Source organism: Corylus avellana, chromosome 3 (assembly GCF_965113065.1).
Source record: "Corylus avellana chromosome 3, dhCorAvel1.hap1.2, whole genome shotgun sequence".
Classification (NCBI taxonomy): Eukaryota; Viridiplantae; Streptophyta; class Magnoliopsida; order Fagales; family Betulaceae; genus Corylus; species Corylus avellana.
This window is the reverse complement of record NC_142492.1, coordinates 29,836-158,951: the sequence shown is the minus strand read 5'-3', so window position 1 is coordinate 158,951 and position 129,116 is coordinate 29,836. Positions and strand designations below refer to the sequence as shown.

The window sequence follows — 129,116 nt, the reverse complement described above, 5'->3', positions numbered from 1 at the left end:
AGGCTATCGATTGCCTTAAAATGTCGGTTTTAGCCTTAGGTCCTTAACTTTCTTCTCAATTCCAAACCCCCCATCTTCCCTGCTACACGACAAATTCCTCTGTCTCTTGACGTTTTGTCACCGCCCTGGAAAAATCTAATTTTACCCCCCACCCCACAGCCCAATTATGTCTTTTTCCAATGCAAAATGGACCTTTTTTTCTTTTCTTTTTTTGATTTATTTCAAGAGAAACTATTCTCTGGTGCTTTGTACCATGATAAAAGCCACTAGAGATACTGTAAGATTTCGACACGTTTAATAATAAGCCACACGAACAACTTTTTCTCTCCTTGGTGCGTTTTTACTTGATCTTTGTTCTATGATGAGTATCACTTACTTCCCTATTTATTTCCATGCTACTCACTTGCCTTTTAACTAATGCAAGCTGAAATTAATATCGTTTATTCAGAATAAACGAGTGCCACTTATTAAACAATTGATTAAAAATAATGCTAACAATTTTACACTAATTATATTTTTTGTTTTTTGTTTTTTTTTTTTAAGTGATTGATATCAAATTCACGTAAGTAAATGAAGTTAGTTGGTGTAAAATTAATGTGAAGAGTAACGATACTCATTGATAAATGCTCAAAAGAAACAAGAAAAAAAAAGAGTAATTAATGGATGAGATAAATTGTGATGCAGCTGAATCAAGTCTTGTTGAATGGAGGTTTATAATAGACTACCCTATGGTAACAGCACCCACCACATCCATGAAAGGAGATAAATACATGTCCCTCAAAAGCATACAACTTCCTCCATATCCCATTATATCATGCTCCCTACAATCTTACAAATGAATAATTACTTTTAGACTTTAAGTAGCATGTAGGAATTACATGTAACTATCGGATTGCTATATGAAATTGAAAACTCTTGATTGACCCCAATCTTTGGTTAATCAGAATGTAATTTGTAATCTAGACACAGGCTTATAACCCTAGCACACAACATGTTTGCCTTACTTCCTACTACAGTGACTCTAGAACTCTAGTCTTCTTCTACAAAATCTTATCCACGAACGGAGCAAAAAAATAAAGGAAAAAAGATAATTTTTAGAGTATTTGCAGTAAATTCTTTATATGTGGTTGAAAAAAATGTCATAAAAAACTACCCACAATAGATTTCTTATATCACCTCTAAACATTAGAATCGTTACAATACAACTTAATGTATAGGGTTGCAATGTAACAATTCTTACGCTTATTAAAATATATATATATATATATATATATATATATATATCATCTCTCCTAATCATTAAAAAAGTAAAGAAATAAATAATTAAAAAATAAAGAAAAATAAGAAAATAATATTTAATTAGTATAAGGAAGGATAAAAGAGTACTTTTTTTAATAAAAAAAAAAAAAAAATTATTGTGAAACATAGGTAAATAAGGACATTAAATGAGAAAAATGACAAAAAAAAAAAAAAAAAAAAGAAGCTATGGAAATGGTCTTATCTCAAATAGTCAGTCATACGGTTCGTGGATATCGGGAAACATGAGCAAAAGGCAGTACAAAATCAAATAATATCTATACAAATTAATATATAAAACCAAAAAATAATAATAATAATAATAATAATAATAATCACGCTCCCCATGTCTTTGGCTCCCGCACATACTCTCTGCTTTCGACGCAAATCATAATTAGTAAAATTTTAAAACACAATTCCATGCCGTAATTACTATTTGTAGCAAAAATTGTATTTTTTCAAGGTACAGCTACGTGGTACGAGGGGAGCCTATGGCTATTGCCTATCACTTAATGACCTTTCTTTGCTCAACATTATTTCTTATACGTTCAAAGTCCACTGTGCGAAATATTCAATGTTCAAACGCATAAAGACATTGGCAATTTTGCCAAGGTGCCCTCCCTTTTGACTTATTTGTACAAGCCCCCGCCCATATTTAATTTTGTGATTGTTCATATTTCCAGCTACTTCTAATCCTTCTTAGAATTTTTTTTAAAAAAAAATACTTGACTTGTACAAATTAAAGTGATCATTCATTCATGTTCGCATGTCGGGTTTTAAGTTGTGTCGAAGGATGAATATAAAATTATGAGTTAACTTAAACCTCACCCTTTTAATTAAGTTGATTAGAACCATCAACCTTGATAAGACTCATCTAAATAAGTATATAACATGACTCACATAATCCTTTTAATGAACATATCTTAATTATTGAGCATGAAAATGCAATTTAAAAAAAAAATAATGACGTAATAATTTACAATTATTGAACATGTAAAAGGATTAACTAGGACGGGATCAAGAGTGAGTTCATTTGGAAAAAGTGTTTTAATTTGACATGAAGGTGTAAGCAGTTTTAAGTATTTTATGTTTAAAGTTGTTTATTATTGATTTTTTTTTTTAATGAATGTGAAAATAATTTTACGTATTTTGTATTTAAATTTATTTGTTAATATATATTTTTTTTTGTTAAAAAGCCAAAATCACCACCCACCCAAGAGTATTATCAAATGAATCATTTTTAAAAAAAATTTGTCTCAAACTTTAGGGTTTTAATTTTTTAGTGGTAAATTTTTTTTTTTTTTAAAAAAAAAAAAAAATTTAATTCATACGGGTTATGCGGGTGACTCGTGTGTTAAGCGTGTTGAACTGAAATTGAATCATTTATTAATCGGGTCTAATCAAGTTGACTTGAATTGTATTGTACTAAATTCCAACCTATTAATTTTGTTTTTAGTTAATATTGAATTCACAAATCAATATCAAAAGTTGTTTTTTTTTTTTGAAATAGAAAAGTTGTCAAACACTATATATATGATTACAATTTGCAGTTAGCTTTAACTCCGTTGAAATGCTGTACTATTAATTAAGTTATATAGGTCATGAATTTTCTAGTTTTCATCTTCAACGTCAAAACCATGTTTCAAATCTCACTTCATTATTGCTATTTCATGCCAATAATACTCAGAAAAAAAAAAAAAAAAAAAAAAGGCATCCCAATAATGAATGCATATATAAAACACTGAAAAATTTATTATTGATTGAGAGTCTGAGACTGAGTGAAGAGTTGCATGACATAGTTAATCCAGATTTTTTAAAAGACTAAAATATGTTTGTTTTGTTTTGTTTGTTAAGTAATCGAATGGAAAAAAGATAGTAGAAAAGATGTTAATAAGCGTAAGTTCCAACAAATACCTTTGTGGCATGGAGTACTCACTTGGCTTAACCATTTTTGTTGCTTAACAAATTCCACATGAGTGGATTTGGACCAAGAAAAAGTAAAAATGTTTGGTGTACAGTTCATCGGGTACCTTTTTGTCCTCTACTCTACTGTAGTCTACTCTTTTTAGTTTTTAGAATAGATCCAGTAGCTTTGAGAACTAATTAAACAAGGATAGTCGTGGCAGGGAGGTGTGTTTTTTTACATATTTACCTTCATTTTATTAAATTTCCAAGAAGAGAGAAAAATATAAAAAACGAAACCAAATATATATAGATATATAATTTTCATTCCTCGGACGAAATCGTGAAATCTCTTCCTTGTCTACTTTTTAACCCTTCCCTTCCTATCAAACGGATCCAAAGAAGAAACGTAGAGATCGAGACCCCACTACCACTAGGCATTAAAGCGCGAGTCGAAGAATGATCAAGTTGGAAGAAAAATGTAGATAGAAAGAGAAAGTATTAATTACTTTGTTTATATATATTATATATATATATATATATATGAGTATGAGTTGAGCCCACAAAAAATTCCAAAAAAAATTAATCAACAACCCGTCTACGTGTTTTTTTTTTTTTTTTTTTTAACAATCCTTGGCCGGGCCCACTCCCACTCCCACTCCCACTCTCCTACGCAAAGATTTTACCTATTCTTTCACGCATCTCTCTCATGGCCCAAAACAAATTAAACACCTGTCTCTCTCGATCCCCTCTGCTTAAAGTCGTCCATCATCAACTTGCTCAAGTTCTAAGAGTTTCCAACGAATTGTAAAATGAAAGCAGATCCCACCAAGTGCATGTTCTCTCAAAACATACTTGCTGAGAGTGAGTGAAGGTTGAGCTCAAGATTTAGTGGTAATGGGGGGCCATTTCGAAGTCCAAAAAAACACTTTGAAATAAAAAGAGCCATCCGACCAATCCAGGTGCGCGAATGAAGCCTACTCCATCAAGTTCAACCACTCCCAGATAATGCAGATGCAGATTCCGTTGAAAATGTTTTGATTGTTCATGCTTGTGCTTCCCAACGGCTCCGACATCAACAATCAGACCATTAGTCTTCATTCAATTCATGTTCGTGTTTCCAATTTGTTTTCGTGTTAAGCACAAGTATAAGGATTTATTTAATTAAATGATCGAGTTAAATTTCTCAATTATAATTCATTAATTTTGTTTTGAATTTGTATCAGGTTTGTAAGTCATGTAAAAGCATAGGTTTAAGACTATATAAGTTAACCTTAAATTTAATTTATGAGCTACATGTATTGTACTTTTTTTAATAGTTCAGCTTTAATTTTGAGTTTTTATGAGAACAAATTTGGACTATTTAAAAACTATATTACATGTGCTACTGTCTGTTTTTTTTTTTTTTTTTAGCACTTAAGCCAAACCTGTCAATTATAATTTTATCAATTTAGTTAAACAAGTTAAACTTTTTAATTAAGACAAACTAATTTTATATTAAATTCATATATTCGGAAGTGTCAGTGTTAAAAATTGTGACTCTTACCATTGAGACGGAGGCACCTACATTGTTATTAGGATTCTTTTTCCTGGTTAGTAGACACTAGACAGGCCTTAAAATTAAAGGGCATTTGATCATTACAGCTAAAACACAATTAAATAAATTAGAAAAAAAAAACACACACACAAATAAAGACAAGCTGTATAAAACAAAGAGGGGGGGAGTAAAAAGGAGCATTAATTTGTCAAACCCAATTACTCAAACGTGGATAATGAGGAGGAGCAGCAGCAGCATATATTTGACAATTAAGGGAGATAATAACCAACGGGTTGGTGCAGTAATTAAGTAGTAACCGCGAAAGCGATGTGACGGTTAGATGTCGGGATCGGGTGGGTCCCGCCACATTCGTAGGGCTAAGATGGAGGGTTATATACTTATTCCAATTCACTTACGTAAAGGAGGAGAGAGGAGGGGCCACGTGTACGGACTTAAATATGTTGTCCGACCCTTTTTTCCTCGTCAATGACGCCACGTTTACGTTGCAGCAGTTTGCAGTTTGGCAAAGATCTTTTATCTTTTGTACTCTGGATCTCACTTCTTACTTCTCAAGCCCAGAGTCCCAAAACCCACCCACCCTCCTTAATCAATCCATAATCCCACTCTTAATCATTATACACTAGGACTCAAAGTTAGTTACCCCGGCATAACAACTATTTAATTCACTCCCCCTTTTTTTTTCTTTTTTTTTTTCTTTTTTTTCTTTTTTCTTTTCTGAGCAAATGATTGCTATTCATGCCTTTCCATACGGAAATTTGTTCATATTTCTAGTCTTTGACAAGACCTGTAATTATCTGTTTATGTGTGTATCTATATAATATGGGGCAAATAATGACGAAAAAAGAAATCCAATCGATGGTGATGTGGATCGAAATAAGATTTGACCACTGTGCATGCATCACCGCTTGTTCTTTTTTTTTTCTTTGGCAATTTAAAGACATCGTGGACAAAGGCAGTGCAGATATGGATGTAAGTCATTATCAAGGGTTTGTGCTTAACGTGATGGTGCTGCCCTTTCCCATACGAAACATCAAAACTGCACCTAGCAATAGCATTTGGGCAGCTGACAATAACATGTCAACTCCACAAAACCATTTTCAATTTTTCTTTGCCCTAACGAATATACTTACTCTAAAATAACAAGAGTTAAGGAGAGGGGTGAAATAAAACAGCACGCAGCGTGCATGACATGCCAGTGCAAATTATTTTTTATTTTTTTATTTTTTAATTAAAAATAAATAAATAAATAAAAATTTGTACTACCGTGCATGGCACGCCGCGTGTTGTGTATCGCGGTCCGAGGGAGAGTGGCACCTCCTTTGATGATGCCATGTCTTCATAAATTGAGTTAAATCCCTCAATCAGGAAAATTATCCCAGTTTTGATTTTGACCCAAGGAAGCATCTCCTTGGAATATTATATTTGCTAAGCCCATATATTCTTTGCCTCAGAAATGCTGCCTTTGCTTTCACTATTTTAGCACCTGGAGAAGGATCATGTCATTGTCTCATAACATGATAACACCTTTAGGAATCCAAAAGCAGTGACCCTCCACGATCGAATAGGGAAAATGAGTAGCAGCCTGGCCTATTTTCCCAAGCTTGAGAATGCTCTCGTACACCCTATTAACTAATCTGGCTAAATTGAATAGGACGAGATTGTGTGTTGTCATTCAACGCCATACATCTCTTCATTATTGCCAAAAGGGTGAATTTCTCAGCATCTTCTGCACTGAGATTAAGCCTTGTCCTTGGGCTGGTGATGGCCTCGATACAATCCACAATGGAATAAAATCTGCGACTATGAGCCATTGCACAAGTTTTTTTTTGATAAGTAAAAATTTATTATTTAGTTTTTGAGCCATTGCACAAGTTATTTGGCAATCCTACAGCATAATTCTGCCTGCTCTCTCTCGTTTCACATGAGCCCAACAACAATTATTGAACTTGGTTTTTTTTTTTTTTTTTCAAGCATATTCAGGAGGGAGGCTCATGTCAATTGTTTACTAATGGAGACATGACTCATCAGGAATGGCATCCAAGCTCGCAATGGGAAACTTGGTTCAACAGCGACTGGTTTGTAATTTCTAACCCCAACACCATTATTTTGCATCTAGCTCTCGTCTATGGCGACGAAACCTGGTTCAACAAGAACTCTCAATTGAATTCTGGAAATATAATGGACAGGCGAAGCATGCAGCTAGTCAGAATTCCTAATGATTTAAAGAGCTCACAAATAGAGTTCTCTAGTGTACGGGCACACAAGAGGCTCCAGGTTCACACTAAGTTCCTCACTGCCATCTTATATCCTTGAAGGAGTCGTATCTCTCCAAAGATGTTTTAGAAACCTATCTAGACATGTGCTAAACAAAGAGCACATCACCAAACAATTCTACAACCAGGAGTTAAAATGGAAATGAAATCATGAAAGATGTCGGCAATTTGAGACTCTAATGGGGAATTAAATTGCAATTATGCACCTTGAAACTGATAAGCAAATTGTTGAGAGAATTCTCTCTAAATGTCATAATACTGTATTATAATTCGTCCTTTTAAGACCAATTTCATAAGCGCAGCTCGTGATAAAATTATCAAAGAGTCATTGAAATATGACACAAAAGGAGTCAGATGCATCAAAACCTTCATAGAATATCACCAAGTATACATGGCTACGAATGATTACTTAAAATGAAGTGAACACGGACTCCTATTCATAAATTGTGCAAAAATCATCGTAGTTTGTATGAACTGACCAATTGCTGGACTTTTGAAGAGCTTGAGGTCCCACAATTCAGAATCGGAAGAAGTTCAATAATCAATGACGCAAGAGAACAATATGATGACATAAAGAAATTGCTTTGCAACTTGGCACCTAGAATGCAAAGCTCCTATTTCAACATTCGCATTGTTTTACATTACATCTATGATAATCTAATCTCTCAAGTGTTGTTTCTTAATATCAGGTAAATGAGGCAGACAAGTAAAAGATGTACTGCTAATCAACATGATTAATTTTTTTTTTTTTTTTCCAGACAACAATGAGGAGAAACACCCAACTGAAAACAAAAGCATTCAATATCTATAACATCCCTACTAGAAGAAGACATCTAATGGCATCTCTTAAAAGAGGAATAAGAAGAAATGTAGCATTTGGATAGAGTTAACAATCCCAACGAGCAATACTAGCATACCAAGTCATATTTTCTGAGGAGACCAGAGGAATAGTTGGATCAGAAGGGCTTCTCGTACTCCTGTGGTGGTGGCTGCTCCCAGGCTGGCAAAAAGCCTACAGTATGAACATTAAGGGATCAGAAGCAAAGCAGAAAACTTCTTTGGCAAAATAAAAATCATATTTACTACTCATATAACAATGGCAAGTAACATAAATTTAGTAAAAGCAATATATAACAAAGTTTAAATGGCTGGCATTCCCTATAGTAAGACTCCATAACCTGATGGTCTATCATAAATGAAATATAAACTTGCAGAAAATAATATAAAGGTACAGGAGTCTATCCAAGTTGTACAAATTTGCAAATTATTCTATGGACCTGCTTCATCTGAAAAATTGAAATGCACAAAGCTGAAACGGGTGTCCCCAACCTGTCTGTCCTAACACCCCCAGCCATGCTAACCAGCTAAATTTTACATAAAATAACTTCCAGGTCTACCACTTACATAGCACATGTTGTAATTTAAGATCCTTTCCACTTTAACTCTTTCAAAGTCAATCCTCAAGGAAGTCACTTAGAAGTTCTTACAGGCAATCAATTTGTTATGACAAATGTTAATAACCTTCAGCTTTCATCATAAATCAGTGGAAAATCAAAATCCGAAAGTGCTTCATGACTATTAAACCCACAAGAAGAATCTTCAAATACTTCATTTGAAGTTTTAAAAGGCTTATCTTGTCTTTTCTTTTTGTTCTTAGGACATGTCTGTCAAAATGTTGAACAAACAAAGCTTCACTTTAGTAAAATTGTCTTCATAAAGAGGGTGCATTTCAATTTCATTTATCACATTGCGATAGTTGGAATTGTTTGACTACTTCCTCTATGGCTCCTTCTACATTGGCTTGCAATCGTCAAATCTTATTAATAACACCTCTGAGTCTCTGACCATGCTTTCTCAGTAGAAGTCATGAAGACCGATTGAGGTCTTGCCATGAAGAAAATTGCAAGAATTGAACCTTGCTTCGATGCCAATTTGATGCAGGCCGAGACATGCCAAAGGTGGTTAAACTCAAAGGATTCAGCCAAAAGAAACAGAATAGTCCTGGGTTGCCACCAACCAGGAGTAGCGGATGCCACTCAGTGTTACTAATAGTGGGTGCAACTCAACGAGCAAGCCACACAACTAATTTTTAGGAGAAATTGTTTTAACTCCAAGAGCCAGAGAGCTTGCAAATTTTTTTCAGATTCAAAAACTCTCTTTATCTTCATACTTCTTATTGATATTTATAGGGGTTTGCAAAGCATGTCCTATAATAAATGTCAACTTCCAAAACAAAATTCAACTTTCTATGTAGTCTAAATACATTCCCAAGACACACCTTACTAAGCAACATCAATACTAGACAAATTCCTATACACTCCTTAAGTCACAAAATAATAAAAAATCATTTGATTAATGACTAATTATCACTAATACCAGAAGATTTAATGAGATCACTCACATCTGGATCAACAAAATACCCAAAAAGCTATTTTGGCTGGCCTTGTATCAAAAATTTCTCAAAAAGAGACAAAATCTGGCTCAACAAAATGACTCAAGATTTTTTGAGCTGCTATAGTGCTCAACAAATTTGCTAAGTAGTGTAACCCAACAAATCCTTAACTGTATTAATAAAAAAATGCAATCTAGTTTACTCTCTTCATTAGGAATAGGGAAAGTAGATAAATAATATTTTAAGTGGAAAAGTGAAAGTGGGAACTAAGTGCTTTGAAAAAGTGGATAGTTAAAATAGAAAAATGCTATCATTTAGCTAAACATTTGTTGAGTCGGATGTGAGTTCTCTTAATATCAATTACTAGAGATCAGAATCTTCAATTTATTCAAAGAACTTGGTTGCCATTTCTCACCACCCATGCATCTGCATTAATGAAAGACAACATATTTCCTTGAAACCTTTAGCATCCATTTGGATCTCAGAAAGAACAAGGGACGGGAATGAAAAACAATTAAAATGCCTATGGCAGACTTTCAAACATCTTTCCCTTTTGTCTCCAAGATCCAACTGTAGCCCCTGCAGATAGGTATCACTTTTTAACAGAAAAAATTTCTGCCAAAAGAGCACGCAACTATGTTCCACTACACCTCAATATTCATTTAATGCATAAAATGCTTTAGTACAATTATTAATATGACATCCTAACATCACCTCAGGTAGATCAACAATAGAAACTCTAGATTTATAAGAAAACAAACCATGAAATTAAATATCTGGCATACTTAATGGTATTTCTCCCAGGGACATATATATGGAATCATCATCGGCAAGAGACCCCTGAAACAACCAATGAAAGAACATAAGTTGTCAATCAATGTGGTTAAGTCAGACCGTATGACTATGCATTAGAATATAAACCATATAACCACAAACCCACCAAGCGGGGACAGTTATAATAAGATCATAAGTGCAGAAATATGCGGGCAAACGATCAAGCTGCCAGACAAAGATGTTTTACATCTGTAACCTATCATCAGCAGTTAGTGGTGGAGTGTACCTCTCCATTAGGAAGGCTCATCTCGTTATGCATTGAACTAATGCCCCCTGGTACTGAAGAACAATTCGGAAAATCACTTCCGAGCAACTCTGAGAACATAAGGCCATAACCATCCTGAACGTCAGAAATATCATTGGTATTCTGCACATTGTTAGAAAAGCCCTCAAGGCCTGTATACACGGTCTCCGTCCTGCACATTTTCAAAGACCACCAAATCAATAAGAGAAAAGTAGTAGAGAAAAATAAAGAATTTATGAGAACTATCAGCTCCGGTAAGCACCCTGCTTAAGAACAATACGGAAAGGCAAACTAAAAACTATGCTAGGGGCAAGTCTGCAATACTTTTTATTTAAATTGATCAATGTAATTAACATCCTCATGAAAGAGCATACAGATAAAGAAACTTACTTTCTCTCTGCATTATGGAAGGCCTTATCTTCTTGGATAGAATCATTTTCTAAATCAATAACTTCAATCTCTTTGGCATCAGTGACATGTCTACCATATTCACCGGACATCTTGGAGTTACCCATTGACAAGTCAACATCAACCGGTGCTGCTTCTTTTCTGTTTCTGGAAATAGATTGATAAATATGGATCGGATCATTATCATGATTCTCATTTGTATCAGAAGCTCCCATGAGATTCAGGTCACAGATTTTAAATGAACTTGGAAAAAGCAGTTTCTGTTGTGCACACTCAACACGTTGTTCACCCCCAGCTTTAGGGAACTGAGAATCATTCCCCAAGCTTTTATGATCAACAGCCACAACCATGATGTCACCAGATGAAGCAATGTCTACCTGTGAGGTCTCTTTCCTTTCACTTGAGTTAGAAAGGTGGAGAAACTCATCAGCCTTCGTTACTTGAGAGGGAACCCATTCTCTTGATTTTTTGGTTCCCTCCCTCGTATCAGTATCTTCTAGAGCTCGTTTTTCACCTCTGTCATTAACAATGGAGCTGCAGCTTGCAAAACCAGGCAGTCCCTGACTTGATTCTTGCTCATTGTCATGCAAAGGAACTCTCTCTGGGAAAGATTGAGTTACAAAGTCACCCTGCTCAATATCATCTGCAGAATCTAATTCGACCACATTTTCAGCAGATGGCACAAACCGAGCTTTAGAAACTTCAGATTCAAGACACTTTGAAGCATGAATATTATTGGACAGTTCATCACCCAGGGAGGCATTAAGAGAGGCATCTTCCACTAATATTTCAGATCCTCTTTGAGGCTGCATATCAGAAGCTTTTACCTCCTCGGTCTTTGGAACTGGGTCAGCCTTTGAGCCCCTATGTGCCAATGAAGAGCGAGTTCTGGTGGGCACCTTGGCAAATTTGCAGAATGTTAGTAAATCGGTGCTATTCTTGCCAGAGGGATTGCCCTCCAAAACACTATCCTGAATGGTTAAGTCTTGTTTGGCACTCTGTTTGTCAGTTTCCTCACTAGTATTGCCATCCTTCACCTCTCCAATTCCTGCATTTGTGTTCTTTAAATCATCAGAAATCCTGGTCAATTCCCCATTAGTCTCATTGTGGAGATCTTTCCCAGCACTAGAAGAACTTGCTTTCGAAACCATATCATCATCTTGGAACTGATACTTGTCTAATTCAGATTCTGAGTCACCTGCGTCCTCACTTTTTGATGCCATTTCACTTGGACTGGACATCTGCATCCCATCAGTGACATCTTTACCAAATTGCTGCTCCTCCTCGTGGTAGTGTCCAAAAGCAGCACCATCAACCTCAACGTCAGCGGAAGACCTCGGTCTATCAGACCACGAGCCACTCCTCCTGTAGTCTCGGCCATAATCCGAGCTATAACTTCGAAATGGTGCTCCTCTTCTCCTTCCTTTGGAATTAAAATCATCAGAAAACCTTCTCCTACCCGACCCTGAGCCAGCATCAGAAGCAGCATTCCCCAAACGGGCAAGGGCAGATGGTCGACCCTCTGGTGGAAGGTGCAAATGATCTCCTTCTTGTGGCCTAAACTCCTGGAACTCACCCAATTGCTTCTTCAAACTACCATTCTGCCACTTAACAGAAAGTGCACTTGGAGGCAGCAACCCCTGAGAAACCAAATATTCGGCTGCAAGTCGACCAGCTTCTATAAAAATGTCCCCTTTGCGCGGTGGTGGTGGGGGCTGTGGTGGTTGAAATGATTTGGGGTGGCCCTGGCCACGCCCAAAACCACGACTCAAGTTCCTAAATTCAGAGCTGCCGTAAAACCCATGGCCTCTGATCGCCGAACCCTCAGGGGAGATCCGAGAGGCAGCTACACCCATTCCCACGGAATTAGACCTATACCCATTTCCAGGACTACGATGCCGGGCATGCATTTTTTTTGTCTTGTTTTTTTGCAAGAAACTATATCAAGTTATTTAACAAGCAATTGGAAGACCAGAAAACAAGGACTCTAACCGTCCTCTGATGATCAATTTCAGTACGCCTCTAACTGCGATCAGATACAAAAGAAATTGTGCAGTGAGCAGATGATTTTCATCTTCCCCCCACATAAAATAGAAGCTGGAAAAATCCTAAATTGGTGCTCAGAAACAAGCCTTTGTCTTTCTCTTTCTCTGACAAATCAGATCCCGCAACTTTGGGGAAATTAAACCATAATTGGAGAAAAAACCTCCTAACCAGAGAAGGACAAACCCCACCTCTCAAAACAAGAATGTTGAGCTCAAGTGCTGCCACCAGCTACCTGCCACCTTACTAAAAAAAACCTGAACCCAACCAACAGTTACCTAATTAAGGAACCTTAAAAACCAAAATTGAAACCATATATTACCAAGAACATAAAATCAAACTCTATTCAGAAGTTGAGATCATTCTGACCTTTAGTTTTCCATTTTGGTGTCTATCTCCGGAGGAACATGAATGTTTCAATTCAGGGTTTCAGATCCAATACTAGGCCGGCTGATTAGATTAGCAGCACACAAGAAATTCCTTCGTCCACACACCACGCAAGAAAAACCTTGTACCGAAATTCAATTACCATTCCTCCCCATGTTTTGGCCAATTCATCGCAATTAGAATCTTTTTCTGTTGTGTGTTTTTACAAGGTTTGTCGCCGGATGGAAAAAACCCAGTTAAACCGGGAATGACATCAAATTATATTTAACGAGTACTGGGAACCGCACGCGCCCAAAAAAGATCAACGAGTCGAGTCATTTTGATCGCATCCCTCCCCCTTTTATTACTTGAATAAAGGATATATATCATTCTAGGTTATCATTTTTGACAATATTCCTTTATTTTATCTGAATTTAATATAAATAAAATTTGTGGTCCATGAGTATAATCCGTTTGTATTCATGTTTCTACTCACTTGAACTCGGACCTAAACCACTTGTGTGGATTCGATGCGAACTTAATACAAAATTAGTATGTTATGATTTAAAGGTTTTGTCCGTTTAATTAAATATCTCTAGTTATAATTGACTTGTATGATTTTATAATTATGTCCTAACACAACCTAAACTCAATATTAGGTTTATTTCATTTTTACTTGCACCCCACATTCAAATTAAGCGCTATTATGTGTATTCAACAAAATTAGACCAACAATTTTTTTTTTTTTTTCTATAACTTTTATATAACTTATTGACATGTGCTAAAACAAATTTAGTAATTGACTTGCTCTAATCATATGTTTACAAAAGGTTATAAAATAATTATAGATGTAACATTATTTATATGTATTTTGGCTAATTTCTGAGCATGAGGCTGCGTTTATTGCCACTAATAAAATTTGGTTAAAGGAGGTAATTGAGTCACCTTTTTTTAATTTTTGTTTATATATATATATATATATATTGTTTTATTATGAGTGATGCGCGTTGTCATATAATTTGATAATCTAACACTAAAATTTTGGTTAGAAGTTGACGATAATAATTTATTTGTTTATTTTTGCATATTATAATTAACTCCCAAAATATTTTTATACAACATAAAACTTATGCAAATCCACGGGACTTGATTTTGCAATTTTTTTCTATTTACTATTATATTGCTCCCTCCTTTTGTATGAAAGGTTGAGAGCATTAATATAAAACTACTATTTTACCAAATCAATGAAGATTTGCACACTACAATCTAAATGCAGATTGTGTATAGAAATATGGTAGGGGATCAACTGAATTTGATTTAAGACCTAATTTTTATTTACTTGACACAAAATCACATAAGAGTTGTGCCATTTTCAAAATTGAAATATAAAAAAATAAAAAAAGACAAAAATTAAAATATATATTGTCCAGTTAAAAAAGATTGAATGCAGTCTAACCCCTTTAGAATTAAGTTCTTATTTTTTTGATAAGTAAAAAAAAAAAGTTCTTATCAAAAAATTAAGTTCTTAATTTCACATTTTAAAAAGAAAAAGAAAAATTAGAACATGATATAAAAATAAAATTTAAAAAAATACTTGTATTTTAAATTGTTTGTCACAGTATTTAATTATGTTTATTGTTGAGAATAGAAAGCAAATTGACAAAAAGAACTTAAATGTTTGGGCAGAAAAGGAAAAATGAAAAAAACAGAGGGGGGCGGGGGAAAGAAAACGACCTAGGAACCCATTCCAATGGAAGGCAAAAACAGAGCATGTGCCACGCGGTGGGAAAAAGGTCAAGGAAACGATGGACTAATGCCTACTCTTTGCGTTCAATTTGAAATTTAGACAAACGCATCTCAGCGAAGAAGAATTAACTGAAAAAAGGACGGTGAAATTACTGGAAGGTAATGTGAGTTAAAGAAGATGTCAGGAGGAGGAGGAGGAGAATACAGCGACCAGAATCGTCTGCTGAATTCTGCCAATTCAAACAACTATGACGAAGAAAACGAGTTGGAAGCTCAGGACGGACGTAATTCCAGCCTCAACAGGAGCGCTAGCTCTTCCAGAGGAGGCGGAGGCGGAGGCGGTGGCTTCCGGGATCTACTCAAGCATTTGGATCGAGGCTTCTCCGGACGCCGCCACAGTTTCAAGCGCCCCGAAATTAGAGATAACAGTAGGAACACAATTGTGGATAATCATCATCAGCTTAATCATCTAAATGCTTCCGATGCCAACGACGTCCTCGGCGACAGTGCCCCTCCCGAATGGGCTTTGCTTCTCCTTGGCTGCCTCCTTGGCCTCGCCACCGGTCTCTTTGTTGCCGCTTTTAACAAAGGGGTTTGTTCTTTTCTTCTTTTGGATCTGGTCCTCCCTGTTCATCTCCTTTCTTTTATGTTATCATCTATCTCATGTCCAAAGCCTATCCACTTGTTTGAGTTTGAATGCCACGGATTTTACATTGTTTGCTATTAACGCGTTTATATTGCACTGAGTTGTGGAAGCACAATTAGGATCAAGAGGATCGAATTTTAACTCTTTTTTTTTTTTTTTTTTGATAAGTAATCGAATTTTATTGAGAAGCGAAAGGGCGCAACCCAATCCATGTTGATTCCGCTTGTATCCAATGTTGAACCTTCTATCACTCTGTTTTCCTTGGATACAAAATCATTTTCAGTTGGTATTGATACTTTACAGATTTTGAAGTTGATTTGTTCGCACATCTATCATGTTTGTGTGTTTGAATTGTTTTGCTCATTTATTTAAAATGTAAGTGCTTGATCACCATCCCATTATTACATTCTGGTGCATTTACCGTTCTCAGTAAGCTTTGTTTAGCATTCACTGATAGCTTAGTGCTGATTCAGGTGCATGTAATACATGAATGGGCCTGGGCAGGTACTCCAAATGAGGGTGCTGCTTGGCTTCGTTTGCAGAGACTGGCTGACACTTGGCATCGAATTCTTTTGATACCAGTCACGGGAGGAGTTATTGTTGGCATGATGCATGGTTTACTTGAAATATTGCACCAAATTAGGCAATCCAGCTCTTCTCAAAGACAGGGTTTTGATTTGGTTGCCGGTGTCTTTCCCACTATAAAGGCTATCCAAGCTGCTATAAGTTTAGGTACTGGTTGTTCTTTGGGTCCTGAAGGCCCTAGTGTCGATATTGGAAAATCATGTGCCAATGGATTCTCATTAATGATGGAAAACAACAGAGAAAGGAAGATAGCTCTTGTTGCAGCTGGGGCAGCCGCTGGAATTGCTTCAGGTATTTAGAGTTTCTTCTTGTGGATTGTGTTCATTTGAGAAGTTAATCTTTGTTGGTTTTCAGTTATTTTCTTGTCAATAAAAACTTTGTTTAAAGCCATTTATCAGTTTATTTTGATCAGTAAGACATTCATGAGTGGATTACTATGCAATTCTGGATGTTATCCTATTGCTTTGCATATTTTTTGTTATTAGCAGGGACTTAAAAAAAATTTTACTAGATAAATTCTATTAGATATAAAGTTTTTCAATAGTTTGCTCTAAAGAAGACAAATGACATCTCCTCCCCCTTAAACACAGTATCGAGGATGAGGTCATAAATTCTATCCCTTGGGTTACAATCAGCGTAATTGGGGGTACGGGCATGTTTTGTGCAATTATTGTTATTTTATTTTTTTTGAGTTGATACCAACAAAGCTTTCTGCTTATGACTCCATGTTTTCATTTTACAACTGGTTAATACTCTTTCAAATTTTTCTTTCTCCCAGGTTTCAATGCAGCAGTTGCTGGTTGTTTCTTTGCAATTGAAACTGTGTTAAGGCCTCTTCGTGCAGAGAACTCTCCTCCTTTTACAACTGCAATGATAATATTGGCCTCTGTTATCTCATCAACTGTATCAAATGTTTTGCTTGAGACAAAGTCAGCTTTTACAGTGCCTCAATACGATTTGAAATCTGCTGCTGGTAGATTATCTTACACTCATTTTTCTTTTCATTCTGCTCTTTAGATTAGGGATATGTGTCTAATACATGATTACATGAGTGTGAGGTATCTAATTGTCTTATACGGTATATGCGCATGTATATATATTTATATCTCCTCAATACTTTTCTTAGTGTAATTACAGCTACAGATATTTTTGTGAAAAAGAAAAGAAAAAGTATTTGTTTTGTGAAGCAATTCGTATATGCGTTTAAACGTGGTAAGTTAAAGTAATTGTTGGCAAGTTTTGGCTCTGTTTACTGTATGTAGGGCCCAATAAAGTTGCCTTCCTCATGATATGCAATATCCCTTGGTACTTTCAATAGACCTAAACTCGAGTTTTTACTTGAACACATAATTGAAATTTTTTAAATTTTATTATAATTGGGTTGCAGATTTTTTCTGTTCCTTTTTGTATTCCTTGAACTGTTTAAAGGGAAAATTAGTTTTTCTAGGAGAGGTGTCTCAGAAATAGATTGCATTCCTTATAATGTGATCACAGCCCAAAATTTTCCAAACCTTTTGGAACCTGCTGCATTAATGTGCGGCTCGTTGTTGAATTGCTGTTAGCTACCTATTAAGTTTCATGCATCAGCTGTTGTTGATGAGTATGCAGTTAGAAAAGGTGAGCAGTTTGATTTTTCGTCTTTCATTAGGATGAATGTGCAGTTACCTTCTTTGAAGAAAATGTAGGGCGATCCAGCTTTTCTTGTATATTCCATGTTTATGGTCCTTGGGCTAGTCCTCTTTGAGTACCTTTACGCCACATTGCTTCTTGCATTGTAACTTTGTTAGTTGTGGTTGATATGGATATCTTCACATAAACTTGGGTGTGGTTCGCATAAAGTTGCCTAAAGAAGTCATTTAGGCATAGTTGATACCTTATATAGTGTCCTTGAAATTTTGTTTTATGTTAAAAATCATTTTGGTCAACTTTGTTTGCTTATTTTCAATCTGCAGAATGTGTATATTCCTCTACAGCAGGGCTTCTAGCTTTACATTGGTTTACATTGGAGCCACATGCTATCTTTGCATATTTACATGAGTATGTTTTAAATGTAAGTGTAGGCACACATGGATGTTATTGGAATGAGAACAAAAATATTCTGAAATTTCTTGTTAGTGTGTTATTTAACAGGATAGATACTTTAAAGCATAACTCTTCTTGAAAAATTTCTATGACATAACGGGATAGATACTTTCTTTTTCATCTGCAATGAAGATCGATAAATGCATGAAAAAGAAAGAGTGATTTGATTCAATTTGAAAGAAAGGGTAAAGAGGCAAAAAAAAAAAAAAAAAAAGGAAAAAAAAGGGCAGAAGCAGTAAAGAAGCATATGACCTTGAATTGAGTAGATTGACCTAGATAAGTTACATGTAGCTGGTCTCAATTACTCCCTCCATTCCATTTTGTTTTTCCATCTTTCCCTTTTAGGATGTCCTGTAATAGATTCTTCTTCCAAAATCCGTGCGCACAATTATATGATATACTGCATGTGTCTAATTTTTCATATTGCCTTGCAGAACTACCTTTATACCTGATATTGGGCATGCTATGCGGTGTTGTCAGTGTAGTCTTCACTCGCTTGGTTGCGTGGTTCACAAAGTTATTTGACTTGATCAAAGAAAAATTTGACCTTCCTGCTATTGTGTGCCCTGCTTTGGGTGGTTTAGGAGCTGGGATAATAGCTCTCAAGTATCCTGGAATTCTGTACTGGGGCTTCACAAATGTTGAAGAGATTCTACATACTGGGAAGACTGCTTCAGCTCCTGGAATCTGGCTGTTAACTCAATTATCAGCAGCCAAAGTTGTGGCAACTGCTCTGTGCAAGGGATCTGGCCTTGTAGGTGGGCTTTATGCACCAAGTTTGATGATTGGTGCTGCTGTTGGTGCTGTATTTGGAGGCTTAGCAGCAGAACTTATCAATTCAGCAATTCCAGGAAATGCTGCTGTTGCCGAACCACAGGCATATGCTCTGGTAAAGCTGTCCTTTGTAACAGGCTCATCTTAATTGACAATTAATAACTGTTCATATTTCTCACTCTGCCCTTTTTTTTGGGTCTGTGCTAGTTGATTGAATGCTTCCTAACATCTGTTGCAGGTTGGTATGGCTGCAACATTAGCTTCCGTTTGTTCAGTACCCTTGACATCGGTTCTACTCCTGTTTGAGCTGACAAAAGATTATAGGATATTGCTTCCTCTCATGGTAATTCTTGCATCACCTTGCTTGACGCTTACCGTATGTATAATAGATCTAAAAAGGAAGCATGGAATTAACCATATCAGGTCAAGGAAATGTATAGCTGCTTTTGCTCTCTCAAATAGACCATCTTTCTTGGAATGTGGTCATATACCTTGGCTTTAGTTAATTACAGCAGCCATATATGTTTTTCTGTTTCATCCGTCATACTTCGCTGCATTGTGAAAAAGTGATACAGCTTTTTCTCCAATGTTCTCAGACAACATATCTCCTTGCTATTCCCTCTATTTTTGGCCTGCGAAATACATTGCTTCTTCAAAGCCTTCAAAGCATAGGACAGTAAATTCTCCAAAAGTACCCCTTTGATTATTGCAGCTGCTCTAGTTTCTGAAAGAGTAGACGGATGTCATAACAGCCATATGAAGATAATATTATGCACATCTGTGGTGGCTTGAAATGGAAACTGATTTTTATGATTCCCAAGGTTTCCTTAGCATTGTCATTAACCTTGAATGTATTGCAAACCTTGGGTAAGGATATCACTGCTATAGACCAGCAAGTCCCTTGGCTTCTATAAAAGTACTTTTGTCCTTGGTGGAAGCTCTATATGGTAGTACTGCCCTTGACTCGAACACTAAATAGAATTTTGATTGGCAAATCCAGTCTTTATCCTAAGGGCTATAGAACTATCTCTGGCAAGCATTAAGTCGGCAGTTCTCGATCTTATTCTACCCTTGTATCTTTTGGTTTTTCTCCTCCCCCCATTTAGAAATGTTATATTTGCATATCTTTCACAAATTGGGATTAAGCTCTGTTGTTATATTTTGCTGTTGAGTAGATATTCATAACTTAGGTTATCATTGGACACAGTATGGATGTCTACAATTTTTAAATGCTTGATGTTTACCCCCTGTTGCTGTGAATTTGTGAGTAGGGCGCCGTTGGATTAGCAATATGGGTCCCCTCTGTGACAAACCAGGGGAAGGAGAGTGAAGCATCTGATACACAGAGTTCAGCTAGAGGGTATACTTCTATTTCACCTGCTGATGATAAAGAGGAAGTTATTTGGAGAGGAACTGATAGTGGAGATGGTTTAGAACTTTCTGTTATAGGAAATGGTGCTGGTATTGAACCAATTAATGAAGATATGCTTTTGGAAGAACTGAAGGTTGAATTATTTCTCCTTTCTTAAGTGATATTGGTATTCGCCATTTTACTTTTATATTTGATAAATGCTGTTTCTCATTGCAATTTTCTGCCTTGAGCTAATTATCTGTTATCAGTTTGCTATTTATTTTTTCACCTAACACCGTCAATTTCACCAATTGTCAGGTTTCTCAGGCCATGTCAATGAACTGCATGAAGGTTCCACTAGCGATGACCTTGAAGGAGGCAATAGATTGTATGCATGATAACCAGCAGAAATGTGTGCTGGTGGTTGATGAGGAAGACTTTTTAGAGGGAATATTATCATATGGTGACATCAGACGATGTCTTTCCAAGAATAGTGATACCACCAAAAGTGATTCAAGGCTTCCGGATGTATGTATTAATGAAACTCTTTGTTTTTCATAACCTTTGATTGTGCCAGATTGTTGTATTAATTTATTTAATAGCTCATATTCATTCATAATTCTCTCTCTTGGGTACATGCATGCATGTGTACTCGCAGACATATTCGGACTCCTTTTCTATCCACTCCATTCAAGCGGTTGCTATTGTTTTATTCTTTTCTACTTCTAAAATTCTCATCTCTGTTGTAATCTGTGATGTGTTTCTTTTTTTAATTTTTTTTTTGAACTTTTAACAATTTTTTAAATTATTAATTGTTTTACAATGTCTTAAATAATTCCCATGGCTAAAATTTCTACAGGTGAATGCAATTCTTGTTTCCTCTGTCTGTACGCGAAGTATAAGCTACCGTGGGCAGGAGCGTGGAATTTTAACCTGTTATCCAGATGCCAATTTGTCAATTGCCAAGGAGCTAATGGAAGCCAAGGGTATCAAGCAGCTGCCCGTGGTTAAGCGTGGTGGAGGATCCAAGAAAGGAAGGAAGCGAAGGATTGTTGCTCTTCTTCATTATGATGCAATCCGGAACTGTCTCAGGTTCTCTTGGTTTCTTAGTTTATGGTTCTATGATGTTTCCTTCACTTCACTCTTTTTGATTCTATAATCAACTTTGTAGTGAAATAAATAAAATAAGTTAATATGATTTCTATCTAAATCAGATGAGCTGCCTCTAACATTTCCATTTCCGCAATTCAGATTCAGACTCTGAATCTGTACTTTCCTAAGAATCTGAAGAGATCCCTCTCAATTTTGAATTGAGACTCACCCCCCTAGTTTTAAATTATGATAAACTAACAGCCTCTAGTTTGTCTCATTCTTAGGGGATTTTGGTTTTTGTTTCTCTGAAAAATAAATTGTATGAAGCGTCTGGTGCTTTTCTATTTCTTATGGTAACCATCGTTTATCAGGAACAGTGAAAGTAGGTGATTGAGTGTATTAAACTCGTACAATTAACCATATTTATCTATAAAAAAATCCCTCCTTTTTCCCCTGTTTTGGCCAAACAACAGTATCCGCAAGCTCAATTGACCGTTGGCATAGCCCACTTTTCAAACTGATATTTCTTGGCTTAGTCCGTAGTATTGGATCAGTTCAATCATTTAATCTCGACGGATAACAGCATATTTAATAGACTATTAATTTCATTTCGTAAGTTGCTACAAGTGATATTCCTTCTATGATGCTAACTAGTAACTATGATTGATAAATTCTGTTGTGCCACCTGTAACATTTTGGCAAGTCCCAGACAGGTCTTGTGATTTTGTCTTTTGGCCACATAGACTTCATAGATTTGGTACTGCTGACCTGATAGACCATTGATGCTTGAGACTGAAAGCAACCAAATTGTCTATGAAGTATTCCAAATATAAACTTTTGTGGGTTCTTGCGCTGGGAAAAAAATGAAATAAGTTGCTTGTCATAGTTACTGCTGTCCTTTGCTTTTGTCGGAAGGAATATGAATATAAACTAAGGTAGCGAAACCCCACCCCCCCCCCCCCCCCCCCCAAAAAAAAAGAAGAAAAACTGCCTCTCTCTTTTTTGCTAGGGAAGATAAAGTGTGAATATATCTTTTATAAGTAAGAAGAAATTTTGTTGAAGGCAGAGGTTTTGATGTAAAATTAGGGAGAGCAATGAAGTATGAATGGTCTTTTGTTGGTACTACATTATGATGCTATTTAGGTCTCTGTTAGGGCTGACTCAAGATTCTAATGTTTTTTGTTCTTATTGTGGGCTAAAAGTTTCTAGTCATTTTGCTCCTTGCGTATTTATGATTTTTTGCATCTGAGTTAATTAAATTATGTTCTTTCACTTAAGGATAATATTTCTGTCTGTGCAGAGAAGAGATAAATCGCAGGAATTTGTATCAGCATGGAAAAGAAGACAATCTGGAGGTGATAGTTACAAATGGGCATTGATGTGGTTATGAAACTGATTGGCAAGAGTTGCTTCAACCCTCAATTGTGAAAGAGAAGTTGAAATTGAGACCATATGCATCGTATTTGTTTTTCAGGTATTGGGCCTCCCAACTCCCAAGTCAGTTGATAACCAAATACATGGTCTACAGCCCCTCCTTTTGACGGTGGAAATCAATATCATTATGAGTTTTTTGATGTGCCCAAGATTCCTTGGTGTAATATAGCAATTTGCTCTTTGTACATGCAACTTTCGGTTGCAATTCATATCAGAAGTAAAATTTGATTGGAAAGAATAGGAAGCACAGTTTTACTTGATACAAAACTGAGTATTGAACCAAATGATAAAGGAGGCATCTGTCCAGCTGCAGTGTCGCCTATATATGATTGGACTAGAGGATCGTCCAGTGCCGAAATTCATTACAAGGCCCATTTAATTAATTTGGAATTCAGGATGTATGACGTTCTTCCCATATTAAAAATGTATGTCATAGTTGTTGTTCTATGAAACTTAAGATTTCAGACGACTTTAAATTCTAAAGTGTCTATAATCACAAGGCGTTTCCTCTACACCATTCTAAAATTTTTAATAGCTAGTGAGAGACGGCCATTCTCAGCGCCTGCTTTAGTACTAGTAAAAACATTTGTAATAAGCCCACTGTGGACAGTTTGTACAAGTTTGTTAGCACTTCCTCAACTCTAATTAGGAGTGACAATTTGTGTTTGTGTAAGATTTGATTGTGTCAAGGTATAGATATAATACTATATAGGTCAACTATAATTTAATTTGTTTAATTATACAGGTCAAACTTCTTAATTTTAAATTTTTAATTCATTAATTTTGTATTAAATTTGTGTCAAGTTCCCAAGTCGTGTTAAAAATTATTAGCCCTAAATATTCTGTTAGATTCAAGTTATGTCAAGACATCGATACAAGATTATAAGCCTATCATATTTCGACACATTTAATCTAACATATCATATATCTCAACTTTAACCTTAACCTATTAATTTTGTGCGACAAAAACTGTCGCCCCCTATCTACATGTGTGCCTGCACGTGTCTATCTAATATAAGCAGCATATGCAAATAAGGTAGCCCGTTGGGACAAGTAAAAGAAGGCCGCATTAGATTTGATCTTCATCCCTGTTCATGTTCATTTTCATATGAACATGCTAATGCTTGCTTCCCTATCATGCACTAAATTCCTGGAAGCATATCAGTTTACATGTTGGTTGCACTTACCTTGCTTACGGTTCCAGAAAAGGACAATACAGTAAGAAAAGAAATATATCTCTTAGCAAGGTTTGGATGACAATGTCACCTATAAAAATCAAAGAATGGAACGGTATATGGATCACCAAGTAAAATCCCCATACATGTATATATATATATATAGAGAGAGAGAGAGAGAGAGAGGTAAATATTTCTACTTTTCCCAAAGAAAAATAGAAAAAAAAAAAAAAGGGGGGAAATTTACATCTGAGGTCCAAGCGGCAGCCTACTCATATATTGCTGGTATACTGATGTACCATTGGATAGGTTCAGACCAGGTTCAGACATAGGCTCCACCTTGGGTTCTCCTTTTGGCAACATGAAACCCGTTTCATTCACCTGCCGTTGCTGTGCCAAGTATGGATGAACGGGCATAACAGGAAGCTTGGCTTGGCCATGACCCAACCCAGCCATTGCTAGATTGGCCAGGCCTTGCTGATTCATTCCAAAGGAGAAGCCATGGGAAGGCGCCATCTGCTGCCTTCCAGGAAAGCTGAATGAACCTAGTGAAGCAGGCCTTTCAAACCTTCCCATGCTGGCGTGAACTTGTGATGGCTCAGGCCTATGAACATGGGTTTGAACGGCAGAGGCAGATGCCTGGGCAGTTACTGTGCTGGAGGTTCCAGAATTGACATGACTGCTGTTGCGAGCCGCAGGAACATCATGGTTGTGCTTTCCCTCATATGTGGTGATTACCGACTTAAGATCATGCGATGCCCTCTCCACATGCTTCCTTACTGTGCAACCTGCACTGGTGCACTTGTAGTAACTCCTGCATAAACAAGTTGTCCCCATTTTCAGTTTGGCAACAAGTTGTCCCCATTTAAGAGGACAAACGAGAAGATAAATGAGTTCACGGTGATTATTATAGAAACCTTGGATTTGGATTTCCTTTTACAACTTTCTGCCCATACTTGCGCCAACGATATCCATCATCAAGGATATCCACCTCACTGGTTGTCTGGACCACAACTCTAGGTTCACGAATAGCTCTAGTGGCTCCACTCATTTCCGTTGCATAAGCTTCAATTTTCCTGGAATACGAAACAACAAACAGACATTCTCATGGTGACCTCAATATCTAAAACAAGATATTGCACACAAAATGACACAAGTATGTTGTAACCTTCTCTTAGATTCGGATTCATCTCCTTCACCATCATAACCCAATGATACACTGCCATGTGTCCCCCGGTCGTCTTCATCTTCGTCATTGGAGAAAGTAAATGATGCATCCACCGCATCACCTGATTCGAAGTTGGTGCCATTCTGGCCCTGCATAGAGGCTGACTGGTTGCAGTACTCAGGACCCACAGACGCTGATGATGTCACCTCAAGGTTGTCATGCCTCCAATCAGAAGCCCCGGCAACATTTCCCTTTTGAGTACTTGCCCAAACTGGATCACCATCAGTACCACTCTGCAGCCCAGCTTGTTCAGGGATGTCTAGTTGCATGTCCACAAGTGGATTAGCAGACCCAATGGCTGATCGCCGATTTGGAGGAGGTTTATTATGGTTATGGGCCCCCTTGTAGATGATCTCTGTTATGTGGCCCTCATGAGATCGTTCTACTTTCTTTTTAACCAGACAATTCGGATGTGTGCACTTGTAATAACTTCGTGGATACTCGCTTCCTTTTACTTGTTTTTGTCCATATTTTCTCCAATTATACCCATCCTCGGATTGTGCACCACCACCACCTGCAGCCATGGAATCTCCACTGCCTCTTTGATCTCCCTCTTCATCTGGTGGCTCATCCAACGGTGGAGAATGTTCAGTGCTGCCACCAACAGCATCAAAGGCTCTTTGATCTGTCAAGACAGTGTTAGCCCCATTATCCTTTTCAGTAGATGATCGGGAAAAGTCTGCCTGAGGAGGGAGGCTGCTTCTATTCTGTGTTTGAACTTTGGTGGGTTCTACACTTTGAAGAGAATTCTCTGACTGAACAGAAACCTCGATGCTTGGAAAGGATTGTTGAGAAAGAGTGGCTGGAGTCATCTGTAAAAGGCAAGTATTAGTTATTAGAAAGACGAGAATTAATTGCTACTCACTCCCCAGCCATCATCCAGTGCGGAAGACTTGTAAGTACTTGAGTAATAACATGAATAATAATCAACATATTTGCATGCATACATGCATTAAGAGTTGGTGTTTGTGCTCTAAATTGAAAAAGTATATTTTGAAAATGAGAAGTCCAATAAACAGAATTCCTAGAGTTTAATTACTTTGCTTGAAGCGCCAAAAAAGAAAGAGGAGCCCGGTTCTGCAACAGGTCTGAAAGCAAACGATGTGTTATTGATATCTTCAAAGAGATCATCTTTACTTCTATCAGGGGCCCCTGAGATCAATGTCATGCTCCTACTGTCACCATTTGAGATGAATGGGAACTTTCCAGTTGTTGGAGATGGCTGCGCCTGCAGTGCAACAGATTCAGAATGCAATTCAGTTCATGGGAAAATATCAATGTAAGGATTTGGCAATTACCAACTCTCAATCTGCGGCAAAACTCATATTAACCAAAACAAAGACATTAAACAGGCATTCATAATAACAAACCCTTAGTTTTTCAAATTTCCTTTCTTTCTCGTTTAATCTGTTAGGAATATTTATGCTAATACTAATCTTGTTTCAAAAAGTAGACGAACATCATCAAATCAGCTATCTCTTAATCTTAAGGTAAATCAAAATTCGTGTTACCCAATAAGAAAGGAAAAGAAAACAATTGCATAGTAGCATAGCTTGTAAAAAAGTGTAAATATAAGCAGTTATGTTTCCAAACTCATTCTAAGCAACTGAGGATATACCTCTAGAGCCTGATACTATCTCCTCATACTCCATACACTAACAGCAAGAAATGGAACCAAACAGTGAAAAAGGATTTTTAAGATTTTGAAGCTTACCAGTGAATTGGATAGGAAAACAGGAGAATCTAGCAGCGTAGTGGGACTGAGACCAGGAGGTATTGTTAAGTAAGGAGACCGAATGTCAGAATTGGATGACATGTCGGCTGATCTAATGCCTTGTGTATTCAACCTGGGAGCATTGAATCCAGCTCTGGCTGCCATTCTTTCCACAAGACCAGCACGTGAGCTCGATTTATGCTCAGAAAATGAATCTAAGTCGGCGAATTTGTCAAGAGAAAGACTGCTTTGTGTCCCATTGTTGTTTCCTGACATGATTGGCTGTGGAGGTCCCAGAAAGAGGTCCTCGGTCGTATTACTGGAGGGAGGTTCTGAGAGTGGTCGGGACCCAATATCGTCACCTAACATTGCAGAGAAAAAGCTTCTTGTGTTTGGAGTAGGAGGCACCCAATCTCCAATTATTGCAGCATTATCATCAATCCCAGCCATAACAAAATTCGAGGGCTGGAATTCCCTGAAACACAGTTCAAACCAATTTAGCTCATTTGTTGTAAGAATAACATGAACAAAAATGAGGTCAAATGAAGAAGTGGGCTTTAAAGAAGTTCTGGTTAATTGCATAGAAAATGAAAAGGAAAAAAGAAGGAATGAAATCATTATATGGAATCTAAGAGAGCAGAAACGACCACTATCCAGGAAATTAAAATCACATGAAAGTTTTTTTTTTTTTTAAAAAAAAAAAGACTTGGAAGACTGGGGATTATAAAACAACATTCTCAGACAACAGTATAATCCGTAAAAAAACCCATCAACCACAAATCATAAGCATAATTATCAACAAAAAAAAAAAAAAAGGTGAGGGGGGAATTTTGCATCTCTGTCTTCCAGCTTTCAGTTGGCAAAAGGTAAGGGGACAAAACATAAAAATTATCCCAAAATTTGATGAATTAAAAGCCCAGTGTAGTAGATCCTAAAGCGCATCAAAGATCTAATAAGAAAGTTACAAAATTCAACAACACAGAACAAGAGAATGAAGAGGAAGGGACCTTAGAATTGAAGGGGGACAGATATTAGAGATATTGATGTCGGAAGATGAAATAAAATAAAATTAAGAAGAAAAAAAAAATCCCAAAATTCAGAGACGAGAGCACAAAAGCAAACCCCAAAGAAAGAGAGTGAATGAGTAAATGATTACCAGAGTATTATTGATTATCGAGTCAAAAGGTAAGACGATGGTAGTATGTCTCTGTGAAGGAGACCCAGCACCACCACGTCCACCACTACAGACTCGGCCACCCAACCACCTTGACCTGACCAGATGACCCTCACCCTCACCCCCCTCCTATCTCACTCCTTTCTCAATAATCTCTCTCTCTCTCTCTCTCTCTCTCTCTCTCCTCCTATTTTTCTCTCTTTCAATTCAAATGGGAGAAAACATTTTCCACCCTCCCATCATTTTCATCGCTTTCTCTCTCGTTCTGTCTGATTTTAGCCCAAATTCATAATCATGATGTTCTTTCAGAATAACTACAAAAAGAAAATAATAATAATAATACTATTATTATTAATTTTATATTATTAAAAGACGGAGAAAAAAAAATAAAGGAGAGAGAGTTGGGAGGGAAAAGGGTGCAAGTAATCCAGTGGTGGTGGACCGGAAAATGGATGGAATCTTTGAAAGAACAAAAAGAGAGAAAGAGAGAGAAAAAAGCTCAAGGATTTCTCCACCTCTGCTTGCCGCTTTGATTGATTGTTACATTCCCAATTATTATTCCTTCTTTTTGGACTGGGCTTCGGCCCTTCTCAGGCCTCACTCTTCTTAAGCTTCTCTTCTGCGCTCGGCCTAATCACGTCTCGCCAACTGCATCCTGCGCCTTACGCCCATGCTCTCTCTCTCTCTCTAGCTCTCTAGCTCTCTCGCTATCCTTAGCCTCCCCGCTGGCCGCTACCACTCATTCTAAAAACTCCACCATTTTCGATTTTTTCTTTTCAAATTTAGAGAATATGTTTAACGCAGGGGTGGGGGGGTGTGGAAACTCAAAAACAAAAAGAGAGACGCATGGGTGCCCAACACGTGTACCCTTCAAATGTGAGGATGGTTACAAGTTACAACCACCTTTTTGCTTCTATTAGCCGCCCGCCCACAACTCTTTTTTGGTGTTTTTTACCATATTTCGTTACGCTTATGCTCCTATTCTTATATAATTCTCCTCCCAATTTAACATAATTGACCCAGCTGTCTTTAATCTACGTAACAATAACCAGTTGGCCTCCACGGCTCCAGTTATATATAGTAATTAGCAATTAGCAGCTTCTCTTTTTTGGGTAACTCCATGGACATGGACATCTATTTTTAATGTTGTCTCAAGGGAAGCAACACAAACACACATTTTATATATATAGCTTCACCATTTGGGGCCACTTAAATTAATTATAAGACAGTTTTACTTACATTACATATATAGTTAGTGGATCATCGGACCTCCCAAAAATGCAAGGTTTCATAGACTCAGTACCATAGACAATTAACACTCCTGCTCCTCAGTAAAATGTTAAATAGAGAGAAAAGGACAAGATATGAACTTTTTTTCCTTTTCTTTTTTTGGGATCATTTATTGATCGACTAGTATGTATATATATATATATATATATTGCGTAATATTAATGAATACAGCTGGTTGATAATGAACTTGTAATGTTTATTATTATATCTTTAACTTCGTTTGTGTAAACAGCTAGCATCCAATTCTACTCTAATCAAATCATGCCAACTGTGGACCTTCATTCTAATCTCTTCCTTTTGTTTTAGGTCTGCTTGTCATTTTCTACAATAAAGTTATTCCTAGTATTCCATCTCATCAATACAACTTCAAAGAAAAAACGTTTTTGGAATTTAGAATAAAATGCAAAGAAATGAACCTAATTAATTAATAATAGCCTTGTGCTGTCTATCTTAATTAGTAGTCATAGTTGGGACTATCAATTTTTAACATAATTTGCAAACTAGATAGATACCAACTTAACATATCTTTAAAAGATATATACATGCAGTTAGCAGACAAGTGTAAAATTAATTAATTGGTCAAAGGTCTCCACCAACATGCACATACAGAGAGCAATAGTTTTGTTGATGTTCAACTGTTAAATTCTCCCTGATTAAGACCCCATACTTGTATTTATTAAAGTTTATGGTGAAACTTAGTACGCCTAACCCCATTCATTACATCACAAGACTCGTAAAGTAGTAGTGATTTTGGGGCTATTAACAATAACCCTTCATGTAATCATTAATCACGTTGAATTGATCACAAGGCTTGAATGCTGGGTGGATTTAGTCAAATAAATAAGAGAGGGAAATGATGAACAACAAAACTATATATGGAAATGGAAAAACATATATAGGAGGAATATATATATATATAATAGGATTCTTAATTCCCCACTCTAGATCTCCTCTCCCCCGGAAAAAATAAAATAAAATAAAATAAAATAAATAAATAATCATGGGGGAGGAGGATTGAGCCAAAAACTGGCACAAGGGAGACGGACAGATGGAAATTTTGTCTGGATAGAAGGATGACGCAATATCTTGACCACACGGCACCACACCACAAAAAAAGTAGTCTAAATTTCAATATGATATCATTTTCACAGACAGCTAACAAAACACCACCGGGGACCGGGGTCTTCCATTTATGTCACACAGACTTTAATATATAAATTAAATTAATATTGAGACATGGCCCAGTAACAACAGTTCACCCCCAACCCCGAACACCCAGTCAAAAAGATCCTTTGACCAAGTCTTTGTCTCATTCCCACTCCCTCCTCACTGCGCTGTTACCAATGTCGTATTAAAACCACGTGGATTTTTTGGTCACGTAAAACTTAACATAAACCGAAAAAAGGGACATAGCTACCTCCTGTACGTACATACATAATTGATAATACATACAAAAGAAAGAATGGATTTAAAAAGTTTTAACCCTGAAAAGACGGAGATGGAGTGTTAAATCTAAATCTTATCTTTCAGCCTTGAGTCTTCCAAGCCGACGACTTTGATCCGGGGTTGGGGAACTCTCTTTTGGACTTGGCGGTCATCCCAACCCAGGAACTGGGCCATAATGGTCCCACTCTCTCTCTTTACATGTCAAGGCCCTGGTCTTAGTGGGAGTACGACTGATTGGGCCTTTCTAGGCCGAGAATGTCACGCGCCCATGCTCAGGCTCACGAAAGTCTACAAACATCCACTTTAGTTTCTTTGGACTTATAGGCCCACGGAGACGGAGCCTCTTTACCTGTTACCATTTTGACATATTTGTTGTTGGGAGATCAAGTTCAACAAAGGGATCCTAATCCTAGGATAAATTCCTACAGATGAAAACAGCATTATCGCAGGAAGGAAATGAAGGATATGGTGCTTCTTTCCTTAATAGTGAGTGCCAAAGCCTCTCCGAGACAGATTTTTGCTCAACAGACTCAAACAGTATTCAGTAATCTAGATTCAAAAGCCAGATAGACCCTTCATTTTGGGATTTTGAGAGCACATTCTAGAACCCCTTCAAAGTAGTATGGATGTGGAATCCCTTTGATTGGTTGAGCTTTGTACACAAATTTGGTACAAATGAATGATAATGATTTATATGGATGGTTCACACAAAAATATAACAGATTTATGGCGGATTTACAACTTTTTTTATAATTTGCTAACAAGTGTCAACTCACTATGCGACGTTTCACCTTGGATTCCATTTTCCCCCCGAAAGTCAAACGCAATCATTATTTCATGTATTAGAAGATCCAAAGGGAGCATGGAGTGACAAATTTGTAATATGGGGCTATACCGACAAGAAAGTCTGTTCATATCCCAGGAAGATCTATCACACATGAAAAAATAGAAACGCACTGCATACACCTACATATATAAAATCTCTACCTAGCTCACTACAAAATCTTTATCCTACTTTAAGCACCCAATGATATAGACAAGATATAAAAATGCAACAGAAAAAGAAGGATTCGAATAACAAAAGTCACATGCTTTATCATCATTACCAAGGGCCACAAAATTGCTATTAAGTTCAAAATCATACATTAAAAGTCCCATAACAATGATGATTAACAGGTTAACCTCAAACCTCCCCAGCCCAAACACCTTTCTCTTTTCATTATTTGCCATCACAATCACAGCTACTCAAATATGAATTAGCCCAAGAAATCCAATAACCAAAAAGAACCTAGATTACAATTGCTTTGATAATGCCTCTAAAAATTGCACAATATCCCAGACTTAGGAGGGAAGAAACAAACAGACAAAACTTCAAATCCAAAATGAACAACATAATTCATGAACGTGCAAATGATGACATATTTGATAATGAAGATTTGACTAAATGACAAGAGCCTACAATTCTAGGACATAATGAAAAACCAAGCAACATTTGACTTGCAAAAAGCAGATCAGCCCAAAGTGCATTGTTAACATGCAATTATTGCAATATCTAACGGAAATGTATATTCTTCTACGGTCAGATTCTCACCAATAGCACCACAAGTGGGTTACCTTATCTATGAGAGAAGCACAAGAATCAAAAGTACAAAAAAAAAAAAAAACAATAGAATCAATGGCATGATTTTGTTTTAAAAGGGCTTCCATAGCTCTTAAGATCAAGTTCCTATGAAAGTTAAAATCAATGGCAACTGTTAATTATAGCATTGAAAATGTTGAGATAGAACTTCTAACTAAGCTGGGTCAGAAAGCTTAAAAACTTCAATGAATAATCAAACCCATTTATGCAGATTCAAACATATTCCCTAGCTGACTATAATTTTACAAAACTCTTTTCACTCTTAGATTCTCATAACCAAATAATATTTAGTAGCACAGATCCTGTACTTTATGGCCAGAGTAATCATTAAAAGATTCAATAGATAATTAATCATTAAACCAAGACGATAAGTCGTCATAAGCTAATGTTGAGCAAATTGGCAATGAGAATGGTTAAAATCTTAAGAGAAACAGAAGGGAATGGTGGTTGTACTTCCAAATCTCAAGCTCCATTGTTTGTGTTGTTAACACGGTGCGAACCCATACGGAAGATCAGGGAAATAAAAGAACTCACAATATGAAATGTTTATTAAACACGAACAAGTTCAACGCTACACCGACCCTGGGAGTTGGATTAATGCTTTGTCAGTTGGGTTGAACAAATCACAAAACATACGAAACGAGATAATCATGCTCTCTCATGTGATTTGCTTAGAAGAAGAAGAAGAAGAAGAAAGGTTTTTGGACATACACACACGCACATGGAGAGCAATTTTAAAATCTCATTCTAATCTGTAGTCAATCTTTACATGTTTAATCTTCCTCTACCACAAAATGCCAGTTGATAGGCTTAACAAAACCCCTTTTTTGTTTGGTTGGGTCAACTAAGTTGTTATAGCTAAATCCTTCTAGATATTTTACTACTCAAAATAGTAACACATTGGTAGTGAAAATTGTTAAATGAGAACTAATGTTACTTCTAGAAATTTTGAAGGCTTTTAAAGTGACCTCCTATTACCAATAATTATCCAAGTGTCATGCTATCTGCTAGTAATACCCAGCCAAATTGTACCTGTACACTGGCATCATGTAAATGGTAACAATAATTGAGAAGCCGGTGGTCTGCTGTAATAAGGATATTAGCTGTTCAGTGTTGCCATGTTTCCAGCAGTAAGAGCACATTAAATAAACCATGTAAACAACAAGCAAATGCAGCAACCTATTTCCAATGCAAAAATATCTAGAAAAATTGACTTAGGTACTTACTAGAAGTGGCAAATTTGTGCAGATCCTACAAAAAAAAGAAACCATGAACTGCATAGAGTGGGAGGTGACACTCATTGCAGGCCTCAACTCACTTAAACCCACCGCTTTCCTTCTGCCATGAAACTCCTCTTCCTCCAAGCTCCCGACTCAGACCTATAACAATCACAACTTTTGAAATTCATAACCGTTCCACTGCTTCAGTATACTCTCAAGGACACAGCCACGCCAAAGCTGTAGTTTCAGTTTACTTCATCTCCCAGCTGAGCCGTAGCTTGATGTATGAAGGCCATCCTAGAGGCCTCACAAGCAATATTGGAAATTCAATGTAATGCTTGGGGTGGTTTGAAAGTTTCATGTTGATTCAGGAAGACAAAAGATTAAACAGCAAATAGTTAGAGTGGAGGTTACAAGTCTCAATTAAAAAAGATACAATTTTGTGAATTATATTTTGAGACAATTGCAGAAAACATTTCTGTGAAATTAAATAATTATCAGAATCACCACAATCATAAGAGAAATAAGATCTGAATTGCACAACTATGATTTTTCAATTTCCCAACAATGCCAGTGCTACAACTTTACAAATCTCTCTTCTAAAATTCCAGCTTTCTATAAACAACAATAACCGAAAATTATGACAAACTGAAGTACATCCGTACCAAAACTGTGACAGAAAACAGAAAGCAAAGGCAAAGGAACAAAGTTTTTAAGTCTTCAGCAGTAGATGTGAAGATCAAAGGGAACAAAAAATAAGCTACTAATTTTTGAATGACTGCAAGGCTCCTTTACTTTGTTCTCCCAAAAGTTTTCCTTCCACTTCTCTGTCTCATTCAGTGTTCTATTATATACAGTGTGCAGGAATTAAATCCATTTCCAATTTCAGAGGTTTACATCACTGTTACCACATATGTGTAGCCATGGCCCAGTCACATTCACGCCTGCAAGAAACTTCTTTTAGTCCAATCAGGGTCGAACCAACATGAACTAAGGTTCCTTTTCTCGTGATTCCTCGATAACAGAGTCTTTCAATGAGAAGTCATCGAGACTATCACTTTCTGTATCAACCTGAAGCTCTTTAAACATTGCCATCACCTGAATCATGGTTGGCCGCCGGAATGGCTTGTCATCTAGGCATTCAAAAGCAATCCTCAGATACTGAAACAGTTCAGCTTCACCAGATTGCTGTGTCATCAACTCAAGGTCAAGTATCTCATTACTTCTTTTCTCCCTCAGAAGCTGCTTTGCCCACCCAACAAGGTTGTTGTCATCACCAAACTGGGATGGGTCTATCGGCTTCTTGCCTGATATAAGCTCTAGCAGTATAACACCATAACTGTAGACATCTCCTTTTGTTGTGCACCTGAAACTTTGGTAGTACTCAGGGGGTACATAACCTGGAGTTCCCGCAAGGGTGCTCACACTGAGATGAGTGTCAAGGGCATTCACCAACCTTGCCATGCCAAAATCAGAAACTCGGGCTTCAAAATTCTCATCTAGAAGAACATTGCTAGACTTCATGTCCCGGTGGATAATGTGAGGTAGGCAGCTATGGTGAAGGAATGCAAGACCTCTAGCAGCCCCTACCGCAATCTTCTTTCTAGCTGCCCAATCAAGCTTTGAGCCCCCGCCTTTGGCCCTGTCATGAAGAACAGCCTCCAGACTACCCCATTTCATGAACTCATACACAAGAAGCCTCTCTTCTCCAATCTTGCAGTAACCCAGCAAAGGAACCAGGTTTCGGTGCTTGATCTTCCCGATAGTTTCCATCTCTGCCATAAACTCCCTGTCTCCCTGACCAGTGACATGAATAAGCTTCTTAATTGCAACAACACAGCCATCTTTCAATTGAGCCTTGTAGACCTCACCAAACCCACCAGAACCTATCAAGCTTTCAGCACTGAAACCATTTGTAGCTTCTAGTAGATGGGCAAAGGTCAACTTCCGCAGAGGTTTTTCAAATGTAGCTACATTGATACTCAAGGGCTCAGGAACACTGGAAAGTTTCCAGCTGCTGCTACCTGAAGTTGGAAGACTTTCAATGTATTTCTCTCTCTGTTCCTCCTTCTGCTGGTACTTTTTCACTCGAAAAAGAGCAAATGTAAGCCCAATGATAGACAAGAAGAAGAATGCGATGCCAATGACCATCCCTGCTGTGAGTGACTGCTTCTTCCTCCGAGTCGAAAAACCAACTGATTGATTTCCAGAGCCACAACGGGGCAAGGGTACCCCACAAAGGCCAGAGTTGTTCTCATATCTGGATGCTGGGAAAGTGGTCAGCTGCCCGCCGGAAGGGATTGGGCCAGTGAGGTTGTTATTAGACACATCAAGGTCACTAAGAAAAGAGAGAGTCCCTAATGACCCTGGGACGAATCCTTGAAGACTATTGTGAGAGAGATCCAGAACTCCAATCGCTTTCAGACCTCCAAAGCTGTTAGGAATACTTCCAGTTAGCCTGTTGTGTCCCAAATTCAATACTTGCAAAAAGTTCATTGAACCAAGGTTTTCAGGAATAGTTCCTGACAAGGAATTGTAGGCGAGATCAAGATAGATTATGCTGCCATTGTAGAGGAATGTATAAACTGTCGAGCCGGAGTAGATTCTGGTTGATGGGCAGGAGTGAACCATAGGAAAACTTTCCAGGCTCTCTGCTCGTATCCCTTCAAATTCAACCAGTCCCCCAGCACCCCTGCAAGCTGTCCCACCCTCATTTCTCACAAATGCAAACTGCTTCCCAGAAACCCTTCCAGGAATGACAAGTCCAGCTTGGTTGGCAAGCTCGAACGGGATAGCACCAAACAGGGCATTGCTGTTTAAATCAAGCCAAATGAGGCTCTGACACTTGCCGAGCTCCGGTGGGATCTGTCCCGTTAGTGAATTGTTCCCCAATTGGAGGATAGCAAGGTTAAGGAGGTTCCCAATACCAGCAGGGATATTTCCATTGAGCCGGTTGCTGGCAAGCGACACCCATATCATGTTGGTGCACTTGCCAATAGACTGCGGAATAGTTCCACTGATGAGATTGTTGTTGAGAATCAGGGTCTCCAAGTTTCCTCCGTCTGTACAAATGCCTTGTGGGATTTCACCGGTAAGGTTGTTTGCCCACATAACCAAGTCAGAAAGATTTGGCAAGGTCCAAATTTCCGAGGGAATTGGGCCGCTCAGCCTGTTGAAACTAAGATCAATTGTCCTCAGGTTCTTGCAGTTTCCAAGCTCCGAGGGCACTGTCCCAGAGAGGAAATTGTTGGCCAGAAGTATCTTTTCCAGAGGTGAGTGGAGTGGCAAGGAGCAGAACCCAGCCGGAACCTTCCCTGAAAAGCTATTGGAACTGAGGTCGAGCACTTGAAGCTGAGTACAGTTGGTCAGCGACAGTGGCACAGGACCAGTTATGTTGTTAAATGGTACATAGAGATATCTCAGACTTTGGAGTTTACTCACAACTGTAGTGAGGAAATCTCCAGAAAGTTGATTGTTCCCGAGGTTGAGACTACGCAAAGAGGAGCAGGACGCAAAAGTCCAAGGCAACCCACCAGAGAGTTCGTTTGCAGAGAGATCAAGCTCCTGGAGAGTCCCACATGACAGTCCCAGTTCCGGCGGGATCTCACCAGAAAACTGATTATGGGCCAGAGATAGTTGCTTTAGTCTCTTGAAATTTCCCAGCAAGGCACCCGGTATCTTGGAGCGCAGCAGATTGTGGGAGAGGTTAAGTGTCTCCAGAAGTTGGCAGTCTTGTAGGCTCAACGGGAAGTTGTCGCCAGAGAGGGCGTTGTTAGATAGAAAGAGTGTAGTGAGGTTGGGGCAGCGGCCGAAATCAAGAGTGGAGAAGCTGCCAGAGAAATTGTTGTGAGAGAGATCCAGATAGAGAAGAGAAGCAGGTGAGTCGCTCACGAAGCGAGGGGGTATCTCCCCGGACAAGAGATTGTAGGAGAGGTCAAAAACAGAGAGATCTTTGCAAGGCAAGAGAGTAAGAGAGCCGAGTGATCCAGTGAGCTTGTTGTCGGAGAAATTGAGTGAATTCAAATTCTGGCAGTTGGAGAGAGAATAGTTAAGGAGGGACGAATCAGAAATGCGATTGCGAGAAAGATCAAGCTTCAGCAGAGAAGGACCAAAGCGGAGAATGGCCCCAGAGATGGAGTTCCGAGAGAGATTGAGGTAAGCAAGTCGATTACAAGAAGAGAGCAGCAGGAAAGAGCCGGACAAGTTGTTGGAGGACAAGTCCATAGTATGGAGGCTGGTGCAGGAGGAGGAGCTACTGACAGTGAGATTGCCGGCGGAGAATGAATTGCCTTGCAAATATAGATGCTGGAGAGTGGGCAAGGCTGTGACAAGGGGAAGGTGTAGGCTACCAATGAGGCCGGCGTTACTGAGATTCAAGGCGGTAACTTGGCTCTCAGGAGAGCAAGAGACGACTCGCCATGAGCACGGATCACCATCATGGCTCCAATCCGCTAAGAAACCCTTGGGATCGGACTCAATGGAGGTTTGCTTGAAGGCCATCAAAAGTCCCACGGCATCATTATCACCATCATCGCTTTGCTGTTGTTGTTGCTGTTGAAGAGACAACTCTCTGGCGCCTGACGCCATAATTACAAGGTGAAAGAGCAACAACAAGCCCACGATGCCTTGTCCCGATGACATTGGTATCTCCCATTCTCTCTTCATTTTACGAGGATTGCCGAAAGCTCTGCTGACATAAACGAACAAAAAAAAGAAAAGGAATTTCCTATCTTTGTGTTCTCCTCAAGGTTTTGGGACCCGGTGCAGAAATTTACCAAACTTCAAGGTGGAATCATAGAATAGATCCTTGATAACTCTCCCCCCCTCCCTCTCTTTTTTAATCTATACCTTCCAAGTAACAGCCTTCTTTACTTCCATTTTCAGATCTGTGCTAAATCTTCTCCTTTGCTGCCTTTTGATCCTTCCCGATGAATTAAAGCTGAAATACTTTTTTTTAAAACAAAATAAAATAGTCAGACAAAATCACAACCAAAGATAGACATGATGGATTACACTCAAAACACGCAAGTGCTTAATTGTGATCATGGATATACCAATAGCTATAACAAGAAACAACAAAAGTAGAGAAAATGATTTAGAGAGAAAGAGAATGAGGCAAACATGAAAAGAAGATAGCTACAAGCAGGTAGAGTTGGTTAAGGAAGGTGGCGAAGATACCTTAAGAGTGACAGAATGGAGAGTACGATGTTCAGAAATGTCGGCCGTGACACAAACTCAAGTCTGTCATATCTGGATTCCCCCATAAGACTCCAGGAGAGAGATATTACCCATGAAAAGAAAAGAAAGCTCTTTTGTCTTACAGTTCCAGTAAAAATTTAGTAAGCCTACTACTTCACAAGCAGAACCCCACTACCACTACCCAGAGCCCTTTGCCAGAAATTCCGGTTCGGACCCACGACTATGCCTGTAGTGGGATCTGCTGCTTCACGGGTCTGCACCGATACGAAGGACCACGGGCGGAAATAAATTTTTTTTTTTTTTTTTTTTAAAAAAAAAGAGTTGAAAATTGTATAAACAAGAAGAAGAAGATGATGATGATGGAAGTGGATCCTGTAAAGTGACACACCCAAACAAGAATAGAATACCAGGACAAGTTGGTGACCTTAAGGCGGCAGCACAGAGAGAGATAGAGAGAGAGGGAGAGGGAAGTAAATTGTGGGAGTGACGCCCCCAATTTTTCGGTCACATTACTTACTCAAAAAAATAAAAATAAAAAAATTAGGTTCTCATTTTCCGGGTCCAGTCAAACTTTGGATTTGATTCCCTCCCCCTCCGCAAGGCCCAAACTCTGCCTTCTTGGGAGGGATGGATTTCTAGGATGAATAATTAGTTTGTCTAACTTTACTTTCATCTTTCATCCTTTTTTTCAAAAAAAAAATAATAATAATAATTTACTTTCATCTATCTTCACTATGTCAACTTTTTATCTAATGTCTCGGATTTAACCAGAGTAGTTACTTTTTTTCAAACGTTTCATTTCTAGTCAAGTAATAGTGACTACAGAGTACAGAGTAATATTTTTTCTTTCAGCTCAAACTACATTGTATTACCTCTGAGTAGTGATAATGTCGAAAACAAAAAAAATAATATATTATTACTCTTTATATTTATTTATATTATATATTTGAAGTGATTTTTTATGTCAATTACTTTTTTAAAAAAATAATAATAATAATGACTTTAACATAAGTGAACCAATATAAAACAAGTGTAACAAGTAGAGCCAAGAAATGAGTTGCCCTTTACTACTTACCAAATCAAAATTGAAGGAAACTAACTTTGCGTAATTTACCTCATTTATCTCTCTCGACACTTCGTGATAGCATGGGATGATCGTGACACCTGAATTCAATATGAGCAAGTGTAGGACCCAAAAAAACAAAAATGAAAAAAGACCCAGTGACCAACCCTTTCTCACACGTATACGCCTCAATTTGAATCCAAACAATGCCCACCGTACAAGTTATGTAACCCTATATACATGTTAACCAAAACTTTCAACAATAGATATGAGTAGGACTGTGAAGTTGATGTGATTTGTTAATTATGGTCTATAGGAAAAGTGGTGGATCCGGCTACTGTGATTATTATATTTTGGATTAAGTTATTTAAGGAAAGATGTTATCAGGCGCAGGGCGCGGGAGTTGGGGGTGTGAAATTAATTGTCTCATTGTATGCCGGAAATCATGCAAGTGTAGCGGACTGGGGGTGCATTTCGTCAGTATGCTCTACACTCGAGCGCATCGTGCTCCTACGAGCCAAGAGCCAAAGAGCCGCTAGATTCGCACTGTCCCCCTTCCCTAGCGTATGGAAAACGAGCCATTTCCTAATTCCGATACAAACGCGCACAGTGCTATGCTATTCCTTTTGGCATTTCCAACTTTATCACTTGTATATGTGTCAATGTGTGTTAATTATTAGTATTAATTAAAAAAAAGAAAAAAAGACAATGACATGTTTCACTATAAAACAGCGGAATCCTCGCGAAGAAACCGGGCTGATTTCTCAACCGTTCCTTTATTTTGTTGAAAGTGCCACCACTCTGCCCCACCTTACACAAAAGCCAAGATTTGTATTAGTGAAAGTCTTCCTCCGCAATGGGACCCAGCTCTTTTTGGCGCACGAGCGTCCCCAATCTACTCTCTGTCTTTTTTTCTTTCTCCGGGCCCCACTCAATTCTGTGTCACGGGTTCTATCTTGTTCTCTTCTCTTCTTCTTTTTTCACCCTTCCTCTATCCGTAATTACAAAATCCACTTCAATAAATTGGATTAATACCACACATGCAGCGACTTTAATGCTACAAGTAAACTAAAGTGTATTTTTTTTTTCTAACTATAAATCATAATTAAATTCTAGACCAATTAACTTATATATTTTATATCAATGGTAACTTTTATTATCGCATTAGAGAATAAACAATTAAAAATATATGTACAATTTATTCTATATTAAACGCCTAATAATCAACACTAACAAAGTATACATAAAAGGTTATAATAATTTGCTAAGGGTAGTGGCAAATTAAAACTATCTCCGATAAGAATAAGGAGGCAAATTGACATAATGTGCGTAAAAAATCAAAACCCTTGTACCTGTGGGTTATTATCTTTATTTATATGATTGTTGTTCTCACCTCCAATTGGTAATGGATGGGGATTTACTAGTGGAGCCGATATGGTAGTCGTTGAAGGTAAGTAATCAATATGAAAGACAACGAGACCCAATAAATTGTCTTCCTTCGATAGGATGTTCCAACGGCACATTTTCTTATTAAGCTGATTTTAGATAGGCAAAATAATAAAATGGGTGAATACGCTACCTTTTTATATGATCATATATAGTCCTTCGGCCACATGCATGGGGATAAAGGGATGTCGTGGGAATAAGTCTTGGGCTTTCCTGCGGCCAAATGGGTTGTCACTTGTCATTAACCGGATACTCAAAAGGCCATTGACGACTGAGATCAAAGGGCCCTTTGGTAATTTGGTACTCCCATATTAGGATTCCAAACAAATTAATATGACTTTTTTAGTGGGACATTATTAATTGAGTGGTATTTTGAGAGAGTAAATAAATTTTTCCCAATTTTTGTTTTAAATGATTTTTTCATAAATTTCATTCCAAAGATATCATCATAATTAGTCCAATTAAGAAAACATGCAATACACGTATTAATATTGATGTATAACCAGAAAGAAATCCACTTGTTTTACTCTAGCTATAAAGGCATTGCTTTCTCATTTTTCTCTTTTCTTTTAGGGTAATGGTATACAAACAAACAAAAACACTCTAATATTATTGCAGCAAATTTTGTATGTGTTAATTGTTAACGCTACATGTACGGATGGGTAGTGTTTGTTATGTGTATTTCGATAAGAAACTTTTCTTTTTGGAAAAAAAAAAAAAAAAAAAACAGTAATAATAATAAAATCTTTCTCGTATCCTATCTAATAAATTTGTTAGGTGAGAGGGGGACCCTTTCCGAAATATTTGACTGTAGCAGATTAATTAGTCTGCTAAAGAGGTCATCTTTTTTCTTTTCAAAACGCGTGTATAAGACTCTCATAGCTAGTTGGTTGGAATTAGTTAGCTTAAAATAGACGTCTTAGCTTTGTTTATTCCACACGTCGGTCTACATGCAAATTGCAAGACACTTCCATTAGTTTTTCTTGGATTTAATTACTAATTACATTTTAATTAAATTCAATAATACAAATGATAGGTAAGACGAAAATCATTTAAGCAAATAAACAAGTTATCAAAAAAGTAACTGCGCGCATCTAAACCCAAAAACTTTTTGTGAAACAAATCTAGCTACCCTCTCCTCTTGATGGAGGGTCGTCGTCAGAGACAATGGCCATATAGCTAGGTGAAATTGTTTTTATTTTTAGGAGTGTTTTATATTTAAATTGTTTGTTTTGAATATATATATATACTCTCCCTCCTCAGCTTTTTTATGTTTGCTTTACGGACAAATGGTATATTATATGCACAAGAGTACGTAAGAAAGTGTTTTCGGGCGGGGAAGTAAAACAACTTAAACAATAGTTGTCAACTTATGTATTCCATGGGATGGGGGTAAAGAGTGGAGTGGAATCGCACGCATTTAACGTTGATAATGAAGTTTCGATGTCCATATGCGTGAAAAACTTAAAAAACAAATAAATTCTTTTTCCCTCTCTACGGTCACATGACTCATATCTTACCTCAACTTGATAATAATGGGAAGAAAACGAATCGTAGGGGACACGTTTTCTTCTCCAAACCTACCAACCCATGTGTAACTTGAGATTTTCCTTATCGATCCCCAGCTTGATTGCCCCTTCGATCTTTGCTTTGACATTTCGAGCGGACCAAATTTTAAGTGACAGCAATGGCTATGAAAAGTTAGTCTACATCCACACTATCAAAAGAAATTTGATAATTTTGAATGGGTCCGGCCATCTTATCAAAGAATTCGTCGAATTTGACGGTCAACCTCAAACAATCCAAACATTGACCAAAACAAGGGACATGACTGCAAATTAAAGTTGCAATCGGGTTTACCACGAAATTCCAACCCCCCCACCAAAATAAATAAATAAATAAAACAGACGTAAGGTGAGGGATGAACGGATAAACTGGTCGAAGAAGACAATCAGAGGGCTCAGAAACCAACAAGATAGCGTCTGGGCGTAATTTATTTTTGTAGCTATTGGAAGCGTGATATCATCTTTTGTATTTACAGGTCTCTCTGGTCTGGACGCAGCTATCGGAAGATGGATAAAGAGGAAGAAGTACATCACAGAGACTCACGCTCTTCGGAAAATTAATCAGAGGCGCTCTAACCGTCCAAATAGAGATCGCTTCTCTCTCTTCCTCATCCGGGTAAGCTTTGCTTTTTATCTTCTTTCTTGTAATTCTCCATAATCCCATTTCCAATATGGGCTCTGTTTGCATTATCGTCAAAGGTTTATTTTTGTTTTCCTTTCTCTTTTTGGGATGGTGGGGGTCCGCTTAAACATGTGCGAATATCATATTGAGGGGAGCGTGGGGGTTAGAATCTTGTCTGCTCGTACTGATTTACTCATTATTTGATTAATGATCATGAATGGATTAGATATGTTTGTTGGCTTCTCTGCTATAATTTTAAGTGAATTTCTTTTCTTATTCCTCCTATTGACCTTCTAAATAATATATTTCCCTTACCAACTTCTCCAATTTTATATGCCAGAACTCGTGTCTCCAAATATATCTACGTTATGCTGTACTTGTTCATGTCCTTTCCCCAACCGCTCGCTGGGATGGCATTTTCAGTACATGGTTCAATTTTTAAGTAACAGTTTTTTCTATAACCATAACTGCTTACTACGTGTGTGGTGATCCCAATAACTTTGTTTTATTTATTTATTTTTTTGTCAAAAAAGAGATCTCTAATCTTCTGCTGTGCATTCACATTTTGGAAAGACATGTCTAAAATGCGTGCTTTGATGGGCTTGGACTTTGAATTAATATTATATCTTATGTTAATCCCTGATGTGGGCATACTTTCTACAAACATGGGAAAGCAGCTGTCTTCCTTTCTTTCTCTCTCACTCACAAGGACTTCATAACACCAGTATTAGCCAAAGGCCATAGAATTTCATATGAAATGCCAACCACTGTAACTTAACTTCCAATGACCTAAGCAATTGTAGATGCTGCTAGCAACGACACATTGTATACATGTGTGTGTGTGTGTGTGTTATGGTCCTATCTTGCATAGGGAGTTAGTAGTTTAGTAGAATTAAGTATTAGGAGCATGGTTGAAATAAAGTCCTTTGGAATCAGTAGGTTATTTTAATTTGTGTAAAGCTTTGTAATCCGATTGAGTTAAGGTTGTACAAAGTTATTAAGAGTTGTAGTTGAGCGTATTAGGGATTTGTAAGTGTTTGTCTATGAAATCCTACTATTGTTTAATGAAAAGTATCGTAATTATTTATTCATATTACAAATTGCATGAAAATAGGAGGACTGCCTCCCTCGAAGTAGCCAAAAATATTTTTCTTGCCCTAACTCTTTCATGTTAGCTTCCCAACATAGGGACGAAACCCCTATCCACTTCTAGGTCCATATCAAGGTTGTATCATAGTGTAGGTATGGAAGATCGGATTGAACAACTTGAATAGTGTTCAGTCTCCTTCTAATGGGCACCAACAATTGATGAAGTGACTCACCAAGTTGTTCCAATTGTTGTCTAACCAGGAAAGAAGCAACTCAAGAATAGAGCATGAAGATTTGTCCAACAACCCACACGGCTTTAGGCCCAATTTTGACCAAAATCCATCTTTGGCTACTAAAATGGTTAAGTTGGATTTCCTTGCTTCAATGGAGAGGAAGACTCGACTAGTTGGGTATGCTGAGCTGAATAGTTTTTTTAGGACCATGGCATACCAACTGAAGACTGAATAGCTCTATTTTCCTTTCACTTATAAGATAAGACGCAGTTGTGGTACCAATTGCTTTGACAAGAGGCTAGAGAGGTATTGTTGGAAGAATTCACTAAATGCTTGTATGCACGTTATGGGCCGACTCAATTTTTCGATTTGTTTGGAGAGCTTATTAAGTTGCATCAGGAAGTAAGCGTGCATGAGTACCAAACGAAGTCCGGAACACTCCTAGCAAAAGTGGGAAATGCACCTAATGGCAAGCAAGTACTTGCTTTGTGAGTGGATTGAAGGATTCCATAATAATGGATGTAAGGGCTGCAAGACCAGACAATTTATCTTCATCAATCGGGTTGGCTAGAGTTTTTTTTCCCCCCCTTTATTAATTGATGGGAAAAGGGGATTCCCTATTGACAATTTTGGCCATCAACAAAGGCCACTTATTCATTGTCTGGCCATGTGCCCCCATTATCGATGACCCCCATTAGCAGCTGCTCCGCTTTGAGATGTGTGGACTGCACTGAATACTTCCAAATGTGCCAATTTCATGCACACACCAAGTTTCTAAATGGATTGCTTCCCATCGTGTGTTTGGAAACATTCCCACTCCATCAGAATTAGGAGTGGCGAGGACCCCCCTTTTGGGTGGTTAGGGTAAATGATGCTAAGAATGTGGTGCTAAGGAAAACGATAGTGCTTGTGCAACGAAAAGAATGATTAACTAACAAATATCCAATACAAAGACTAGCCTTATCGATGAAGAGATTGACCCTACTAAGCTCCGAGAGAGGCAAGAGAAAGGATCTTGCTTCAAATGTAATGAGAAGTTTGGTCCTGGTTATCACTGCGAGAAACTGTTTTTGATCGAGGTTTATAGCGGAAAGATGATGAGGGTACATGTGGATGGAAGAAGACCTTGAATAACACATGAAAAAATCAAGATTTTGCCCTTGAGGAGGGTAATTTTTGAAGGAGGGATGTTATATCCTATCTTACATGGGTAGTTAGTAGTTTAGTAGGAGATACGTATTAGTAGTATCGTTGGAATAAAGTCTGTTCACACAGTGGCCGCACACCACCAGCTAGGGGAGGAGCTGCAAGAAGGAAAGAGAGGTTATAGGGTGGCCGGTAAGGAAAACTTAGGCAGAATAAGGACAGGGTAAAAAGGCATACGTGGGTGAATACCCCCTTGGTCCCTTTTATAGGCCCTCGTCTCTCATCCTCCCTCCTAGGGTATTAGGGTCTCTTGCCAGTAATTTGTTACTTACGTGGAGATTTTTCCCTAGGTTTGTTAGAAGGGCACATGCGGAGAGAGGGGGTGTATGGCGTGAGCAGTCTTTTAGCTGAGCTGGCAGGGTCCTTGATCGGCTGTTGGGGGCTCCATTAGGAAATAGTATCCGGGCCGTTAGCTGAGTTGGCTGGTCCCTAACTGGCTGTTAGTGGTTGCATTAGGAAACAATTTATTAGAGTCCTCGTGAGGTCGTCTGAGCCGTAATCTGGTGGGCCCTTCGGGTTCTGACCGTATCCGTCGGCCTGATAGGCCCTTGGCTCTTGGGCCACTGGTTTTCATAGTAATTTCTGATGGGTAGCCTCCCTTAAAGGGGTTGTCAATAGTTGGGCACTCTAGTGGTCTCTCGATTCCCTTTGTTGATTAGTGTGCTGATCAAACCATGAGAATCTGAATTTGTTTTGTGGGCCTTCTGAATTCTAGTCGTAGGCCACTGGCTTCATAGGCCCTTAGCTCATGGGCTGCCAGCTTTCCAGGCGATTTTGGTGGCCTACCCCTTTTGAAGGGGTCGTCGGTAGTTGGGCCCTCCAAATTCGTTCGAGATAAGTAGGTTAGTTGAATTTATGTAAACCTTTGTAGTCTTAATTTAGTTAAGTTATATGAGGTCTTAGGTGTTGTAGTTGAGTCGTATTAGGGTTTTGTAATCCATATTGCAAATTGCTTGAAAATAGAAGGACCAGCTCCCTCAAAGTGACCAAAAATAATTTCTTGCTCTTAACCCTTTCACGTTCGCTTCCCAATATGGGGATGAAACTGCAATCCACTTCTAGGTCCATGCCAATATATGTGTATTTAGATGGCAAGTTTAGTAATATCTAGGGAAATGTCTTCTTGTAATTGAGTTTTATTCAATATCTGGTAACTGGTGCTGAAATTAAGAGGTAACTCTTGTTACCACCTGCTAAGTCAAAGGAAAATATGGATTTTGCTTATAAGAGTTATTCATGTTAGATGCTGTAGTCCCACTTTGCTTTCAGATAGACATTCCACCTTGCGGGTTTATATCTTCTTCATGTATATGCATAAAATGTAACCCTGATAAGTGTTGATGGTCCAGTTTTCTTTTTTGCTGAAGCTCTACGAATGTTACAAAAGTGCCAATATAGTTAAGCATTTGAAGCAAGAGGTCCATGTGGGATCCTCTAGATTTATGATTTGGCAATGTGATCCAAGCAAGTAAGGAAGTCAATATAAATTGCTGTTCTGAAGTTAGAATCGAGGAAGTCAGTCCATTGAGATCTCTTTGATAAAGTTTCTGCCTTTGAATTGGTGTAGATCTTCATATTTTGATGAAGGTTTGGAAATTCTTCTTTCCAATCAATTTTTTTTTTTCTTCTGAAAACTTTATTATGTCCAGGGATTTCACTGGCCAATTTAACCTAGGATTTGGTAATATGTTGATCTAAGGGCTACTTACTTTGCCCTTTGCAAATCCTATGTCCTTTACTTGAGTCCCTAGATAAGTCTTGAATCTGATCTCATTTACTTCAGCAATAGGATTCCATTGCCTCTTCATGATAGTACTCAAAAACTGATCATAGTTGATCCAATCATATTCATGTTAGAATGCCATTCGTACTAAATTTTGGGAGCAAGCATGTTGTGTGTTTGTGCCTTTTCGTGTGTTTAAAAGATAACCTTAACATTGCAATTGTTTCAATTTCAATTTAAATAAATTTGAAAATGGGACTAAACAATCCATTTTGTTTCTTTTCCTCCGAGTTTTAAGCTAGTCGAGTCACTTGTTTATGTTGAAAGAACACACATTCAGATTGTGAATAAGCATTGGGATCCTCTATATGTTGGTCTTCAGGCCCATGTGATGCATGCATATGAGATTACATCCACTTTTTGGTGGGTGTGTGTGTTTGCGCGTTCTCTTATAATTTCCCCCTAATATTTGTTTTAGCCTACAAGCAGTCTAGGAAAAGGTGTGGGTATATAATTTTGGTCTAGATAACATGATCAAAAACACCTGATGAGCTTGTTCTTCTGTAGTTGTTGTTTGTCCAATTGAAATTTTATTGACATTTAGACAGGTGTATATGCAGGAAGAATATGGCTGCCTTAGCTACTGCAGAAGCTTGTGATACAAATGCAGCACTTCTGGCAAGTGGTGACTTGCGTGTTCTGCAACCAATATTCCAGATTTATGGTCAGCGTCAAACATTCTCTGGCCCCATCGCCACTCTTAAGGTGTTTGAGGACAATGTATTGGTGAGGGAGCTTCTTGAAACCAGAGGTGAAGGAAGAGTTTTGGTTATAGACGGTGGAGGAAGCATGAGATGTGCTTTGGTGGGAGGGAATTTGGGACAGTTGGCTCAAAATATGGGGTGGGCTGGAATTGTTGTAAACGGCTGCATTAGAGATGTTGACGAGATCAATGGATGTGATATAGGGGTGAGAGCCTTGGCATCCAATCCCTTGAAATCAAATAAAAAGGGAATTGGTGAAAAGCATGTCCCTGTGTACATTGCAGGAACCTTCATACGTGATGGGGAATGGTTGTATGCTGATCGTGATGGCATTCTTGTCTCCAAATCCGAGCTGTCGATCTGAACCATCAACCATCCTTCAAGAGTCATGGCATGAATAAGAGGACTGAGTTCTTAAGTCATTTGTATTTCAATTTTGTCAGATGTTTCGAGGGAATTCATAACACATTTTTTCCTCCACTATTTGTTGGCATCAGAACGTGCAACAGATTTGTGCATGTTCCACAGATTAATAATCATTCACATTTTGCTCTCTCTCTCTCTCTCTCTATAGATTAAAGCTTTTGCCTTTATTTATTTATTTTTTTGGGGCAATGCTAAAAGTTTACCTAGCTATTTTGACATTTTATTTATTTTTTTGGGGCAATGCTAAAAGTTTACCTCGCTATTTTGACATTATTATTATTACTTTTACGCAAAAAGGTAGGAGGAGGCGATTAGCTCAAACGGCTTATTTGATGGAGATTCGAACTAGTGACTTCCACTTCATGAGGCGTGGTCCACAGTTCTTGAGTTTCGCTTCACTTATTTTCGTAGGAAGTTTTTATTATTATTATTATTATTATTAATTTTAGGCAATGGAACCTTTGGTCTCAAGGTGGCTCTGCTACTGGTTAATGGTTATAATATTTCATGGAATAAAATTCATTTATTATCATATATGTCATGTTGTGAAATCTTTAGCAATTTATTTAAAAGGGCATGAAAAAATTATTGCTAGGGGCATAGCATAAAGAACCATATTTTTACAAGGACTTTAAAATTTGTTGGGGTTGCCAAGGACCCCTCACATATTAAGGTAGGTCTGTCCTTGACTATGTGCATTAGATGGATGATGGATTCCTTTCAGAATAGGAGCAGGGTGCATCGTCCAAATAGCTCCATATAACTTATTCTAAGTGATCTTGGAGATGATTTGTAAGATTGATAAAACTTCTATTTTAGGTGAGTATAACGATGTAGTTATGAACTCAAAGAGAGATTGTGAGTGATTAATTAGTAAGCTCACATAAGCTTTAAGCTTTACTCTTTACTTTTTATGTTAAGTGATGTCACTAGAAAATACTCTACCAAGTGTCAATCACTGCTAATAATAATGAATACTACTTTGCTCTTTTAACTATTTCTAAAGACTTTCATAAGAATCTGTTTTAATAAAAAATAGTTAGTACCCCTAACGAGAGAGAGCTTGCTCTTGGTCTTGGGCGGAGCCCATAGCAATGGCCCATTGTATCCGTAAAGTGGGCTGGTAATAAACCAGAAAGGCCCCTAAAGAAGACTTGCAGAAAAGGAAAAACTTCGTAGGCATAGCAGAAGAAGAGCTACGGAAGAAGCGGAGGAAGATGGATTTGGAGGCAATTCCAAGCGGTGTAATGGTAAAGGAGGTGCTCCTGAAGTTGGACACGGAGACGCTTTGCTCGGTGGCATGTGTCAGCAGAGCTCTCCGCTTCTCCGTCTCACAAGCCCTTCCCTTACTCTCCTCTCTCCATCTATCCGTATCTCTCTCTCTCTCTCTCTCTCTCTCTCTCAAGAGTTTAAACCTCCCAATTTGTGAATGACTATAATTTGTTTGTAATGACAGGCATTTTCTCCGGATGCCCAGACTCTGGCTCACATTCTTTGCAGGTGCAGCGGCCTTAAGAGCCTCACCCTCAATTGCCTCCGCCTTGATGATTCGTCTCTGGGGGGATTCCTCGGTCCGCAGCTCCAGGAGCTGAATTTTCTCAGCTGCACTTTGCTCTCATATCAACTTCTTGCTTCCATCGGGAAAAGCTGCCCCAATCTGAGGTTTCACCCCAACTTCACTTTTGTATCAATTCTCATGTTCTTTGCTCTCATACTTTTGCTTTTGCACATCACTAGGCCTCTCAAGTGCAATGTAATTAACTTACAAAAAAAGAAAAAAGAAAAAGTGCAATGTAATTATGCGCATGTGCTTCTTAAGATTTTAGTTCACTTGCCCAAAAAATAATAAAAGAATTTCGGTTCTCAAATAAATGGATGATTAAATCAGGCAATGCCTTCTTTTATCATTTGTGATACCATTTACCAAGGTCTACATCAGGCCCCATCGGCTCCCAGGCCAAGCAAGGCCCATTTACCCTTCAGTTAGGCTACACCTGTCGGCTGGCGAGGACCAGTACCGGTGGGTTAGCCCCTTCCTCCAGGGAAGTCACCGACCTACGATCTCTAGCCCGCCAGATGTTTTACAAGGGGACTGTCGACAACTGCCCATTACGACAAACAATAGGACCTTTCTCACGACTGTGTTGAGAGAAATGTTTGTCGGCCACTACCTGTGTTAGGACAATCTAGTCGCCACACACACAGATGTGACAGTTCGCACCAGAGATATCATACATCCAAACAGGGCAGTCCGTACTGACAGGATATTGAATGCCTAGGGGAGAGCAATTGTACCGATAGTGTGTTTTCCAATCAAATGATGCCACGTGGCCCAAGTTGCTACACCCCATTCCCTATAAATAGGAGTCTACCGTAGATGGTAAATTCTTAAGCCCTTCCCAACTTTATAGCTTTCCATTCCTCTCAAGAATCCCTGTTGACTTAGGTATCAAAGTGTTTCTTGCCGGTACCTCCGAAAAGTCACCATTGCCTATTTCCTGTCTTTGCAAGTCTCCTTGATTGCCTACTGGCGCACAATCAACTTTATAAACAGTTGACGGTGTCTGTAGGAAATGACAAGTACTTGCTATATCCCTAGACAAAAGGCCCATGTCGTGTAACCGAGTCGATAATGTCGGCACCTCCACACGCCAGTAAAACTGCAACCAAACAACCCTCACACCACCCAGAACTAGAGATTCACTGCACTTGAAACACAGCTGCAAAACCTCGCCTAAAACATGGATCTTATCCTTTAGGGGAAAATACACTTTACCCCCCCGAACTATCCACCCATATTTTCAACCCCATGTTTAAAAAGTGACACTTTACCCCTAAAAGTATCCGACATTGACACTTGATCCCCATAAAGTACACTTTACTCCCTTGAAGTATTTTGAGTTGACACTTTACCCCCCCCGAAATGCACTTTTCAGGGGGTAAAGTGTACTTCATGGGGGTCAAGTGTCAATGTTAGATACTTTGGAAGGGGTTAAAGTGTCACTTTTCAAACATTGGGGTTAAAAGTGCAAATGGATGGATAGTTTAGGGGGTAAAGTGTATTTTCTCCTATCCTTAAGCAAAACCACGAGCTGAGGTAATGACTCAACTGACACAACCATGCATCAGTCCACAACTAGGAACCACTGCTCTCTCGGTGCCATGAAGAAGAAGCAGAGGGTGGTGATTGTTAGAGCAGTACGAGGGTTAAGGGTGAGTCCCACCTGTCCCAACTCCGGGGGATGGGACCCCATGAGGTAGGCAGTTGGGTTGATGCTCGCCTCAAGGACCTCTGGGCTCAATTCGACGTCATGGTAAAGATAGTCAATGGCAGCTGGACCCCCAACTTTCAAGAGCCTACTCGAGGGGACAAATCTCCCCTTTAGAGTAATGGAGTTCCTATCACATTGAGACCTACTGCCCTTGGTGGTGCTCCAATGAGGTGTACATGTCCTATGTGTGGGGTGTGGAAAAACATTAGGAGGGGATGGGGGGATTTCTCTAGATTCGTGAGATGTGAGGTGAGAGATAGGTCGGTTTTAGCATGACGTATGGTGCAGAGATCAGATCTTGAAGGAAACGTTCCCAATTTTGTTTAGTATTTGTCCGTTTTAAGGAGGCCTTAGTGGCAAACCATATGCTATTTTCGAATGATCAGCGGAATATTACATTCATCAGATCCGTGCATGATTGGGAGATGGAGATAGTCACCTTATTCTTCAGTCTCTTGTACTCTATCAGGCTGAATCAGAGAGGCAAGGATAGGATCTGTTGGCACATTCGAGGTTGGATTTTATTATAATGTGCTTAACCTCCCCCTCCCCCCTTGCTTTCCCATGGAAGAACATTTGGAGAAATAAGGTGGCTATGAGACAAGCTTTTTGTTTGGATAGCAGTTCTTAGGGAGAATCTTGACCTTAGATAATCTAAGAAAAAGAAAGTCATAGTAATTGATTGGTGTTGCATGTGTAGGAAGAGCAGGGAAATCCATTGTTCATTTTTTGCTCCATTGCGAAGTTGCTACTTTTTTGGGTAATGCCCTTATGGGTGGCGGAGCAATTAGCTAGTTTGAGAGGCCAGATTCGTAGTCATTGTAATTTAGAAGCATGGAGGATGACTCCCCATTGCATGATGTGGTGTATATAGAGAGAATGTAATTCCTACTTATCAAAAAAAAAAAAAAATAGAGAGAATGTAATTCCCGAAACTTTGAAGATTGTGAGAGAAGAGTGGTAGAGTTGAAAAATATAATGTTCAAAACGCTTCATGGGTGGATGGTTGCTACCAACAGTGCTCACTTTTCTAATTTCCTAGAATTTTTGGATTTGTGTTCTTCTTCCTCTCTCTAAGTGGGTGTTTCTTGTATAATCCATGTGTTCTTGGGTTGTGTCCCTTTGTGCTTTTGATAAAATTGATTTACTTATATATATTAAAAAGACATTCCTCTTGCCTCTTGCCGTAGCAATTGATACCACATGGAATGATTCGAGTGCTACTCTTTCTTTGGTTGGTGTGCCATGATATTGAAAAAATTGCTCGGCTCAACATAACCAACTTCTTGGATCTTCATCGTTGAATTAGATAAAATCCAACTTAATAGTTCTCAGGAAATGAGCGGTTCAATTGACTGGTATTCTACTGGTTACCATTGCTACTATTCCTGTTGGAAGTTGCTCCTACTTCTGGTATAGTTTTAGGCCCATCCCTCCATTCCTATGCCTTGATAACTGTTGTGACAAATGTAAATTCCAAGATCACCAAAGAAGTAGAAAAGTGCAGAATAGAAAAATAACACAACCACACAAGACACCAAGATTTAAGTGGTTCGGCTTAACAAGCCTACATCCACTGGCGGAGACGATCCAGGAGAAATTTACTAACAAAAAGTGGAGTACAAAGAGTAGTACAAACAAAACCACTCAAACCCAAAAGCCTCAATACACCCCAATTTCACTCAAAAGAGAATTAAATATAAAAGAGAAAATATTCTCTAAAATTCTCTTAGCTTTTCAGCATTACAAATGTGAGATCAAATTGAAGACAAATGGTGTATTTCTTCTTCTCTCTACAACAAAAGTCTCTCTCTCTCGGCAAGCTTTTCTTCTTTTTCTCTATTCCTCTAAAGCTGCTGCCTCTCCTCTTCTTTGACGACCAAATGGCTCAATAAATAAAAGAATGAAGGCATTTTCTCAAAGCTTCTAGAAGAAGCTCAATAGATGGAGAGGCCAAATGCACGTGTGAGAGAGAAAGCACAAGTCAACAATATGGGATGCCATACTGCTGTGGGGCCCACGGTAAGGTTGATGAAAACAAGTCACCAATTCTGACAAATTTCCACCTTGACTTGAATTTCATCAAGTCTTCAACTCAAATCTCCTCAAGACGTCTCCTCCAACACCCCTAAGGGTAATTACAAACTACAAACACCAATCAAGCCCAAGCAATGCTTAAACTTGAGGATCGGAAGTGGCTTAGTCAACATGTCTGCTGGATTTTCTGCCGTAACAATTTTCTTCACTATGATATCACCTTGTGTCACGATCTCCCGAAGAAAGTGATATCTGACATCAATGTGTTTGGTCCTGTCATGATACATTTGATTTTTGGTCAAATGTATTGCGCTCTAGCTATCACAAAATACAACAGTCTCATCCTGCTGCAAACCCAGATCACTGACCAAACCTCTGAGCCAAATTGCTTCTTTCCCTGCCTCTGGTGCTGCCATATACTCTGCCTCCGTAGTGGACAAAGCAACCGTCGACTGTAAAGTCGCTTTCCAACTAATGGCACACCCCGAGAGAGTGAAAACAAAACCTGTCAGAGATCTTCTTTTATCCAAATCACCAGCATAATCTGAATCAACATAACCAATGACACTGGAACTGATATCACTGCCTCTATCATAGACTAAGCCAACATCTGTAGTACCCTGTAAATAACGGAGTATCCATTTCACTGCCTGCCAGTGAGCCTTGCATGGATTCGCCATGTAGCGACTAACAACACTGACTGCCTGTGAAATATCTGGACGAGTGTACACCATAGCATACATGATGCTTCCAACTGCACTGGAGTAAGGAACACGCAACATGAACTGCTCCTCCTCCTCACTCTGTGGCGCTGACGCTGCTGAAAGTCTGAAATGAGCTGCAAGTGGAGTATTCACTGGTTTAGAATTATGCATACCAAAGCGTTCAAGTACTTTCTCAATGTACTTTTTCTGTGACAAGTACAACTTTCCCGCTTTTCTATCCCTGTGAATCTCCATACCAAGGATTTTCTTCGCAGCACCCAAATCCTTCATTTCAAATTCATCACTCAACATAGATTTCAATCTCTTAATCTCCAACATGCTTTTAGCAGCAATAAGCATGTCGTCCACATAGAGTAACAAATAAACAAAAGAACCATCAGACAATTGTCTGTAATACACACAGCTGTCATAGCTACTTCTTGTGTAACCATGTTCGATCATAAAGCTGTCAAAGCACTTGTACCACTGTTTTGGAGATTGTTTTAAACCATACAACGACCTCCTCAACTGACAAACATGATCTTCTTTACCTTCAGCAATGAACCCTTCTGACCGAATGAGGATATGGAGAGAAGGGCACTTTGGGAAGAGTTGGCTGGTTTGATTGAGATGTGGGAGGTTCCTTGGTGTTTGGGTGGGGATTTCAACATTGTACGCTTTCCTAGTGAGCGATCCAATGATTCTTATTACTCCTCGGGTATGATGGACTTCTCGGACTTCATTTCTGAGAATAATCTGGTGGATATTCCGATGTTGGGGGGTCAATTTACTTGGTCTAATAATCAAGAAAATGAGAGTTGGTCGAGGATTGACCGGTTCTTGTTTTCTTCCGATTGGGAAGATCACTACCCAGCAGCTTCTCAAAGAAGACTTCAACGTTTGCTCTCGGATCATTTCCCTTTATTACTGGATTGTGGGACTCCTTGTGGAGGTAAGAAGAGTTTTAAATTCGAAAATATGTGGCTTAAGGCAGAGGGTTTTGTTGATAAGGTTGCGTCTTGGTGGGGGTCATATTCGTTTGAGGGTTTACCTAGCTTTGTGCTCGCTAGTAAATTAAAATCCCTTAAAGTGGACTTGAAAAAATGGAATGAGGAGGTCTTTGGGGACATTGGGAGGAAAAAAAAGGAGTTATTGGGAGATATCCAGAAGTTGGATGAGTTGGCAGAATCAAGAGGGCTAGATCAAGAGGAGAAAATCCGGAAGACGGACAAGTTGAAAGAGTTGGAGAATACTTTGTTGTGTGAAGAAATTCATTGGCGTCAGAAGTCGAGAGCGTTGTGGCTCAAGGAGGGGGATCGGAATACTCGCTTTTTCCACAAGATGGCTAACTCTCACCGAAGGTATAACCGGGTGGAAGTGCTTCGCATTAATGGCATCTTATCTGGTGATCCAGTGGAGATAAAAGATCACATAGTGCAATATTATCAAAGTCTTTATTCGGAGCAAAGCTCTTGGCGCCCTAGAATGGATAACCAGCCATTTTTGTCCATAGAAGAGGAGGACACTAGGTGGTTAGAAAGAGACTTTGAGGAAAAGGAGGTTTGGGAGGTGGTAAAAGGTATGGATGGTGATAAGGCTCCGGGTCCAGATGGCTTTTCCATGGCTTTTTTTCAAGCTTGCTGGAGTATTATTAAGCAAGATGTCATGGCGGTTTTTGCAGAGTTCCATCGCAGGCGTCAATTGGTGAAGAGCTTGAATGCAACCTTTATTTCCCTGATTCCAAAGAAGGCAGATGCGGTGGAGATGAAGGACTTTCGGCCTATTAGTCTGGTGGGAGGGGTGTATAAAATTGTGTCGAAGGTTCTTGCTAGTAGGATGAAAACTGTGTTGGGTAAGGTCATTTCCTATTCTCAAAATGCTTTTATTGGGGGCAGGCAAATCCTAGATTCCGTTCTTATTGCAAATGAAAGTGTGGATAGTCGCATGAAATCAGGGGTGCCAGGTGTCCTTTGTAAATTGGATCTGGAAAAGGCCTATGACCATGTAAATTGGGACTTTGTTTTGTATTTGCTGCATAGATGTGGTTTTGGGGAAAGGTGGAGGGATTGGATAGAATGGTGTATTAAGACGGTAAAATTCTCCATCCTTGTGAATGGTTCTCCGGAAGGGTTCTTTAACAGTTCAAGGGGAATCAGGCAAGGGGATCCTCTCTCACCGTTATTGTTTGTGCTTGTTATGGAGGCTTTGAGTAAGATGGTGAATGCGACGGTTGACCAAGGCCTTTTGACTGGTTTTTCGGTGGGCAATAGGGTCTTGTCGGAGTTGATGATTTCTCACTCCTTATTTGCGGATGATACTTTGATTTTTTGTGAAGATTCCATCGAGCAAATCCGGTATGTTCGTCTCATTCTCTTATGTTTTGAAGCTGTTTCGGGTTTGAGAGTGAATCTTGGAAAATCGAAGATTGTGGCTATTGGTGAGGTGGAGAATATTGGGGGTTTAGCTAACATTCTTGGATGTAGTGTTGCCAATTTGCCTATGAAGTATTTGGGCCTCCCTCTGGGGGCGTCTTATAAGGATACGGTTATGTGGAATGAAGTGATCGAAAAGATGGAGCGTCAGATGGCAGGTTGGAAGAGAATGTACCTCTCTAAAGGAGGTCGTTTAACCCTCATCAAGAGCACTTTGGCTAATCTCCCGACTTACTTTTTATCTCTATTTCCGATTCCTGCTAGTGTAGCCAAAAGGATTGAGAAAGTCCAGAGAGATTTCTTGTGGGGAGGAATGGGGGATGAGCCCAAGATGCATCTAGTAAGTTGGGACCAAGTTTGTACCCCTATTCGTTATGGTGGGCTTGGTATTCGGAAGATGCATCAGTTTAACCAAGCTCTCTTGGGGAAATGGCTTTGGAGATATGCAAATGAGAACGAGGCGCTTTGGTGTAAGTTGATCAAAGCTAAGTATGAAGACCAAGAAGGTGGGTGGTGCACGAAGGAGGTTTCGGGCTCTCATGGTGTGGGGCTTTGGAAGCATATTCGGAGAGGATGGAATTTCTTTGCCAAAAGTATTCGGTTTGAGGTGGGGGAGGGCTCAAAAGTCCGTTTTTGGCATGATATTTGGTGTGGGGACAATTCTTTAAAGCAAGATTTTCCATCCTTATACAGTATCGCCAGAAACAAAGAAGCTTGGGTGAAGGATAACTTTTTTGGAAGGAATGGGGTTGTTGAGTGGAATGTCATTTTCATACGATCGGTACAAGATTGGGAGATGGATTTGGTTTCTCCTTTTTTTGATCGGTTGTATTCTTGCAAGGTTTCCCTAGGCAACGTAGACCGTATTTGCTGGGCGCCGTCCAAGAAGGGCAAGTTTGAGGTGAAATCGTTCTATAAGACCTTGACCATTTCTAACCAAGAGGAGTTTCCTTGGAAGAGCATATGGGGTACTAAGGCGCCTCAGCGGGTGGCTTTTTTTGGGTGGACAGCAGCCTTAGGCAAAATTTTGACTCATGATATGCTTCGTAGGAGGAACATAGTGGTTGTGGAGTGGTGTTGTATGTGCAAGAAGACCGGAGAGTCAGCCGATCATCTTCTTCTCCACTGTGAGCTTGCAAGTGCTCTTTGGCACATGATTTTTCAGCGGTTCGGGTTGCTTTGGGTCATGCCTAGCCGGGTGAGGGCCTTTTTTGCTAGTTGGTGGTCGGGAGGTCGCTCTCGAAGCGCGGTTGTTTGGAAGATGATCCCTCTGTGTCTTATGTGGTGTATTTGGAATGAACGAAATGCTAGATGTTTTGAAAATTCCACTAGGACCATAGAGGAATTGACTCATTTCTTCTTTTGTACTCTTTACTCTTGGACGGCCGCTTGGCTAGCTCCTTTAGTGATTAGTTTCTCTGATTTTCTTTTTCATTTCTCTCCCTCCTAGGCGCTCTCAGTTTATACTTCCCGTGTATATGGGTTGCGCCCCTTTGCGCTCTTTTATATCATCATCATTACTTATCAAAAAAAAAAAACCCTTCTGGCTGATGCATGTAAATGGTTTCCTCAAGCTCACCATGCAGAAATGCAGCTTTCACATCAAGTTGCTCAAGTTCCAAATCATTTAAAGCAACCATGGCAAGCAAAACACGAATAAAACTATGTCTCATAACAGGAGAGAAAACTTCATTGAAGTCCATACCTTCTCGTTGACTATAGCCCTTTGCTACCAAACGTGCCTTGAACCTTGCATCTTCAACACCTGGGATTCCTTCCTTTTTCTTGAAGATCCATTTGCAACCAATAGTTTTAGCGCCTTTAGGCAATTTCACCAATTCCCATGTTTGGTTCTTATGAAGAGACTCAATCTCCTCATTCATGGCAACAACCCATTGAGCAGACTCACTACTTGTAACAGCTTCTGAGTAAGTGGAAGGCTCCTGGACTGCAGTGTCCTCTACCACAGTAAGTGCATATGCTACCAAATCTGCATAGCCATATCTCTGAGGTGGCCTAATCTGCCTCCTCTGTCTACCAGCCGCAATACTGGTCTCTTACTCTTCTTGTGGATCATCATCATCAGAACTTGAATCATGAACATCTGTAACAGGCTGATCTTGAGTGTTATCTCGCACCCTCTGTGAAGCCTCCACCTGAAGCTCCACCTCCTTGCTAGAACCCTGCTCCTTTCCTGCAGAAACAATAGACTCCTTTCTCAGATGAAGCATGGCAGATTCATCAAATACAACATCTCTACTGACTATAAACTTAGGTGATTTAGGATCAGAGCACCACAATCTATATCCCTTCACCCCATCCGCATAGCCTAGAAATATACATTTCTTTGACCTAGGCTTAAGCTTACCATCATTCACATGACAATAAGCAGGACAACCAAAAGTTTTTAAAAACGAATAATCAGCAGGAGTACCAGACCATACCTCATAAGGAGTTTTACAATCAATGGCTGTTGATGGAGAACGGTTGACCAAATAGCAAGCAGTATTGACTGCCTCAGCCCAAAAATCTCTAGACAACCCGGCATTTGGAAGTAAGCAACGCGCTCTCTCCAAGAGAGTCCTATTCATCCGCTCAGCTACCCCATTTTGTTGTGGAGTATGACTAACTGTGCGATGTCTAGAGATGCCTTCATTCTTGCAGAATTTATTAAATTCACCACCACAAAATTCCATGCCGTTGTCTGTTCTGAGTCGCTTGATTTTCTTCCCAGTCTGATTCTCAATTAATGTCTTCCATTGCTTGAAAGTGACAAACACATCACTTTTCTTCTTCAAAAAATACACCCAGACTTTTCTCGAATAATCATCAATAAATGTAACAAAGTATCGAGCACCACCCTTTGATGGAACCTAAGAGGGACCCCATAGATCTGAATGGATATAATCCAATGTACCATTTGTTCTGTGGATGCCTGTACTGAACTTGACTCTGCACTGTTTCCCGAACACACAATGCTCACAAAAGTCAAGAGATCCTGTTTTCTGGTCACAAAGCAAACCTCATTTGCTCAGGATTGTCATACCCCTCTCACTCATATGACCCAACCGCATATGCCATAACCGGGTAGTGTCTGAATCTGGATCATTTGAGGAAGACACAGCAGCTGAACCTGTTACCGTACTACCTTGAAGAAAGTAGAGGCCATCAACCTTGTTACCTTTCTTTATAACCAATGAGCCTTTGCTAACCCGAATGACTCCACCTTCACCGGAATACTTGTATCCAAGGGAGTCTAAAGTGCCCAATGAAATAAGATTTTTCTTCAAATCTGGTATATGTCGAACATTCGTCAAAGCCCTCACAATCCCATCATGCATCCTAATTCTGATTGTACCAATACCAACAATCTTGCAGGCGGCATTATTTTCCATCAAGACTGAACCACCATTGACTGAATCATAGGTAGTAAACCAATCCCTTTTAGGGGACATATGAAATGTACAAGCAGTATCAAGGACCCACTTGTCGTTAGAACGATCATTAGAGATGGTAACTGCAAGGACAAGGTCTGAACCTTTAGAATTTCCTTCGACAACACCAGCCATAGAAGAGGAACTTTGCCTGTCACCTTCCTCTTTATTTTTCAACTTCGGACACTCGGATTTATAATGCCCATACTTTTTACAGTAGTAACACTTTACTTTCTTTTTTGACCTGGACTGTGATCGGCCTCTTGATTTACCTTTACCCGAATCCCTCTCACTAGATCGACCTCTAAAATTAAAAGAATTTTCTGAACGACCCTTAACAAATAAACCCTCTGCCTGATTATCACTACCTTTACTATTCAATCTTGTCCTCAACTCCATAGAATTCAAAGCAGATTTAACATTAGCTAAGGAGATAGTATCTCTACCATACAACATTGAATTAACAAAATTATCAAAGGCATCCGGTAGTGAACACAACAAAATCAGGGCTTGATCCTCATCATCTACTTTAATATCAATATTTTTCAGATCCAAAATAATTCTATTAAAGTCATCATAATGATCACAAAGAGGCATACCTTCTTTCATCTTGAGGGTATATAACCGTTGCTTCAAATACAATCGGTTAGTGAGAGATTTCGTCATGTACAAGCTCTCCAGCTTCTTCCAAAGTCCAGCGGTTGTTTCTTCATCGGCAACTTCTCTTAAAACTCCATCTGAAAGAGACAACAAAATTGCACTGTGGGCTTTTTCTTCAAGTTCCTTCGTTTCCTCCGTTGATGATGTTGATGGCACCTCGCCATCCAAAATCTTCGCCAAGCCTTGCTGTTGTAACAAAGCTCGCATCTTGATGTGCCAAAGGCTGAAACTATTCTGACCATCAAACTTCTCTACTTCAAATTTTGCAGTAGCCATCCCGCAAAATAAATACCCGAGCTCTGATACCAGTTTGTTGTGACAAATGCAAATTCCAAGATCACCAAAGAAGTAGAAAAGTGCAGAATAGAAAAATAACACAACCACACAAGACACCAAGATTTAAGTGGTTCGGCTTAACAAGCCTACATCCACTGACGGAGACAATCCAGGAGAAATTTACTAACAAAAAGTGGAGTACAAAGAGTAGTACAAACAAAACCACTCAAACCCAAAAGCCCCAATACACCCCAATCTCACTTAAAAGAGAATTAAATACAAAAGAGAAAATATTCTCTAAAATTCTCTTAGCTTTTCAGCATTACAAATGTGAGATCAAATTGAAGACAAATGGTGTATTTCTTCTTCTCTCTACAACAAAAGTCTCTCTCTCTCGGCAAGCTTTTCTTCTTTTTCTCTATTCCTCTAAAGACCTCTCCTCTTCTTTGATGACCAAATGGCTCAATAAATAAAAGAATGAAGGCATTTTCTCAAAGCTTCTAGAAGAAGCTCAATAGATGGAGAGGCCAAATGCATGTGTGAGAGAGAAAGCACAAGTCAACAATATGGGATGCTATACTGCTGTGGGGCCCATGGTAAGGTTGATGAAAACAAGTCACCAATTCTGACAAATTTTGGTACAGATCTGACCAATGCCTTTGCCTTGGAACCTGTAGTGAAGCTATGAACATCTTAACAAATCCTAAAAAAGAATAGGAGTTTATTTTATCTAAACAACCCCTACTTATCCCCATATTCACAAAATTTACTTACTGAAGGAGTTTTAACACTTATAAAAGGAATCAGGTTTAAAAGTTGCCACGAGAGATGCTTTACTAAATGTGAATTTGTTTAGTAAGTACAAAAACGATTATTTCTGTTCAGAATTTGATGCTGAAATGAGATTTTTTTACACTCAATTCCCCATGCAAGTCACTGCTCCTTTAGACTTTGGATAGTTTCTGTGGCGTATGAGTAGTCAATTATGTCTGAAACCAGTTATTGAAGACAATTTTTGGAATTATGTATGTGCTTTGAGGACATAGATTAGAAACATATTGACGTTATGGAGAACAGGCTCCCAGGCAAAGACTATGGCTGTTTGCTTGTTATTCTTTATTCTATTAGCACATCTCATTTGACAAATTTTTTTAACTGCAGTAGCAAACCATCTAAGTGCTAACACCTGAAGCATTGTAATTCTCTAAATTATATTTTGTTTCCCATGTTTCATGTCAGGGTGCTTATGCTGGAATTGGTAGAGCAGGAATCAGCTGAAGTATTCAAGAGTAACCTTGCCCGGATGCTTAGTGGGTGCTTGTATTTGGAGGTAAGATAAAGTGACCCAACCCTTTTCTTTAGATAGTTACTTTACTTCTCCATCGATGCTCTTTCAAAATATTGACTTGCGCTTGGGGAAGTATGTTTGTCAGCTCAACCATGTTTGACTAAAAGAATTGAAGTCTCTTTTGTACTGGTTCAGTCACTCTGTCTAAAGATTCGAGGAACAGATGTTGATGCAAGTGCTTTCCAGTCTGTTCAATTCTTCCTGCCCAAAACTCTCAGAATCCTGAAGTTACACCCAGTGCTTGAGCAGGATGGGATCCAGCTAATAAGCAAACTTCAAGTTGATAGGACTTTTTCTGAGACGGCTGATTTTTGCATCACCTTCTCTCCAATAACAGCGGGTTTTCCATTGCAGTGCTTGTCACTGGTCTTAGATATTATTTCCGATGAGCTATTCATTTTGATCACCAGATCTCTTCCTCTTTTGATAGAGCTGGATCTTGAAGACAGACCACATAAGGAGCCATTACTGCACCGCGACTTGACCAACAATGGGCTTCAGTCCTTGGGCTCTTGTCATCGTTTAACAAGTCTCTCACTTATACGTAGTAGACGAAAGCACCAAGTGTCATTCAAAAGAATAAATGATATGGGCATGTTTCTCCTTTCTGAGGGCTGCAAAGGTCTAGAGTCAGTGAGACTTTGTGGGTTCTCTAGAGTTAGTGATGCTGGCTTTGCATCAATTCTACACTGCTGCCAGAGGTTGAAGAAATTTGAAGTCCGTAATGCCTTATTTTTGTCAGACTTGGCCTTTCACGATCTCGCTGGGGTCCCTTGTTCCCTTGTTGAGGTGAGATTGTTTTCATGCAGTCTTATAACCAGCGAAACTGTGAAAAAACTAGCTTGTTGTAGGAGCTTGGAGGTGCTTGACCTATGTGGCTGCAAGAGTATAGCAGATTCCTGCCTGAGCTCCATTTCCTGTCTTCATAGATTGACTTCAGTGAATCTATCGGGAGCTGACGTTACCAACTATGGTTTATCTGTTCTTGGTCAGGGCAGTCCACCGATCACACATTTGTGTCTAAGAGGCTGCAAGAGGGTAACTGATGAAGGACTCTCTCTTTTGCTCCATGGTGGAGGGACAATTAGCAAATCATTGTCAGCCCTGGATTTAGGACACATGCCAGGAATATCAGATAAAGCAATACTTACAATTTCTAAGGCTGGTATAGGCATTACCGAGTTATGTATTAGGTATTGCTTTAATGTGACTGATTCGTCCGTGGAAGCTTTAGCTATGAAGAGAAGGTTCCGAGATGGAGGTAAACTACTTCGGAGGCTTGATCTTTTCAATTGCACTGGCTTGTCTGTTGAATCAATGAGGTCACTGAGGAAGCCTTCATTCCCTGGATTACATTGGCTTGGTATTGGGCACACGCGTTTGACTAGTAAAGGAAATGCTGTTTTAACTGAAATTTGCAAGTTGCGACGATGGCTGACTCTGTGTTTGGATGGCTGTGAAATGGGATGCCATGATGGATGGCAATTTCATAGACCGGACTATCGTTGATCTTGATTTTGGTGTTAATTAATTAATTAATTAATTAATTATTCTTATTCTTATTATTATTTTTTCCGTTTCCATAATAGATATGTTTTTCAGCAACTGCACACACTTTCCCTCAGGAAATCCTACGGGTTGGCATTGTTGGTGTCAGCGGGATAAATCCCCTCAACATACTTTAAAGTTACGTACTACAGACCACTTCACTGCAGAATTTGATTTGTTTATGGGCTACATGGGAACGATATTGAATCAGAGCATTGTGATTGGGTCTGTTGTTGCCTTGTTGGGGAGCTTACCTCTTTTTTGGTGTTTTAATTCCTGTAATCCTTTCTTTATTTGCTCAGAAAAAAAAGAAAGAAAGAATCTTAGCATTGTTCAAAAACTGTAATTCTTGTAAATATCAATTGTAAGCTCAACATAACCTCTCGAAACCCCATGGTCCGGAAAAGTGCAGGATTTCTAGCAGAACGAAAGTCATAATAGCAAGACTTATTTCTTGGTATAAAAATGAAACAACATCATCCAGCTTGTGTACAAGACTTGATGCAACTACCATCATCCAGGTTTTTACTAAACAGTGTGGTGTTGAGCGCATGACCGTTTTCATTACTTCGAGAAATTCCAACAAAAAACATGACAGCCTTTGCTGGAACCACCATCGCTTAGCACACACCAAAGATTTAGCATTAGGAAGCGACTCTGGATTTTGTTTCACAATTATCATGGTCATGACTCATGCAGGCTAAACTCGAATTTTTTGAGAAGATAAAATGGCTTCCTGGTCAAATTTTCTAAAGCATAGCTCTGACGCGAATCATAAACCTTGCCAAAAAAAAAAAAAAAAACACAGAATCTTAAACCTCACATGTTCACAACCATTTAAGCCACATAAGCCCATTAGACATCTTATCACAGCCATTGAACCAACACAAACCCATCACATCTAAATCTAATCACAATACAAGCAATAAAAGCGAAGATAGGGTAGGATGGTGGGGGGCCTTTTTTTTTTTTTTTTTTTTTTTTTTTTTTACTCCTGACTTTTATTCGATTTGACAAACTCTCTCCAAACTCTAAAATTTCTCAATTTAGTCCCTTAAAATTTTAATTGCAATTAATTTGGACCACTCCATCAGATTTTAAAAATCACAACGTTTATGCTCCTAATTTTTTTATAAAATTTCAACTTTACCCTTAATTCCAATTTTTTTTTTTTTTATTAAAAAAAGAAAATAAAAGAAAATTAAGGATATTTTGCCATTTTTGGGTATTTCTAAACCCTAAATTTGATGGAAGAATTTAAATTAAAAACAATTGAAAGTTCATGAGATTAAATTGAGAGAATTTAAAATTCAAAAAACTTAATCAAATCGGGTAGAGATTCAAGAGTTTTAAGTGAAATTAACCTTCTATTTTTTTTTTGTGTGGGGGGTGGGGGGCGCGTTGGGGATAGTGGGGAGTTTGAGGGACAGAAAAGAGGGTCAGCAACTACATTCCAATTTTTTCCTACTCCCATAAAAGCAAAAAGGTAAGAGGAGATTAAAAAGGGGTGGTCCGTGGGTACAGAAGGGGGAGGGTTCCTACTCCTGTATATAGCATTTTTATAGAATTTATCTAGGAAATCAAGAAAGCTACACTTCCAAAAGTAAAAGGTGTGAACAAAAGCACCAACACATCATGGGCATAAGCACAAACAAGCAACAAAGACTGCAAATCTTTTTTACCAATACTATGCATAATTACTAAAAGTTCCAATGCATAAAATTAGCAGCTTTATTGGCATCAACGGTTTAAATTATTTATATTAACAAATTACACAGCTAATTCAATCTCTACAAGCATTTCATTCAATCAGGCCAAACATTACCCAATGAAAAGCAGGCGTCAAACCCCCCATTTTGATTTTCTGCGAACTACTAGGAGTCTGTACCATAAACAGACACAAGTTTAGGATAGTGTATAATAAATAAAATTCATTACCAAAAATGGGATGTGACTTGTGAATAAGCTCGCACCCAATACAAACACCAAAGCACCGATTCACAAAGACCATACTTGGTATGGTAGGCAAAGCCAAAGAAGGCATGGAAAAAATGAAGAGAATCCTCATATATTTCTACTTCTTCTGATTTGTCTAGATCCTAAGCTCCTACCAATATGAATCTTAAGCTTACTATGTGCTATGCACACAAAATAGAAACAGAAGTCCCACAAGACTGCCAGAGAGGAGCAAGTGGCTTTCACATAAAAGCAGTGCGTCCACCCCTTCGACTATGCCTGTCGTATGCAGTGTTGAACTTGTCGACTAGTTCATTCATTGTGCTGTGGGAGAAAAAGGAAGGGTTACATGTTAAAAGATGCATGGGAAATAATATCATGAAAGCAATAAAAAATAAATGTAATTCAATGCCCCTTCCAAATCCATTAACTTCTCGCAAACTCCACACACCAAGCCCTAGGTTTGCACACCATTAAAGCATACAAGTATCATGCAGGAGGGATAGTATCCATCCTAGGCATGAAAACTAGTTCACTTAACTCTAGCAAATCCATTTTGTTCTAGGATTAGGTAAGCAGCCCTTCGGGTTTTAAGAACAAAAATCTGCTACACATCATTGGAGGATAAAAATATTATAAACTTTCCTGCTCTAGCCCAGCTATGGAGAATAATATCACAGTTCCTGTTTAGTAGAAACTTTATAAGATATGGGTGCTGCTTTTCAAGTGGAAAAGCTTATCATAAGTTCTTATAGACTGAAGTCACTTCCTACTTCTCTTTATCTTGAAACAAGATAATTGCCATTGTCCCATTCAGCCAAATGTTTTTCACTACTGCACGTGCTTGATTTGTCTTGAGCCCAATCCAATTCAACCCCACTGGACTGCCAGTGCTAAGTTTTTCTTCTTTGATCACACCAAATAAATTAATACACACAACTCGGTTCTTTTCATCAAAAGAACATGAAAAAGAAGCGAAGGCAGTGTCAGAATGCCAACGTACCTTGAGCAGTTGGTGAACATGGCTAGGTAAGTGATCAACAACGTGTCATTGTATTCCTATAAAAAGGGGAAAACACACCAAAGTAAAGGTGAGAGAATAAACCAATAATTTTGATAAGTAATCTAAATTCATTAAAAGCATAGAGGGACACACAACCCTAGTATACATGAAATATACAAGAAAACCCATCATGTATATAAAAAGAACAAAACTCAAAATACTTGGAGAAATTAGAAATTGGCAAACTATTACACCATGTGTAAACGGATTGGAACATCTTTTTCAACTCTAGCATTGTAGTCTCACTATCTTCAAAGCTCCATGCTCTCCAAATACACTACATTAAACACAAATGAACCAACCTCCACAGGGGTGGAACTGGGATTTTATATGTGGGGGGTTGGATTTTTTTTTTTTTTTTTTTTTTTAGTTGGGGACACAGACTTATATAAATACATAAGCGCGCGCGCACACACAATATATATATAAAATTTCTCTATATGTGTGTTTATATAAAATAAAATAAAAGCATAAAAGTTTTAAATTTAATCTCATGGCATTACAAACACACAATGATATAAACTAGCAAAATAAACTAAATACGATCTTTATGGTTCGAGAAAAATAGTACAAAAAATAAATATTGTGAATCCAAATGACTGCAGAATAATCACTCAGAAAAATAAATTAAAAAAAAAAAACAAATATTTTCATCATATTCTACACTTTTGCTATAAAAAAAAAAAAATGCAAGAGAAAAATGAGATGTGGGAAAGATGGCTATGAAAAAAAAAATTACAAACAGAAAAACTCATAATATGTTGAATTTGGGGGGACAAATATATCATTTTGGGGGGACAAATTCTTAAAATATGGATATTTATGAATAATTTTAAAGATTTTGGGGGGACATTTGTCCCTCCAACCCAACACATAGATCCGCCCCTGAACCTCCACAGTTCCCAAGCAGTATGGTGTCCCTTTTGTCCTCTCCAACTCATCAACAACTTTCTCATCCTTTGAGGCATAACCCCATGCAACACCAAACAATTGGAAAAGTGAACTCTATAACTCTATTGCGATCTCACAATGAAGGAGGTGATCAATAGATTTCTCACTTTTCTTGCACATACATCACAAATTTACCACAAAGCATTCATTTAGCATAAATTGTCCAAAGTCAAGATTTTCTCTAAAGCCGCCATCCACACAACGAACGCCACTTTCGAGGGAGCCTTAGCTTTCCAAATACTCTTCAAAGGAAAACATGAACTTATTGGAGTAGATAACACATGATAGTAAGTCTTCACTTCAAACAATTTCCTTTTAGAAGGAATCCAACAAATTTTATCCTCAACTCCTTGTCTTACTTTTTGAGAAAACAATTCAAAAAAAGCAGAGACCACTTCCACCTCCCAATCATGCATAGATCTTGTAAAGAAAATATTCCGATGAATATTTTCATTTCGGAACCGCATATGATCCGCCATCCAAGCATCCTTGCAATTAGCAATATTGAATAATTCCGTGAAGGAAAGCTTCAAAGTTTGCTCCTCGCACCATAAATCGTGCCAACATCGCACAATAGATTCATCTCCCACCTTATACCTAACAAATTTAGAAAAACCATCCCATGCCCTCCTCATACATTTCCACACTCCCACACCATATGACCCCACAACCTCCTTAGAACACCAACCTCCCCTCAAGCTATCATACTTAGTGGCCACTACTAATCTCCAAATAGGCTCCCTCTTCGTAGCATATCGCCACAATCACTTGCCGAGAAGGGCTCGGATAAACTGAATAAGATTTTTCACCCCCAAACCCCTTGAAGCGGAGTACACATTTTTGACCACTTCACTAAATGAAACTTGAACTCATCGCCAAGAAGCCCTAAAAAAAATCCCTTTGAAGTTTCTCCAGTCTATAAGTCACTCCTACTGGAATAGGGAAGAGACAAATAATATATTGGTAAATTAGAAAGAGTACTTTTTATCAAAGTCAACCCAAATAAAGCCTCTTCCAACCAACCAACAATATTCCATTTTCTCAATAATGTCATTCTAAACGGTAAATCCTTGAGGAAGATCCCAAAGCAACACCCAAATACTTCATTGGCAACGACACCACTCCACATCCAAGAATGCTCGCCAAATCCTCTACATCACTCACATCACCTACAAGAGCTATCGTTGACTTGGACAAATTTATCTTCAACCCTAGCACCGCTTAGAAACATGAGAAGAGGCACCTCAAGTTACAAAGTTGTTCACAATAGGCATCACAAAAAATCAATTTATCATTTGCAAACAATAAATGGGACAATATTATCTCCTCATGATTTTTTGATTCCACCGAAAATCTTGATAAGAGTCCGCTGTCCACAGTAATAGACATCATGCCTAAGTAATAACAATCATAAACAATAAAGGAGGCAACAAATCTCCTTATCTTAATCCACACTTGCTACTAAAGAAACTAGATGGAGATCCTTTAATGAGAATGGAAAACCCCACCATAGTTATGCAACACTATCCAATCTTGCCATCTCTCGCCAAAGACACATCTCTTCAACAAGTATAACAAAAACTCCCAATTAGATCATAGGCCTTTTCTAAGTCCAATTTACACAATACTCTTGGGTCCATAGACCTAGTCTGACGATCTGAACACTCACTCGCTACCAATACAGAATCCATAATTTGCCTACCTAAGATAAATGCATTATAATACCTATTGCCCCTGCTCCCCACACTACAATCCAACATCAACTGAAAATGATCTAACAAGATTCTAGGAAGGCGTCTTTGAGATACATCCGAAAAATATTCTTCCCAGTTCAAAGATAGGTGGAACCAATCAATTCTAGACCATGCATCATAATCTCAATTGTTTGACAAAGTAAAATTCCCCCTACCAACAGAATGTCCATGAGGCCCTGAACAAAAATGAATTTTGAAAATTCCACCATCGCTTGTGACTGTCTGGGATCGCCTAATCTTTCACAAGGATACCAAATTGCATTACCCCCCCCCCCCACACACACACACACAAAATAAAGCACAAGATATTCGACCAACTCATAATTCCAACCAATTCATCCCAAAGACATCTTCTTTCCACATTATCATTTGGACCATGCACACTTGCAAATGCACATTCAAAACTCTCAGTTATGCATCAGAAAGAACATGCTACCACAAAATTGCCCACACAATCCTCAATCTTCTCCACCACCCGCCTATCCCACTTTAACAAAATACCTCTTGACGCCCCTCTCGAACCCAAGACCGACCAACCCAAATGATGACAACCCCACAAACTACGTATCACCTCCCTAGGAATAACCTCCATCTTTGTCTCTTGGAAACAAACAATATCTGCTTCCAATCCCTTAGTAGCCCTCTAATCCTCGGCCTTTTCTTCTCATCATTCAAGCCTCTCACATTCGATGATACAATCTTATGTTTCATAGTGAACACTTACCACCCCTCCCCTTCCTTATCACTCAATGAGAATGACCTCCCTTGACATCATAATTCATTGAACACATAATCTCTTTAATTCACAATTTCATCGATTACCTATCTTCCCACTACCCACAACAATTTTGAAGCCGACTAGCTTCAATCGCAGTGAACAATGCCATCAGTTGATCCTCAAAACCTTCACGACATTCTAAGTACCTGACAAAGTCCCTCTCAACCACCCAATCAGAAGTAACTGAATAAGACTCTCCTTGTTCCCCAAGTACATCAAGTGGTTGAATATCCATCATCTCACTTCCCTTGCTCTCCACAAATGAACAAGACACCACTGCCAAAGATGGAGCAAACCCATCTCCATTCACACAGTTTACCTTCAACCCTTCTAAATTCCAGCCCTATAAATGTCCTTCCCCCACCCTATTCTCCAACAGCTCTAGATAGTTCCTAGAATTTAAGTTCAACATGGGTCTTGTACTTTTTTCTCCACCAACCACCTCATATAGAATTTGGTTTTGCATTAGATTCGAACCTTGGCTCCAAAACACTCACCAAGAACATCCCTACTTCCATAGGCCTGCCCGAGCAGCTCCCTTGTATCACTAAACCACCCTCCTGCCGTTGAACTCCTTCCCCACAACCTCAAATAATTCTTCTTTCCTTTCAATGAAACACCCATATAATTTAGCTATTACTTTCGGTCTCTTTTGATCAATTATCAATCTTACCAGAATTTCAGCATCACATACCTCCCCGCCGATAACAAAAAAAACCCTTCATTCTTGTCTGTGCAGCAGCCAAACATTGCAAGTATTTGTTTCAATCTCTTATGAGCAAATTTCAAGCTTACCAAAATTTCATCAACAATTCCTTTCCCGCCAATACCAAAAAGCCCTTTAGTCTTATCTGTACAAGACCCAAAAGCTCTGACATCTAATTCCATTGACGTCTAAGCTCTCGCTGATCCCCCAATAACTTGTTCCTCTATTCCTTCACCAATCGTAACTTTCTTCCTAGACACTACCAGAGAAATGTCTTCGTTACTGGCCTTACTTGAACCCACACCTTCTCTTGCTTTCACTTTCCATTTGCCTTGACTATTGGTTGACTGCTTCTGATACACAACCCCACATAACAAGCTAGCCTCTTCTCTTATCGTCAACCATGACTTGGCTTCAAAACTTACCATCACCTTTGCCTTACTAGAAAACCTTTGATAATCCCCTTCTCCCATGAACTGGGACCCTCTCGCCCCTTTGGGATTTTTACTCATGTCTGCGACATAAACCTCACATCCATGACCCTCTCGGCCCTTTGGGCTTATTACACGTATCTACCTCATAAACCTAAACATCAATTCGGGTCATTTCTTTATTCTCCAAAACCAGCGCCTTATCACCTCTTGTGGGCTTACCCACCAAATCAACAATCCCGACACCATAAAATTGACCCACTTCTAATCTCTCTATTTATCTTTCTACTTCTTAAAGGAAAGTAGTAACTCCTTTACAGTTTGAAATGTTATTTGATCCTCGTGCAAAGATGAAAAGAATTCAAGTTGTCGCTGCCATTTTGTTCTCCATAAATTCTGGGTGACGGCTGATCCCTTCTTCACACTTTCCTTATGAGCTCCCAAAGTATCAACCATACCCCTGCTCACTGGAGCCATTTTGTGAGGTTATCCCTTCCCAGCCAAAACCTCCATAAATGAATCATATCATTTACTAACCAGAGAAGCTACCTTGGGATGTTTCTCTCTAGAGAGACAACGCCTACCTTCTCTCTAAGAAAGAGTAAGGTTTAGCCACCTCCTAATGCGGCCTTCCCTCCACCTCCGGTGGTTCTCCAAGGGAGGAGGGATGGATCTGTTCCCCTCTGTCCTCCCTTTCCCCATCTCCTTCGTTTTTACTCTCTTTTCCGTTGTCTCTCCTTGTTTTTTTTTTCTTTGTTGTTGTTTCTTTTCCTCCAAACGACGCCATTGTAGCCCTTTCTCCACCTCTAGCCCATCGTTCCTTGCCGTCATGATGCTCTCCACCTCAGTCCCGCTCCCCCTTGCTGGCTACCTCACAGACTTGTAGAGGTTCATAGATTTGATTTCTTCAAAGTTGATCTATAAACCTCCGCTAGGCCTATTGCCAGATGCGCCACACTACCTTGCTCCTGAGCCTTCCTGCTTCTAGTCGCCCTCGCCCGCTCCCCCTTCTAGCCACCATGCGCTAGCACGTTGCTCTCATGCACCTGCGTGTAGATCTCACTCGCTAGCGAGTGTCATCCACGCGCTGGCACGTGGTCTCTCCTCTCTTGTGCGTGGCGTCTCTGGCTCATTGCTCCTCCGCACTTCTCTGTCACTACAACTTTTTTAGGTTGTTGTTGTTTTTCTAGTGTATCCTTGTTATTTCTTTTGTGCGCTGCTGCGCTTGTTGCTTTTTGTGGGTTACCATCTCTGGTTTCTTTTTTGTATTGATCTAGTCGCAGAGACTACAACTGGCGTTCATTCCTCATTGACAGATCCCATTCGGTTGTTGGCAGTACTGCCTCCTCAACAACAACTTCACGGTGGTTGTTGCCATCACCACTTGGAGCTCTTCATCGAGCCCCTTTGACACTTGTTACTGCCTTGTGTGGTCCTTAGAAAAGCCCGGATCGTTTATGGTCCTTTTAAGATCATCAATGAATCCATTGCCTATTGTTTGTTATTTTTTAGGTATTGCTTTTCCGATTGAGTTTTGTTGTTGGGGTGCCCACCCTGTTATGATTGTACGATCCCTTGTAACCCTTTTCCCCATTTATTGAATAGAAAAAAAAAAACTCCATAAACGACTGTAGTCCTTCGGTCTCGGCATCAACAGAGAATCCTCATGTTTCTTGCTATACTTGCTACCGGCAACACCCTCCTCCAAATAATTAGCCAACTTCCTCATCTGAACACTACAAGTAACCCACCCACTATTCTTTCGGCCTTCTGGAATAATGACAAAGCTCCACCGCTCACCTGCACCATACTTCAAGATCTCCAAATATCTCTCATAGCTATTCACTCGCCCTGTGCCAAGTGCAATGTATTGCCCACTTTAAAAGTCCTATAGAGCTTATAAAAAAAAAAAAAAGTCCTACAGAAATCCCAGTTCTGATCTCCTCTAAGAAGCTCTTCCATTGTCTTTGACAGCCACCCAACAGTCAGCTTGCCCAAACACATTGCTCAGTAGACATCTTTGCTCCTCTCAGAAAGCGAATGCCTTTGTTCCCAATTTCAGATAAAACTTCAACAGCTTTTGCTGCGACATAGAAATAACCCATCACTAAATCAACAAAGTAATAAAACCATGAAATCCACAGCGAAAGATGTCAGAAAGTGCCCTCACGGGCAAGAGTTCTAGCCTAGCCCATTCTGTCAGGCTAGAATGTGAGATGGTGGGGAAGAATGGGGCAGCTGAGCAAGGTCCACGGCCCACGGAAGGCCCCGAGTTAGTTCAAGGTGCTAAGGAGAGAAGTGTTCAAAAGGGAAAGGAGTGGGCTGGAAGGATAGGCCCACGGTCCACGAGAGGATTCAAGGCAAAGAGGAAGGTGTTTGTTCATAAGCTGAAAACTGTGGTGGGCTTCGGTATGGGCCAGGGCTACCGTGGCTCTTCTGGTCCTACTGGGTTGAGAATGCATCTTTCTCACCCGAAACATACAAGCGGGTCTTCGATGGAATGGTGGGAAGGTTGGACCGGAGACCCAGGGGCGTCGTCTTCGAAAGGTGGTGCTGGCGACTGAGGGGTGTCGCAGACAGTCACGGAAGCCCCCGCCATCGTTCCTGTAGCTCTTGTTGACTCACCTGGAGCTATTCCGGGCGGTGGGGTCTCATTAGGTGGTGCCAGAGATCCTCAGAGCTCACCAGGGTTAATGCTGTTGGCCAAGGGAACTCAAACTTCGACGGAGAAGCCATCGCTGGTAGCTCCCACAGTTGATCCAGTTGTAGCCATGTCTAGGAAGGACTTTCGCGGGATGGGTTCTCGATTTAAGGCCGGCAAGTCCCTATTTTCGCCGGAGGCTGTGTCACCGTGCAGTGGGGAGGAGGTCGCGCATCAGACGAATTCAAAAATTTTATCTCCAGTGATTGAGGTGAGAGATTTGGTGCCTTGGTCTCATGATGTTGGGTATCAGGAAGAAGTTCAGGGTAGTGAGGGGCTGGGCATTCCTCAGGAACAAAGGTTTTTTGGGGGGTATCCTGGTTACTCCCACCCATTCGATGGGGGCCATACGAGTTTAGGACTCGGGTGTTCAGAAGTGGTGAAGTTGTGTGAAGCTGGCAAGTTTGGTGGAGAGTATGACAGGGCGACTGGACTCGAGTGTTCAGGAGTGGTGGAGTTGTGTGAAGCAGGCCAGTCTGGTGGTGAGAATGACAGGGCGGCTGAGACACGAGATGAAGCCCAGGTTCCTAGTGAGATCGATGTGCCTCCTTTGAATACGTACGGTCCTACTGCAGGGGGTGCGTCGGGATACTCAGATTGGGTTATTCAATGTGCTAACGAGATTTATCCGATTGTGGAAATTTCGTACACGGGTCACAAGCTGCAATTGTTAGCTCTTTTAACTTTTTTTAGAAGAGGAACAAAGGAATAATGCGATGGTGATGAATGAGCAGCGTTGCTAAGGGCAATAGGGAGGTAAGGAATTTGGAGTGCTCGGTGAATTATGATGCTAGATGTACGAGCTCTAGCCATGGCAAGAGGAAGGGGAGGGGGCATGTAGTAGCCTTATGAAGCTAAGCATTTTGTCTTGCAATGTGAGAGGGTTGAACAAGAGGGATAAACATTTGAGGGTGAGTAATTTGCTCAGAGATTGGAAGGTAGATATTGTTTGTCTTCAAGAAACCAAGATCCAGGGTATGTCTCGCAATATTGTTCATAGCTTATGGGGCAAAGTCATGTGGATTGGTGTTGTTTGGATTCTAGCGGGGCTTCGGGTGGTATTTTGATTATGTGGGATAACGGGGTGGTGGAGAAGGTCGATGTTTGTGTGGGGACTTACACCCTGGCGGTGTCTTTCGGAAACATTGGGAATCGCTCTGTTTGGGCTTTTGCTAGGATTTATGGTCTGAACCTCAATAGGGATAGAAGGCTCCTTTGGGAGGAGTTAGCTGGTGTTATTAACTGGTGGGACATGCTGTGGTGTATTGGGGGTGATTTTAATGTCACTCGGTTCTCTAGCAAAAGATCGGGTGAAGCCCATTTGGATTCGGCCATGATGGAATTTTCAGACTTTATTTCTGAACAAAGGCTAATGGATCTTCCATTGATTGGGAGTTTGTTTACATGGTCAATTTCTAATGACCCCCCTCTGTGGTCAAGGATTGATCGGTTTTTCATTTCCCCGGAGTTGGAGGCCTGGTTTCCAGGGGTTAGGCAGAAAAGGCTTTCCCACCTGTGCTCGGATCATTTCCCAATCATTCTTGAGCTGGGGGAGGTGGCAAGGGGGAAGAGGCCTTTTAAATTTGAAAATATGTGGCTTAAAGTGGAAGGTTTTGTGGCCCTAGTGAAACAATGGTGGGACTCCTATATGTTTAATGGCACGCCGAGTTTCATTCTTGCTTGCAAGCTGAAGGCCTTGAAGTTGAATTTGAAGACCTGGAATGAGGAGGTGTTCGGCAACATTGATAGGAATAAGATGATGTTTCTTGAAGGGCTTCAGTTGTTGGATGTGAACAAAGAAAGTAGGGCATTGGATGCGGGGGAGGTTATGAGGAAGGCGGAAGTGGTTCGAGAGTTAGAGAAGTGCATGCTTATGGAGGAGGTGAGTTGGAGGTAAAAATCCAGGGTGATGTGGTTGAAGGAAGGCGATAAGTGTACTAAATTTTTTCACTCCATAGCCAATTCTAATAGAAGGCATAACTCTATGGATACTCTCATGATTGGGGATAATATCTCTTCAAATCCGACCGAGATTAGCGAGTATGTTGTTGAGTACTATCAAAAACTTTTCTCGAAGCAATGCCGTTGGAGGCCTATGGTTGATGGCATTTCCTTTGATTCCATTTCGGAGGTGGAGGCTAGTTGGTTGGAGAGAGACTTCGAAGAGGAAGAGGTTAGAAAGGTAGTGTTTAAAATGAACGGTAATAAGGCGTCGGGCCCCGATGGGTTTTCTATGGCCTTCTTCCAAGTTTACTGAGAGGTTGTGAGGGAGGACATTATGAAGGTGTTCAGAGCATTTCATGCTGGAGGGATGTTTGAGAAGAGCCTCAATGCTTCTTTCATTTTGCTTATTTCGAAGGTTCCCAGCGCTATCAATCTCAAAGATTTTTGGCCTATAAGCCTTGTGGGAGGTATCTACAAAATCATAGCTAAGGTTTTAGCAAATAGATTGAAGGTAGTTCTGGATAAGGTTATTTCTCAGTCCCAAAGTGCTTTCATCAAGGGGAGGTAGATTCTAGATCCTATCTTGATTTCTAATGAATGCCTTGATAGTTGGTTGAGATCTGAGGAGCCAAGGGTTATTTGCAAAATGGGTTTGGAAAAAGCTTATGATCATGTGAATTGGGATTTCTTGTTATATATGCTCAAAAGGTGTGGTTTTGGCAGGATTTGGTGCTCTTGGATAGAGCATTGCATTTCGTCAGTGCGGTTCTCGATTCTGATCAATGGTTCTCCTAATAGCTTCTTTAGCAATTCCAGGAGTTTGAGATAAGAGGATCCTTTGTCTCCTCTGCTGTTTGTTTTTGTGATGGAAGCTCTAAGTAGGATGATTTCGGCGGCAGTTAATGGGGGGCTAATAGAAGGGTTCCAGGTCGGTAATATTACTCTCTCTCATCTTTTGTTTGCGGACGATACCTTGATTTTTTGCAATGCTATGCCCACCCAGCTTCGGTATTTGCAGAGTTTATTTTTACTGTTTGAAGTTGCTTCCGGTTTGAAGGTTAACTTGGCCAAGTCAGTGTTAATTCCAGTGGGGTTTGTAGAGCAAGTGGACAGGTTAGCCAGTATTCTAAGGTGTGGGGTTGCTTCTTTGCCAGTAAAGTATCTTGGTTTGTCGCTGGGGGCCTCTTGCAAGGCTAAGCATATTTGGGATGGAGTTATCGAGAAGATAGAACGTCTGTTGGCTGGTTGGAAAAGGTTGTATTTGTCGAAGGGTGGAAGAGTCACTTTTTTTTTGATAAGTAAATGAAATATATATAAAAAGCGCAAAGGAGTGCAACCCACATACACGGGAGGTATAAATAGAGAGCGCCTAAGAGGGAGAGAAATGAAAGAGAAAATCAGAAAACTAATCTCTAATGGAGCTAGCCAAGCGGCCGTCCAAGAGTAAAGAGTAAAGAAGAAAAAATGGGTCAAATCCTCTATAGTCCTAGTGGAATTTTCAAAACATCTAGCATTTCTTTCATTCCATATACATCACATAAGACACAGAGGGATCATCTTCCACACAACCGCATAAAACAAAAGTCACACTTATCAAGAGCACTCTCGCCAACTTGCTTACTTACTATTTGTCTCTCTTCCCTATTCCGGTTAGTGTTGCTAAGCGAATTGAGAAGTTGCAGCACGATTTTCTATGGGGTGGTCTAGGCGAAGAGTTCAAGTACTACCTAGTGAAGTGGTCGAAGGTTTGCACTCCGATTAAGGAGGGCAGTTTAGGTATCAGAAATCTAATGATGTTTAACTGCGCTCGGTTAGGGAAATGGTTGTGGCGCTATGGATCAGAGAGAGATACTTGGTGGAGGGCTGTGGTGGATGTGAAATTTGGAAGTTTTTGGGGAGGGTGGTGTTATTTGGAGCCGGGTGGATCTTTTGGGGTGGGGTTATGGAAGAACATTAGGAAAGGGTGGGACACTTTCAAAGGGTTTACACGGATTGAGGTAGGGGGATGGGACTAGGGTTCGCTTCTGGCATGATTTGTGGTGTGGTGATATGGCTCTCAAGATAGCTTTTCCAGGCTTATTCAGTATTGCTTGTGCAAAGGATGCCTCAGTTGCGGTGCATTTGGAGTTGCTGGGTGGCTCTAACCAATGGAATGTTAGTTTTTCTAGAGAGGTTCATGACTGGGAGGTGGATGTATTGGCCTCTTTTTTTCAAGTGTTACATTTTGCTTGAGTGAATCGAGGGTGTGAAGATAGGTTGTGGTGGAACTCTTCCAAAAGAGGCCGTTTCATGGTCAAGCTCTTTTACGCTTCCTTGGCATGTTCTGAAGGGAGGGGATTCCCTTGGAAGAGTGTGTGGCGAACACAAGCTCCTCCGAGGGCGAGTTTCTTTGTGTGATCGGCAGCTTTGGGCAAAATTCTGACTCGAGATAACCTCAGGAAGCGACAGGTGATTGTGACGAACAGATGTTGTATGTGCAAGAGGAATGAGGAGACAGTGGATCATCTTCTCCTTCATTGTGAGGTTGCTTATGCTTTGTGGAGTGCCTTTTTTGGTCGGTTTGGGTTGTCTTGGGTGATGCCGAGACGAGTATCGGATTTACTCACCTGTTGGTGGTCTTCAGGGAGGAGGGGGAGTGCCGCGGTTTGGAAGATGGTGCCTATTTGCTTTTTTTGGTGTTTATGGAGAGAAAAGAAATAATAGGTGCTTTGAGGATTTGGAGGGGACATTGGAAGACATCTTAGCCTCTTGCTTTCATACTTTGTATCTCTAGACCGTTGCACATGTTTTTCTAGTATCGATTAGTTATGATGATTTTCTTGCTCGCTTTTCTCCTTCTAGTTAGGTGATCCTGTTGTATACTCCTAGTATACTTCGGGGCACCTTTACGCTTTTCAATAAAACAGTTTATTACTTATAAAAAATTAAAAAAAAAACACTTACAAGCAGAACATAGTAGTAGATGTGTGTCCAAAATACTGTATCTCCTGATTGTATATTATCACGTGACTCCTCTAAACAAAAATGTTAGAATAGGAAACATGAAAAAGGAGGCACTAATTATGGCTATATTCTAATATTAGGCAAGCGTTATAGGTACTTGCATAATTACACATATACATGTTATTTTGACACAACTGCCATGCATCACTTATCGCTCTTCTTCAAGCACCACAATCAGAGAAAATTAAGTCAACACTCACTTCTGCATATGGAGAGACTTTTGGTCTATAATGTATCTTGGGTCGAAATTCTTGCATATTTCTGCTTTTATAGGTACGTGTGATTTATGGCTAGTATTACTACACATGCATCACCAATGCCTATCTTGATGAACATCCCGTTCATCCCAACCATAAATCAGTAGCACTCACCATCAAGAAATCATCTTGAAATTTTTCTGATTCAATAGCTGGCAATCTTCTTAGGAGACTTGATACTTGTCTTAGCAATGAATTCTCACAAGGGATATCACCTGTGATCAGAAATACAAGTGCAATTAATATCAACACTTTTAAATGAACACAACACAAGTAAGGGATTGATCCTTATCATTGCCAATAAGAGGTTATCTGAATTCAGTGGTGACAGATTTAAGGCCATCAATAGGATGGAAAAGAGTAAAGGAGGTCCTCAAAAGAAGTAAACATCAAAGGTGGTCTTTCTAGCTAAAGTGAGAGTTAAAGAGAAATGTTTTTCCCTCTTCAGAGATCTGATCTAATAATTTTTGGTAGCTTTTATTGTGACATTTAATTGCTTTCCTCATCTTCTTTTGTTTTAAGAAACTTGTTTTCTTCTCTCATATGTATATTTGACTAATTCCAATTTTATATATAAGAGAGAGATGTATGTACCTTTCTGCATTGCAAGAAGATAGTGATGAAGTACCCTGATTCGACTATTCAGCATCTTGATGGCACTATGTATGCCCGTAAGGTGAGCAGCCACTGCAATCAAACCCGATACAAATCACAAAGAAGAAAACTTCTATTCCCTCCATCCCAAAATAGATGAAATTTGCAAATGACACACATTCTAATTTTTAGTAAAAAGAAATAATAATCTTCCTAAATTGCCATCAGGCGGGCCAAGAAAAGTAGATTCAAATTTAAGAGAAATATGAAATGTTAAATGGATAAATCCTTTTATTTTTTGGAAACTCCCAATATATTTTTGGACATTAAGAAAGGAAACTACCCCATTTATTTTGGGATGGAGCAAGTATGTAATTGATACAACTTCCTTCCTTATCCTAAAAGAGGTTTATTGATAGCAAGTTTATGGAAAAATAACAAAGAGAAGGGGGAGTGGAGCACTAACATTGAGTAGCTGCTGAACCTCCATCAGACGGTTTAAGATGTGCAACATGATCAACTGAAATCCGTTCTGCTTCAACTGTCTTTAAAGCACCCACAATAAAAGTGAATGTATAACCTAGTTGGTATTGTTTAGATCAAAATTGGTACAAAAGAATGAACATGCCTAACCTCAATAGTGTAGCTTGAACGAACAAAAATAAGCTGTGGAATCCCATCTATGACATGCAGCTCTAAGTTGCAAAGATCAATACCCAAAGAACAGAGACGTTATCACCTCAGTGCACTTAGCAAGTGAAAAGCTAATAAAAAAAGGTGATCCCGCCAAGAAATAAAAAAAGCATGTGTATACCACATAATTTTTGTAATAAAAAAGATTGTAGAGAACACACGTTATTCAGCAAAAGAATTGATCTCTGATCGAGGCCACCAGCAGATCATTCGACCATTAAGAATTAATTGAACACTAAGTTTGGCAAATTAGATAGATAAGGAAGGATGAAAAAAATAAAGTAACGGGAAGAGAAGATGAGAAGACAGGTAGTGAGAAGTGAAGTATGATTTATCTTTTTCATGTTTGGATATTCACAGCATTTCTCAGAAGAATTTCACATTCAATAAGAGGTCATGCAAGTTACATACCACTTTCAAAAATTGTGACTGGGAGATCCTTTTGAGCATGATTTATTGAAGGATTGAGAAGAACATAAACAGGACTTTCATTAATATCCATCAACTGTCACAAAAGAATGTTCATTACGATTCACTAAAATATATAAGTGCATATGTTGGAGTTTACACTCAACGAAAAGTATCCTGAATGCATAAAGTAGAAGTACGCATGCCACAACAACGTTTTCAATGAACAATGAAAATATGTAAACCTAATATAAGAAAACAACTAGAACCAATATAAAGAAAGATATAGAGCAGAATAAAAAACTGGCATATTGGAGTCATAAAATTGTAGAAAACTTCTAAAAGCTTGATCTACAAAAAAAAAAAAAAAGGTGCGTGCAACGCAAGCTACATTTGCAAAATCTTCAGTCCACAACATGGACTGAAGTATGACTGTCCCATAATGAAACTACAAATTAAAGCCAGATGGCAGCACTGAGTAGTCAAATCATTAAAGAAGACAATTAAATCAATAAAAAAAAAAAAACTCACATTGCACAGATACACCATTAATGCACGGCAAACTAGCACCACTGTGAGAGTAACCGAAAAAAATAGCAATCAGACATTGACAATCAACATAAAATACACTGTCACAGGCACCAAGCCCTGGGCTTCCTCAGGTAGTTTTTGAGCATCGCCACAAGTCAAATGCTGAGCGTTTGGATAAAAAAAGATCTAACGCGAATTCCCAGGACAATTCTGTATCACTTAGTCCAGATGAGCAGTCACCATGGTTATGCAGCCACTTATGCATTTCAATCAATATAATAAAAAAAAGGGTAAACAGAGAACAGAGATATGGTTTCACGGAAGGCAAGACCTTCCTAACTCCCAAGAACATTGCCGAAGGACAATAGAAAAGACGAGACTAAAAATAACTGTTATTGCCAAACATTTAAGGGACGCCAGGTATTTGATCATAATTAGATATTCATATAAAAGACTTCTGAAACATGCTTATTAGCGAGTACGAGTAGAAACCATAAAGCCTTTAAGAAAATATCGGAACTCACAGCTTTATGAATATGCATATCAGATTCCTGCGCATCGCTGCCAGTTGAATACCAGCCAAGTATATAGAAGTGGGGGAAAACCTTCTTATCTGGTCCATTGTAATATAAGATAAGAGAATGAATACGGCGCAGCATCAGTAAAAGGTTCAGAAACCCTAAAGAGAGCTAATGAAATACGAAATTGAAAGGAATTGTATGAGATAAATCACAAAGAGGACTCAACAGAGCTCTTGCTTCTTCTCGAGGAAGGAGCGGTCAAGGGAATGCGTGGAGGGATCGTAGAGGAGCTCGAAGCTGTTGAAGATCTCGACGGTGCGTCCCCTCTGCACCCCTATCACGCAGCCGTATACCCTTGATGCAGGAGGCGGAGGCGAGGTGGCTGCATCAGCGCCGTTGCCGTTGTTGTTGTTGGCGTGGGCCGCTGTGGGCGGGTGCATCTGAGACTTAACCCTAGTGTAGTGATCTGATATATTCACTATCACCAGTGGATGCAGTTTGAATGTCAGTCCGCTGCTCGACGATGACGCCATTAAACTCTCCGATCGCAGCGGAGCAGAGTTTGGGATTTTGCTTCGGAAACTACCAGTAGCAGCAGAACTACGTAGGAAAGAGTTCGGCTTCGGCTTCGGCTTCGGCTTCTGCACCTGTCTTTCCCTTCTTCGCTCGCGTTGTGTTTATAAATTTGTTCATTATGGCCCCTTTCGCAATTGAGGCCGAGTAGGGGGAGATGGAGGATGGAGCCCAATCCTGGATAGGTACTGGGCTCCAGCTAAGAATTTCCTTTTTTTTTTTTTTTTTTTGGAAAGGGCCCATAACTATTTGTTTATTTACGGAGAAAGGGCCCATAACACACACACCCGCACACGCACACTCACACGCACAAAAGACAGAAGACGGGCTTATCCCAATTGCCATTTGCCTAGGGCCAAGACAACAGTATTTTATCGCCTTCCGCTACCCATTGATTCATTGAATTACAAATAACCTTGTAATTTGTAAATACTCCAAATATATGAAATAGAAAACAAAGCACAGAGAGGACCACCGCCACGGAGAGCGGGGGATCAGAGGAAGAAGCCCCCAACTTTATCGAGAATAAAAGAGTTGATAATTGAAGCAAAGAGATTATTATGGCGATGCGTGAGCTTGTCACGGGTGGAGCTGCTTGTGCCGTTCCCGGCTCTTCTTCTTCGTCCAATCCTCTTGGTGCTCTAGCCAACGCTCTTGTTGGCTCTTCTTCTAAGATAGAGGTGCGTGTTCTTTCATTGCAATTTTTTTTTGTGTCAAGGAAGAGTTGATTTGTAAAATTTGAACGAGCTTTTCTCCTCCCTTTTTACTTATTTATCTTCTTTTTGTTGTTGTTATGCTTACGTAGAAGTAGAACTATGGCCAATATTCCTCGTTTTGGTCAAATAACCAAATGATTGCACGAAAACGTTGTTTACGTAGTTTTAATTCATTCGATATTTGGACCATATTGATGCAGGAAAAGATAAAGGAGATTCCCACATCTATACCCTCTAGTTCCGAGAGGCATTTTTACCCAGAGGCCAATGACCATTTGGGAGCTCTTGATCAGCCGTTTGTGGATCCCAACTCCCAGGTTGTTCTTCTTCTCTAGTTTTCGAACTTTCCTTGGTGGATAACTTGGGAGTTGCTCTTGTCGTAATTGTTTTATATGTGGTCAGGGCTCAGAATTTCTTCGCGGTTTCCGCTCTGCAGCCCAGGGTGAACTTGCAGCCGCATGGGATGAGATACAGGGTCCTCTAGGTAGGGAAAGTCAAAGCCACATCCCTCAATTGGACCATGTATATGATAGGGCAGCTATTACTCAGCCTCAACAGCCAATTTTGGATGGTAATTTCGGTGCTTACTTATTTCTGAGCTAATCTTGGACATGAATGTTGCACTTGTCCTTTATTAAATTAGGTTTTGATTTCTTTGTCTGTGGTGGTCTTGTAACAGTTATTTTTTTTTTTTTTATAAAGATATTGAATGAATTGATGGATGAAGAGAAGTTAGTGGTCTATAGCGCATAATATGTTATATTACTGGAGAAGGAATATAAAATATAGATGCAGAAACCACTGGTTTGGAGGGCTATGAATAGTTGTATTAGAGAAGCTACAAATGATGTCCTAGGAGAACCTAGGAGGAATAGACCTTCGAAAGATTGAATGACTACAAGAAGAGTTTTGTCTTTAAAAGTTCTGGTGGTTCTGCCATAAACTGTTCTTGAGGTGCTAGTTACTTGGATTTGGTTGTTGTGGATGCAAGAAGAATTTTTGTTGTTGTTTATTTTGGTTCTTATGGACCAATGCGGAGTAGGACATTTGAGATGTAACAATGGTATTTCTCAGAACATAGAAGAATAAGGATTGTGTTTTTTTTTTTGGCAATACGGGGGTGCTCCTTGCAGGATAAATAACTGATGTGTTAAGTTGGTTACAACTATAGACATACCTCCTGTTAGAAGAAAGCTTAAAAGATGCCCAATTAGTTTTGAAAACGGATTCATAATGCTGTTCCCCTGTAGCAGTGATCTGCAGCACAGAAAATAGAGGAAAATGTTCTTGTGAGTTTTATCAAATTGCTTTCCTCCTCTCTGTACTGCAGGGCCGCCTCAAAGAGTATTGTCAAGCTTTTTGCACTCGTTTGTTGATAGTAGCCGTGGAGGGGTTCCATTTCGCCCTACTCCACTTCCAATATTAGGGTTGTCTGAAGGTGACAAACAATGCATACGCGACCGTAGCAGCATAATGGCTCGACACTTTTTTGCAGATAAAAGTGAAGATTTTATAAATGCACAGGTTTGGAACTTTAATGATTTTACCTCACTCTACCAGGCATTTCATAATTTTGTTGGTGATTTTCTTCATCTTTCCTCTGAAATGACCTTTTGTGGAACGAGCCAAGTACCAATGAGCTTAATTTTCTGGTGCATGTCTAACTATCTGGGATTGAGAGCCTGATTTTATCATATTACCATTAATTTTTTAGCCATTTGTTTTATTTTCAAAATTTTTCTCTTGAAAGTTTGAGAGCCTCTTCATGGTGGACTGGAATATAGAATTGTTGTTAATAATTTTTAAAGGATTTAAAGGCAAATACGTCTTGGTCTCAGTCATTAATTTAATTTTTCAAATGATATTGTGGGATCTGCATCAGGAACATATGCTAGAATTGTTTGCTCCCTATCATGACTTTCTTTGTTGCTCAATTCCTTCTGTAGATATAAACTTATCTGGCTGATTTTTATTTTTCCAGGTAAATGCGCTTTTATGTTCTTTAGATATTGATGGAAATGCTCAGGCTAAGGGGCCTCTGCCAGGGAGATATAGAGAGCTAGAGGATTATTGGAATGAGTCTCAAGGTATCCTGAAACCTGGTCCTCCTGCAGCAGATGGATGGGTAGCTGAATTTAACCAACAGAGAATGGAACATGGTGATGGTGATGCTTGGGCTCACTCATATGAACAACAACATGGTGCTAATGGTTGGGCCTCGGAATTTGAGAAGGTAAGAAAGTATTTACATTTACATTTAGTACCTATAACCCCAAGGGGTTGGCACAAGTGGTAAGGACCTTGATCTTGGTGGCATTCCATCATATCTAAGGTTCTAATTTCCTTGAGTGCAAATAATTCCTTGGGGCCAGTCCGCCTACCAGATCTGTGTGGAGGGGGCGCCTTACACAGATCCGAGGTTTACTTGACAGGAGTGGGTACACGAAGTGACCCTGCCTTAGAGGGGTTCCTTGTTATCCTAAAAAAAAAAAGAAAAACATTTAGTACCCAGGCATTTTCATACCCTGAACAAAGTACAACTGCTGTTTAAGCACCCATGCAACTAGTCAAAAGTTCAGTAAGACCCTAGTTAAAGGTTTATGAGGACCAGTTGAGCACCATACCGTAATTTAAATTTCTCAATATAACAGCACTTGTGCTGACACAATGCCTTAATACTAAACTATCCATAAAAATATATATATATAAAATAAAATAAATAAATAAAAAAATAAAAAGTATTCTTTTTGCCAAAGAATTTCTAGCAAACTAAGATGACCGAGTGTGCAATATCTTCAAATTGAAAATTCATTGTATGTATCCCAAGATATCGCATTGGGAAATATTTTTTGAGCTAATGACAAAGGATTGTTTCTTTCTACTTCGATGTATATATTGTAAGACATTTTATTGATATCTCTTTTTGAATTACTGGTGCAGTCTCAGTTGACGTTGGTTGATCAAATGAGAGGTGCAAATATCTCAAACTTAGCTATGGAGCAGACTCGCATGCTTGCAAATACGTTAGCTCAAAATGATGACCCTAAATTTCAGGTTTATATGCTGTATCATGATATTAATATTTCACATAAATTTTTGACATTATGTGCATGTGTGTTTTTGGGGTTTGGATGATTATGGAGTGTCACATAAATGACCTTTGGATTAAAGGTTGTTCAAGTGGATGACTCACATGCACATTTTGTAACCATCATACTAGTAACAACTTCAAGGAAGAGAAACTGTTAGAGCCATTTGGCTGTTGCAATCAGGATGGAATTGATCTCTGGAAAACTGCTCTGGGAATGAAAAGGATTAAATACTCTTAATTACTCATTGCTTTTGGACTATTTTGACTGTTTATTTGTCCACAATTTTGAAAGTACATTAATCTGCTTTTCATTTTTCTTTTAAATGACTTACTTTCAGTATTTTCAGAAATGCTCCCTGAAATGCTTCTTCTTTCCTTTTCCCCCTATTTCAATAGTGGTAAACAGTTTTTGTTACTGCTGCCAAATGGGTGCTTACTATTTCAGGAAGCTATCTTAGCTTGGAGGATTTCTGGATTATAAAGGATATGCTATTTTGTATCTGTAAATAATACTGTTGTATTTTTTTATTGTTCATGTACTACAGCATATGTTCTATGCTCTATGCCTTACTAGATTCTTCATTATAATTTAATTTTAAAATTTAAATGCATCTTTATTGTACTTTCATTATAGGTTAAAAAAAAAAACGTATAAAAATATATCTCACATATTTAATTAAAAAAACATTTAAATTTATACACCAGTAAGTATATTACTGAACATAGTGACACAAAGTTACACAAAACATTGCATGAATGTATAAATCACAAAAAAATATTACTATCATAAGACACTTAATTTTATTTAATTTAATCCATACGAATTAAAACATGTTAAAATATTTGTTCCCATATGTGTAATTTATAACAAAAAGAAGTATAAATAAAAAAAAAAAATAGCAAGAAGGAAATTTGAATTATGATTATTAAAACATTAATAGAAAATTAGAAGAAATTTGTGATAATATTTTTGTGATACCTATTATATTTCAATGCAAATAAAACTCATATAATTCTGAACATTTAAAAAATAATACATAGCAAAATAACAATTTTTTATAAATCAAATAAATCATTTCACGTAATGTTTAATGCTTAATTATCTCTTTCATGTTTTGAAAGCATTTATATTCCTTTTCTAGGCAACAATCAAATACATTGGTGTCTTATTTTACTTTCAAAAGCAAAAAATTCCAAAAAATATTCAAGTAAATCATAAAAATGAAAAAATAAATTCCATAAAACCATTCAAATGAATTAAAAAAATAAGACTCTAAATTTTAATTTATTCCATATAAATTAAAAAAAATGTCAAAATATTTGTTCTCATGCGTGTAGTTTAAAATGAAAATAATATCAAGAAGAAAACATGTAGATTTTGATTATCAAAGCATTAGTTTCTAATATTATTGGTGTGATACCTATTATATTTCAATGCAAATTAAAATTCATATAATTCTAAACATTCTGAAAAAATACAAAGCAAGCTAAACAAAATATTTTTTTATGAATACAAAATAAAACAAAATCTTTCACTAAACCTTTAACACAATCAAATCAATCCTCACATAAGGTGCAATGCTTAATATTTCTTTGTTGTTTTGGAAGTATTTATGTTTGATTTATGCTTATTAATCAAATAAATGTTTGCCTTGTTTTGCTTTCAAAAGCATAAAAACACTTTCTTTTATCCTGGCCTTTGTGTTGAGTAGGATTAGTTTTGGTGTGAGGGTTTTACTCCCGTGGTCGAGAAAATAAAAGTTGGGAATATGGGCTACGTATGTATTAGATTGAGTCTGCCTGGAACAGATTTATGCTATAACTGAAGTTTGGACATGAGTTGGTGAATGTTGAAGTCATAGATAAGACTTGATTGTAAGATTTTTATGTTTGTCTCTATGATGTTGTAATCTCATAACTTTGGCAATGATTTATTAAAGCTTTAAGCTCTCTAATGTAAGAGTTTTATGCTCTTGATCGTTTTTCAAAGAATAAATATGAAAGATTCCCCCCTCCACCACCCCCCCCCCCCCCCAAAAAAAAAAACAAAAAGCATAAAAACACTTTGAAAAATGGTCGAAAATTGACTAAATCTAAATCACATAAACAAAACAAAAAATCCCGTAAAACATAAAAGCCTTTATTTTACTTTAATTCATATACATTAAAACATGTTTAAATCTTTTGTTCGCATAAGCATATATGATTTAAAATGAAAAGTAAAAAAAAAAAAAATAGTAAGAAGAATACATGGATTATAATATAGAAAATTAGCAGGAATATTTAATATTTTTAGTGTGATATCTATAATATTTCAATTCAAATCAAACACATATAATTTTGAACATTCGAAAAAAATTAGATATGGATTGTGATCCTCTTCATGCATTTGGTAATCCGTTTCCAATTTCCTAGCACCAAATCCTATATATTGTTAAAAAAAAAAAAAAAAAATCCTACATATGGTTTTTTATATATACTATATTCTACGATATGTATATACTATATATACTATATATATCAAAATATATATATATACTACGATTTTTTTAAAAAATAGCACCAATTTTTTGTTTTTTGTTTTTATTAATGAAAATTTAGCCGATTATGGGTAGTTAATGGAGTATGTTTGTAAATTTTAAATGTTGTCTTTATATAGTTTTGGAGAGTAATAAATTATGAGAAAATAATATTGTACATTAAATTTTTGAACATAATGAAATCACATATAAGGAAAATTATTGAAATATAATTAAATGCTCTTAATAAGCTAATTTAATTACCAGTTCACTCTTAAAAAAACCGGTTAAAAAATTATGCCTTAGAAAACCGGTTTAGCCTTTAAAAAAATGGGTTCACGCCACATGTCGCAATTCTAGATTACCTCTAAAGAGTGATTCAGCTATTATATATATATATATATGATGTCATGAATGCATGAACTGAAATGTGACTGACGGAAAAGAAGATGCAACTTTAGAAGGGGAAAGTTTTGATTTGCTATATATTAAAGTAGAACTTAATTCCTAATCATGCGTCAAAATCTGACATGTTCTGCAAACTCGTAAGTTTAAAACTTATAAGCCTCGTGTTTTTTTTTTTTTTTGTGGAAATATTTCTCTTTCTTAATAATAATAAAAAAATTACTCCTTCCCTCTGAGTTAGGGCACAGCTGCCGGCTTTGGGACTGTCCCTTCTACATGTGGGTGGCCCCTTTTTTAAGTTTTGGCCAGTCAAAAAATATCCAGGCAGACTAATGTGTGCATGGTATTTTTCTCTCTACCAACACTGCAGATGATTAAGGTTGCTATAATGTACTGGGTACAAAAACATGTAGACATCCTCTTTGTTAGGAGGATGATAATAAATTTGATTTATGGTTAAGACATAGAGCAATGATAGCACTCAAATGGTTGGTCCAAATCCATGTAATGCGTCAAAAGGTCCTAAGCCTAGTTATCATTGATATATCTCACATGCTCGTTTGCTTTTTTGTTGTTCATACTTTTGGCTTTGTTTTCTTGCAAGTATTCAATTATCTACGTCAATTTGTGGCATACAGAACTCAAAGTTTCTTCAGTTTGTGTCAAAGATGAGTCGTGGTGAACTTATTATTGATGATAATCAAGTCAAGGAGAGTGCATTACCTGCAACTGGGGATTGGGCCGCAGAATACCAACAACAATACAACAGGAGTCCTGCTTGGGCTGATGAATTTGTATGTGATGAGTCAAGCATAAATTTGGTCGATGCAGTCAACTTACATGTAACATCAGTGATGTGCATGTACTTGTATACATTCAGAGTACACATTCACACATGTTTCTCTGTATTGTATCTATATGCATACCTGTACTTGCATGTAAACATGTACTGTACTTGTATATCTGTGCGCACGCACACACAAATCTATACATCTACAAGTTCTGAATTTTAAAATTATATATAGCAATCATAGATTTTTAAATGATAAAACTTCTTGGTTATAGTTCAACTTATAGTTGCAGTTATCTTGTATGGTATTTATAATTTAGCTTTGAGAAAGAAGGCAACATATGACATTGAAAATTAGAAGGATAGAAGGATATACATATACAATTGATATATGGCATGCATATAAAATTTACTCTTGCAAAATTTCAGAATCAACAATTGTGAAACCAAAATATATATGACAGTCATGTTCGTAAATAACAAATTCAATGATATATTTAACAATCATATTCTGATGCATGGAGACAGGAAAATGATTTCATACTTAGTGAAACTGTACATCAACCTCTTTTCCCACTTTTGAAATGGTAAGAAGAAATCCTAAAATTATAGTGCACTTTAAAAGGGTAAATTTTGAGAAATGCATAAGATTTATTCATTCATATCTGCTATAAATGACCATTTGAGTTGTATCTTAAATTGTTCTTTTCGTTTGGATAAAAGACAATTGTCCTAATATGTTATAAATAAAATTGGAAGTAAATTTGGGACATTCTAGGCAGCACAATTTATTTGTGAGTGCTACAAAGGGCACTGCCTATCTTAGGGGATGTACACAAACGCGACATAGGTCTTGTTACATGGACTTCTAAAATATGTGTGATTATGTCTATGTTCATATATTAAATTATCTTATTAAGGGTTCAGTTTGCCTCCAGTCTCTGTTACCTGATTCTAGTGCTTTCAGCTTTCTCATGGTCCGGATCAATGGGCGAATGAGTTTGCTATGCAAGCTGAGCGACATGGGCCGGTTGATGATCAGTGGGTCAATGAATTCTCTAAGTTGCATGTCCATGATTGGGCAGAAGAATTTGAGCATCAGGTTGGTGAAGGGGTTTTGGGGGAGAATTCTGCTGATAATTGGGCGAATGCTTATGATGAGTAAGTCTAGTTGACCTCCTGGAAGAAATATAATGTTGAACAATGATAACACATTCTTCTCTGTACTTGGGGGGGGGGGGGGGGGGGTTGTATTTTATATTGTTGTTGCTAAAGAAAGGGAAGATACTGATTATGTTTGACTAATAAGGAGTGGATTTTACTATTTTATGAATCATGTTGAGTTGAATTACTCTATGTTTTGTTTTTGTTTTTTGTTTTTTTTTCTTTCTTTTTTTATTAATAACTACAAATGTATTGATTTTATATTCAAGTAATAGACTTGTTACTTTTTCCCTTTGCCCTTATTTTTTTCAAGGTTATCATAACCATATATCTGCTTAACTGGCTCCATATTTTGCTTTCTTGTTGTTTGTTTCTACATAATTTGCATTCACTTGTAATTAATCTTGTCATTGTCGAAAATGGTGCAAGTGATCTTATCCCTTTTTTTATGTAGGCCCAAAGGATGGGTCTCTTTTAGCACATAAGTTCGTCATAATGAAAAATCCATTTTTGCCATTAAAAATATAGGTACCTAAATGAGCAAGTAGCTGCCAAGCAGCGGTCAGACACTTCAAGGGGATTATATGTCTTCTCTGATATGAATCCTTATGTTGGTCACCCCAATCCCTTAAAAGAAGGCCAAGAGCTGTTCCGCAAAGGTCTTCTGAGTGAAGCAGTGCTTGCATTAGAGGCTGAAGTTTTGAAAAACCCTGACAATGCTGAAGGTTGGAGGTTACTTGGAATAGCACATGCAGAGAATGACGATGATCAACAGGTTATTTGATTTCTCAATCTTGAATTGTTCAGTTACTATATGTTTGCATATTTATCTAACAATATGATATAGTTGGACTTTGTTGCTCTATTAGACTGCTGTACAAGCTTCTCAGAGTACATATTACTGCATGGCCCATTCAGAGCATATCTTTTATAGTTTCTTTACCAGCACAAAGATGTTTGTACCTTTTTGTGGAACACAAGAATATCAAACGTCAACTTTGAGAAGCAATATTAACATCTCTAAACTACGAAATATTTGATCAATACAGATATAAACTTTTTAAATATAGATTGTGCATCTCCTAATTTCCAACTTTCCCTTTCATCTGTCCCTCCCGTAAAAAGAGAAACAAATAAAAACAGAAAAAAAATAAATAAAGATAACAGTACTATTAATATATCTTTCCTATAGAGCATAAAATGGGGTCCCATTCAATTGAAGAAAATAGAAGAAAAAGAGACAAAGAAAGAGTGGCTGTTAGAAAGGCCTGTATGAACATAAATTTGTGTTTTTCTCTATTTTGGCACTTGATTTCCTGATCAACTGGGACTCATGACCATCTTTTGAATACATTTGTTTGCTGGAAATGATATAAATTGAGGAGTTGTGTCTTAATTTGGTTTCCGTTTGAGTAGTTTTGTGCATTTAGTGTGTTGTTCAATCTTGTCTATTTATGAAGTCTGACCACTTGAGTTTTACTCTGTAGAATAATGTGTATAAAGCTTAACTTAGATTTATGCAGGCTATTGCAGCCATGATGCGTGCGCAGGAGGCAGATCCAACAAATCTGGAAGTGCTTCTTTCCCTTGGCGTGAGTCACACAAATGGTCGGTGGTTGCTTGCTGCACTTTATTATTGATAAGTCTCTTGGAATTTAGTGTTAGGAACTTTATAATTTTTGGTGTTGTGGGGAAAAGTACTTGAAACTATCAAATTACGATGGAATACCAAAAGAATTGATAATTTTTTCAACTATGCAGAACTTGAGCAAGCAGCTGCATTGAAATATTTATATGGATGGTTACGTCATCACCCGAAGTATGGGACACTTGCTCCTCCAGAGCTATCTGATTCTTTATATTATGCCGATGTAAGTGTTTTAGTGTGTGTTTTTTCCTCACAGATGTTATCCTTTGTGGTAAGATAGACTTAGAAACTATTTTGTGGGGAAATCTTAATTTCTAATCTGTGTGGTTGTGTGTGTGTGTGTGTGTTTACCTGTTTCAGCTGTTTTTATCATCTGTAGCAGCATATGCATTAAAAACTGTTTTTGTGGGGGAATTTCAAACCCCTTACATGGCAAAATTCACAGGATGATACAATATAATTTACTATTTTTGCATTGAAATGCCTTTTTGTGGAAGAAATTCAGAAGTTTGTAGTGAAAGAAAAGATGTGGGGTGATGCAAGAAGAGACGAGTAAGTTTATATGGCAGCTTTAATGATGTATTGTGAAATAGAAGGTCAATGGCAGTAGTACTCACTACAGATATGTTGACAGAAATATATACAACTCCACACTATAGATATTATATTTTCTTTAGTTGTTTTCTCATGGTATTACCTGTTGCGGGGGTAAATGGGTTAAAGGGAGGTGCATCTTATCTTAATAAGTATGGATGCTGATGAACCCACAGAAAAATGGTAGGCATAAGCACTGGATTAATACTGAATTCAACTCCACCTATGGCAGGAGAACCTCAGTGCAAAGATAGCACTATTTCTCCTATGCCCATACACTTGTAAGACTCTTTTTTATGGATATAGACCCACACCAGTACACTCATGACAAAGACGCCTAACTGTGAACACTTCCCACTAGCACAGTGCACAGACGTTAAACTCACTTTACCCATTACGTGCAAGACACTACACTTCTCACATACGCATCCCATGTTTAGTACTACAAGCAAGATGCAAACACCACTCTTCACGCGTCACACATGCCTACAATAACTATCAAGCAAACTACTTTGTTTTTCTCCAAAAACAGAGCACACACACACCACACTCATCCCCCACCTTTTGGCCTCTATCCAGCTGGGGTCTATCAGTTGCCACCCATCTAGATGAACCTTGTCATCAAGTTTCAAATTTGTGCTATCGTTGGAGAGCTGATCCACGTCTTCCCATGTTGCATCTTTCAAAATGCAAGTATTTCCACTGAATCAGAGTCTTCAGAGACCACAAATGGACATTCAATAAGGAATAATTGCTGAATGGCCTGGAATTGAATATTTTATTGGAATTGAAACAAAATTTTTTTTCCCGTCTTCATTGCATCTCTTCCCATGAGATTTTCTTTATTGAGAAGCACTTGCCTAATGGTTGACAAAGTGTGATGGTTGATGCCATATTCAGGATGGTAGGCCATGGAGGTTCCCTTGGAGAAAAGAGGTGTTCATCCATTATTCGGGCCATCGCATTGTTTCCCGCAAGGTTTTTGGACCAAGTATATGAACCTCAATGGCTATTTCCTCTTCAAGATCTTCCAATTAGGTACCGACAATCGCCTTCTGAGGCCAGTCAACCACTCAATTAGTTGACCCTTTCAAAATGCTGCTCGAATTCTCTGATGGTTCCTTACTGTTTGATTCCGGATAATGTCTCATCAAAATTTTCGTAATAGTTGGGCCAAATCTGGCTAACAATTATTTATTAAAATTTTTCCTGGTCAAGACCAACCCCTCTTCCCAGTGCACCGATTGCGAAAGGATGCTGAGGCAACTCTTGGTTAGGATGGAGTATTTTGGCATTTGAAGAGTTGGGCTGCCTGGTCGAGCCACTTCTTCGGCTTAGAACTGAAGTAATGCTAGAAGTCCATCTTAACATATCAGAGTGGTGCAAAACGGTTTGGTTCTCCCTCACCTTTGGTAATAGTGCATGAAGAAGTCCTTTTTTCTGCTGAAATGATGGGTGGTCGCTCAAGATGACTGCCGGAATCCATGGGGATTTCTTGAGTCTCTTTCAGGGCGTCATCTACCCTCTACAACCTCTCAGTGGTAGCCCGGGTTTTTGCCCTTGCTGCTACTTCTAGGCAGTGAATTCTTTGGTACACCTCATGCCAGTCAGCTTGTAGCTTCCCAGTCTTTTCCTTCTTGGTCGCTATTGACTTTGATATCAATTGATGAGTCTACAAAGAAATGGAAGACAGAAACCCTGAATTAACATTGAATTCCACTCCACTTAGCGCGGGAGCAATCTTGATAGAAAGATAGTAATTTTTCTCTTAAGCACATATTCCTGGCTGATTCTAATTTTTATCTACATAGACCTAACCAGCTATGCCCCACGAGAAAGACACCCGACTATGAACACTTCTCACTAGCATAGCGCCCGTGCACACACACAGACACTATTAAACTTGCTTTACCCATTACATGCAAAACACAACACTTCACATACACGCAGCCCACATTAAGCTCTGTCTGTAAGACAGAAACACCACTCTTCACATGTCAGACATGGCTAAGTACCCCACTTATTGCCCTGTTTTTCTCCCCTAAAAAGAGAGCATGCACCATTTAGACCCCCCATGTTTCGGTCTCTGTCCAGCTGGGGCCTATGAGATGCCTTAAGCGAAGCTGCGTAATGGAAAGCAAGGCAATTCCAAATGGAGTGTTTAAGTTTGATGGAAATTGTATTGAAAAGATGCCTTGTGATTTCATTGAGTCCTCCCCGAGGGTAGGATTTCAATATTTTTTTCCTTTGAGTGCTCTCAGATGTATTTGTCCACATTGTCCTTGACTGGTACTAAGTGTGTCCCTAGTTGTACTTGTTGAGTGTCTATTGATTGTAATGTGGGTTGCAGCCAACCAATAAGGACCAGCAAAATCATTATCTAGTCAATTAGAATTGTTTGGCATGTTGAGACATTTAAGGTACCCATTTAGTAAACAAAATATTCTTGTTTGAACTTTAACTCAGTATTATATTTAATAATCACATAACTTAATACACATATGTTGGGAGGGAGCAAGGCAGGGATGGAGCATGACTCATGTTGGTAAGCTCCTAATGTTCAATGGTGACCATTTGGTGGCTCCATGGTTCAATTGAAAACTTATCTTAAAAAAATGAAGGGCAGCATCAATGATGTCGATGTTGCAGCTTTTAGAGAACGATCTTAAGTTTTGAGCTTGGTTGTGGGTTTTTATACTTGTTAGGCCTTTTTACGTACAAGCTTAACTGTTTGCGACTCTGGAAGATCCATTTATGTGGACACTTTTTGGCTGGGGTCACATGTTATATGTTTTAATTATATCCTCTGAGGTTTTTATTTAGGGCTTCTCTTCTGGGGTGCACATCAAAGATCTTTTTGTGGTGTGCAGGTTGCTAGATTATTCAATGAAGCTGCTCAAATGTCACCAGACGATGCTGATGTGCATATAGTACTAGGTGTCTTGTACAATTTATCAAGAGAGTATGACAAAGCCATTGAATCTTTTCAGACAGCTTTGAAACTCAAGCCACATGATTACTCTCTTTGGAACAAGCTTGGTGCTACACAAGCAAACAGTGTTCAGAGTGGTGATGCAATATTGGCTTATCAAAAGGTAATTTTTATGTAATTATCCCATCAAGTTAATCCCTTGTTGGTGACCTTTTTAATCGTTCCGAAAGTGTCTTAGGTTCAACTAGGCTATTTCTACATTGTTATGAACATTTGGGGCTGGTAATTATGATCTTAGACAGAAGATGTGATGTGAATATGATATAAAATTAAAGGTGGACAATAGTTTGGTAGTTGTGGCTTGAGACACCTTTTTGTTCTATTCGTAGTTTACATGGGTTCAACCCACGATCTCACCCTCTATTCTGTTCCAATCTTTTTGGCCACTGGGGACGTGGGGATATGGTCTTGGCACCTAGTGAACCAGTTGGCAGAGAATCTGGGCCCAAGTGGAAAACTCTAAGCCAACTAATACAAGAGAGAACAAAAGTTAATTAAATGTTTGCAGAAAACTTCCAAGCTCTTTGAAGCCAGACGTTTCATTGAGTCTTCTTAATGGCTTTGGAGCATATTAATGGTACTCCTTACATAAAACACTATATCTTCAAAAACATTAGATGGATCCCTTTGCCTGTGTTGAAATGTTCAAGTGTTTCTACCTTTTTCCTGCACATCACACAGCACATACTAGCTTGAAGCTTATTTTGAGAGCTTAATCTGCCCCAATCGCTAACCATAGAATATAGAGTCCCTAACGATTGCTTTATTGAACCCGATCAGCCTCTGCCTAGTTCTTGACCTGCTGCCTTGTTCTAATGCTCTCCCATTCATTCTTGAGTATGACCCATCAGTTGTTCCTCTATCCCCTTTTTATAGGGGGAGAAATCATCATTTGAACATAACTTATAGGCTTGAGGCCTTGGAGAATTGTTGGAGTGTTATGCTTTGTTTGGTAACTTATGATTATCATGTGGTAGTGTTGGTCTAGAAGTTGTGTTGCAGGGTTTGTGCAGATTTTTTATGGATATTTTTGTTCTTTAATCTGGAGTTATGTCTAAAGGTCAAAAGGAAGTTCATCACTTGGAATGTTGAGCTGCTGGTTTTAGATATTATTCTGCATGGTCATCTATCTTGCCTTGTATTATTTTTATAACACCTATTGGAGTGCGAATGATTTTTTGTGCTTTAATTTGGACTTCTTTTCCATTTTCATGTATTCGATGTTATGACATTGCTGGCCATCAGGGGCAGTTGATGGTTCAAAAACTTAATGTTTAATGTATTTCCTTATGTCATTGTTTTTTTATTCATCTCATGTCTATCTTAGTTTAGTTCATTGTGTGATTTTATTTTCTTTGTATCTTTTCTGGAAAACTATAGTTACTAAACATAAAATTACTATCTTTTTGTTGTCTCTGGTTTCCAGGCATTAGATTTGAAACCTAATTATGTTCGTGCATGGGCAAATATGGGCATCAGTTATGCTAACCAGGTTTGTTTCTATGCTTGGTTGTTCCATCACATTGTCGTCTTTGGCTTTGTTTTTTTTTTTTTGGTCTTTTAAAATGTATTTCTGGTATTAAAATGCTCAGAAAGTAGAGTTTTAATGATTTGTTTGTAAAAGCATGCTAAGCCTGAGAACCTCTGGGAGCATAATGAACCAGTGCATGTCCAAAAACTAGCAATGATCGTTTTGTATCAATAGGCATTAATAAAATGATTTTTTTTTTTTTTTTTTTTGTTTCTTTTGAATTGAATCAAACAAATAAATAATAGCAACCAGCTGCTAGGTATGGATAACAATTAATATTTCATCACCGCATTGTTTAAATTGATATTTTCCTTTTATATGTAAATTGATGGATTACACTTTGATATTTTCCACAAACTAGTTTCTTGTAAAACATTAAGCTAGCCATAAACACATACTTATCACGTTAATTTACATAAACTAAATTATCAAATCCTGCACGCTGTAGGACTGCAGCTCAGTGGAATTATGGCTATTTAGATTCTTAAAAAGCTTTTGGTACTTGTTATTGCTTTTGTGGATATGTAAAGAAGATAGAAAGAATAATCTGTACAACGAATTCAAGTGTAGTAGGATAATTCAAGAACTATTTTTTGGGTTGTTTACCCCTAGGATAAAAGCCCTGTATGTATGTAGCAAAATCTTTTCATAATTTAGTTGTTGCCATACAAAATTGAGACATAACAAAGCATGCACATGAGGGAAACACTGTTTTTGATACTGCATTTAATGGGCAGAGAGTGAAAGATGCCATCCTGTCTGAATCTGCCCTAATCTCTTTTGCTAGAATTAACGTCATAATTGAATACTGAATTCTATAGAGCAGTATTTTGACATGCCTACACGGATCCTTTTAGTATGAAAGCGATTCATTAGGGGAACTTGTAAAACTTATTGACACGTTTTTGCAGCCCCCCAATTTTAGGGAAGCAACTTCGTTTAAAACTTATTCTATGAATAATAGTTGATAATCGACCTGTGGAATTTCTCCGCTACCACATTCATGCAGTGAACTCAAAAGGTTTATGTGAAATATAGAGTTTATCTACTAACTAAGCTATGTCATATGTTGTTAGATTATCTATATTCTGAAAAGCAGGTCTTAAATTAGGTATTTTATTTATGAACTTTCAATAGTTTTAACTTATTATTTAATTTTAGTTTTGTATATTTCTATTCTCTTTCCCTGGATGGTCCTTTATTTTTTTAAATATCTTCTTGGGATTTATAACCCTTGTCTAAAAGCAATAGCTATTTCAAAATTTAAAAGCTAGATGCTTACTGTGGTATGGTTGTTTACCCAAAGCATTGTGCTTTGGAAATGGATTCATATAACCAACTTTAATATGTGGAGATTAAAGCTTTTGTTGAATTCAGTTGAGTTGGTTTAAGGGCATCATTCCCATGGAAGCAGTGATTTTTACACTTTGTCATCTAGGGCATGTACGAGGAGTCCGTTCGTTACTATGTCCGGGCACTTGCTATGAATCCAAAGGCAGACAATGCATGGCAATATTTGAGAATTTCTTTAAGGTATGATAGTTGACAAAGAACACTTTTTTGTGGCCCTTATGTGTTTCAACAACGGCTTTCCCATCTTTTTATCTTTTTTTCTGCTTTGCAGCTGTGCTTCTAAAGAACACTTTTTGTGGCCTTTATGTGTTTCAACCATGTCTTTCCCATCCTTTTATATTTTTTCTGCTTTGCAGCTGTGCTTCTAGGAATGACATGCTCGAAGCCTGTGATTCCCGAAATCTTGATGTTCTTCAGAAGGAGTTCCCCTTGTAATATTTATATGATTGGAGCTGTGGATGAATAACGGGGACTAGTATTGAGATGAGGGGTGACATATGAAGCAAGAGTTGGGCTGTTTGGACTATATACGGATATACCTGGGAAAAGAACGTTTTTTTGTTGAGCGTAGATTGTATAATAATTCCTTACATGGGAATGATTCCAGTAAGAAGGAACGTACTTGGTAAAAGAATTTGAGAAAGGAACACAAATATAACGCAGGTGAGCCATGTTATTGTTGATGAATAAGGAAGTTAATAATGAAATGGTGTATAAACATTTAATTAGCACTTTGCAGTGTTGCACATATTTCTTCCTGTATGTTTGGCCTTCTGATATCCTCTGATTGGCTGTAAAATGATGAATTGTTTCTTTGTGATAATAGATTACCCAAAAAAAAAAAAAAAAAAAAAAAATTGAAGAAGATTACATTACGGGTACTTCAATAAATGGCCTCAGTCACAACCTCAAAAAACTCAAAAGAGCGAATAATAAGCAAAGGCTTATATTTGTACAATATTTGAATGTGCGTCGGAAAATCAAATATAATCCAATTATTTCTGGAACGTTCTTTTAAATCTGCAAATTGAAGTTGAACTTGGGGTTTGAGTGCGAAATTGTTTGAAATGGCGGTTTAATGAGTTAACAATTTTAAATTAGTTGGTTCCGAAATTTGGCCCTTTTTAGTGGAGCCTGTTTACAGTCTTTCCGACATATAATATTGAAATAATTACTATGGCAGGATTTGGATGCCTTTGCATTTCTTATTGACAGTGATTGGGTTTAACATAAGGTCAGCAGCTGCGGTGTAGAGCAAGACTGTGTTATGCCAGAAAGAAGGGGGGGCAAACTGTAAGGATTAGTCCGCAAATTGCAGTTTGATATGAGACCCGAATATGTTGAAATCTCTTGATATATCAAACACAGCAAATGAGATGTTTCTGTAGCAATATTGAACATCCCAAAATGCTGCGACTTGCAAAGGAAATTACTATGACACTGTCATTATTCCAAATTCATGCACAGGCGCCACACACGCACTAGCCTAAATTATTTGGGGGTTGGACAATGCACTGGCTCTGATGGATGGGCGAAATAGTACGAATGTACGATCGGCCAAAAATAAACACTCGTCTCTCGTCTCTCCCCATCCATCCACATCCTGACTGCTTTTCATTTTACTTGTTGGGCACGGCCCCATCCAACCCCTACAAGTTACAACTCCACCTACACCTATATAGTATATACCCCCACTCCTATCCCTATGCCTTATCCACGCAGAAACGTTAAAATAAGAGAAATGATACATTTCTCAAAATAATAGATACGATGAAATGGAACTAACAAAATTTAGTAAGTGTAATATTTTTCTTAAAATAATATTTAAAAATCTTGTGATACTACGAGAATCCAATCGCTGGAGTGCCCTGTTCATTTCTTATAATTACGTTTGTGCTGTCCCTCTTCAATCATATACCTCATTTTCGATCGCTCATTTTATTCACAACCCACAGCCACCACCATCGATATATGCATCTCTCTTGAGCTCTCGCTGATGAAGGTGACAATTATATCTCTGCAATTGCGAATCCCAAGCAGGAAGCACCATTTGTCCATTATATATATATATATATATATATATCAATTTTTCACAACTTAATTGAAGAGTCACGCCAGACAAACTCGAATAATTAAACACCAACATTAGGAAAATATAAAATATTCCTCCATTGCCTGCCTCTTCCGTCCTCCAAATAATATTTTGTACCCATGCCACTCCACACCACCTTCTCACCCGGCCCCTTAAAAGTAGCTAGCATTGTACTCCATGAATGAACAACACGTTACAAAAATATGAGTCGAGTAGGAGCCTGCCTCCCCCACACTCAGAGGAGGATCTAACAATTTCGATTTCTTTTAAGCTTGTCATGATGAAAAATTCCTTCTTTACTCATCCAGCTGTCTTCTGTCGGATAAAAGTCGTAATTCACACAAATTTCGCAGATGTTAGCCATCAAGCAAGCAACAGTATAGTATGCTTGGGATTTTGTACGAAGTGATGGTGAGAAATAGGTAATTGGAGTTGGGTTTGAGTTTTAAATGCTGCCACTGTCTCACTTATCGGAGGCTAGGAGAGTTTGAACAACACTTGATTAAATAAGTTTTTGAGATATTTCTATATATGAACCACACGCAACCCACGCATATATGCGGATCATTAAATAGATCACTTTCTTATCGCAGCAAATAAACATTAGCCTGCTTTAGATTCTTTACCGTCATTCAATTAAAAAAGTGGCAAGACTAATTATGATCCAAATTTAATAGACCACTTCCACATATCAATCTATCATTGCAATTATTTCATGTGCAGGAGAGAGAGAGAGAGCATCAATTCCATGTAAGTGACCAAAAGCAACTGGGTTTCTTACAAACAAACACGTTGGCCAAAAGGTTACGTCTGTATCAGATGGAGAGATGGATGGATGTCTGTCAATGACATGCGTGCACCAACCCTAGCCTGATCAGTCATATTACTCCCAACACGCAAGCTAAGCTAAGCTAAGCTTTGTGAGTGACGCTCTGCCTTGTAACCATCTTATCAGTGTCAGCTACCAAAGTAGAACCTAAAAGCTTATTGTGGCTGTGGCATATGCACATCTCTACTCCCCTCTTCAGTATACTAGCGTTGTGCCAATATATAGGTCATGACGCTAGCTAGCTAGCATTTTTCTTCTTTTTTCTTTTTTTTTTTTTTTTTCTTTTTCTGCGCTCGTTGCCTTTGTTAAGTGTACGCATACATATATAGAGACACAACAACGTTAAACAAGTTGTTAAAAAAATGACGACCAACAAGCATCTTTACTACGAGCTAGGCTTCCATCAACTCCTATCAAAAACCTAGATAATCGATCTCTACATAATAAGAAATGAGAAGGCGGAGGAGGGGGTAGGTTTAAGAAGGCATTTAATAGTAAAAGAGACAAGAGTAAGACATAAGTGGTCCTTGAAATAACACAGGACACGAGAGATCCCTAGCTAGCAGCAGGAGGGGTTTTCAAGATGGTCCTAGAGGAGGCAAGCTGAGCATGAAAACCTACATTTTGAGAACTTTGATGGTTTTGTTGAGGGGACAGAAGGCAGAAATTAGGAAATAACTGGTGCAACATTAATAGACAGAAACAGGTATATGCGGGTACTAAATTAATGATACATGGTGCTAAAAACAAGAACCCTCATGCATATCCCTAATTCTTGAAAGCACACAAATATATATTGAAGTAGACAATGGAATTTTGGGGAACAAGAGTGGGATTATCGGCAAAGACACTTTTTCTTGTTGCGCTTATTTTATTAAGAGAGGAGAAGAAGATAGTGCATATATATATATATATATATATATATATATGATAAATAATAAATAGCACCAACCAAGCGAAGCTTTATTAGAATATCAAGTCCAAGAAGAAAATTAAGCCAGCACACCGATACAAAGAGACAAACAACCCTCTAGAGGAAGATAGTGCTTGAAATTGAATATAGTATATATAGAGAATTAAATATACGCCACTTAGCAATAATTGTCTTCCAAAAGGCCTAAGAGGAATTGGTTACAGAAATAATTAATTAAAGCCCAAAAAGATCATATAGAAAGATACAATTAAAGAGATTTAAAGGCGACAAAAGCAAACGATATTTCAAAGACAACTATAACATACAAGATTCATCAGTTTCAGTACCCAAGAAAGAACCAACCTCAGAATTGAAGCATATATGGTGAAGCGATCGAACTAAGGTGATGGAAGGCTAGCTGTTAATTTCGTTATGATCTGTTTCTTTTCATGCAAAGTAGAGATTAACAAGGCGCCCAAATGCCCATGCAAGTTTACCGACCAAGGCTAGCTAGTAAGGGGAGAGAGAGAGAGAAGAGAGAGAGAGGAAACTTAGATTTGGGATGGGTTATATATAGCAGCTATATTAGGCACCGCACTTTTAACTGACATTGCTTGTTTGTTGATTATATATATATGTGGGTGAAGATTAATTTAATGATGGAAGCAAAAGATCAAAGCGAGAGATATATAGAAGAAGGCCTTCATTCCTGGATGTTTATTGGGTTGGGAATTACGGGATTGATCAAGAGCTAGCTAGCTATAGACTTCAGTGCCAGGAAGATACTGAGAAAAGAGCTCGATTCCGCCAACCGAGGAATAAAGAATCGTTGCGAATCTGGAGCTGGTAACCCTCAGAAGGATAGTGGAGCCTGAGGAGGAGTTTGGCCTGTGAGAGGGCAAAGGGGCTCAAGGGAACATTGGAAAAGCCTGAGCTCCGAAGCATCACCTCCCACGACTCGTACCTTTCGTGGCGTTCTCTTCTTCTGTTTCCCTCTGCTGCCACGATGTCCATGATCTCTCTTCCGAACCAAACTTGCTCCACACTGAGCCTCTCCCTGCTGTTGGGGGGCAACGTGGCCTCCAGGGAGTCGAAGACGGCCGTATAGTGGTCCAAGGCCTCCACGAATCTCTGCAAGAAGAGAGGGTGGTTGTGGTTGGCCTCTCTCTCGGCGATGGTAACCACCTTGGGATTCAAGGCCTTGATTTTGTGGAGGAAGAGGCCTAGGGAACGGGTGTCGTCCTTAAGGAGCTTGTGTAGATAAAGCACGCAGTTGACGGCAAGGGCTTCATCAGGGAGGAGGGCAAGCGCGGGAGGAATAACAGGCCATGGGTCGTGGTCGTAGTCGTTGCCGAGGAGGAGAAGCGGATGGAACTGGAATCTGAGGCCGAGGGACTGAGCGAAGGTCAGAAGGCGATCGCCAGTTCGATGGAGGATGTCTAGATCGTGGCCTGTGGCAGTAATGCGAAGCATGGGAGGAGGGTAGGAGCGCTCGGCAAGCGCCTGCATCAGCGGAGGCCATTGCAGGCCGTGCATGATGTCAAAGTCAAGGATGTGGATGGCCTGCTGCCCTTCGTCTATGGCTTCCAAGATGGCTTGGTTGGCTGTCAGATGGCTGAACCTCACGAATGGGGTTATTTGGTTTAACGATAGATAGCATGACTGAAGAGCCTTCTCTGCTGCAGGCTCTGTGTCGGCATTCATAATAATATTATTGTTAGCTGTAGTAGCAGCAGTAACCGGCGCAGGAGGAATCATCATCATCATCCTCATCGTGGGTGCTGATGCTGCACCGGTGGTGATGGTGGCCATGGTCGCAGTACTACTACTACTGGCACCAGTAGCACCTACGCAGCAATTATTGAGGCGGAGGGAGAGGGCTTTTCCAAACTGGTGGACCAACCTCTCGGTGGAGTCCCCATAAGGGGACGAGCTACTGGACAAAATGGATACGAGGCGGTGAGCAGCGGATAAATCGGACCTAGATATGAGCTCAGCGCAACGAATGAGTAATTGGCGCATGTGGATTGCATTTGGCAGTGCTGAGGTGAAGCCCCCTCGAGATGGTTCGGGAATAAGCTGGTGGCCGTGGTATTGCAGATCTGAGCTGGGGTCCTCTTCTTCTTGTAGATCATGATTGGAAGAATTGAATGATGCCATGAACATATTATCTGATCGATCGCCGACTAATTAATTAGCTCTCCACAAGTGTATATATTATGGGCAGGCGCAGTCCTAGCAGTGGCAATACTAGCTAGTACCAGGTACACCTATTTATATCTTGGGGGAGTCCCATATATATCAGTAAGAAACAGCAAGGAACTGAGAATAGCTAGGGTTGGAGAGAAAGGGACATTCACGTGTATTCTCTTTCTCTCTCTCCCCCTCTCCCTCTCAGTTCCTCCGGTGAAAATGAAAATGGAAATGGAAATATCAATATCAATATCAATACGAATACGACAAGATAAAAGAAGAAGGCCAGGACATCTGGGGGGAAGTTCGCATTTCTTTGCTTTAACGTGATATAAATGATCGAAGATGATGATGAAGCGGTTTTCTGTGACAGAACATTAATGTCTGCCAGGAACAGAGAAGAACTGAAATACTTGTAGTGGTTAGTAATAGTAGCAGGACTGTTCCTCCTCCCACTACGACAAACATATAGTATATTTATTATATAAATAAATAAATAAATAAGCAATTAATAGCAAACCGATGCTGGTGTAAAGAAGCCGGCAAAGTCAACTGAACCCGGTCCAGCTCCCTACTCTCTAGAATTTGGTTTTGCTACTGTTATATCCATGTCCATTGCTGGGAGAAATCATGATTATCACTTGTTCACTCGGGCAGCTTCGCTTTGCTATTCGGATTCTTTGAATTTTGAGTTCGAGCAGCCAAGAAAGTTGTACAATTAATATATATATATATATATATATATATATATATATAATCTTGGGTACTGCTCTGTAATTGACCTTTTGGTTTGAATAATTTATATAATTGCAACTTTTATTAAGTGTCATTTTAGACCTTTTCATCAAGATTTGCAATTTTTTGGCTGAAAAATAAAATGAATCGCAACTTATTTCTAAAACTTAAGTTAATAGAAAATAGTTGATTTACTCATTTAATTAATATTTTAACACTCTTTCGTGTGTGGATTCAAATTAAAGACATTTTCTTTAATATCATTTTAAATCACAAGCTATCTTAAAACCTTAAGCCAATAAAAAATTGTTGATTTAATCATTAATTAATATTTGATGTGGACCAAGTTGTGTTTGATTTCATGAAAAAGTCAGGAGGAGACGTTGGCGTTTGAATGAGAACGCAGCTTTTCATTTTACTTTTATTTTTTTAGTAAGTTCACAACTTGTTTACTATATAAACCAAATAAGGATACTTAAACCGCAAGTTATGTTGTATTTTCATCAGTTTTCAGTAAGAAACACCCTAAGATTGAGTTTCCTTCTATTTTCCAGTCAAATCATTGAGTTTACGATCTTGATTTATATCGAAGAGTTGTGATTCTTGTAATTGTTAATTTTGCCACCTACTATACTCACGTAGCATCAATTAGTATCAAAAACCAGCTACTTTCCTGCTATGGTAAGCAGAGGAAAACATGAAGGAAGACATGCAATCATTGACGATGTGTCTGAATGCAATGAGAGGTAGCAAGTGATAAACAGCTAGAGGTGAGATTTCAACGGAAGGAGCACTAGACTAGCTGCTTGCTGCCTTGACTAAAGCTAGCAAGTCTTAAACCTATCTGCCAAAATCTATTTCATGTGGAGGAAGAAAATGAATTTGTTGAGTGATTTTTTTAGTAGATGGAGACTTCCTACCGATTTACGACATCTATCCTAACAAAGATGATCTATTGGAGGTAAATTTTTCAGTTGATACTATAAAAATTATGGAAGATAATGATATTCACTTTAATTATGTTAGAAGAAAGTCAAAAGAGTGAGGCATCTCAAATGAGTCTTGAGAAAATTAATTTTGTTGATTTTTTTGGTAATGAAAATTTTCTATCAAGTTTTTCTAAACAAATTTGACCGTAGGCAAATCTAATTTTTAGTGGGCAAGAAGTAATTAATCATTTTTGGAAGAAAAAAAATTCATGGAGAGTAAATTTATGCAAATAAATCAAGAGCTTGTGAAGATTAATTTATCTCAAGTTGGTGCTATGAACTTCAGATATACTATTCATAGTCATGTTGTAATGGGTTGCAAGTCATTTCTACTTTGGTATCAAGTTGTTTTGTTATTGAGAAGTACGGGAATTCGAAGAGAATGATGCATACAAGATTACGAGTCATACAAGGAGAGAAGAAGAGAGATTTGAACTAGTGACCACAATATCATGAAGCGTGATCCCCAGCCGATTGAGCTACTCATTGGGGACGTATTAATGATGTATCTTAAAATATTGATATATACAACTTTTATATACTTTTTAAAGTTAAATTCTATATTTTTGTTTAGTTGAAAATAATATGTAATTTAGTTATAACATTAAAAAATATTTCTGTAATTAAATACAACAAATATAGAACATAATATAAGATAATATTATAAATCATAGACTTATCAGTAAATTTATATTTATATTTTTTTCTCATTCTACCCATTTATATATTAATTAAATTTGTGACTTAAATTTTTATATTAACTAGGGAAAAATTTACTTTACCTCCTTGAAGTTTGATGTGTTTATCAATATGAATCCTAATATTTAAAAATTTATAATGTACCCCATAATGTTTCAAAAATTTGCAATTAACACCCTTTGTTACTAATTGCCATCTAAGTAGACGGAAATGACATCACGTGTATTTCACGTGGGATTTTTATGATGCATCTTCCAATTTTGCACCCAACCTAACTAGTAAAATGACGTAATTGCCCTCATTAAAACCCAGCACTTGTTTTGATTTTTTTCTCGTCAACCCCTTTTGAACCCCTTGTGGGTGTTGTGTGGGTGTTGGAGTGAAAAAGAAAATGAGCCAATGCCTCTCACTTGCTCCTATGCCAGCAATTTCTATGTATTTAGACGGCAATTAGTAAATGAGGGTGTTAATTGAAATTTTTTGAAACATTAGGGGAGTATATTGCAAATTTTTAAACATTGGGGTTCAAATTGAAAAACACCTCAAACTTCAAGGGTGTAAAGTGAATTTTCCCCTATTAACTAATATATATAACCCTTAGACATTCATAATTTTGATTATTTCTGATTTTTAAATCACAAAATCTAGTTTTAAGGGGTAGTTCAATCAGCAGTGGACCATGCATGCCTCATGAAGTGGAGGTCACTAGTTCGAATCCATCTTCCCCTTCCCTTACGTGGATATGTAAAAAATTAAAAAAAAATTAAAAAATAAAATAAAATCACAAGATCTAGTAATATTCAGTAGGAATAAGCACAACAAAGCTGATTCCCAATTCCTATTCCTAGCTAGCAAATGTGACATGGAGACTTTTTTATCTCGGGATATTAGGGTTGGGCAAAATATCCAGAGATAAAAAACTGACCATTGTTGGTCGGTAGTTGAGAAACTGCCGGCCCCCTGTCTCCCTTCGAAATCCTCGCCTCTTTGAAACTCAATTCCTTGCACATTACAACTTTGTGACGTAAAATTCCTTGCGTAGGGTTTTTCGATTCCGTTCAGTCCTTCCTCAAAACTGATCTGCACAATCACTATCCTCAGAGGCTTTGAGTCATTGTCTCAGCCAAAGGCTACGAAATGAAGAACCATAAGGTCTACGCTCTCTCTCTCTCTCTCTCTCTCCCCAGTTTATGTTGAAATTAACGATTCATGGTAAACAAATGAAAAAAAAAATGGAGCTATTATGTTAAATTAAATGTTCATACGTCCAATAATTGAATTTGAGTTTTGTGAAACTCAAACCTACGAAACAAATCCATGATGGCAATTAGGATTTCAAATGCCGTAGAATTTGCATTTCCAATTGAAATTTGGGGGAGCAACAGCGAATCGAACTCCTCAGCTAGTAGTCATTAATTGGTGTCGGTGCAATTTGACAATCATGCACCAATGACACTTGATAGTTCGATCATTGAAAATTAAATAAGTAAAGGGTAAATTAGACTTTTTCCAACATAAACTTCAACTTAGTATGATCACTTAATAAAAAAAATAAATAAAAAAATCTTCAACTCAAAATCTTTTTATACATATATGGGAACAAATATAAAAAAGTCTCATCAACTAACAACTGTTTTCAAAAGAGACATGATGTTTAAAGTGTGTTAATATGGTCCATCAAACTACTAACCTGTGTCAAAAAAGTCACTCCGTTAGTTACCTTATCAATTTGGATGGAAAAGTGGTTCTGTGCCTTGCATGTGACCATTTTTTTTTTTTTTTTTTTGTCATTCTTTTTAAAATGCCCTTTTTTCTTAAGAAACTAAAAAATTAATTTAAAAAACTAACATTTAAAAATAAAAATAAAAATAATCCAAAGGTGCCGGGTGGCTAAATCATCCCTCGCATGAAGATGGAATCACGTAGCTTTTTATGACCAAATCTTAGATACAGTGGCGAAGCCAGACAATCTATATTGGGGGTGCCGCTAAAATTTTTTTGGTGTTCTAAAATTTTTTCTACCCTAAAAATTTGGTAATTCACATAATATATGCATCACAAAAAAATATCTATAAAAATTCATAAATATATGTTCAAATTAATATATTAGAAATGTAACATATTGGCACTATATATATCAAAAAGACAAATATCAAAAAAAAAAAAAAGTGTCTAGAACTACACTTTACAGTCTCTTAGAAGTACAAAATCATCAAGTATCAAATCTAAATTGAAACTCTCAGCAAGTTAAATCAATCAATTCATAAACCTAAAGTTTATTCATGAACCTAAAATTTTCAAGTTAAATCACGACCTCGTAAGAGACAATCAAAGTTTATAAACATTAAACAACAAAATAAATAATCATATGAATATTATAGTTTACCATACATATGTATTAGATAAGGATTTTTTTTTTTTTTTGGGTTACCATACATATGTATTAAGTTTAGGCATTATTAAAGTTTACCATACATAGTAGCATCCTTGGAATATATATATATTTTTTTAATTTTTGGGGGGAAAAAAAAAATTAGATCTCACGGCACCCCGAAAGACCTATGTGGCTCCGCCACTGCCTAGATACAAGTCATTATGAGGATCTGCTTGTAAAACAAAGGAATATTGAACCTGGTACGCGCGTCAAATACCATTACCTTTTTCTGGGAAACCTTACTTTGGATTTGGAGCTGAGATGCTAAGTTCTCCCGCTTAAAAAAAAAAAAAATAATAAATAAAAAATTGATTGCCGAAATGGAAATACCGAAAACAGCACCAACCGTTCAAGAACGATCCACTCCCGTGCAGAGAATCTTTATATATATATATATATATATATATATAGGAATAGGAGAGGGTGTAATATTATGTCTGCAGGTAGGAGCAAGTCTTAATAACTTTTTTGGAGCTTTCAATGGAAACACCTCCCTCCATCTCCATGTATCTTCTCATGTGTTCCTTCCATAATATTTAAATTAATAGCTTCAGCGATAATTAATTTTCATTAGGATGATTTTCTGTAAAGCTGGTCGAGTAAAGGCGGTGAGCTAGCTCCAAATATAATGTACATCACCATGCATGCTTGCCTACGCGTAATTAGGATCAAGTATCAACTGTCCGAATTTTGACCTGGGATTTTCTGATAATTTAGCAAGTACGAAATATGGTGTGTTATATAGTAAAATATGTTAGAAAAAGGATGGGAAAAGAGAAATGATAAAAGTCATTTTCTCAACCATCTTTCATTCATCTCAAATAATGAATGAATGAATTTACCATTTAATTTTTATAGAATTCACATGAGTTTACAAATCTAATTGTAATAAATTTATTACATTTAAAAGTTAAAAAAGATAATTGAGATAATAATGTATATAAAAAAATAATGCTAATATCTCATCAACTCTATCAACCCTAGAGTGTAGGAGGTTTAGAGAGAGGGAAGAGTAAAAAAAGGGAATGCTGGGCCCTGGAGCAGTTTCTTACTTTCTTCCCTGCTACAGCAAAAATTACACGCAAAGCCTTAAATGTGGAATTTCACTTTTACATTATATTCGCTTAACGCTGACACTCGTTTTCCCTTGTTTGTCTCTCTTTGTTGGATTCTCTGGGACATTGGGCATGGGTGGCTTTTCATTTCAATTTTCAGAAGATAGGAAAGGAAATAGGAATGAGATGGACAAGGGAAAAACTGACTTACTGACCACGTGGAGAAGGGAACAACGGCAGTGCGACTGCTGGTTGGCCTAGCTAGGCATATATACTCTTTCTATATATTATGCAGAAGGAAAATTAAAAAGACAAAAAGTTTGGATAAGAAGGTAGCTTTGAAAATTGAGAAACCCATAAACCCTAGGCCTGTGCTCAGTGCCTGGCTGCTGGACATGGCCGAGCGGGTATCAATAATTAATGCTTTATATTGTTTAGGGTTCTTTCCTGGCCGGGTACTGATATGTAATCAGAGCTCAACTTACTTGCAGAAAACCCCACCTCTCCCTCTTTTGCTGCCAGCGGTACCTACACAGAATCAGAAATGATGGATGATTAACACAAGCAATCAAGTCCTCTTACAACTCCTTTTGTCCACGCACGTGCGCGTAAATGGCTGCTCTTTTTCTTTTTTTCTCTCTTAAGGACCAATTACAATTTACAAGCACAGGTAGGGCAAGCTTGTCCTGCGCCATTAGAATTTAGGGCAACAATGAATTATTATGAATCACACAGAGTTGCTGGAGTGAACTTGCAATATTGCAGAACTTCGCCAGGCTAGGCATCAACCAACCATCCATATATGACTACCATAAATAAAATAAAATAAAATATTGATATTTTACATTAATTTCTTAAGATAAATGATAAATGCATAACTTTGACCTAATTTTTCTCTTATTTTTTATTTTAAAAAAGTAAAATATAAAATATAAAATTTTTTTTGAAACAATAACATCCTATGTAATCCTTTTTTAATTCGGTATTTTTTTTAAAAAAAAAATTATATTTTTCTTCATAAAAATTGTCTTTTTTTTAATAATTTTTTATTTTTTAAAAAAATGGTCATTATTATAAAGAAACGGACCATTAAAAAAAGAAAAGAAAAAAACACCAAATAAAAAAGAACCGTATAAGATGTTATTGCTTCAAAAAAAATTTAAATTTAAATTTTTTTTTTTTTTTTTTTTTGTAAAAAACTACCACATAAAAAAAAAAAAAAAAAAAAAAATCGAACAAAAATTATGTCTTTATCATCTCTCTTATGTTAATTGTTTCCTCCAGTACTTTTTTGTGTTTCTTAGAATTTAGCATTATCCGATAAAGGCGCGCGTACGTCGTTGTTACCTATAAATAACTAGCAAACCACTACAATCAATTTGCTTGCCAATCGAGCTGGCTAATAATGATGATAACGATGATAGGAATATTTCAGGTCTCTCTCTCTTCCCCCTACCCTCTCTATGTCCAAATCTGTAAGCAGATCAATGAGAGGTCAGGAAGATCCCTTGTCTGCTTGCACAAGACAATAGATATTTCATATCCGCAGCTTTTTCTCTCCAAACTTTCACTCTTGCATACGGATATTTATGTAAAGCACAGTAACGCAGAAAGGCACTTATTGCACTCATATAATTCCCCATGAATTTCAATCATCGCAAAAGTATTGAATTTATATATTATCTTGAATTTTGGAATCAGCGAGTGTTTTTAGTCAACCAATTCCCTTTTGTGTCGGGATGGGGATTTTTAACTTCTATTATATTAGGACAAAAATTTTCAATTTGGAAGAAATGTTTTTAAGTCATTCTAATAAATGTCAGCTTTTTTAACATGTTTGGATTTCTACTCATTTTTTTAACATGTTTGAATTTCTAAATTTGTAGAAGTAGAGTTAATAACTATTAAGAGTGTTAAAGAAAAATATGTGTCTTTTACATATTAGACGATACTTTACATTTATTTGAGTGAATTTAAAGAAATTTTCTCTTTTTTTTTTTTTTTTTTTTTTTTTTTTTTTTTTTCATTTACATTATATCATGCCAAAAACAGAGAGAATAAAAGCACAACAAAATGATATATATATATATATATATATATATATAGTTGATGCATGCTTTTTTCTCAACAATTTCCGTTTGGTGTGATCTTCGCGTTCTTCAAGGCGTCTGTGATCATCAATCTTCGGGCTCCTACAAAATAATAAGAGCGTCAAAGGGGTTTTCAGGAAAGGCTCCGTAGACCCTCCGATGCTTAAGTTAGCAATCGTACATGGGGTCTAAATGTAGCCAGAGCTAGCTATGCATTGAGAAAATAAATGATCGATCCCTTTTACCTATGTCTTGAGTTCTCTTTTCTAGGGTTTTATCTCTGTAACTTCTTCCTTCAAATGATTGAAGAATCATTTGAAATAGTGGGGAGATAATGTGAAGTAGTTGAGATAAAGTAGGACTTTATGAGATAATGTAAGACCTTATGAGATAATTAAGGGTTGTTGAAAGATAGTGGGACCCATAGTGGATTTTATCCATAACAGTTACCCCCGATTCCCATGGCTGACTTGTCCAGCTGGTCGAGCATCAAGAATCTTATGCATATTTGCGACCGAAGCCCTAGAGCTCCCGAAGCTGGCCCTTCTGTTTTGTAATTATATACTTGGAATAATACGACTTTTTGGGTTGATCAAATCGCTAGTCATTTCATTTGCTTGCAATGATATTATTTATGCATCACTCATAGCAATCTTGATAGTAATTTATGAATTACCTGTGATTGCTCGGTAGAGTACTTTTGGCCAAGTGTTAGGCCTCAGGAAATGTTTAACCTTTTTCGAACACACCTTTTTTTGAAAGATTTACGTTCTTGATAGGTTATTTTTTCTAAGGCTGTTTAACCTTTTTCGAACACACTTTCTTTAAAGGATTCATGTTCTTGATAGGTTAGACTTGGAAAGGTGCCTTAGTTATGTTTCTCGAGTTTGATCTCGAGAAAGCTCTTTGGCAGTGTCTCCTTTAAACTTGGGAAAACTTCGAATGTATTTCCTTTTGGACTCGGGAAAACTTCGATTGTACTTCCCTTTTGACTTGGGAAAACTTCGGTTGTTTTTCTCAAAAGAGAATGAGTTATAGTCTCTTCGACTGTGTTCCTCGCAAATGTCCTCGGGAAAGCGCCTCGAGTATCTCACCGAGTTGTTCTCAGGGAATGTCTCTTGGCTATGTTCCACCGAGGAGCCTCTTTTGATTGAAGTGTCGAGCCGCTCACTCCTATTATGCTGCCATGATTTCTTGGGGCTAGTCCTGCTTCTCCTATAGCATGTCAAGGTGTAGCTTGAGGCTTTCATTATTGCACTTGAGCCGAAACGCTTCTCGATCCAACCCTGGCTGGGATGACTGCCTCATTTGTGCTCACCAAGCCGTTTTTTAAAATTCCAGAGATGATCTTCAAACTAGATACCCCCCATTCTTGGATATGTGACTCTCGGGATCCTTTTGTTCGGATTCCTAGGAAATCTTGGGATCACGTGAACTTTTGGCAAGATCCGGAGATAGTGAGCGAGGGTAAGGCGATTATGGACTCAGTAGGGAGCAGCGAAGCTCAGCGAAGCTTGGCCTTGGAGTGGCGACGCGATGTTCGGCCATGGAGAGGCGAAGTGATGCTCGGTTGTATGAGGCTATACGCTCTTTGATCACGTTCTTGTAAGCCACCAAAAGCAAGTTCCGCTTCTTTGAAATGAGCTCCCTTTGTCCACCATGATACCCTATAAATTGTGAAATGGCTTTTCATGACCTCAATATTTAGAGCAATAAGGAAGCTCAGTTTCTTTGCATCTTGGGATGGAACTCCTTGGATTTTTTGCTTCTCGAATTTGTTCCTCGGATTTTTGACTCAGAAATTTCTCCTCGGACTCTAAATTTTTCTTCGGAAAATTTCTGAGTTTGTCTCGGAAGTTCATTCTCGGACTCGGAATTTTTCTTCTTTGGAAAATTTTTCTGAGTTTGTCTCGGAATTTTTTTGAATTTTTTTTATGACATTTGCTCATCTTTGTGCCAAAAGTGGCTAGGCACAAAGGTGAGCAAATGTCAGCCTAACTGTTGGGCCATGGATCAGCTCATAATGCCCAACGGGTCCCAAACCCGACCTAAGCAAGACATCATACCCGACAAGGCCTCGGACAAACTTTCCCCGAAGAGGTTTAATAAACCGAAGAGACCTCGGACAAGAGTCCGAGACTACTCCTCGGTAGGAGTTGGATGTCGAACCCGAGACTCAACTCCTTAGAGGTACAGTCAAGAGCCAATGGTAGATCAGTCATTTTACAACTAAGAATATGCCAACATTCAAACTAACACAAGTGATCATTATCTCACCTTCGAAAAAATCTCTACAGCATAGATAACCGCCCCTACATAAATGGGATAAGTAGCTATTCAAATTCAAAAGGTTATCTCATTCAAACTGAAACCTTGTCACTTGTCCTAGGATTCCTACCCTTATCAAATAACTGCGAAACAGATATCAAGGGATAGGAATCCCGAGACGTGCGGGAAGCAAACTCTACTCTATACCTATAAATATAAGTCTCAATTTCAATCAAAGGTAAGCGCAATCCTAGCCTTGAAACTTTGGTTCCTTAAACATTCTTTCTTCACATTCTGACTTAGGCATCGGAGCTCCCCCGCCGAGACTCTATCGGGGGCTCTAATCCTGTTTGTTCTTTGTATCTAGCTTGAAGCATCCTCGAAGTTGTCAACACCTCTTCCAGGCATGCCATGTCATCATCTCGAAAAACTGTGTATCACCATATATATATATATATATATATATATATATATATATATATATATATATATTTCCATTTGGAATTCAGTAAACGCTATTATCATAAAATTTTCAGAATCCACTCATAACTCTCAATACCCCAATTTTTAAAATTAATACGATATAATATACATGATAAATTATAGGGAACACTTTACTTACCCTCTTGAATTGTCATCCATTTTGCAATGTACGCCATAAAATTCAAAATTTCTCAATTTATTGTATCCAACTTTTAATTTTTTTCAATATCCCCTTCTTTTATGATTTTCCATTAAGTCTCAACAAAATTTCCAAAATACCCCATTTTTTAAAAAAATATTTAAATTCTTTTGCAAAGATTGTGACATGAGTATTTTTGCAAATATCATTAAATTCGGACCAACGCCTTAATTGTTGCAATTTTTCTTTTTCTCTAAAACAAATGAAGGTATTTTGGAAAAAGTTCACATGGGTGAAACAACAAACAATTAAAAGATGGATATACTAAAGGGGTGAAAAGACCGGCGGTTAATAACCGCCCGCTAACCGCTAACCGTTTTTGGAAGTGGTTAGTGGTGTTTTCAAAACCGCTAAGCGCTATATATATATATATTGTTGAAATAATGATGATGTGGGAATAATAGCGGAAGCAACAGAGGGATTGAACATAAAGAACTTACGGGTGGTTCGGTGTTAGACACCTACGTCCACCACTCGGAATACCCCTAAGGGCTACATTGTGCTCATTAACTTTTTGTCTACAATACAAAGGTCTCTATTTATAGGGTAATGTCTAAATATAAGTTTGGTAATCAAATCCCCTTGATTTGATTACAATCCCAATATATGATTACAATCAACCCATAAATAAAGAATATTTCAATATCAGCATAATTATGGAATATATGAAAAATATATTATATTTTCCATATATTCTAACATCCCCCCTCAAACTCAAGGTGGAATATTCTGGAACCTTGAGTTTGAAATCCGAAACAATGATGACGGCGGTGGTGAAGGCAGGGAACGGGCCGTAGATGATGACGACTACCGGAAGAGATAGAGGCTGGCGGGCGGCTAGCGACTGCGGCAGATGGCTGGTGAATGCAGATTCAAAAGGCCTGACAACGGGCCAAACTCCAAAATGGGCCGACAATGGGCCAGGGCTGACAATGAGCCAAACTTCAAAAGGGCCCGACAACGGGCTAGGGCTGACAACGAGCCAAAAAATAAAAGGGGCCGACAACGGGCCAAGGCTGACAACGAGCCAAAAATAAAAAAGGCCGACAATGGGCCAGGGCTGACAATGAGCCAAAAATAAAAAGAAAATGAGCCCACTTGGGCGGTTATCAAATCGGCACACCGAACCTGACCTGCTCGTGATGTGGTACACTTGGACTGCTTTTTTTTTTTTTTTTCTCAATTTGTTCTCTGCAGAATGACATCGCACCACCAAAACAAAATATAAAGACAACTGAAAAAATCAAAGCACTATTGTCGTAGTCTCTCTTGATGATCTTCCTTGCTTTCGCTTTGAAAAAATTTGTTGTCAATCTTTCCTTGCTCGTGGCTTGTTTGGTTCTTCAAACGAATGGAGTTGCTGAAACAAGGAGCATATGGGTGGCTCACGGACATAGACGGCCCAATTTGCTTCTTCTGCACACATATAGTGGACATCTCTAGATTGCTTCGGCCACTCATGCACAATGAAGGTGATGAAAGGAAATCTTGGCAGCACTTGGGATTTCCAAGCCTTTGAGGACCAAAGGTGCCATCAGATTTGGCAAATCACGCCAAATAACAAAAATGTGCCAAATAACAGAAAGCCAAAAGACGCAATCGCTGATTTTTTTTTTTTTTTTTTTTTGGTCGAATACAATGCAAGAGCTATGGTGATGAGATTTGCAAAAGTATTGACTATCATGAACATGCAAGACAATAAACCAGAAGATGGAAAGGAAAGAAAAATAAAATTCATAGGACCATTGGATCGAATATTGGCGTTAACCTATATTGCTCTGATACCATGTTGAAATAATGATGATGTGGGAATAATAGCGGAAGCAAGAGAGGGAATGAACATAAAGAACTTACGGGTGGTTCGGTGTTAGGTGTTAGACACCTACGTCCACCACTCGGAATACCCCTAAGGGCTACATTGTGCTCATTAACTTAATTTGTCTACAATACAAAAGTCTCTATTTATAGGGTAATGTCTAAATATAAGTTTGGTAATCAAATCCCCTTGATTTGATTACAATCCCAATATATGATTACAATCAACCCATAAATAAAGAATATTTCAATATCAGCATAATTATGGAATATATGGAAAATATATTATATTTTCCATATATTCTAACATATATATATATTACTTATTAAGTAACATTAGTGAATATATATTAATTGTATATAATTTATTTAATATACAGTAAAAATATATTGTTTGTATGTTATATAATGTAATATTAAGTTTTTAAAAATATGAGTTGGGCATGAAGCTAAGAACACTGACGCATGAGGAGTGAGGTTTTCAATTTGCCTATTGGCATTGTCCCAGACTCCCACAGAACCACATGGATAACTACAAGTGTTTTCAATTGCCTCTTGTTTGTCCCACATCCAAAAAAAACCACCACTTCCACCTTCACTCATCTATATAAAGCACATGTCATTCCCTAATCTTCTAAATATTGCCTTAGTTAAGCATTTAAGTTGGGTGAGGCAAGAGCTTAGCTTTGAGTACTCGACTTGCCTGCCAGGCGATCTTGGCTAGCTAAGGAGAATGGCGAGTCGAGCCGAGCACAAATTTTTTTATTTTTTATTTTTCTTTAAAAAAGGATTAACTACTAACCATCGGTTAATGGCCTAGGCGGTTAGTGGAGGTGGTTACAGTTAGCGGTTTTAACCAATAACCGCTAACCGTAACCGCTTTTTCACTCCTATACTAAATTGAGAGAAGTTAAACTTTAAGAAAATATTACAAAAGTGATGGCAATTGAAGAGGGTTGAGTGACATAGATTTTTTATTTTTTATTTTTAAATAGTAAATTATACATAGATTGCAAAAGAAACTTTATAAAAATAATGTTATTACAATTTAAAAGGAAAAAAAAAAAATACAGCAAAGGAATCTCCACTTTTAACTCATTCCCACACGGTACCAAACAATTATAAAGAAGGATAATACGCGTGAGATGACAGCAGCAAAAGCACACCAAAAGACTATAATTTACACAAAGTTTGCTTTCCAGGGTCTGTTTATATAAGAAACATATTACAAACGATTTTCATAAGACCCTCATAGCATTCTCATTAGTCTTACTGGCTAAAATAACTAAAATAGAAAAATATAATGTATATTTATTTTTTTAAAGCACTTCAACAGTCTCACTATTTTAGTTATTAATTTCTCTCTCTCTCTCTCTCTCTCTCTCTATATATATATATATATATATATATATATATATTTGTCTTATTCTAGCGGTCATATTTTTAAATTTTATGTTTTCCTTGCCATCATATTTTTAAATATTTGTTTTATTCTAATGGTCATATTTTTTTTTAATAATAATATTAAAAAAAAAATTTCTTCATGGTCATAATTTTAAAAAAATGTCATATGTGCTCTCAGTTCTCGTCAAATGGTTCAGACTGCAGAGAAATGAACGTTTGCCTTTAAGTGTGCAAAAGAATTTTTTTAAAAAAAAAAAAGAAAGAAAGAAAAAAAAAAAAACAGAAAAGAAAAAAGAGAGCAATTTTTCTATTTTTTATTCGTTTGATAAGCGAAAAATGACTAGAATTCACACTTTAGGTGAATACTAACAAAAATCACCATTTTGCTTAATTAGTAGGATCGGTTTAAATATTCTAAGCATAAGGTGTGTACGTTATGCAAAAGATTATTTGCCACGTCATCGGCGTGTTTACTATTCAAGCATGTCAGAGTCTCAAAAACACTAATGAATTTTAAGGGACAGATTTAGCGAGTATATTGCGCGTCCATAGTTCTTTGGATGCGTCAATGTGGGCTTAGTAGAATTATGCATTTACGCTACTTAGATGAGTGCATATTGAAAATTAGACTCGATGCGAGCGAGCAATAAGATTCATGTTCTGTAGCAGTTTTTGTTTGTCTTTTCTCTAAATTTGCTTTCAGTAGCGAAATAGAAGGTAATTTTTTTTTGTTTTGATTTCTTTTAGTCGTTTTCTTTACACAAAACCTTAAGCCTAACGATCTTAAATATCTGATCTTAGATGTGACAGGAGTGGCTCTACCACCCAGAAAATTAATGGGGGGTGGTTGAGCCATGCCCGAGTGATTTTTGGGGGTGACTGAGCCACAGGGTGAAAAACTAGAACATTTTGTTTTGGGGGCCAAAATATATATATATATATATGGCATCCCAAGTCATAGGGTGGTCTCAATTTTTTTTTAAAAAAAAATTATACTTTTAAAATATTTGGAGGGGCACAAATTAATTTTTAAAAGTATTATTAAAAAAAAAAAAAAAATTTGAGACCACCCTATGGCTTGGGATGCTCCACCCCTTGGCTTGGGGTGGCTCGGGCACCCCCGAAACACCTTCTGGGGGTGGCAAAGCCTCTCTCTACCACCCTTGGGGTGGTTCGAATACCACCCCAATGTTAGATTTTAATTTAATTTTTTTGATAATTTTTTTAAAAAAATTTAAATTAATTTTATTTATTTATTTATTTGTTTTTTTTTTTATCAAATATATTCAATTTAATTCATCTTCCCAAACATCTTTTTTATTTTTGTTTCATATTCTCTAAACTATCTAAACATTATTTTAAAAACATTTTTTTCTCGATATTCGCAATTTTGAATTTAGTGAAAAATAGTACAAAATAATACCAAAAAAGTCGCACACCCAAATGAGTTTTTAATTTTATTGCGAATAACTTCAATCAAGTCGTGGTATAAATTGTTTGTTTTGCACCCTTCAATAAGAAGCATATATCTTAGCTTGAAATACCAAAAAAATAATATAACCATTTGCATTTTACACCAAATAATTTTTCTTCTCTTGACAAAAATACCCATTGATAAGACCATTGGATCCACCATCTTAGTTGGTTTTGGAGACTAAGATGCTGAGAGCTCGGAGATGGGTGAGTGGTGGACGTTGGGTTAAAATTAATAAACAAATTCATGAGATTAATTTGAATTAAAATAATAATGTTTTCATCTTCATTGTATTTTATGTTTTTATCTAATGCGCCAACTTTTTATTGAAAGTTGTAAAAACTAGTTTTCACCATATTATGATAAAAAGGCTCTCAATTTTATTTTACTGCATCTTAGATTTGAATGTTTTGACTTGTGGGATTTGTTTTGACCGAGAGATTGAATTAAATTCTTGGGTGTTCTGAGGTTGCCTTTGTTTTGAATTAGGGCTTGATTTATTGCAATTTTCTGTTGTGATTGTGGATGTATATGTTGTGTTTTGGAGTTTGAATGCTAGGATTGTGGGCAGGCGGTTAGCAGTAGGGGTGTTCGCAAGCGAGCTTGGGATCGGCTCGTATGTATAAGTTCGGCTCAACTCGATTATTAAATGAGGCGTTTCGTGGACACAAATCGTAGTTCGAATATTAAACGAAGCAAGCTCGGCTCAGCTCGGTTAGGATTGCGAGCGCGCTCGTGAGCAAGCTCGGATAAGACTCGACTTGCTTATTAGGTGAAAACTTGTATATTTTTTATTAAGTAACAAATAACAATGTATAGTCAATATTACTCAATAATAACAAATATACTAATATACTATATAACTTATTTTTATTTTGTTATTTATATATGTGTCATTTGTGTATATATATGTATATTATATAAACACATATAAGAAATATAAAATATATATAGTAAATAATAATAAATATTTGATATAATTATTAATCATTATATCATATGATATAATCATATGGTATTTAATCAAAGCATTATTAGATACTTTATACTTAGAAAACGTATATCGCATGATCTTAGATCTAAGATAATATTATTATGAGAAGTGTTAGAGAGCCAAACAAATGAACTCAGAAAATTTTTCAAATTGACGTGGCAAGGGTTTTTAAATTAAAAAAAATGCAACTCTCCCTCCCTTGTTTGCCACTCACGGTCTGCTATGTCAGTTTGAAAATTTTTCTGGGTTCATTTGTTTAGCTCCCTAGCACTTCTCTATTATTATATTAATATGAATTGTGATTTGTGAGATAATATAATCATATAATTTAAGTATGAGTGTATGACCATTAGATCATTAGGAATTTAGGACTTAGGAGTTTGAGCATTACCATTCGATAAGAAGTTCAATTAAAAAAAAAAAGAAGATAATAAGTTAATATGATAGTAATTTAAATCATTAATCATATGATATAATTTGATGAGGTCATATGATTATATAATATCAAATTAAGTAATTGATATTGAATTCAACAATGTGTTACTTATAATCACAATTGGAGTATTAATGTATTTTAAGCTGGCTTCTTAATCAGTTTAAGAGTGTCTGAAGTTTAAATTTATATATATATAAAAAAAAAAAATAAATATAAGAGACAGCTCGCGAGTTGGCTCGGCTCGGCTCGACTTATTATGAGCTCGAGCTTAAAGTCAATTATTTAGTTCGTTCTTAAGCTCGGCTCGAACTCGAGTTCGAGTAAAATTTAAACCAGCTGAACCCAAACAGGTTACACATTTAGATGTGGTTTGGCGAATTCAGCTTTATGGGGTAGGAAAACTACCACATAGTTGAGGTGAAAAGTTTGGATGCCCAGACGCAACCAAGGGTTTTTTAAATCAAAGCCATTTACCAAACCTCTCTCTCTCTTCACCCAAAAACTCGTTTGTTAGAAGTTTGGTCGCTCTGTTGAAGTTTGGTCCGTCTCTCTCATCACCCAAGAAGCCTATTCCCTAGAGAAGACCTTTACGGCTTTACGAGTCAAGACTCTCGGGCTGGCAAAACAGGTACCTGGCACGTACTTGTTTATTCTACAAACGCTTTTTTATAATAAGATTTTAGATTAGATGCATGAATTATCTAAAACTTTATTATAAAAAAAAAAAAAATGGATAGGATAAACAGGTACCTGCCAAGTACTTGTTTTGCAAGCCCTTCAAGAGTTCAAAATCTAACAATACCAGGAAGCCATTTACAACTGTCTTCCCATTTATAATCTCCTTCTTCCCAGTAAAACCAAAACCCTCTACATCCCGGAATAAGATCCTATTTTGGATTGGAGAATATCTAGTTTATGGCTAGGATTTATTTTCAAAAATTTTAGAGTCACAAATATGACACTTGTTTCACTAACAAAAAATAATAATAAAATATTATTTAAGATTAAAAAAGAAAAAAAGAAAAAAATAAGGGGTGGCCGGACCAACCCTTTTAGCTGAGCCACCCCCAATGGCCAGCCAGGGGTGGTCGGACCACCCCATGGCTCTTGGGGTGGCCAGGCCACCCCAAGGGCCAAACAATTTTTTTTTTTTTTTTTTAAAATTTTTTTTCTTTATTTGGCCTTTGGGGTGGTAATGATATAAATCATTTGGAATAAATGTTGATTTTGTATTCCTTAAATCAAGAGATTTAGATAATATTTGTTAACCCTAATTTAAGTGATATGTTTGTATTTAAAATATTTTAAATCACATGTAAAGCTCTATAAATAGAGCTGTGTTTATCACAAATCAAGAAAATATGTAGCATATTAAGACTTTGATGTGTGGATGTAGGTTATATGCCGAATCACCTTAATCTGTGTGTCTTTCTCTCTTTCCTTTATTTCATATTATTTCGCTTTTATATTTATGATATTATGTGTTTCTATATGGTCTAAGAGCTAACAGGCTAAGGCCAATTGTTAGATCTTAAATTGCAATTTTTTTTTTCTTTACTTCATTTTTCTCCTCAAATCGTTTTTGTTGGAAGTCCCACATTGCCTAGATATTAAGGAGATGGACCATTTATAAGAGTGATGGGAAACCTCAACTCCTGAACTAGCTTTTGGGTTGAGTTAGTCCCTTCTAATATGGTATCAGAGCTCCTCTAAAAGCTCACGCTTAAATGACGGCTACTTCATACACGTTCCCAAACGTGTCTCATCTAGTTTATGTTAAACTAGATCGCAGTAACTACATTCAGTGGTTAACGCAAATTGAGCCTGTTCTTAAGGCCAATGACTTGATGGGTATCATTGATGGTAAAGAACCGTGCCCACCAACACATCTTCCCGCCTCCTCCAACAAAGAAGAGCTAGAAATTAATCCTTCTATACCCTGTGGGTTAAGAAGGATCAATCTATCCTTAGTTGGATCAATGCTACACTCTCTGAGTCCGTCCTGTCTACTGTTTATGTTAAGACGCCACACGTGCCTAGTCCAATTGGCTGTGACACACCGTCACTCATTGTCCCACGTGTTAGCTTGGATGTCTTCCCGCCACAAGTAAGGGGGTGTGTTGGAAGTCCCATATTGCATGGGTATTAAGGAGATGAGCCATTTATAAGGTGAGGAAAAACCTCAACTCTTGAGCTAGCTTTTGGGTTCAATTAGGCACAAGACCCATTTATAATATGGTATCAGAGCCTAGCCCAATTGGTTGTGGCCTACTATCACCCATTGTCGCACGTGTTGGCTTGGATGTTCTCCCCCCACACGTGAGGGGGCGTGTTGGAAGTCCCACATTGCCTGGGTATTAAGGAGATGGGCCATTTATAAGAGTGAGGGGAAACCTCAACTCCTGAGCTAGCTTTTGGGTTAAGTTAGGCCCAAGACCAATTTCTAATAGTTTTCTCTCTGATTTTTAACATGTATTAGAGATGAAAACCATCTATGAGGTCCATTGCTTGCCTACCGCGTAAAAAAAAGAAAAAAAAAAAAAAAAAAGTAGAAGAAGGAATAGCAATTCCTAAATCAAGGGATTTAGATAAGGAATATGTTTGTATTTAAAATATTTCAAATCACATGTAAAACTATATAAACAGAGCTGTACTCAAAGTATAAATCAAGAAAATATGTAACCTATTAAGGCTTTGATGTGTGGATGTAGACCTTAATCTATTTGTGTTTCTCTCTTTCTTTTATTTCATATTATTTTGCTTTTATATTTATCATATTATGTGTTTTTATATGGCCGAACCATCCCATAGCCCTTTATTTAAAAAACTATTGGTTGCATCGGTGCCTTACAAACTTTTCATTGCACATGGAAGCCGGATTCTTGTTGGCCTTCAATAACTGCTAGTCTGCCATAATCATCGATTAGCAGATGGTAACCGCCTGCTCTAGGTAGGCAAGGATCTTGCGTCTATGCGGTAGTGAAACCGCATAGATGCTGTTAGCCAAAACAGCATCGTTTTAGCTTTAGTAGGTCTAAACAAAACATCATCGTTTTAGCTGTAGCTCACGCCGTTATCAAAACTACCGTCACAGCAAAGTTGCAGATTGCCGAGACTACCACCACTCCTTTACAGTTTTCCATTGCAATTCGATCTGAATTTCACACAAGCACAACAACAAAGCACAATTCAAAAGAGATGACACAAAAAAAAAGAAAAAAGAAGAAACCTTAATTCCATATAATTCTGGCACAAAACTAACTGCAATTACTAATTGGAAAATTCTTCAAGAATCCACAAGGAAGTTCTACGCTAGTGTTGACATGGTCAAAATAAGAAAATATTTTTCTGGATACGAAGTTTCCACTAAAACTATCAGCCCGGCCCTGCATCTGAAAACCGGTGAAGCCAACGAGGAATTCTTACACAAATCTTGGATCTCCTTCAGCACCGTCCAATAATCTAAGCACATAAACGAAAAACCCATTATCGAAATACGATGATTAAGATCACAGAAAGCAACAATTCAAGGATTACAGGGTGAAAGAAATGAAGGAAATGAAGGGTATCTGAGAAGAAAACAAGGGAAGAGCAAGTGGAACGGTGGGTTGGAAACTCGGAAATATGTATCACTCTATATCAAATTCAAATTCACGTGCTGCCTGCAACTTTGCTGTGAGTCTGTGACGGTAGTTTTATAACGGCGTCAGCTAAAGTTAAAAACGATGTTGTTTTGTTTAGACCTACTAAAGCTAAAACGATGCTGTTTTGGCTAACAGCATCTATGCAGTAATTTTCACTACTGCATAGTCATAGAAGCCAGATCGGATAGGCAAGGATCATGCGGTTTTACTTAAAAGTGATGACCACCTAAGGCAATTAAAGGTAATATCTAAAACTGTAACTGCAACCGTTTATACAACTTATTATAAGCTTGGTTAAGATCATACTTTGACCAATGTGAGACATTTGATGGGTGGATGCAATTATTTAAAAGTGATAACTGCTTAAGCCGGTTGCAGATGTTGTTAAGGCTTGTTAAGGCAATAACTGCAACCACAACCACTTGTAAAATCTATTACATAAACTTAACAATGTTGGACACTAGAAATTGTAAACTACCGGCATACACCAGAATGGTCTATGTCTAATAGATCATCACCTCTTGATCACAACAAAAGCCAAGCGGGAGCGTAAAGCTTTAAGACCTCTCCCCCCTGCCGATTAGTAAACTGCTTCAAGGAATGTATTTTAATAGCCAAATCTTTGATTTCACCAAACTACAGTGTACCTTAGAGCATTATTACCAACAAAACCTGCAAGGCCATTTTTTTTTTCCAGTGAAAATTACACCCAACCTAGTGGAAGTCCTAACATATGGTGGCTCACTGACTTCTTAGGAATTCTTTGGTACCTGCCAATCTGCATCAGCAGTTCGAAACCTACAGATTCTCTCTCTGCCATGAATAATATTCCTTGAAAACAGGGTTTTGATGGTGATGAAAAAATAATTGAAGTTCCATTTTGCTGAGGTAAAATGAAGGCTTGATAAGCACTTAGAGTATCATAGCCACTTTCTCCAACTCGCTGCTTTTCTATCACCAGACAAGAACCTGGGAAGGCTTAGCAGACTGTTAACCCGGGTAACACCTTCTAAGGCTGACCACTCCTCGTCCTCTGCAGTAGAGATGCACTCGGCTAGGCTCCTCTTAGATTGGGACTCGAACTTTGCAGAAACCTTTTCTTCTGTAAACTCAGAGGCGGGCATAATCTCTTCAGAGCCTCGTAGTGTACCTGAATGCTCGAGAAAATAATTTTTCGAATCATTGACTTCGAAACCCCCCATCTTCTCATCTGTTACTGTCACCCTCTCCATTGTCTCTTGAGCAGTCTTTTTCATATCATTGTTTGCCACGGCCTCACTGGATGCAGGTACATTTTCTAAAAAGAGGCATACAACAGCACAATCATCATTCTTGGAAGTGGGATATTTAAGCCTCCATGCCCGAATAGCACAGTCCACAAGAGCTCTGGCTGCTGTTGACCGACCAGGGGCTGAAGCCACGATGTCTACAGCTTCTTTATTTGAGAGGACATCCCATACCTGCATCGGCGTTGAATGGATAATATAACACTGATATAGGTTTTGAAAATAAACAAGTAAAAGAAAGAGACTCGCACACACTTCCTGGCAGGCTTTTTCCCATCTAATACTTTAATCTAAATAAAAATTCACACATACCATTCCAACCAGGTTTAAAGATTGTAGAACGCAAAGTAGCAACATAAGTATGGAAAATATGGCTAAAATGCAGTAAAAAAAACCAAGGCATGTTAATATAGCACTTGGCTAGTAAGAAAATGAACCAAATTACAAGAAAGCTACCA

At 38.0% G+C, this 129,116-nt stretch overlaps 10 protein-coding genes across 15 annotated transcripts in view; 4 read left to right on the top strand and 6 right to left on the bottom strand.

Annotated features, from left to right (window-relative positions):
• Positions 1–7,592: 7,592 nt before the first annotated feature.
• LOC132173695 (uncharacterized protein At4g26450) lies at positions 7,593–13,678 on the bottom strand. 3 transcript variants are annotated; one of them, XM_059585268.2, is made up of 5 exons: positions 13,320–13,678; positions 10,890–13,207; positions 10,482–10,671; positions 10,183–10,261; positions 7,593–8,041 (listed from the first exon to the last, which is right to left on the bottom strand). In XM_059585268.2, the coding sequence occupies exons 2-4, from the start codon at positions 12,815–12,817 to the stop codon at positions 10,190–10,192; spliced, it is 2,190 nt and encodes a 729-aa protein (XP_059441251.2). In that variant the 5' UTR covers positions 12,818–13,207; positions 13,320–13,678; the 3' UTR covers positions 7,593–8,041; positions 10,183–10,189. The 3 variants fall into 3 exon arrangements, with proteins under 3 accessions (XP_059441251.2, XP_059441249.2, XP_059441250.2); XM_059585266.2 differs by having other exon boundaries at positions 10,207–10,261; XM_059585267.2 differs by having other exon boundaries at positions 10,207–10,261; positions 10,890–13,678.
• A 1,316-nt stretch (positions 13,679–14,994) lies between these two features.
• Positions 14,995–23,674, top strand: CLC-F (chloride channel F). Of its 2 annotated transcripts, XM_059586452.2 has the most exons (10): positions 14,995–15,654; positions 16,182–16,584; positions 17,072–17,266; positions 18,810–19,264; positions 19,388–19,492; positions 20,421–20,654; positions 20,819–21,028; positions 21,360–21,592; positions 22,893–22,947; positions 23,067–23,674. In XM_059586452.2, the coding sequence occupies exons 1-10, from the start codon at positions 15,241–15,243 to the stop codon at positions 23,193–23,195; spliced, it is 2,433 nt and encodes an 810-aa protein (XP_059442435.2). In that variant the 5' UTR covers positions 14,995–15,240; the 3' UTR covers positions 23,196–23,674. The 2 variants fall into 2 exon arrangements, with proteins under 2 accessions (XP_059442435.2, XP_088371058.1); XM_088514932.1 differs by having other exon boundaries at positions 14,996–15,654; positions 22,893–23,159.
• A 579-nt stretch (positions 23,675–24,253) lies between these two features.
• On the bottom strand, positions 24,254–29,104 carry LOC132174897 (putative WRKY transcription factor 2). Of its 2 annotated transcripts, none has more exons than XM_059586636.2 (6): positions 28,833–29,104; positions 27,144–27,618; positions 26,469–26,657; positions 25,370–26,241; positions 25,119–25,277; positions 24,254–25,015 (listed from the first exon to the last, which is right to left on the bottom strand). In XM_059586636.2, exons 2-6 carry the CDS (start codon positions 27,591–27,593, stop codon positions 24,445–24,447), a joined length of 2,241 nt encoding a protein of 746 aa, XP_059442619.1. In that variant the 5' UTR covers positions 27,594–27,618; positions 28,833–29,104; the 3' UTR covers positions 24,254–24,444. The 2 variants fall into 2 exon arrangements, with proteins under 2 accessions (XP_059442619.1, XP_059442618.1); XM_059586635.2 differs by lacking the exon at positions 28,833–29,104 and adding an exon at positions 28,300–28,825.
• A 5,323-nt stretch (positions 29,105–34,427) lies between these two features.
• On the bottom strand, positions 34,428–39,414 carry BRL1 (BRI1 like). Its single transcript, XM_059585671.2, has 2 exons — positions 39,091–39,414; positions 34,428–38,859 (listed from the first exon to the last, which is right to left on the bottom strand). Exon 2 carries the CDS (start codon positions 38,575–38,577, stop codon positions 34,903–34,905), a length of 3,675 nt encoding a protein of 1,224 aa, XP_059441654.2. The 5' UTR covers positions 38,578–38,859; positions 39,091–39,414; the 3' UTR covers positions 34,428–34,902.
• A 4,107-nt stretch (positions 39,415–43,521) lies between these two features.
• On the top strand, positions 43,522–49,377 carry LOC132176114 (Ribonuclease E inhibitor RraA/Dimethylmenaquinone methyltransferase). Of its 2 annotated transcripts, none has more exons than XM_059588242.2 (2): positions 43,522–43,801; positions 48,667–49,377. In XM_059588242.2, exon 2 carries the CDS (start codon positions 48,686–48,688, stop codon positions 49,184–49,186), a length of 501 nt encoding a protein of 166 aa, XP_059444225.2. In that variant the 5' UTR covers positions 43,522–43,801; positions 48,667–48,685; the 3' UTR covers positions 49,187–49,377. The 2 variants fall into 2 exon arrangements, with proteins under 2 accessions (XP_059444225.2, XP_059444224.2); XM_059588241.2 differs by having other exon boundaries at positions 43,523–43,801; positions 48,679–49,377.
• A 1,045-nt stretch (positions 49,378–50,422) lies between these two features.
• Positions 50,423–65,307, top strand: LOC132174803 (RNI-like superfamily protein). Its single transcript, XM_059586484.2, has 4 exons — positions 50,423–50,618; positions 50,705–50,910; positions 63,303–63,393; positions 63,547–65,307. Exons 1-4 carry the CDS (start codon positions 50,466–50,468, stop codon positions 64,918–64,920), a joined length of 1,824 nt encoding a protein of 607 aa, XP_059442467.2. The 5' UTR covers positions 50,423–50,465; the 3' UTR covers positions 64,921–65,307.
• A 1,563-nt stretch (positions 65,308–66,870) lies between these two features.
• CSN6A (COP9 signalosome subunit 6A) lies at positions 66,871–83,929 on the bottom strand. The gene is made up of 9 exons (XM_059587989.2): positions 83,477–83,929; positions 83,254–83,342; positions 82,202–82,295; positions 81,731–81,792; positions 81,564–81,642; positions 81,098–81,190; positions 80,618–80,718; positions 67,919–67,974; positions 66,871–67,239 (listed from the first exon to the last, which is right to left on the bottom strand). The coding sequence occupies exons 1-9, from the start codon at positions 83,781–83,783 to the stop codon at positions 67,158–67,160; spliced, it is 963 nt and encodes a 320-aa protein (XP_059443972.1). The 5' UTR covers positions 83,784–83,929; the 3' UTR covers positions 66,871–67,157.
• Positions 83,930–84,225: 296 nt separating this feature from the next.
• PEX5 (peroxin 5) lies at positions 84,226–101,357 on the top strand. The gene is made up of 15 exons (XM_059585034.2): positions 84,226–84,503; positions 84,740–84,856; positions 84,942–85,110; positions 85,870–86,063; positions 86,521–86,772; positions 87,480–87,593; positions 91,193–91,348; positions 92,312–92,505; positions 93,037–93,283; positions 94,032–94,116; positions 94,270–94,379; positions 97,621–97,845; positions 99,169–99,234; positions 100,712–100,806; positions 100,983–101,357. The coding sequence occupies exons 1-15, from the start codon at positions 84,384–84,386 to the stop codon at positions 101,059–101,061; spliced, it is 2,223 nt and encodes a 740-aa protein (XP_059441017.1). The 5' UTR covers positions 84,226–84,383; the 3' UTR covers positions 101,062–101,357.
• Positions 101,358–104,569: 3,212 nt separating this feature from the next.
• Positions 104,570–106,960, bottom strand: LAS (GRAS family transcription factor). The gene has a single exon (XM_059588397.2). The coding sequence runs from the start codon at positions 106,624–106,626 to the stop codon at positions 105,229–105,231; it is 1,398 nt and encodes a 465-aa protein (XP_059444380.2). The 5' UTR covers positions 106,627–106,960; the 3' UTR covers positions 104,570–105,228.
• Positions 106,961–127,973: 21,013 nt separating this feature from the next.
• LOC132174867 (putative protein phosphatase 2C 6) overlaps positions 127,974–129,116 on the bottom strand; it is a 4,568-nt gene continuing 3,425 nt past the window's right edge. Inside the window, exon 5 of the mRNA XM_059586593.2 lies at positions 127,974–128,832. Within this exon, the coding sequence (XP_059442576.2) occupies positions 128,293–128,832 (540 nt within the window). The 3' untranslated portion in view covers positions 127,974–128,292. The remainder of the gene's footprint in view (positions 128,833–129,116) is intronic.

Coding starts and splice junctions, on each gene's coding strand:
- CLC-F (XM_059586452.2), top strand. CDS start 15,241: ATGTCAGGAGGAGGAGGAGGAGAATACAGCGACCAGAATCGTCTGCTG. Junction 15,655..16,181: donor TTGCCGCTTTTAACAAAGGG/GTTTGTTCTTTT, acceptor GTGCTGATTCAG/GTGCATGTAATACATGAATG. Junction 22,948..23,066: donor GAAAAGAAGACAATCTGGAG/GTGATAGTTACA, acceptor TTTGTTTTTCAG/GTATTGGGCCTCCCAACTCC.
- BRL1 (XM_059585671.2), bottom strand. CDS start 38,577: ATGAAGAGAGAATGGGAGATACCAATGTCATCGGGACAAGGCATCGTG.
- LAS (XM_059588397.2), bottom strand. CDS start 106,626: ATGTTCATGGCATCATTCAATTCTTCCAATCATGATCTACAAGAAGAA.
- PEX5 (XM_059585034.2), top strand. CDS start 84,384: ATGGCGATGCGTGAGCTTGTCACGGGTGGAGCTGCTTGTGCCGTTCCC. Junction 91,349..92,311: donor CTGCTTGGGCTGATGAATTT/GTATGTGATGAG, acceptor TAGTGCTTTCAG/CTTTCTCATGGTCCGGATCA. Junction 92,506..93,036: donor TGGGCGAATGCTTATGATGA/GTAAGTCTAGTT, acceptor TTAAAAATATAG/GTACCTAAATGAGCAAGTAG.
- LOC132173695 (XM_059585267.2), bottom strand. CDS start 12,817: ATGCATGCCCGGCATCGTAGTCCTGGAAATGGGTATAGGTCTAATTCC. Junction 10,672..10,889: donor TTCCATAATGCAGAGAGAAA/GTAAGTTTCTTT, acceptor GAAAATGTGCAG/GACGGAGACCGTGTATACAG. Junction 8,042..10,206: donor CCTGGGAGAAATACCATTAA/GTATGCCAGATA, acceptor TTCATACTGTAG/GCTTTTTGCCAGCCTGGGAG.
- CSN6A (XM_059587989.2), bottom strand. CDS start 83,783: ATGGCGTCATCGTCGAGCAGCGGACTGACATTCAAACTGCATCCACTG. Junction 82,296..83,253: donor ATATGCATATTCATAAAGCT/GTGAGTTCCGAT, acceptor CTTTTGTGACAG/TTGATGGATATTAATGAAAG. Junction 67,240..67,918: donor ATGTTCACCAACTGCTCAAG/GTACGTTGGCAT, acceptor TTTCTCCCACAG/CACAATGAATGAACTAGTCG.
- LOC132176114 (XM_059588242.2), top strand. CDS start 48,686: ATGGCTGCCTTAGCTACTGCAGAAGCTTGTGATACAAATGCAGCACTT.
- LOC132174803 (XM_059586484.2), top strand. CDS start 50,466: ATGGATTTGGAGGCAATTCCAAGCGGTGTAATGGTAAAGGAGGTGCTC. Junction 50,911..63,302: donor AAAAGCTGCCCCAATCTGAG/GTTTCACCCCAA, acceptor GTTTCATGTCAG/GGTGCTTATGCTGGAATTGG. Junction 63,394..63,546: donor GTGGGTGCTTGTATTTGGAG/GTAAGATAAAGT, acceptor GTACTGGTTCAG/TCACTCTGTCTAAAGATTCG.
- LOC132174897 (XM_059586636.2), bottom strand. CDS start 27,593: ATGGCTGGGATTGATGATAATGCTGCAATAATTGGAGATTGGGTGCCT. Junction 26,242..26,468: donor TTTTTGGCGCTTCAAGCAAA/GTAATTAAACTC, acceptor TGCCTTTTACAG/ATGACTCCAGCCACTCTTTC. Junction 25,016..25,118: donor AAAGGAAATCCAAATCCAAG/GTTTCTATAATA, acceptor TTGTTTATGCAG/GAGTTACTACAAGTGCACCA.